The sequence below is a fragment of the Brachypodium distachyon genome, chromosome 1, assembly GCF_000005505.3.
Source record: "Brachypodium distachyon strain Bd21 chromosome 1, Brachypodium_distachyon_v3.0, whole genome shotgun sequence".
NCBI lineage: Eukaryota > Viridiplantae > Streptophyta > Magnoliopsida > Poales > Poaceae > Brachypodium > Brachypodium distachyon.
Window position 1 is genome coordinate 35,746,586 of NC_016131.3, and position 140,983 is coordinate 35,887,568.

At 46.5% G+C, this 140,983-nt stretch overlaps 12 protein-coding genes and 1 long non-coding RNA gene across 17 annotated transcripts; 9 read left to right on the forward strand and 4 right to left on the reverse strand.

Moving 5' to 3' along the window:
- Window positions 1-3,879: 3,879 nt before the first annotated feature.
- On the forward strand, window positions 3,880-10,947 carry LOC104582174. The gene is made up of 2 exons (XM_024461599.1): window positions 3,880-4,411; window positions 4,495-10,947. The coding sequence occupies exon 2, from the start codon at window positions 6,929-6,931 to the stop codon at window positions 8,450-8,452; it is 1,524 nt and encodes a 507-aa protein (XP_024317367.1). The 5' UTR covers window positions 3,880-4,411; window positions 4,495-6,928; the 3' UTR covers window positions 8,453-10,947.
- A 24,116-nt stretch (window positions 10,948-35,063) lies between these two features.
- Window positions 35,064-38,708, forward strand: LOC100828751 (cationic amino acid transporter 8, vacuolar). Of its 2 annotated transcripts, none has more exons than XM_024457442.1 (2): window positions 35,064-36,961; window positions 38,540-38,708. In XM_024457442.1, exon 1 carries the CDS (start codon window positions 35,180-35,182, stop codon window positions 36,953-36,955), a length of 1,776 nt encoding a protein of 591 aa, XP_024313210.1. In that variant the 5' UTR covers window positions 35,064-35,179; the 3' UTR covers window positions 36,956-36,961; window positions 38,540-38,708. The 2 variants fall into 2 exon arrangements, with proteins under 2 accessions (XP_024313210.1, XP_003560703.1); XM_003560655.3 differs by lacking the exon at window positions 38,540-38,708 and adding an exon at window positions 37,754-37,889.
- On the reverse strand, window positions 37,356-38,478 carry LOC100829054 (non-specific lipid-transfer protein 2B). Its single transcript, XM_003560656.4, has 2 exons — window positions 37,929-38,478; window positions 37,356-37,594 (listed from the first exon to the last, which is right to left on the reverse strand). Exons 1-2 carry the CDS (start codon window positions 38,288-38,290, stop codon window positions 37,585-37,587), a joined length of 372 nt encoding a protein of 123 aa, XP_003560704.1. The 5' UTR covers window positions 38,291-38,478; the 3' UTR covers window positions 37,356-37,584.
- Window positions 38,709-42,697: 3,989 nt separating the features above from the next.
- Window positions 42,698-43,433, forward strand: LOC112270046. Its single transcript, XM_024457704.1, has one exon. It carries the CDS (start codon window positions 42,758-42,760, stop codon window positions 43,124-43,126), a length of 369 nt encoding a protein of 122 aa, XP_024313472.1. The 5' UTR covers window positions 42,698-42,757; the 3' UTR covers window positions 43,127-43,433.
- Window positions 43,434-45,435: 2,002 nt separating this feature from the next.
- LOC100829660 (nuclear intron maturase 1, mitochondrial) lies at window positions 45,436-56,975 on the forward strand. The gene is made up of 2 exons (XM_014896941.2): window positions 45,436-47,845; window positions 55,674-56,975. Exon 1 carries the CDS (start codon window positions 45,519-45,521, stop codon window positions 47,610-47,612), a length of 2,094 nt encoding a protein of 697 aa, XP_014752427.1. The 5' UTR covers window positions 45,436-45,518; the 3' UTR covers window positions 47,613-47,845; window positions 55,674-56,975.
- A 2,724-nt stretch (window positions 56,976-59,699) lies between these two features.
- On the forward strand, window positions 59,700-67,600 carry LOC100835921 (polyadenylate-binding protein-interacting protein 8). 3 transcript variants are annotated; one of them, XR_729543.3, is made up of 12 exons: window positions 59,700-60,281; window positions 60,762-60,872; window positions 60,974-61,018; window positions 62,031-62,103; window positions 62,187-62,299; window positions 62,409-62,468; window positions 63,438-63,485; window positions 63,575-63,643; window positions 65,519-65,580; window positions 65,667-65,913; window positions 66,146-66,245; window positions 67,177-67,600. XR_729543.3 is itself a non-coding variant. In XM_003563761.4 (10 exons), the coding sequence occupies exons 1-10, from the start codon at window positions 59,865-59,867 to the stop codon at window positions 65,722-65,724; spliced, it is 1,056 nt and encodes a 351-aa protein (XP_003563809.1). In that variant the 5' UTR covers window positions 59,700-59,864; the 3' UTR covers window positions 65,725-66,055. The 3 variants fall into 3 exon arrangements, 1 of the variants encoding a protein (XP_003563809.1); XR_001405271.2 differs by lacking the exon at window positions 67,177-67,600 and having other exon boundaries at window positions 66,146-66,333; XM_003563761.4 differs by lacking the exons at window positions 66,146-66,245; window positions 67,177-67,600 and having other exon boundaries at window positions 65,667-66,055.
- Window positions 67,601-69,249: 1,649 nt separating this feature from the next.
- LOC100829970 (arogenate dehydrogenase 2, chloroplastic) lies at window positions 69,250-71,762 on the forward strand. The gene is made up of 7 exons (XM_003560658.4): window positions 69,250-69,951; window positions 70,038-70,206; window positions 70,355-70,522; window positions 70,659-70,741; window positions 70,836-70,905; window positions 70,998-71,072; window positions 71,289-71,762. The coding sequence occupies exons 1-7, from the start codon at window positions 69,533-69,535 to the stop codon at window positions 71,388-71,390; spliced, it is 1,086 nt and encodes a 361-aa protein (XP_003560706.1). The 5' UTR covers window positions 69,250-69,532; the 3' UTR covers window positions 71,391-71,762.
- Window positions 71,763-72,121: 359 nt separating this feature from the next.
- On the reverse strand, window positions 72,122-78,320 carry LOC100836533 (phosphoenolpyruvate carboxylase 1). Its single transcript, XM_003563763.4, has 10 exons — window positions 78,037-78,320; window positions 77,535-77,929; window positions 77,297-77,381; window positions 75,152-75,374; window positions 74,778-74,881; window positions 74,592-74,679; window positions 74,280-74,434; window positions 73,179-74,186; window positions 72,708-73,094; window positions 72,122-72,609 (listed from the first exon to the last, which is right to left on the reverse strand). The coding sequence occupies exons 1-10, from the start codon at window positions 78,211-78,213 to the stop codon at window positions 72,310-72,312; spliced, it is 2,922 nt and encodes a 973-aa protein (XP_003563811.1). The 5' UTR covers window positions 78,214-78,320; the 3' UTR covers window positions 72,122-72,309.
- A 16,714-nt stretch (window positions 78,321-95,034) lies between these two features.
- On the reverse strand, window positions 95,035-97,729 carry LOC100830272. The gene is made up of 6 exons (XM_024460927.1): window positions 97,127-97,729; window positions 96,912-96,988; window positions 96,723-96,783; window positions 96,380-96,611; window positions 95,811-96,246; window positions 95,035-95,697 (listed from the first exon to the last, which is right to left on the reverse strand). The coding sequence occupies exons 1-6, from the start codon at window positions 97,509-97,511 to the stop codon at window positions 95,305-95,307; spliced, it is 1,584 nt and encodes a 527-aa protein (XP_024316695.1). The 5' UTR covers window positions 97,512-97,729; the 3' UTR covers window positions 95,035-95,304.
- Window positions 97,730-117,080: 19,351 nt separating this feature from the next.
- LOC106865659 (mucin-19-like) lies at window positions 117,081-118,837 on the reverse strand. Its single transcript, XM_024457800.1, has 5 exons — window positions 118,743-118,837; window positions 118,386-118,597; window positions 118,211-118,300; window positions 117,751-118,137; window positions 117,081-117,400 (listed from the first exon to the last, which is right to left on the reverse strand). The coding sequence occupies exons 1-5, from the start codon at window positions 118,835-118,837 to the stop codon at window positions 117,081-117,083; spliced, it is 1,104 nt and encodes a 367-aa protein (XP_024313568.1).
- Window positions 118,838-119,265: 428 nt separating this feature from the next.
- Window positions 119,266-122,912, forward strand: LOC112271887. The gene is made up of 3 exons (XR_002965407.1): window positions 119,266-119,703; window positions 119,771-120,022; window positions 122,850-122,912. It is a non-coding gene; the product is annotated as an uncharacterized LOC112271887 (long non-coding RNA).
- A 10,983-nt stretch (window positions 122,913-133,895) lies between these two features.
- LOC100830887 (peroxidase P7) lies at window positions 133,896-135,375 on the forward strand. 2 transcript variants are annotated; one of them, XM_024461393.1, is made up of 3 exons: window positions 133,896-134,228; window positions 134,361-135,092; window positions 135,239-135,375. In XM_024461393.1, exons 1-3 carry the CDS (start codon window positions 134,013-134,015, stop codon window positions 135,257-135,259), a joined length of 969 nt encoding a protein of 322 aa, XP_024317161.1. In that variant the 5' UTR covers window positions 133,896-134,012; the 3' UTR covers window positions 135,260-135,375. The 2 variants fall into 2 exon arrangements, with proteins under 2 accessions (XP_024317161.1, XP_003560709.1); XM_003560661.4 differs by lacking the exon at window positions 135,239-135,375 and having other exon boundaries at window positions 134,361-135,237.
- Window positions 135,376-135,421: 46 nt separating this feature from the next.
- LOC112270106 lies at window positions 135,422-137,284 on the forward strand (the record flags this gene model as incomplete). The annotated part of the gene is made up of 2 exons (XM_024457801.1): window positions 135,422-135,554; window positions 136,956-137,284. Coding segments are annotated over exons 1-2 (369 nt in total), but the record flags the coding sequence as incomplete, so codon positions are not given.
- Window positions 137,285-140,983: the final 3,699 nt, after the last annotated feature.

The following is a 140,983-nucleotide window of genomic DNA, read 5'->3' on the forward strand; positions in this document are numbered from 1 at the left end:
ACAACAATGCTGGTTCTCAAAAACGGAGCTTGTGGGTTCCCAACAACACAACTGTCCGTCCAGCATATGGTCAGAGGAACGGTGGTCAAGGTTCCTGCCCACCCTCCCAGGTTGTCTCTCTCAAGAGCTACAATGGGCAGCAAAGACCCCAGAATCAAAACAGTGACACCAGAGTCTGTTACAAGTGCAAACAGCCAGGCCACATTGCGACTCACTGCCCTCTGATTCAGATTTAGGCCGCACCTCGCCCTCCTCCAAGCCAGAGGATGGTTCCAGCTCAAGGTAATCAGCAAAGATCTTATGACAACAAGTCTAATGCCAACCGTGCCCGTGTCAATCATGTCAATGCTGAGCAAGCAGAGGAAGCTACCGACGTTGTCATCGGTAATTTGCTTGTTAATTCTGTTTTTGCTAAAGTATTATTTAACACTGGAGCATCGCATTCTTTTGTTTCGCACTCCTTTGCACAAGCAATTGACGTGCAACAAGACACCTTGATTACCCTTGTTCTAATCCTAACCTCTAGGTCCCAGTCTAGGACAACTAGGATAAGTCGTGGCACCTGAATCCAAATCGGCAATCTCATCTTCTTTGCCGACCTCTTAGTCCTCAGACCCTCTGACATTGATGTCATTCTAGGGATGGATTGGCTTAAACCTCGTCAAGCTTTGATAGACTGTGCTGCTAAGTCTGTTATTCTAACACATTTCACTGGCCATATAGTCACTTTCCACTCTTCTAAGGCCACAAACACCCAGCTCTACTCTCTAGACGCAAAGCCACTTCCAACTTTGGAATCTGTTAAGGTGGTTTGCAAATTTCCGGATGTTTTTCCTGAAGACTTACCAGGTATGCCTCCCGACAGAGCGGTTGAGTTTGTGATCGAACTCGAACCAGGAACTGCTCCAGTTCATAGGCGTCCCTACAAGATGTCTCCACCAGAGTTGGCGGAACTTAAAAGACAACTTGAAGACTTGGAGAAGAAAGGAAACATCCGTCCAAGCTCCTCTCCTTGGGGTTGTCCCACTCTGTTTGTGCAGAAGAAGGACAAACCGAACGTCTGTGTGTTGATTACCGTCCTCTTAATCAACATACAATCAAGAACAAGTACCCACTTCCCGAGCCGTGGACGCCGTCGCGCTGCGCCGCCGCCTCCGACCGAACCGCGACGCACTGACCGCATCATCGGCTGCCCCTTGACGTCCCCTACGCGCACGTGCAGGGAATTGGAGTGGGATCGGCTACATCAACGTCTACTTCGTCTTCTTCGACTCCGGCCGCCGCCGCTTCGTCGGCCAAATTCCGGCGAGTCGTCCGCCTCTTCCTCGTCAGCTTCCACCTGCGGCTTCGGGGTGAGCTCCTCTCTCCTCTTTCCACACTTGTTTTGGTGCCCCGTAACCTTGTAGCCACGCGCACGCGCTCTGGCTTGCCGCCGACGAGCTGCTGCTCGTCGTCGCGCCGCCATTCTCGCTAAGGACCATGTGGTGGCCTTCGTGCCATCTAGTTTTACTCCACGCGCCGACGCTCTTTCCGCCGCGCCGTGTGGTCACCACCGGCGAGCAGTTGCCGTGGCCGCGGCGCGCGCCCACAAGGTGCCAGCTTTCGTCGGGTTAAAAGGGTTTACGCCCTTCATCTGTTGAGATCCCGCGTTCCACCGCAGTGGCTTGCTCCTCCGTGTTAGATCTGGCCGACGCGGGTTCGATTCCCCCTCGCGCGGAATAAAAACCGCATTTTTGGGATTTCACCGGCCACTGACACATGGGCCCCACGGACCCACCTGTCAGCGACCTGGTGCCCCGCTGCGCCCGGTGGAACGAGCCCACGCGCCTGTGCCACGTCAACGCCACGTCAGCGAGCCCGGGTCCACACATCAGTGACCGTGGCTAGGACCTGATCAGGTGTGTTTTGGTTTTTTTTCCTTTTAAGATTTTTGTTTTAAAATTCCATAAATGTGTTAATCTTGTTTAATTCATAGTAAATGCATGCTAAATCCAAATTAGGCAAACCATATATGTTTTGGAATCAGAAAAATGTAAGGAATTTAACTGTGCTGTTAGTTTTCCATTTTGACATTTCGAATTTCAAATCTGTCCCAGATTTGAAATTCAAATGTATGAACTTGTCTAGTCTCTATTTTAAAACTGGTAGCTCATCTGTAATTAATGTAAACATCAAAGTTGATCCCTGTAACTGGTAGAACACAGTAGCATACTTGGTTTGTCCATTTGAGTCCTTGAGAGCTTCTGTTTTTTAATTAAGTCACCTAATGGTTAACTTTGTCGCTAATGGAATCAATTCGCTTGCATATTGTTGCATCATGATGTCACATGCCATTTCACAAACAGGTCCAACAAGGGCTTAAATGTAATGTGTTGCTCTCGGGCTGTTACATGGGCTAAACATTATCTACGCCGACACTCTACAAAAGATGAACCGCGCAACAATAAAGCTGGCTCCCACAAAGACAACCTTCCATGGGATCATCCTCGGAAAAGCAGCCACTCCACTGCGCAAAGTTAGCCTTGACGTGGTGTTCGGCACACCCGACAACTTCAGACGCGAAAGACTCGACTTCGAAGTGGTCGATTGGCCATCCCAGTACCACGTGGTCTTGAGTTGCGTAGCGTTAGCACGCTTTATGGCAGTCCCGCATTAAGCTTACCTTAAGCTCAAAATGCATGGACCCAACGGCATGATAACTATCTCTGGAAGCTTCCTGCGGTCCGATCACTGCGACCGTGAATTTCATAAAATTTCCGAGTCACTTGCCACGCAGAACCAAGCTGGCCAGGCCTACTTCTTAACAGACGACGACCAAAATCTGTCCTTAAGAAAAGAGCCATTGAAGCCTCAGGCGGTGTAGACTTGAAGACGGAGGAAGCACCGGCCTCTTCATCAAAGGAGGCCAACGCTGGCTCAGCCAGCAGCCCTGTCAGCTAAGGGGTACTGGCTCATTGGGCTCCTGCAATCGCAACAATGGGAGCCCCCTCCAGCAGGCGCACTAAAACAATGAGCACACCAATCCGGCTTCGCAGCCCATGCAGTGTAGCTCAGAAGACGCCTTCCGAAGAATGAGTCAGTTCAAACACATACCTGCGAGCTAATCAACGCCTCGACATGGCTGTTCAGCCAACTCGACTTGGGGATATGAGAATCAAAAACCTCCCCCTCAGACTCCAATCCAGAGCCGGGGACTCAAGAAGCAAGGCGCGGAACGCCACGCAACTGCGCCGCCAACGTGCCAGGCTTTTTTACTTGATTTTATTTTTTAGTTTCTCTTCTATTTGTCCTCTTTTTTCTGCATTTTTAAGCTCCTTCTTGTACCATCATTACGTAATAATAATATTTATGCTCCTCTATTCAGAGTCTTTTCCTTTTACTTACCTTGTTGCGATCACATCAAACTCAGAACTGAGAGATCGATCCCAAGCTTGTCATTGGACGCACCCGACACTCGAGGGCTGCGTCCACTCGACCAAAAACTTGTCATTGGACGCACCCGACACTCGGGGGCTGCCTCCAATCGACCCAAAACTTGTCATTGGACGCACCCGACACTCGCGGGCTGCGTCCAATCGTCCAAAAACTTGTCATTGGACGCACGAGACACTCGGGGGCTGCGTCCAATCGACCAAAAACTTGTCATTGGACGCGCCCGACACTCGCGGGCTGCGTCCACTCGATCAAAAACTTGTCATTGGACCCACCCGACACTCGGGGGCTGCCTCCAATCAACCCAAAACTTGTCATTGGACGCACCCGACACTCGCGGGCTGCGTCCAATCGACCAAAAACTTGTCATTGGACGCACCAGACACTCGGGGGCTGCGTCCAATCGACCAAAAACTTGTCATTGGACGCACCCGGCACTCGGGGGCTGCGTCCAATCGACCCAAAAACTTGACATTGGACGCACCCGGCACTCGGGGGCTGCGTCCAATCAACCAAAAGCATGTCATTGGACGCACCCGACGCTCAGGGCTGCGTCCAATCGACCAAAAACTTATCATTGGACGCACCTGACCCTCGGGTGCTGCGTCCAATCGACCCAAAACTTGTCATTGGACGCACCCGACACTCGGGGGCTGCGTCCAATCGACCAAAAAACTTGTGATTGGACGCACCCGACACTTGAGGGCAGCGTCCTATCGACCCAAAAACTTGTCATTCGACGCACCCGACACTCGGGGGCTGCGTCCAATCGACCGCAAACATTGTCATTGGGCACACCCGACGCTAGGGGGCTGCGTTCAATCAACTCTACAACCTCTCGTTGTACGCACCCGACATTCACAGGTTATCGCGTAACAGACATCAGCAAAGTCATTCAATGGTCGGAAATTTCCAAGCAAGCAAAATTGGAATCACGATGTTTTCTCATACAGGATCAACGAAAGTACAGAACAAGAAGGTGTGACCTCTTCAACGATGTTAACAGTTTTCAGTTATAAAAGATTTCAAATTATTTGGGTCTCATGTTGCAGTCATGCACAGACCCGAGGGCTACTCCCACCGGGAGCGCTGGTCGCGCACCCAGTAAAAATACTACTCAGGCAACTACGCCTACATCCCTAACGAATATCAAAGTCTACTCTACTCCAAGGCCATAAGTGATGAGGACATCCCTAGTCCTTTATCATCAACTCCAATTGATGATGTTGCTGCACAAGACAAGCCCAATGAAGTTAGACTTGGGCCAATAACAAGAGCACGTGCAAAGCTACTTGAACAACAGGTGAACTCGCTCTTAATTGAATCTGATGTTTTAATTGATGAGAGCTTTATACTACCTAAGTCTATGCATTTATGTATGATCAGATTTGAAGATAATTCAACCCTTGTACGTGGAGGAGGAGAGTTGCAGCAAGATCCATTGGCGTTGATTTCCAATATCAAGAAGAGCGCTAGGGAGGAGAGGGAGGCCGGCGCACCAGATGAAGAGGAGGAAATCAACCAGCAATAGAAGTTGTCATGGCTAATGCTAGGACAAGTCCTACGACACATCAAACATGTCTAAGGCATCAGCGCACGTCGAGGAGCATGTGACACACATAGGGCTGCCTACCACATGGTTTATTTGCCTAAGTGTGAGTTGGGCCTGCGTGCTCATAGTTTGGGCTAAAGCCAATGTTTTGGGTCAGTTTGTATCAAGTTTGGGTTGAACCAAGTTCGAGTTCGACTCTAATTAGGTTGCTGGACGTCCACCCTCCTATATAAGTTGAGGGGCGCCCACGATTAGGGTTAGACCACGTTTAGATTATTCAGAACCTTTCGTTGGAACTGCTACAAGCATTCATCTGAAATTATATTCCTCTTTGATTCGATCAGGAATTTACCTTCAGCACTTTGTTGCGATCTGGTGTTTTTGCTACTGAAGATTCAAGTGCTATCTATTGTTCCATTGGGAATTGGTAGATTGCAGAACCGCTTCGTGGTCGGCGGCTACGTGCGCAAGCGTGTAGTGTTGCGAATATCAACTAGGGTTGAGAATTGTTGCATTGGCAGCAAGGGACCAGCCAGAGATACATTAGCGTCTCGCGAGTTATCATCTATCTACTACGAGCTCAACGAGAAGATCGGGCCACCTCTTATCATCTTGGTTTCAGATTTCCAGCGTTTACTCGATGAGAAAATTCCATCCCATGGATTAGTTTGTTTTCGACCTATACAGAAAAAGCCAAAAAAAATATTAGGATTAGATTTTTGCCATAACCTAGTTGCATCGGTTCATCTAGTTCTTGTACTGGTCGTAGTCCTTCCTTTGTGTAACTTTCACTTCCGGTTAGGTTTTGTTCCGAGGAGTTCTTGTTCTAGTCGGAGTCAACGAGATCTATTTTGTTTTCGCCCGTGTCAAGTTGCAGTTTGAGTCCTTTTCCAAATCCGAGTTGACTTTGTTTCCTATCCGAATCCAAGTTGAGTTAGTTTTCAAATTCGTGTTTCTTTTCACGCTGTTTTTCCTTTCCGCGTTTGTTGCAATCCGAATCAGATTAGAGTTCGTTTTCCTTTCCAATTGTTAACCCTAGCCACAGCCTTTCTATCATATAAGAGTAGGAACCTTCCCACAAGACTAGCATATTTGGCTCTACGGGCTGCTCTTTGTTTACCTTTATACAGTTTGCTTCCCATACCAATCCGATTTGTCAGTTGATCTGAGTGCGGAAAGTTTCGGCCACAAGGAAAGAGGAGGGGGATAGCAAAAAAAAAAAAGAGTCTGGAAACCTCTCCGGAATTTTTTCGAGCTTATACTGTTTTTACACTTCCGGGATTGTTTTTAGCCATCCGCCGTTGTAGCGGGAAAATTTTGAGCAAAAACGTGGCCGAAATCTGTGCTACGAATTTGCTGTTTTGAGTTGTTCTACCTACTAGTTGGAGCAATCTTGTGCCCGGATACCTTGAGCTTTGCTATCGTCTCTTCTAGTGCATTTGCAACACGAGCATTACTCCGACATATATCTCACATTTTCAGCTCATTCCTTTGGTTGCTTTTGCCCCACTTATCTTTGTGTGTGCGTTTTCTGTGAGTAGTGTGCCATACGATCAGCACTAGGATTTGTGAATTGGTGTTGTTAGGTATCCTCACCAAGCTCCACCATACCTTGGTTTGTCCTGTGATAATCTCTCCCTTGGTATTCGCTTCATCACATCCGTGCACGTTCTGCCCCTACAAGATGGTAAGATATACTAATTCACTTTGGAACGGTAAGATACATTGTTTCTTTCAGTTTTGAGTGAGTTGAGAGTTTTCCACATATATTTTTCCTTTTTGTGCTCTAATCATGTCAACGAGGATGGTGCAAGTGATGTTTTGCAGAAGAAGGCTGCTACTGAGGTGGTGCATTGGCATGAATATGAAGCCCTCCGTGATCACTTGAAGTTAAAAAAAAATCAGGCGGTTGAACCCATATCCTCAGATTTGCAGCAAGTGGAGATGAAGGTTGATGAGGCCATTAACACGGCTCAAGCGACCCAGGGTCACGTGACCACCATGCAGCGCTCTCTCGTTGATTTGACGCAAGCGGTGACTGATTTGCGCATGCTCGTTGAGCGCCAACAACAGCAAGATCAGCACCATGATGATGATGATGATGCTAGAGTTAATGATGGTGGTACAGCCCATAATGTGCGTGGCCAGCAGCAAAATCAGGATCGGCGTCACAATGCGCCGATGGGTTTTGGCCATGGAGGTGGCCGTGGTGATGGAGGTCGTGGGCATGGCCGTGTTGATGGAGGTCGTGGGAATGGCCGTGCTGGTGCCTTCCCTATGGGTCATGCACGTCGTGAGTTTGATCATGATGATGGACAGCACGCTCATCGTGATGATGACGGGCTGGGCAAACCGAAGTTTTCTATTCCCAAGTTTGAGGGCTCTACTGATGTTGAAGAATATCTTATTTGGGAGCTTAAGATAGAGAAATTTTGGCGTTTGCATGAGTACACCGAGGACAGAAAAATCAAATTAGCTTCTTCGGAGTTTGATGGATATGCTTTGCGTTGGTGGGATAACATTGTGCGTACTAGGCAGGAAGAAGGTGATCCCCCAATCATCATGGGGAGAACTATGAAGGAAGTGATGCGGGAACGTTTTATTCCTCGCAACTATATGCGTTCTCTCTATGATAAGCTGCAGAATTTGAGGCAAGGCACTATGTCCGTGGATGATTATTTTCACGAGATGGAGTTGATTATGCAGCGTGCTAGAGTTCGTGAGCAACCAGAACAGACCATGCAGCGGTTTCTTTCTGGTTTGACATACAATATCAAGCGTATCGTTCGGCATCACCAATATTATGACATGAACGAGTTGCTGCATCATGCACGGGAGGCTGAACTTCAGTTAGCCGAAGACGCGAAGTTTGCTGCTCGTTCCACTTCGGCTCGTGGTCGTTTCACGCCACACCCATCAGGTGGGCCGTCTACACCAAGTCCTTCTTCGGGTGTTCTTGGTACTATTTCAAGCAAGCCCGAATCTGCTGTTATCAATGCCAAGAAACCGGCACAACCTGCTGCTAGTGTTGCCGGTTCCTCTATGTCTACAGCAAGAAACAGGGATATGAATTGTCATACATGTGGTGGCAAGGGTCACTTCAAGCGCGACTGTCCCAATAAGAAGGTTATGTTGGTGAATGAGGATCTCGAGTATGAGACCGGTGATGATGCTGATCCTGAATCTGAACCTTTGGAGGATGAAGATGCTTATGATGAAGGTGTTGTTGATGCCTACGCGATACACTTTCCAACTATTGTGTGTTCGCAAAGGGTGCTGAATGTCACGCCTAGTCCTGAGAATCAGTGCTGCAACTTGTTCCAAACAAAGGCTATCGTTGGTCCTAGCAAGGCATGCAAGGTGATCATCGATGGTGGTAGTTGTCGGAACTTGGCTAGTAAGGAGCTATGTGCAAAACTGAAATTGAAATATTGTCGCACCCCAATCCATATTATATTCAATGGTTGAGTGATAGTGGGGAGATGAAGATCAGCCATATGGTGCGTGTGGAATTTCAGATTGGACCATACAAAGACACCGTTGAGTGTGATGTGGTTCCCATGACCGTGTGAAACTTGTTGTTGGGTCGTCCATGACAATTTGATAGGAACGTTCGTCACAATGGGAGAGCCAACACATATCATTTGCATTGGCGTGGCAAGGATGTTACTTTGAGACCCATGACACCGCAGCAAATCGTAAATGAATCAAGGCAGAAATTTGAAGTAAATTGTGAGAATGAGCGTGAGAGATTAGATAGGCGACCGACTCCACTTTTGGTGAGCGAGAGCCACAAACCAAATTTGAGTGGTAAACAGAACGGTGAGGGAGAGAATTCCTTAGTAATGCTAGCCACCAAATCTATTTTGAGAGAGTTCAGCGAGGATCCTACTTTGACGCCTTTTGTGCTTATGTGCAAAGGTGTTTTACTTTCTACTAACGACATGACCCCGCTGCCTATTGGTGTTTCTCATGTTTTACAGGATTTCGACGATGTGTTCCCGGATGAGGTACCCGCTGGTTTGCCATCGTTGCGTGGTATAGAACATCAAATCGATTTGATACCCAGTGCGTCGTTGCCCAATCGAGCCCCCTACCGCACCAACCCCGAGGAAACGAAAGAAATTCAGAAATAAGTACAAGGACTTCTCGACAAAGGTTATATTCGCGTAAGTCTTAGTCCATGTGTTGTTCCTGTTATTTTAGTTCCTAAGAAAGATGGTACATGGCGCATGTGCGTAGATTGTAGTTATAAATAACATCACTATTCGATATCGTCATCCCATTCCACGTTTGGAGGATATGCTAGATGAATTGATGGTGCTGTTGTTTTCTCTAAAATTGATTTGCGTAGCGAATATCATCAAATTAGGATGAAAGAAGGGGATGAATTGAAGACAGCTTTTAAAACAAAATTCGGTTTATATGAGTGGTTAGTCATGCCGTTTGGGTTAACTAATGCACCTAGTACTTTCATGCGCTTGATGAAGCATGTTTTACGGCATTTCATCGGTAAATTTGTGGTTGTGTACTTTGATGATATATTAATTTACAGCCGCAATGAATCTAAACGTTGTGATCATATTCGACAAGTTTTGCAAGTGTTGCGTGATGCTAAGCTTTATGGTAATCTTGATAAGTGCACATTTGCAAAGATACGGTCATATTTCTGAGATATGTTGTTTCTAAACATGGAGTTGAGGTAGATGATTCTAAAATTGACGCTATTAAAAATTGGCCTACTCCAATGAATGTTAGTCAAGTACGAAGTTTTCACGGTCTTGCTGGTTTCTATAGGCGTTTTGTGAAAGATTTCAGTACTATTGTTGCACCTTTGAATGAGTTAACTAAAAAAGGTGTTGAGTTTGTTTGGGGCCCATCCCAAGATAATGCTTTTGATGAACTAAAACGTCGTTTGACTGCTGCACCTTTGCTTGTACTTCCTGATTTCACTAAACAATTTGAGATTGAGTGTGATGCTAGTGGAATTGGTATTGGAGGTGTGTTGATGCAAGAGGGTAGACTGATTGCTTATTTTTCTGAAAAATTGAATGGTGCACAATTGAACTATCCTGTTTATGATAAAGAATTGTATGCTCTTGTTCGTGTTCTTGAGGTTTGGCAACATTATTTGTGGCCAAAAGAATTTATCATACATTCTGATCATGAGGCATTGAAATATTTGAAAGCTTAATCCAATTTACATAGACGTCATGCTAAGTGGGTTGAATTTATTGAGTCTTTCCCGTACATTATTAAGCATAAGAAGGGTAAAGATAATGTGGTGGTTGATGCTCTATCTAGGAAAAACATGTTATTGACACTTTTGGATGTTAAAGTTCCTGGTTTAGAGAGTTTGCATGATTTATATGATGTTGATCGTGACTTTGCTGCACCATATTCTCTTTGTACAGCAGGGAAAGCATGGGAAAAATATCACATACATGATGGTTTCTTGTTTAGAGCTAACAAACTATGTGTTCCAGAATCGTCCGTGCATTTGCTATTGTTGCAGGAATCACATGCGGGCGGTTTGATGGGTCACTTTGGACGTGAGAAGACGTTGCTTATGCTCGCTGATCATTTTTATTGGCCTAAGATGAGGCGTGATGTGGACAGGTTTGTGAAACGATGTATCACTTGCAATAAGTCGAAGTCCAAGCTGAAGCCTCATGGTTTCTACACTCCTCTTCCTGCTCCTACTACTCCTTGGGAAGATATAAGCATGGATTTTGTGTTAGGATTGCCTAGGACTAGAAGAGGGCATGATTCAATCTTTGTGGTAGTAGATCGTTTTTCCAAGATGGCACATTTTATTGCTTGCCACAAGAGCGACGATGCGTCGCATATTGCTAATCTGTTTTTCAGGGACATTGTACGCTTACATGGCATACCAAAGACGATTGTTTCTGATCGTGATGTGATATTTATGAGCTATTTCTGGAAGACACTATGGGGCAAGCTCGGGATAAAGTTATTGTTCAGTACAACTTGTCATCCCCAAACAGATGGTCAAACGGAGGTGGTGAATCGCACACTATCAATGTTGCTGCGATCCATGATCAAGAAGAATCTGCGTGAGTGGGAAGATTGTTTGCCGCATGTGGAGTTTGCATATAACAAGGCAGTACACTCAACAACGCAGCTTTGTCCATTCGACGTGGTCTATGGTTTTAAACCCATTACACCCCTTGATTTGTTGCCTCTACCCATGCAAGAGCACGTCAACATGGAGGCATCCAAAAGGGCAGATTTTGTGAGGAAGATCCATGAGAAGATAAAAGAAGCAATTGAGAAGAAAGGCAAGTACACCGATGAGTGTGAACGAGAAGCACAAGGAGGTGTTGTTTCAGCCCGGCGACATGGTTTGGGTACACTTTCGCAAGGACAGATTTTCGGAGCGTCGTAAGTACAAGTTGCAACCACGTGGTGCTGGACCATATAAAGTGCTTGCCAAGATTAATGACAATGCATACAAGATTGATCTTCCAACCGATGAGTTTGGCGTTAGTAATACATTCAATGTTGCTGATTTGACGCCGTATGCTGGAGAAGACCTTGCTGTGTTGGGGTCGACGCCTTTTCAAGGGGGGGAGGATGATGAGGACATCCCTAGTCCTTTATCATCAACTCCAATTGATGATGTTGCTGCACAAAACAAGCCCAATGAAGTTAGACTTGGGCCAAAAACAAGAGCACGTGTAAAGATACTTGAACAACAGGTGAACTCGCTCTTAATTGAATTTGATGTTTTAATTGATGAGAGCTTTATACTACCTAAGTCTATGCATTTATGTATGATCAGATTTGAAGATAATTCAAGCCTTGTACGTGGAGGAGGAGAGTTGCAGCAAGATCCATTGGCGTTGATTTCCAATATCAAGAAGAGCGCGAGGGAGGAGAGGGAGGCTGGAGCACCACATGAAGAGGAGGAAATCAACCAGCAATAGAAGTTGTCGTGGCTGATGCTAGGACAAGTCCTATGACACATCAAACATCTCTAAGGCATCAGCGCATGTCGAGGAGCATGTGACACACATAGGGCTGCCTACGACATGGATTATTTGCCTAAGTGTGAGTTGAGCCTGCATGCTCATAGTTTGGGCTAAAGCCAACGTTTTGGGTCAGTTTGTCAAATTTGGGTTGAACCAAGTTCGAGTCCTAGTCCAATTAGGTTGCTGGACGTCCACCCTTCTATATAAGTTGAGGGGCGTCCACGATTAGGGTTAGACCACGTTTACATTATTCAGAACCTTTCATTGAACTGCTACAAGCATTCATCTGAAATTATATTCCTTTTTGATTCGATCAGGAATTTACCTTCACCACTTTGTTGCGATCTGGTGTTTCTGCTACTGAAGATTCAAGTGCTATATATTGTTCCATTGGGAATTGGTAGATTGCAGAACCGCTTCGTGGTCGGCAGCTACGTGCGCAAGCGTGTGATGTTGCGAATATCAACTAGGGTTGAAAATTGTTGCATTGGCAGCAAGGGACCAGCCAGAGATTCGTTAGTGTCTCGCGAGTTATCATCTATCTACTACGAGCTCAATGAGAAGATCGGGCCACCCCTTATCAATAAGATTCACCAGCTCCCGTGCCGTGTTCTCCATCATGTTGTAAATCAGTCGAAGCTGAGCATCGTCTGGAACATAAGAGGGAGTCAAATGCAGAGAGTCTAGATTCAATGAGGGGTGGCGAAGACGAACAAACGAGAGGCTAGCACAGCCCCCTCCACCAATTGTTCATGAGTAGCCCCCCTCACTATTGCTCCTTCGCAAAATCTCTCGATCAATCCCTTCAGGATAACATGAACGGGAAGCTCCGGAAACAAGTTATGGTCCACCTCTGTCAAACAGTGACTGCAGGACTTCAGGCAGATCACCGCTCTTGCAACTCGATCCTGCAGCAACGCAAGGGCATAACCGTTGTCGCGGTTCGACCAGAAGGATGGGGTCTCTGAACTAGATCGTGCTAAAGCATCAAGACGACTCTTTACACATTCAGCTTCAACGTATGGTTCTGGCATCATATCTGCAAATTGTGGCGTGGCCAAGTCAGTCGAAATTCAGTTAACTCAACAACTTTAAGCAGAGGACTCAACCGTTCCTCGCAAATCTGAACTCAGCTTCACGATTTCCCCAAGGAGGAAATCCTCTCGGCCCAATGTGGCCCGATTCTCCGACTTGAGCAAGGAGATCTCCTCCCGTGCTTGCGCAAGTTGGTATTCAACATGTCCCAAACGGATATGCATAACCTCGAGTGCGTCGGAGGAATCCATCTCTTCTCGCAAGACCCAAGTGCTAATCAGCAGGACAAATCCCTTGCGCTGGCTAGTACGTTCAAGTCCGCACTCGGTTATTTATATTCGACTGTGAGGCACTCCCACCAGGAGTACTTCAAATCCAACTCAAAATTTGACTTCCACAAGTCAGAATTCGACTCGGCGCTGATTGGCAAGTCAGGGCGCTCCATTTCCAAAAAAAAAGAAGGGGAGCAATTTCGCCAAGAAATTCAAGGATATAAAATTACAATCTTGAGTCCAGTTGCCACTACACACAGTCGCAACCGAACTCGGGGGCTACTCCCACCGGGAGCGCTGACCACGCACCCGGTAGAATATTCGTTACAAAAAAAAGGGAACTACATGACTACCTATGACAAGGTATGGTCTCCTCCTCAGCTGCTTCCCACTGCCGGATCATCTGCAGCACCGCCGCCTGCCCAGCCTCCAGGAACGATTTTATACCCTGGGTGAGAGTAGCTGGCAGTGTAGCAATTCACCAAAAATCCAATTCTGGGCAGTTCACTCGCACAAATGGAGTCGAACCAGTTCCTTCATCTTCTCCTCGCCGTGAAACTTCACCATCAGGCTGCCCAGTTTACGAGGCACCTTCTCCTGTGGCCATAAGGCCCGATGAGTCGAAGCTAGCATGTCACGGCAAGAGGTGAAGTACCTTTTGACCTGCTTGATCCGCTCGATCAACAGCATCAAGTCGTAGCTCCTTGACTGATCCAGCCAAAAGGGTGATGGATCATGCACTCGCCGAGCTTGAATGGCAGCGGTCACTCTAGCCTTTTCATCGTCAGGGTCAAAGTGAACAGCTACACAGAAGACGGCAAGATTACTTTGCAGACTGACACGAAAGGCAAAGTCTTGTGATCCTTACCTTGGATTTGGCCGCTCAGGTCGCAGCTTTCAGGCTAGACTTGCTACTTTGAGCGTCACCCAGCGTGTCACGCTTCAGTTTAGTGAGTCGAGCCTCAACTTCTCATAACTGCTCTGGGGACAGAGTAGTCCCAGCCTGAGCCTTTCCACTAGGATTGGCTAGAGCATCGTTGCGCGAGGCTGCCACTACAGCTGGAACCGAGTGACTTGACGGGTTTTTTCCCCTCTGCGCGGAAAACACTCAAGTTACCTCAGCATTTATCCTAGAGAACCCCTTTAGGGGTGGAAATAAAGATCTTTTGATTTCTTTCCAAAAAAAGGCTCAGCTAGAGCAGTTCTTTACAAAGGTAAAAAACAGAAGAAGAAGATTCACAAAGGAGAAAGAGAATCAAATATATCTAGTGAAAGATCGCCCACCTCTGAGCCGCCGTATGAAGCTAGGTTCATCTCCTCGATTGATCTACATGGCTGCCGCAACGAGATCTCAGCCAGCTCTTTGCCCTTTCCCATAAGGGGCCCTAGGCTGAACGAGTCGCCTGCTCTCAATCGAGTCAATTGAGAGGCTACTCGACGGAGAGTGTCTTCCTCAACGTCATGCGCAAGAGCAAGCGTAAAGAATAACTCAGCGTCGGTCTTCCACCGATGCTGGAAGTACTCCTCTACTGGGTCTTGACTTGCCACAAAGAAGTCAATAAGGCCATTCAGCGACTCCGGCACTGACCCGTCAGGAGTCATCTTCCTTATTACGGTAGTCAGAATCTTCGTCACTTGCCGGAGCTTGCCCTTGGCTTTAGCATTGATGACTTCAACGTTTTCTAAAGCATCATTGAAGCTCCGGCTTCTCTCTTTGAATTGAACCTCAGCAGAAGCATCAAGGACTCATGCGAAAGGACAGAGAAACGGTCAAATTTTACACGAGAAGGAAAAGCCACTCGAGTAACAAATTCAAACGCTCACCAGCGGCAGAGCGAGTAGCACTTTCGAGTCGCTCGATCCAAACCTTTCTCCCGCTCTTTCTCTGCAGAAGTACGGGAGTTTATACGTTGCTGAAGACGACTCTTTTCGGCGGCCGCCTACTGCAGCTCTTGGCGACATTGACTCAGCTCTGCTTGAAGTCGCTCCCGATCTGCCTTCGTCTCCTCAAACTCTTCAATAATAGTTGTCATGGAGCGGATGATTGGCTAAAAACAAAAGGCAATCTCAAGTCATTTCTTGAGTGTCACCTCCACCGGGAGGCAAAATAATAGCAAACGACAAATTTGCTCACGTGCTGACTCGACGCAGGAGCCGTCGCTTGAGGAATGCTCGACTCATCTGGTCGACTTTCTCCGCTCGGATTGGCCGCCGAAGCTTTTTCAGTGTGAGCTGCCTTTTCTTTAGTCGGATGGTCCGACCCTTTCGAATCCTGACCAGTCGATTGAGTCCCGGGAGCCTTTTTGCTCTCTACTGAGCCACCAGTATGGCTCGGTAATAAGTTTTTAGAGGTTTAGTCAAAATCTCTAAGATACTGAAGTAAGATGGCTAAAAGATTCACCTGGCACCGTTGAATCGTGCAAAAAGGCCAAAGCGACGAGCCGCGACTGGCCCGTCGGACTTGGTCCTCCTGAATGCAGGTACAGACACCGACGGCTCGACATTCGGGCCCCTCAAGCCTGTCGTCTGGGTCTGTACCGGCGGGTCATTATCCTCTCTGCCGCGCTTCTTTGCCGGTGGAGAAGCGCTGCTTAGATCATTATCGGGTCCCTAAAATCAAAGCCACAGTCAGAAATAATCCATGCCAAAAATGGCAGGGTTTATCAGATGCTTCGGTGATCACCTTTTCCCGGGGCCTGTCGGGCCCATAGGGAGCCACTGGAGGGTCAATCTCGCAGGGCTCCGACTCGCCCAAGTCAGTAAGCCACCGAACTCGTCGACACACTTCAGTCAAACGAAATTCCTCTGTACTAATTCGGGTCGGGTCACGAACCCCCTGATATGCCCACATGGGATGAGCACGAGCCTGCAGAGGCTGAATTCCTCTCCGGATAAAAGCGGCGATGAGGTGAATTCCAGTCACCTTCAACTGAGGAGTCACCATGAGAGACAGGACTCGGGCCAACAGAGTCTTGGCTTCTTCGCCCTCTGTTCCTCCCAACTTATGGCTCCAGGCCGTCGTCTTCTTCACCAATGCGCTCGTGGAGAATTCGGGAAGACTGAAGCTGCGCCCTTCGACCGGCACATCCATGACATAAAACCACCTCGATTTCCATTGAGAAGATGATTCCCTCTCTCGGAGGTTGAAGAATTCGGCATCCGCCTGAGTTTGAATGTCCACACATCCAATCGCGTCCTTGCCCTGACACTTGGTAGTGAACATTCTATTCCGCGCTTCACTGGGAAAACGCACATGCCCCGGCCGCGGGGGACAACAGTCCTTCCTCTTGCATGCCGGCCACCCTCTCGTGATCCACGGAAGACAGCGGCCAAGCTTCCGCGCTTCTCTTGTTCTTCCCCATCTCGCTGGGTCGAAGGACGTGATTAACAGGGAATACAAAGGGTTTTTGGCTATGAAAGCTAAAGTCTTGGGCGCCTGATTACTGGGTGCGAGGAGGAAGAAGGGTTAAAACTAAATTTACCCCACCTTCATTTTTATCCTTGCCCGGGCAGAAAATCCGGGACGCACGATCTCGGTCGTGGCCACGTGTTCCGCATCAATCGGAATACGAAACGACAAAGATGAAATAACTGCTTCATGGGTGCAAGAACCAATGAGATCATCATTGTGTCTTGTTTACTGCACGAAGTGTGATCGTTCTCCACTGACGCACGCCTACAGTGTGTCTAGCTGTCAGGCTAGGCTATACATCCAGTCACATCGGCTGACCAAACGGCTCTTCACCTCCAGCAGGTACGTCATCAATGACAAAGTCTGACTCGAATATCATGACTCGAAATTATCTTCCATACACGGTGACAGAGTTTATCTTAAATGTTGAAACTCATCTTGAGTCTCGACCGTGAATACCAAGACTCTCATTCGAGTCGCGAACTAACTAGCTGTTGCTTTATACTAGCTAAAGACTTCATTCAGTCAGCTATTGTTTATTCTTTACTTACAACAGCAAAAACAGGGCAATGACCTGACACAAAACAGTCGATTTCATATAATCGACTCAAGTGAGTCGCACCAGCTGGGTCACCTCAGTTGTTTATGCTCATTCGCATAATAGTAAGCCCCTTGGGTTTCGTCCAAAGAGCCTCATTGCATGAAGATAAGCCTCATGGATCTCTCCATCGAGCCTGAAATCGTACCAGCTGCGTATTACAGTAAATCCATGTTCATTGCATGAAGATAAGACCCGAAAGTTCTCTTACGGGCCTAGGATCGTACCAGCTACGTTATCTCCAGTCAAATCCATACTCATTGTATGAAGGTAAGTCCTAAAAATTAGGCCTGGATATGCATCGACTTCATCCCTCCAGTAACAATTTTCACTTAAGTGTCGCTCCCTGCAACCATGTTCATTTACATGAAGATAAGACCCGTAGGCTTCCTATAGGGCCTGGAAACATACCAGCTGCATATTTCCAGTTCAAGCAATCTTGACGAACGAGTCGAGTACTTAAAAACTAGATTTTGACTCTATAAGACCCCAGCAGGCTAAGTCAAAATTCGCCAGTCGCCAGGTTCGAGTCCGAGGACTCGAATGCTGATGAAAGCTAGTGTTGTTTTCGCCCTAGAGCGATTAACTAGACTCGACTTCTCGAGGATCTGTGCGCATTAAGCATACATCCCTATGACTCCTATTCACCGCATTGTTTCACTATTAGATCATATTGTGAAACTGTCATTTAACAGCCAAGCACTAAAGCATCGGCTCAGACACTCTCTGAGTCGAAAATACTTCTCATTCGAAGTTCATGAAATTCCAAGTATGCAGCATTGTGCAATTAGCTCAACGGCAGAATAAGCTCATTCTTCTCTACGGGAAAAGTACCTAGTCGAGTCTTCGACTCAACCAGGCACTTGGGGGCTGCTAACGTGGTTATGACTAACCACGTACTCGACTCGAGTATACCCAGTACAACCCAGCTGGGAGCCCACAAGGAAGCCTACTTCGACTTCAGGAGTCTACATGCCAAATCTTGCGACTCAAGACAAGGTAGGTTAATTAGAGTATATCTCCTCATTGTAACCGACTTATACTCTACCTGAGATTTGAGTTCCTGCGTATATAAAGGACCAGGAGGGGGAGCCAAGAAGACAGCCCCAACTTAGATACAAGTCGCCTAGATACACTCGACGACTCGGTGCATCTAGACTCTACGGCACCCCACTGTAATTGACTCATCAATACAGATCCGACAAGCAGGACGTAGGGGTATTACCTCATCGAGGACCCTGAACCTGGGTAAATCGTGTCCCCTGTGTCCATGTTAGCCGACGAGTTAGCCAACACACACTCATCTTTCCTTAATACAAGTCCATCAATATGGACATTGTCGAAGTTACATCTTCATCAGTCACCATCGAAATCATAGAGGAGTTCCAAATTGCATTCGTGGTGTGGTATGTCGGACGCTTCCTGGCACCGTCAGGCAAGCACGGACATGGATCAACCGAGTTCTGGGGTGCATTGTACAAGGGAAGCGAGATAAAGGAGTTTAATTGGGGCATGTATGTGCTGAAACCTGTAAGACAGATGTAACCTGTAAGAACTGTCACAGGTGGTTTGCCTCCCATCAGAGAAACGAATTCAGCAAACGCCCAATTGAATCCTTCGATCGTCTCTTCACGCCTGAGTCTGCCAGCAAAGATAACTGTCTGGTAGTGATTGTCCAAGCCCACGAAGAGACCAAACGGCATCTTGTACAGGTTGGTGGTGTAGGTTGTATCAAAAATAACAACATCCCCAAAGCAGCTATAACGGCGCCGGCTGCGCCCACTTGTCCATATAAGGTTAACAACCCTCCCCTCCTGGTCCAGCTGAAGCCTGAAGGCAAAGTCCGGGTCGGCATCATGCATCTTCCGGAATAGATTGGTCGTCTTCTTCATGTCATCGTCCCTTTGCTCCCTGTTAACTTTCTGGCAGACTATGCACAGTGCCTTCTTCGTGAATGGAAGAGTATCCATCGACCCGTTCATGCTCCCCAAAATGCAATCCACTTTGCTAAGGCTGATGTTGTTCTCCCTGAAATGCTTCACAGTGACCTTGGTTGCCTGATCCATCCTCGTGTGGGAATTCCAGTGCATCTTCTCCCCACAGATCCCTGACAGGTGGTGGTTGTGGTCAGCTATGTGCAGAACGACGGACCACCCGTGATCGTCAGACCTGTACATGCGCATGATGGCCAGACAGGCACACCTAGAACTCTCACCCTTGGATTTCTGCGGCGAGCCCTGAGTACTCTCATTCACAATCAGCAGAAAAGTTGAAAATATCGGTTATTGTCAGGCATGCCGCCATAGATGAAAGTTGGCAAGAACAGGAGACCGTACTAACCGCTCGCTGCCACACCAGATCCTGCGACGTGTGATAGCCATGCCTATTCGTGTTGCTGTCGCCATACCGAATACCAAAACCGACCTCCCATGAATAGAGATTGTAGAAATCGTATGCCTCGGCCAACGAATCGAACATGTCCCGATCAGAGGCTCGAAAATGTGCTTGCCCAGCCCTACAGCAGGCGCGTTCCTCAGGGCGTTCTCGATCGCTCCAACTTCACGCGGCGATCCAACGCGAGACTCTAGGCCAACGCCCCCTCACCCTGCATAAAACAACATTGACAGGCAAATCAACTACAGACGGGGTCTGTGAGGGCGGTATACCCAAGCCATAAACGGAACGCAAAAATTCAGAACCTGCATCGTACACCCACCCAAAAATCACTGATTTCAGGGCGCCGCAAAAGGGGATGACAGCAGCAGGTCTATGAATCGGAACTAGCATTGTCTGAAACAACTTGCAAGTACACTAAGACGAAACACCCCAATGGAATCATCTGAGACGCGTCGCGAATCCGGGCCAAGGAAACATACCTCGCGGCATATGACGGGGGCAGCACCGTGCACCCGCCCTCGCTGTCTCCTCCCGCCTTAAACGACCCAGCTCTGTCCCCGGCAACTGTCTCGCACAACGGTCCTTGGTCGTTGCCTGCCCCAGTATTCACCAGAACGTTGGCGCCTAAATCGCGCACCGCTGGTCCAGACGCTGCACCTGCCCCGACATTAGCCACAACGTCGACGCCTAAATCTGGCGCCGCCGGTTCAGCCCCCGCACCCACCCCAACAGCCGCCACAACGTCGACACCTAAATCTGGCGCCGCCGGTCCAGCCCCCGCACCACCGACATCAACCTGCGTATTTCCCAAAAACAGGAATGAAAAGGCGCTCGGGTCATTGGGGGAACCTCGCAACCGCACGGACATGGTCCGGAACAAGAGCATCCGTACCTGCTGCATATCTCCCGGAGCTGCAGCGGAGGGCGGAGAAAAACTACGGCCAGATGCTGGGAAAGAGAAGCCGCTGTGAGAGAAGGGCGGAGAGCGTTGTCGAAAACAAGGAAATTCGGTGGCGCAGAACAGAGCCAGCGTCGTGGAGGGCCGGCGGATACTGTTGCATGCGACAGCTCCACGCAGGACAACGAGGCTCCTTGCCCGATTCCTGGATGGAGACAGGACAGACACCCGATAGGCTAGCCCACCTAGCCACGCTCTAGACGCATGACGCTGTTGGGACCCCGGTACTAGAGAACACGAATCTTGACGCAGTCCAACAGCCCGATAGTACAGGCCAGTGGCTGTACAGGCCAAAAATCCACTCTCCATAAAAATGTGTGTTATTTGTCTTTTGTAGACACCATGAAGTCTGCTGCCTTCTTAGGTTTGTTTTGCCATCACCAGGGCCGTCTCCAGGAATTCGGGGCCCAGGAGGGAGATTGAAAAATTTGTTCGAAAATTTGGACAATTTAATTTACTTGTACAATATGTCTTATTTCACACAACATCTAAAAATATTAGTATACTAGTATTGGAGCAATAAACTGAATGAATTATATGAATTCTAGGTTTATCAATAAAATAGAAGGGAGGGTCGGATCGAACCTGAAATTATGAAAAAAAAATAGAACAACAATGAAGAATAGTGTTATAGTATTAATCAGAGAACCTGATTAGGCGTTGAGGCGCGATGGCCGGACTATTGGACGCGAAGAACTCCGGAGTCGCGAACGGAGATAAGCAACGTCTAGATGCAGCAAGCCAACTAGCGAGGGTGATGGATTAGGAAAGATTGGCCACGGACCGAGGACACGCCGTACGCAGCAATCAAGTGAATCTACGACGGGCCTGATCAGCAAGATTATGGAGACGAGCTGCAGGAGCAGACTGGCAAGGCGATTGCCATCGCCTCAGGTGGAGCCGTGGAGGCGTGGCATGGAGGCAGGGGGTCAAAGTCCAGGCGACGGAGGCAGGAGTCGAGCAATCGCCGTGCGAGATTAGCGTTGTTTCCCATTTTTCCTAATTAATACCGTGATTAGCGTTGTTTCCCCTTTTTCTGAATTATACCATAATAACTACCGCTAGATTTGGGGGCCTCACGATTTTGGAGGCCCTAAGCGGTCGTGCACCCTCGTCGACGGGCCTGGCCATCACATAGGTTTGGTTGCGTAGACTACATATGTTACAGTATGTAGGCAGAGATTGATCCGCAGAGGCCACCGGGGGCGCAGATATGGAGGACGATAGTGGTTCACTAAAAGTTGCAACTGATTAGTACACTGAATAAATAAAATAAAAAATAAGGTAACAAAACATGCAATGTCATCATGCACCTATAAAGAAACTAATAGATACAACTTTTCGACACGATGAATTATCAGCCTAGTGATCTGCATTTACCATGGTATTAGCAAAAAAATAAGGAAAAATCATGACAATTTGCATATAATTAATATACAAACATGACAATCAGCAGAAATTAATAAAAAAATCACTTGCATATTGAATGATGAATATAGTACCTGTCGATGATTGGTTGAATGATGAAGTCTAAAACTGAAAAGGCAGAAATAACTTATACTGTGATTAGTTAGACAGAAAGACAGAAATAAATTATATTCTGGTTAGTTAGATACACATTTTTCAGATATAAATTCTGAAAAGATATTGTGTTTTTAATTGGTCATCTGCAAGATGTGTTTCATCAAAATGAAAATAACCAAAATGCAAGCCTTGGATCCGAGGCAGTATATAGTCAAAAGTTAGAAGTTGTAGACCTAGCTTAACTGAACAATTGGGTATTTCTGTACAGGGTTGACTGAATACACAATGTGTTGAGAAATTTGGATTTGTATATGGGGAGCTCATATTATCACTAATTTTTTTTTCAAACAGTGGGTCTCCCCACCGATTTCTATTAAAGAAATCGCCGAGCGTTATTACAGCATTCTAGTTTTTGCAAAACAAAACTAAAACAAGCTGTGATATTTATTTTTCATTTGATTTATATAGTGATCAAACCTGATTTTTTATGACACTGATGTAGTAGGACGACCCGTGGTTGATTGGACATGATTGCCCGCACCTGTCAAACACATTTATTAGTCGACCTGGTGCAGCCTGAGGTTCTTCGTATCTAACTCAAACACACCTATCTTTTTTCGTCGATCGACTCTTACTGCAACAGAAAATCAGCATAATAGTTGTCACTTTTGAGAGAAAACAATGTCTGCAGCTTGTACTAATCTATATCTATATAACCTATAAAGTTGATCCCCACTAAATGCAATTAATGTTTGCAAGCTTTACATGCAAGGTGTCCACATCATCATCTAAATCATGCACATCATGGACATTTAAAGTCTCCACATCACCATCCACGTCATGTTTTGTAATACACCGGGAATCCATTTTGGTGATCCATTCGAATTCAATATTCTGATACCTAGGATTTTCATTTTCATGTTGCATATAAATATTTTACCAAACACACATATTTTCATATGCAATTAATGTTTGCAAGCTTCACATGCAAAGTGTCCACATCCTCATCCACATCATGCATAGCACAAGCATTTAAAGTTTCCACATCATGTGTTGTAGTACACTAGGAATCCATTTTGACGCTCCATTCGAATTTAATATTTTGATGCCTAGGAATTTTTATCTTCATAAATATTTCACCAAACACACATATTTTTAAGATATGTATGACAATTTTTCTAAGAATTCAGGTTCATGAAGTTTCACTTTTCGGTTTCTTCGAAATTGTTAATGTTCATGCACATCGAAATTACACTTATTGTATTGTTGCATAGGTGTTATGAATGATAAAGTCGTTTTGTCCTACAATATTCATATTTCCTTTACAATAAATCATATTATTATCATTTGTTTCTAAAATCATATCCAAACATGCATATAGAATTTTCCGCGGCAACGCGCAGGGAATCACCTAGTAACCTATAAAGTTGATCCCTACTAACTGCAATTAATGTTTGCAAGCTTGACATGCAAGGTGTCCACCTCATCATCCGCATCATGCAGATTATGAGCATTCAAACGCTCCACATCACCATTCACATCATGTGTTGTTATACACTAGAAATCCATTTTGGTGGTTCTTTTGAATTTAATATTTTGATGCCTAAGATTTTTTATCTTCACGTTGCATATAAATATTTCACCAAGCAACCTATAAAGTTGATCCCCACTAACTGCAATTAATGTTTGCAAGTTTGACATGTAAGGTGTCCACATCATCATCCCCATCATGCACATTATGGGCATTCAAAGACTCCACATCACCATCCACATCATGTGTTGTTGTACACTAAGAATCCATTTTGGTGGTCTATTTGAATTTAATATTTTGATGCCTAAGATTTTTCATATTCACATTGCATATAAATATTTGACCAAACACGCAAATTTTCATGATATGTATGTCAATGTTTCTAAGATCTGCAAATATTCAGGTTGACGAAACTTCACTTTTCCGTTTCTTCGAAATTGTTAATGTTCGTGCACATCAAAATTACGCCTTTTCTTTTGTTTCATAGGTGTTATGAATGATAAAATCGTCTTGTCCTACAATATTCGTATTTATTTTATATTAAATCATATTATTATCATTTGTTTCTAAAATCATATTCAGACGTGCATATAGAATTTTGCGCAGCAACACGCGGGGAATCACCTAGTTACATTTATTTGTGTTCCCCCAAATTGCAAGTTCCGAGCACTTATTTAAGTTGATGCCCACTAACTGCAATTAATGTTTGCAAGCTTGACATGCAAGGTGTCCACATCATCATCCACATCATGCACATTACGAGCATTGAAAGGCTCCACATCACCATACACATCATGTGTTGTTGTACACTAGGAAATCCAATTTGGTGGTCCATTTGAATTTAATATTTTGATGCCTAAGATTTTTTATCTTCACGTTGCATATAAATATTTCACCAAACAACCAATAAAGTTGATCCTCCCTAACTGCAATTAATGTTTGCAAACTTGACATGTAAAGTGTCCACATCATCATCCGCATCATGCATATTATGGGCATTCAAAGCCTCCACATCACCATCCACATCATGTGTTGTTGTACACTAAGAATCCATTTTGGTGGTCTATTTGAATTTAATATTTTGATGCCTAAGATTTTTCATATTCACGTTGCATATAAATATTTGACCAAATACACATATTTTCATGATATGTATGTCAATGTTTCTAAGATCTACAAATATTCAGGTTGACGAAACTTCACTTTTTGGTTTCTTTGAAATTGTTAATGTTCGTGCACATCAAAATTACACCTTTTCTTTTGTTGCATAGGTGTTATGAATGATAAAATCGTTTTGTCCTACAATATTCGTATTTATTTTATATTAAATCATATTATTATCATTTGTTTCTAAAATCATATTCAGACGTGCATATAGAATCACCTAGTTACATTTATTTGTGTTCCCCCAAATTGCAGGTTCCGAGAACTTATTTGAAATCAAGATATTAAAATGGAAATGGAAGTTCTTGAAAGCACTTGTCTATTATTCGGTTGTTTACCATCATACCGTCCTCTTTTACAGTATGACTTGACTATTATTTGGTACGGAGTATTTTCCACTGGAATTTGTATACTCAGCACTTCATATCTTTCAGTCCAAATCATAGTTTTGAATCTGGCTCCCTCTTAACAGAGTGCAATGGTATTGGGAAATGTTCTGTTTTGCAGGTTATTGCAGGATGCTGGCATAACAGATATGATACAATTCCCCCGATAAGCACTAATACTTGAATAGAATGCAGTGTCCAATTGCGATGGAAGGGGGCAGCAGAATTTTAGAACTCATAATAAGATAGCTAGGATGTATTGCAATTTTGTGAACATAGCTAGGATTTATACGCGTGTACCTTGCCTGATGAATCTGCTCTTTTTTGCGTCACTGCTCTGGGCCAACGGAAGAGGCCCGGCGGTGGGGCCAGGCCAGAGGAAGAGATCCGCCAGTGGTGGCAGAATGGAGCAGAAGACCGCCGACGGCGGCAGGAAGGAAGCTGGCGTGGAAGCGATGCAAGATGGCTGCAGAGGCTAAGGGCAAGTCCAGCAGTTTCCCTAAAATATCTCTCCTATATCTTGAAATGGGGGACTCCCCTAAACATATTTTCCCCTAAAACTTGCCCAACTCCAGCAATTCCCCTAAAAGATCTCCCCTATTTTATATTTTAAGAATTTTGTGTAACCACCATTTGAAACCCAACATAATTTGACGGAAACTGAACAACAATTTGCAGCACATGATTCCAAATCCAAATTTCATTACTCTATTTACTCCAGTTTTTAGTTCAGATCATAGCACATAATTCCAAATAAAAATTTGACTGAAACTGAACAACAATTTGCAGCAATTTCATCTATTTCTTCCCCTCTCCCTCTATTTCTCATCTCTTTCTCCCTCTCCCATTTCTTCGTTATCTCTTTCTCCCTCTCCCTCTCCCTCTCTGCTTCCTCTCCTTTCTTCCCCACCGAGCAGCCCGCCCGCGCCTCATCTCCCTCTCCCTCTCTGAATCCTTTCTTCCCCACCGAGCAGCCCGCCCGCCTCTCCTTTCTTCCCCACCGAGCAGCCCACCCGCCCCTGCTCCTTGTCTCGAAGCCTGCGTCTCATCCCTTGTTGTCCGGCGCCGCCCCCATCTCATCCCGTGCTGTCCAGCGCCGCCCTACACTCCCCTGCTGGCCGCCGCCCCCCTCCTCCTCCTCCTCCTCCTCCTCATCCCCTGCTAGCCGCCGCTCTCCACTCCCCTGCTGGCCGCCGCCACCCGCCCCAAATCAAACAAAAACAGAGAGAAAGGAGAAGGAGGGAGGGCGGGGAGTACTTGTTGGAAATATGCCCTAGAGGCAATAATAAATTTGTTATTATCATATTTCATTGTTCTTGATAAATGTTTATTGCCCATGCTATAATTGTATTGATTGGAAACTCAAATACATGTGTGGATAAATAAACAAATACCGTGTCCCTAATACGCCTCTACTAGATTAGCTCGTTGATTAAAGATGGTTAAGGTTTCCTAACCATAGACATGTGTTGTCATTTAATAACGAGGTCATATCATTAGGAGAATGATGTGATGGACCGACCCAAACCTAAACATAGCTTTTGATCGTGTCACTTAAGTTTAAGTTGCTTATGTTTTATTATGTCAAGTATTATTTCTTTAGACCATGAGATCATGCCACTCCCTAGTACCGGAAGAATACTTTGTGGGCATCAACCGTCATCTCGTAACTGGGTGATCATAAAGGTGTTTTTCAGGTATCCCAGAAGGTGCTTGTTGGGTTGTATGGATCAAGACTGGGATTTGTCACTCCTTGTGACGGAGAGATATCTCTGGGCCCTCTCGGTAATATAACATCCTAATGAGCTTGCAAGCATGCGACTAATGTGTTTAGTTGCGGGGGTATTATATTACGGAACGAGTAAAGAGAACTTGCCGGTAACGAGATTAAACTAGGTATGGCGATACCGACGATCAAATCTCGGGCAAGTAATATATCGCGAGACAAAGAGAATTGGATACTGGATTAATTGAATCCTCGACATAGTGGTTCAACCGATGAGATCTTCGTGGAATATGTGGGAACTATTATGGACATCCAGGTCCCGCTATTGGTTATTGATATTTGATCATGTCCACATGTTCTCGAACCCGTAGGGTCACACACTTAACGTTTCATGTTGCTTGGGTTAGATGAGATAAATGATGATGATATCGAATTATGATTCGGAGTCTTGGATGGGATCCTAGACGCAACGAGGAGCTCCGAATGTTCCGGAGATAAAGATTTATATATGGAAAGTTGTTTTCAGGGTTCTGGAAAGTTTGGAATATTTCCCGGTTTTGACCGGGAAGCTTCTAGAAGGTTCCGGAGGGATCCGGAGGGTTCCACCTTGAGGCCCACCTATCCCTGGGCTAAATGGGCCTGTGAGGGAGCACCCTGGCCTTAATGGGCCGAGGGGCTAGCCCACAGGGCCCATGCGGCCAGGAGGAGAGTCCTGGCCGCGGGAGAGTCCTGACCGCATGAGAGTCCTGGTCGCCGGAGAGTCCTGGCCACGGGATAGTCCTGGCCGGCCACGCCTCCTCTACCCCTATATAAATAGAAGGGGGGGCAAGGGAGAGAGACACCCCAAGCTTTCAGTTGGATCTCTCTCCCCTGAGCCCTCCTCTCCTCCTCTTCTCACGCGCACGGCGTAGCCCTGCCCGTGAGAATATTCACCATAGTCACCACGCCGTCGTGCTGCCGGGATCTCGTCTACCTCTCCCTCTCGCTTGCTGGATCGAGGAAGGAGGAGACAACGTGAAGCTGAACGTGTGGATACCAAGGAGGTGCTGTCCGTTCGGCACTGAGATTGATCTCATTGAAAGTTCCACTACACCAACAATGATCTCGTGATCGTAACGCTTAGCGGTCTACGAGGGTATGGTGTTCATGATCCCTCTCGTTACATACATCTAGTATATATATTCTTGGGTTTTCTTCCGCACTTCTCGTAGGAAAATTTTTGTTTCCTATGCAACGAACCCAACAGTACTTGCAGGTGGCGCGCATGGTGGTGGGAGGGAGGGACAGTTGGTCCTCGCGGTCGATGGGGAGGGGATAGGGCTCCCCGATCTGTAGGCGAGAAAGAGCTCTGGATAGGGGATCCCGAAATATTGGGGATGTTTTAGGGAAACTGTTGGATGTCGTTTTTCGGCTTTTCTTCCCTAAATTTGGTATTGGGGAGGCTTTAGGGGAACTGCTGGACTTGCTCTAACATCGTGCGTTCTGGGCGCGATCGGTTCGTGTCGATGGAACGGGAAAGTGATTAGCACGCGTGAGTAGTGGGGGGAGGGAGGGGGAGAACAAACGGTTGTGGCCCTTAGATTAAAATGCATGAACGGTCTAGATTGAATTTTCCTGCCGAGTTCGTGCTTATAAGCAGTAGAGATAGAGATGTGTAGTCAGATCAGATGCACGCGTACTGCAAGACACGTACGGGACTGGAACTCTGGCGGCTAGGAACCACCGATCGATCCACGTGGGCGTGCTTCAGACGACGGCCTTGCTGTACCTGGTCAACACGTCAAAGTACCTGCTCCACAATATGATCCCCCCGTAGTTCCTAGGCCCTTGCACGATCAGCATCACCTCGGACATGAGCATTGCCGGTGGCACGTACCCGCTTCCCGCCGCCCAGCGCGACACCGCTGACAGACCAAGGTAGACCAAGCTCCGGGGCAGGCTCTCCGTTCACTTGTCGCACGCGGCGGTGAAAGCCTCCAACATTCCCTGCCCGGTAGCTGCACACAGGGTTGTTGATGTTGTACAACTGGACGTGCACGCGGTCGAAGAGACCCGTCCGGAGCGCCTCCCCGCCCAGCATCTTGTCCGGGAATGGTCACTGCGTCGCCGCCGTGATGAACACCTTCTTCTCCGTGCCATTCTTGTCGCTGTAATCCCTGAGATGCCTTCGATATTTCTCCCGCGCGCACAAGACGGCATTGATCACTATCGACACGAACCGATCAGAATCAACTCCACCGCAGGGCATAACATCAGATCTTGAAGATCAGCAAGCAAACACGATGATATGCGCCCCCAAACGTTGGGACTTTTCTGGTCTATTCTTAATCTCGAACATTCAACTCCCCTTACAACGATGGCTACCAAGAACCCTTTATAGGGTGACTCTAACCCTACTTGGGTGGGACAGGCCCCGGAGCTACAGCTTGACGTCGATTGAATTGTTGTTCCGCACGCTCAACTTGGTGCACAAGATCCTGAATATCCTAATAGCTAACCATCTCCACATGATCTTGTACCTCAATATTCAGGCTATTAAAGAATCGAGACATTGTAGCCTCCGGGTCCTCCCTTGTTCCTTTACGTATCATCAGCAACTCCATCTCTTTATACTACTCATCCACAAATTTTGTACCTTGAATGAGCTGCTGCAATTTATTATACATATCACGCTTGTAGTGTTCAGGAACAAAGAGATGTCGCATGAGGTCTTTCATACCTCTCCACGACGTGGGGCTAGTATGCATACGAAGAATCTGATTCCACCAAATCAACACATAACCTGTGAATTCAACTGCAGCAAGTTGAAGGCTCCTCTCCTCACTATAATGGTATGAAGCAAAAATTTGATCCATATGCATCTCCCACTCCAAATAATCTTCTGGTCCACGGTCACCAAAGAACGGAGGTATGGACAATTTGATACGCCCAAAACCACCATCATCATGTGGAACACGGGCAGCATGACCAACCTGATCATGACCATGCAGGTGGTAGTCCACGAAGAGTGCATGCAGGACGAGCAACAAACGAGCACTGATCCGGTTCATCATAGTCAAGCTCTCCATCAGCAGCGTAGCCCCCGTGTTGACGATTTTGATTATCAGCAGGGCGGCGGTGAACCACGTCGCAATGTGGTGTAGTCGGAGGGGGCTGCATGGGTGCACGGGCAGGAACATCGCCCAATGCATCGATCCGGGTCGCTAGCTGGGCAATCTGTTCCGTCAGCGCGACATGACTCCGACGAATAAAATCACAAGTGCTATCAAAACCAGCCCGAACATTAGGAGCCAAATCTGCAGCAAAGACAGGCGGTCCGAGTTCCTGTGGCTCATCTGTAGTGTTGACGGAATTTTCCCCGGTCTTGGAAGTCACCATCACGTGCAAACAAGGAGGAGAAAATCTGCAGTGGTACGGTGGCAATCTTCAGATCGGGAGGATCGGAACAGATCGAGATCCAATCTTATCTAGGGTGTTGGTCAAGGAATCCAGGAGCTAGGAGGAATACGACTCGGACAAGGTGTCCAGAACGAAAAACTCCGAGGCGTCGACTCGGATAAGGACTCCCAGGCGGACGCGAACAAAAACTCCAGGAGATGATTCTCAGCAGAGAATCGCCATGAGAAACCCGACGAATCTGATACCAAGATGATAAGGATCAACGTGATCCAAGAGGGTTTTAGGCCCAATCTTTCACGGCGATCAAACGAGCAAGCAGATCAGCAACCGAGCGAAATCAATCTGAAGTAATTCAGATCAAATTCCTTCAACTCCTCACGTTGGAACTGATCAGAATCAACTCCACCACAGGGCATAACATCAGATCTTGAAGATCAGCAAGCAAACACGATGATATGCGCCCCCAAACGTTGGGACTTTTCTGGTCTATTCTTAATCTCGAACATTCAACTCCCCTTACAATGATGGCTACCAAGAAACCTTTGTAGGGTGACTCTAATCCTACTTGGGTGGGACAGGCCCCGGAGCTGCATCTTGATGTCGCTTGAATTGTTGTTCCGCACGCTCAGCTTGGTGCACAAGATCCTGAATATCATAATAGCTAACCATCTCCACACGACATTGTAGCCTCCGGATCCTCCCTTGTTCCTTTACGTATCATCAGCAACTCCATCTCTTTATAGTACTCATCCACAGATTTTGTACCTTGAATGAGCTACTGCAATTTATTGTACATATCACGCTTGTAATGTTCAGGAACAAAGCGATGTCGCATGAGCTCTTTCATACCTCTCCACAAACCTCAGAATATATGAAGTTGGTGAAATAGCAGGAGTAATAGATATCCTCCCCTCATCATATAGTTTCTAAATTCTATTAACTGGCATACTGCAAAGGGACAACAGTAAAACGAAGTGTCAGAACCTACCAGCCTCTTTACGGAGGAAGTTGATCTGTCTATCTTTGAAAAAAAAAATCTTGTGCAGCACATCAGAGGAGCAAGAGTTTATTTTTCTTCCACGATAGGAAGCCAGCATCTGAGATTCATTAATGAAGCATGGGCGCATGCAACATTAGAGCATCTCCAGCCACGCCCCCCATTTGCCGTCCACCGCAGCCGTTTTTTAGGCCGTTTGGGGGGGGGGGCACCGGCAGAATTATTTTTTTAGGATTCCGCCGTGTTCCAGCCGCGCCCCCCAATACCAACTCCCCCAAAAATTGGTTTGGGCAAAATTTAGCTAAATTCGGCGAAATTTAAATGAAGTACGTGAAATGTAACTAAACTCGATGAAATTTAAATAAAAATAAAGTTTTTTATGACATAATTCTAAAATAATAAAAAAAGGCCACCTAGTCGAGGTCGCTGAAGTAGGCGAGGTAGGCGTCATCGGAGTCGAGGTTGATCGGCTCCACCTTCACCTCCGGCGCTGGCCTCTTCCCCGCCTTCTTCTCAGCCTCCTCCCTCGCTGCCTCATTGGCGCTTCACGCCTCGGCCTTGGCATCCATCATGGCGAGGCCGAGGCGTTTTGCCTCCTCAGCCTCGTGCTGGCTGGCCCGCTGCGCCGCCAGCTGCCCAGGGAAGTCCTCGGGGTCACAGTCCTGGCGCCATTCGAGCGCCAAGCGCTCGTAATCTGGCTCCGGCACCCACTCCGGCTCCGAGTTTGGCCGGACAAGGCGGAGATGGCCGCGAGGCGGCTCCGCCCCCGTCGGCGAGAGGACGACCCTGGCTCGTCCTTGATGCGCAGCATCGGCGAGGAGGCGCTGTGGGACAAGCCGGAGCGGGGGGAGTTGGTTGGCCCGGCCCCGTACCGGTGCCGGCGATGGTGTTTCTAGCCGCGGGTTATCGCCGGCGGCGATGTGGGCGAGCACCGCCGCCACGCAGCGCCCACGCCAGAACCGGCACCGGCCAACGATGTTGAAGCTGAAGGGGCGCGTAGAGATAAACAAAACTTTTCCTATGCGAACTCCCAAGATCTAGCCGAGGTAGAAGGCCACGAGGATTACCACTAGACGCGCAGTTGCGGATTATCGATGCAGCGCCTTGATGCAGTGCAGTCCCTCGATCCGATCCAGCTGATTCAATCCCGCGATCGTCGAAGTGCTGAACGTACAGCACCTCTGCCGGTATCCACACGTGCGAGGAGGAGCTCCGGCGGCGGACTGTTAGGTCCGGTGCGACGGTTGGACTGAATAGGGCTAGGGTTCTCAACGCATGAGAGTGGCGAACCGTGCCCCTTAGGCATCCCACGCCCCTGCTTATATACCGAGTGGAAGTGGGCTCCAGCACTTGTGGCCCATCCACTCTGCGAGTCCAACTCGCATTGTCAGCCCATTTCCGGTTCGGATCCAACCCGACCAAATACTTGCTCCCGCTCTTAAGTGTGTGACCCACAGGCTCATGGCGACTTGGACATGATTGGAGTCCGACTCTCAATCGATCAATCGGTAGCGGCTCCTAGCAGAACGTGCCGACTCTCAAGTACCATCGAGTTATGACGACGTACCTTCCAATGTGACATACATCTTAGTCCTTTTTGCCTCACGATATACCTTGTCGAACTATAGGCGATTAATCGTCATCCCTTTAATAGTTCAACTCTCTTCTCGATCTGTGATATACGATTCATCCGACTAACTCTTAGTCGATCGACCCGGTTAACAGTTAACCGAGTCGCGCATGGCCATGCTTCCCGAATCATATCACTCGAGAGGGTCCAGAGAATATCTCTCCAGTCGGAGGGGCAAAATCCCATCTTGGTTATCCACATCACACAGCTTGATTCTCAGTCAACCCGAACTCTGCCTTTATAACTGCCCTGTTACGGAACAACGTTTGACAGAACCTAAGTTGGTGATCCACAACTCGGATTGTGCGATAACCTCAGGTCTAAGGATTACATTGATTGAGACATGCAAATGACGACCTACTTGTTGCATCTCAATATGGGTCAGTCCGACTCGCTAAACTCTTTAGCCGAGTCCGTGTAAGCTGGAATGACATCACCATGCCCATGACAAATGGAACTGAGTCATCAGCCAACTTTCACATTAGTCTAGGTTATGTGTCCAGCACAACCTCAATGACTAAGGACAATTTAGTATGAACAACATGAATACATAGTTCCACAATCAAATCACATATTCAATGATACATATCAGATGTTCAAACAAGAACAACTTAATAATCTTTATGAATACATTGGGAATTACATCATACATGATTGCCTTTAGGGCATATTCCCAACAGAAGCGGCCTGGCGGCAGGCACTCGCCATGGCCCTCGTAGAGGACGATGTCGATGGCGTGCCGGTCGGCGAAAAACGGCGCCCCGTTCGCCCTAGTGGCGCGGTTCCACGTGGGGTCCTCATGCTCCTTCGCCGTCAGCCCGTGCCACATGTGGGTGTTGACGGCGGCTGTTCGGGCATGACCAGTTGGCACCGGCAGGCGGCGCCGGGTACTCGTGCGGGCCTCGGCCTCCTCGAGCGTGAGTGTCGCGCGGCGCCAGGTCTCGTCGCCGGAAGCCATTCGGTTCCTCTTCAAGTGCGTCGATGGCTAAGAAGGAATGGTGCGTGCCCCTAAAATTTTCCACACACAAAATATATCTAATCAAATTTAGCTAGACTTTCAAAATAGTTTAGTCCAAACTATTTTGATAGCCTAATCAAATTAAGGTGGCGGCTTTCCCAAGAATCTGGAGGAGGACAGCTTTTCAGAGAAACCGGTCTAATAAGCCGAATAGAACTAGCCCTAAAATTGGGCGTCCATATGGTTTAGTTTAATGTTAAAAGTTGAGTGTCAAAAAGTTCAGACGGTCACATGAACAGGACCGTACGTTCTTTGCCCACGACGTCCATATGTGATCTTCCATTGCACGGGACATGAACCTCCTTACGACCGTCACATTATAATTTGCACTTCAACAAAATCCTTAATTTCCATTGAAAACCGACCCTCTTGTTCTAAAGTTTCAACTTCAGTTTGCTCTTCCATTAAGAAAAGGATTCATATGGAAAACAAACTGGTTCATCTGCCAAAATGACCCTACAAAGGATCCTAGCTAACCCTTCACTGCTATGGCACGAGAAAATGACCAGGAAATCAATGGTTCACACCTGAACGATCTTGTGCATAGCAATCAGACGGAAGCCCCTCCGATCGTCGGCGCCAGATGTGTCCCTTGCCATCGCATCCATTTCCTCCTCTGCTGGCTCCTCAAACCGGGACATAGGTCTCGCGCTAGATGGTAGTCTCGAGAACCCAATGACAAGAGCAGCAGGCAGCGGCACGGGAGGTCAGCGACGTGGCGGGCTGCCATGGATTTGATGGTCCCGATGTTTCCGTCCGTGCGGGCGTGGGATGAGTGCAGGAAATTGGTCGGTTGTAATTAATTGAAACAATTGCTAGTAGACTAATGTTTTGATTTAGTGGGCCTAATTGTTGAGGTGTGTGTATGTTTTCTGGTTACGTTAATGGGCCTGAGTAGAGATATAGAGATGAAAATACAAAAAATAAAAGGCGTGAATCTCAGAGACGTAACAAAATGCCGGTAAATTCGCCGCTTTCAACAAATTTCCAGTTATCATCCGCTGACCGTAACTTACCAACCTGTAGTCAATTAAATCTAGCCTCAACAAGCACACAACAGCAATGTCTTAGTTTCAGGTGCTAACATAAACATCCAATCTCCCTCAAAAAAAAAAACATCCAATCTTCCATCCACATCCACCCACCGTGCGCCATGGCAGCAGCGGGGGAGCAGGGGCGGCGGTACTGGCGGTGGAGCAAGGCGGATTTCTTCCCGGAGCCCTCGTTCCAGAGCTGGCGTTCTTACGGCGGCGCGCTCGCGGCCACCGTGCCGCGGCTCCGGGACCGCTTGACCGCCCGGTCGTCCGAGGCCATCGAGGCGGGGACTCTGCTCGCCGAGAGCGAGAACCCGCTGCGGCGCTGCCTCTCGTGGGTGGACCTCGCCTTCCTCGGCTTCGGCTCCGTCGTCGGGTCCGGCGTCTTCGTGCTCACCGGCCAGGAGGCGCGCTTCGACGCCGGCCCGGCCATCCCGCTCGCCTACGCCGCCGCGGGCTTCTCCGCGCTGCTGTCCTCCTTCTGCTACGCCGAGCTCGCGACCGAGATCCCATCTGCAGGGGGTTCCTTCTCCTACCTGCGTGTCGAGCTCGGCGACATGGCGGCTTTCCTCGCCGCGGGGAACATACTACTGGAGGCCGTCGTGGGAGCCGCCGGCCTAGGCCGGTCGTGGACGTCCTACCTCGCCGCGCTCATCGGACGCGACAGCGACGCGCTCCGCATCCACGTCCCGGCACTCGCCGAGGGGTTCAATCTGCTGGACCCCATCGCCGTCGTCGTCCTCATCTCCACCTCCGCGCTCGCCATGTCCGGGGCGCGCCTCACGTCCACCATCAACTCGCTGGCGTCCGTCGTCGGCATCGTCATCATCGCCTTCGTCATGGGCGTGGGGTTCGCCCACTTCGACAAAGGCAACCTCGAGCCGTCCTTCTTCCCCTTCGGTGCCGCGGGCGTGTTCCGCGCCGCGGCGGTGGTGTACTGGTCCTACACGGGGTTCGACATGGTGGCCACCATGGCGGAGGAGACCAAGAACCCCGACCGGGACGTGCCGCTCGGCCTGCTCTCGTCCATGTCGGCCATCACCGTCGTGTACTGCGCCATGTCCCTGGCGCTGGTTGGCATGCAGCGGTACAGCGAGATCGACGCCAACGCCGCCTACTCGGTGGCCTTCGCCGCGACCGGCATGAAGTGGGCGCGCTACGTCGTGGCGCTCGGCGCGCTCAAGGGCATGACGAGCGGCCTCCTGGTCGGCGCGCTGGGCCAGGCGCGCTACACCACGCAGGTCGCGCGCACGCACATGATCCCGCCCTACTTCGCGCTGGTGCACCCAAGGACCGGCACCCCAGTCTACGCCACCATGGCCGTCACGCTCGGCGCCGCCTGCGTCGCGTTCTTCTCCAGCCTGGACGTGCTCGCCTCCGTGTCCTCCATCAGCACGCTCTTCATCTTCGCCCTCGTCGCCGTCGCGCTCCTCGTCCGTCGCTACTACGTCGCCGGAAGGACGTCGTCCTCGCATCTGCGCACCTTCCTGGCCTTCCTCGCGCTTGTCATCCTGTCATCCATCGGCCTCTCGGTGTACTACAACTCGGGCTACGCCGGCCGGTGGCCAGGGTACGTGGTGTTCGGCGTCGGCTGGGCTGCAGGCGCGGCGGGGATGGCGCTGTTCGCGAAGCAGCAGCGCACGCCCAAGGTGTATGGCGTGCCGCTCATGCCGTGGCTGCCGGCAATGTCCGTGGCCACCAACCTCTTCCTGATGGGCTCGCTCGGCTCCATGGCCTACTTGCGCTTCAGCATCTGCACGGTGGTAATGCTCGTCTACTACGTGCTCTTCGGCGTGCACGCGACCTACGACGTGGCGCACTCTGAGGATGCCGCAGCAGTGGCCGAGAATGTCGAACAGGGGAAGATTGTGCCGGTGTCCATGGCGCATGCATGACACGAGGTGGGTGGCTTAGTCTTTAGTGAGTGCTTTCCTTTTTTATGGATTATCTGCACGAGCACATCAATGTGCTGCCCGATTAGCAGCTCTCCAGCCTCTCCTAGAAAAACATAGTCTAAAACCCTGGAAGGAGGAGACTCAAGACTTCATGTCCCTGCTGTCCCAGGGTTCACAACTACCTGACAGTCCGTCTCCACTGCAATACTTTGCACGCCTGCTGCCGGGCAAAGGACATGGCATAATGGCAAGCAAGCAACTCAACCACCGCAGGCCCCGTTTTGGTCTTTTTTACCTTCAGTTTTTTATTTACACTTTAGTCATCTTTCGTCATTATTACAACTTAAAGAATAAAGTTAATGAAATGAAAGGCGTGTTCTTTCGAGAAGAGAAAAGGAAAGGAGACTAACGAAAAGGCACAAAATTGTTCATCAAGGACTAGTAGTAGTAGCACACACAAGTACAGATTGGCCAACAGTGGCGCACACACGCATGCATTTGACACAACGAGATATACTGGTTACTTCACGAGACAGTTTATTCCGTCGTAATGTAGCTCAAGAACAGAGTACCTATTCCTCATCTTCATCGGATCCGAAATGATCCATACTCTGATGAATCACTTATGCTCACTCGATCCTGCACAAATAAGTTAAAGTTAACCCTCCTGAAATGATCCGTCTCCTTCGCGACAAACATCCAGGAAACGTTGGTGTGTTCATCATGAACTTTTTTTTGTTGATTTCTCCGTTCTTGTTCTCAGCAGAACAAATCAAGATCTACGTTTAATTTATGCAGAGCATCAAATGAATGTGTTGATGGCCCCTGTCTATGATGTAGAACTTGAGCAAATTCTCTCAACGTGTTCCCCGTTGTCGTCGATGATTGTAGTTTGGAACAGACAGTCTGCATTGTTCAAGACATGCGGAGCAAATGATTTATATTGGCACTGGCAGAAAGATAAAGTACTCACTGAGAGCAGTCGACGTCAGGGGAGATAGTAAAAGGCAGCGAGAGGCCGCAGTCGGCCGGCAAGTCCCGCGCGGCGGAGGCCTCGGCGCTGCCGTCTCCCGCTGCCGACTTGAGGCACTCGCACGCCTGCTGCCGGTCGGCCGTGGTGGCCGCGGCCGCCACGAGGCTGGACACGCCTTCGCAGCAGTCGCTTGAGGGGTAGTCCTCTTCGCCCTGCAAGAAGCCGAGGCACGGCGACGCGCCCGAGACCACGTCGGAGCACGACATCTCGTCCGCGTCGACCTGCTGCTGCTGGAGCGCGAGCACCAGCACGAGGAGGACGCCGAGGCAGCTGGCCCGTGCAAAGCTCGACCTCTTCCTCATGGTTTGTCCTGGCTCTGTCTGTCTGTCGGACTGAGAGAAGAAGCTACTAATCGTTGATTAGCCGGTCCAGTTAATTTGGTGCCGTCTCCCGGTCCTGTTGTATCGTGGGTCTGTGCTGTGCAATGCACGGTATTTATAGGCAGTACACTACACGGTAATAAACGTATGAGTATTCAATTTAACTGAGTACATTTAGTGAGGTAATTTAAGCTAGCTATATCTGAATCTAAATAAGATCCCGTATTGTAGGACACAAGTCATGGGAAGATGCAACCTCATGGAGATTTTTGAGGTGCCCGCAGGTTGCTTTTTACCGTTCCGTTGAGACGAATTGTATCGTTCTTTTTCCATCTTCTCGATCCAGTCAGAACTTTCCGGGCGCAGGTTAACAACCCCTAGCACATGAATGCATTTGGCATATTTCCGTATCTGGTTCAACAACCTCTAGTTGTGGGCTTTTGCACTTCTAGATATTTTTTTTAATCAACAGGATATTCGTCCTTTTCTATTTTCAGAGAAAATGAAAAACATAGTCCGCATGTGTTGCGCTTGCTTACTTCAGAACTGAAAGCCTAATGCACTAATAGCCTGAGAAAACTTTTTTTTTCTATAATACTAGCCTGAGAAAACTGAAAAACAACAACAACAAAAATCTCTTGATAACAGTCCATATTCGAAGGCTCGAAGCACAACTAAACAGGGCATGTAAACAGGATATTCGTCCATTTCTATTTTCAGCTCTGCTGTCCGAGGAGTCCCTAGGCCAGTTATGGTAGATGTCCTTCGTTTCTTCAGCGACAAATCTGAGAAACCTCCATCACCTTAGACTTCCATCAGCAAGAGACAATGGTCGAAGATCTGGATAATTCTTTTTCGAACCCAGAGGCTGCCAGCGTTTTAGCAAGCTTAAAATCTCTCTCCAAATTAACTGCATATTTAACCATGTGTGTCTAGAGAATAAGATATCATTGCGAAACTTCCAAGCAGTCCATACGAGCGCCGAATAGATCACATTAGTGATACCATGTCTTTTGTTACAACACCATTAAGTAGCTACAGATTCAAAAGAGCAAAGTGTGGAGTTTTGCGTGATAGCAGCAATGTCACTCCAGATGATTTGCATAATTGCGCACTGAAAGACTAAATGTTTTACGGACTCCAATTCAGAGCAAAAGAGGCAACAATTGTCATTTATTTTCTATCTTTTAGTAAGGTTATCTCTAGAGATTAATTTTACTGTTCGACAGAAACCAAAGAAACATATGTACACTAGGTTGTGTAGAGATTTTCCATAAGGCAGGGACGTAGACAGGGATAATTCTCATTCCTTGGTTATTAATCACGACACAAAAGAGATTGTGTTTTATAAAGACCAGAACTTTCTATATATATATATATATAAGATGAAATTGCACCACAGGTCCTAAAACTTGGCAGCAATCGTACACTTTTGCGCAACAAGTAGCAAATAAAAAAGTCCTATACTTATACTTGGCAGCGCTAATCACTTTCGGTCCAAATCTGCTGAGGGACAAGGCAGGTGGAGGGTTCACAAGTGGCACATGCCTTTTCGCACTTAACCCCTGCCTCCTCTCTCCTTCTCAGTTCTCACCCACAGTCCTCACCTTTTCTCCCTAAAGCACCGGCTTAAAATCTCCAGTTTCTAGATCCAAACACTGGACTGTGGGCCGATTCAGTCTTCATAGATGTCAAGGGATAGAGTCTGCAAGGACCCTATTCTTGATCCTCGACCTCGGACCAAATAATATTTTCGACTGCCGAGGTTAGAACTCAGAACATGTGCAATGTTGGTCAACACCCATAGTTAAGAAGGGGCTAAGTCTATTTAGAATTGAGTCTAAACATTGCAACTAGCAGTGCTAAGAAAAAAAATCTTAGACCCGGTTCAAGTACTTGCGTCGACTCCAACTGAGCGTTGACAATTGTGGGGTCCACCTGCCACCCCACCCACGCCAGGATAAAACGGGTTGAAAAAGCAGAGAGATGGGAAAGTGGAGGAATGTGGGTCCCACAGGGATCAGGATGTAAACGGACAGCCGTTTAAGGCCCGTTTGAGCCCGTTTACCCTTAATAAAGGCCAAAGCAGCTGACGTAGAGAACAAAAATTATGCTAGGAAAGATTGTCTGACGGGCCTGCCGGCACCGCTGAGCGCCGTTTACATCTTGACACGGGGAGCTAGAGTCTAGCAAAACTAGTACATTGCACCAGATTTTGCTTTCTTAGACCCGTTGCTAGCTTTTGATCTTGGCTCACCCCACATGGGTCTTGCTCTCAAAGGAGTTCTAGGCTCTCCGTTGAGTTTATTTCAAGGTGAGATGAAGTGAGTTACAACATTACTAAGGGGGTATTTATAGCCTTATGGTTCATACAAAAATCCCATGGATTCTCCAAAATTACATGCAGGCTCTCTCACTAGCTGGTTATCTGTCTTCGCGGCTGAGTCATTTTCTCTTATTTGAGTCTTTCCTTTTGACCTGGCCTTGTTGTCACCTTGATCAGATGAGGACTTTCGGTGACATGATACCATTTATGGGCCAACCCATATAAGAATTTATTATATCCCAAACCATTTTTTGGTGCTTCAAAGCGTCCCAATTATGTTAACATTTAAATAAATGGAAAATTTGTGATGCATACATGGATATGCCGTGTCCGGAATCCTTCAATATGCACCTCAGAAGGCTCCAATTACACCCCACCAAATTTTTTGTAGAGAGAAATGCACCCGCGGTCCTAATTCTTTTCTAAAGGTGTCAAGTTAGTCCTAGTTCTTTGAAAATGCACATCTGAGTCCTAAAACTATTGTAAGTGATTCATCTCAGGTCCCAAGTGTGTCTTCGCCCGTCTGACCGGTTGACGTGGCACTTTGACTCAGCCACGTCAGCTTGAGCTCAAATATCGGGTAGTTGTAAACTTACAGAAAACCCCTGCATCTCTGTTCTTTCAATATCCCACGTGTGCATTTAAAAAAAATTAGGACTAACTTGCTACCTATTTAATGTGTTTGGATTGGATTGTTGTTATAGTTCAGCTCAGCAGTTCACAACATTGTCCACGTACCACAAGATTGCTGACAAACTTAAGAGTTGTATTTTTAGCTGGAGGACAAGTATTTAGTCCAACTTTGATGGGAGTTCGAATAAATATCAGCACCTCCCAAAAATATTCAATATTTCAGACAGATCATTAGAGCATCTCTAGCAGATCCCTTATATAGCCGGACCGTACAATAAGTTTAAAATAGACTGAAAACATGTTTTAAGATATATATTGCGCGGGCTTGGGTGAATTTGACCGGATTTGGCGGTGGCGGGTGCGTGGTGGAGGTGGGGGAATAAGGAGTTGAACGCTTAAACGGTTGCCGGAGCCCTAGATATAGCGTGCGAGCAAAAAGATTTACTATGACCTATAAAACCTTTTTACAAACCGGACTGTTTTCAAGAGCTTGTTCGGATCATTTTTCACGCAAGAACGAAAATATTTACTGGTCAAGGTTTTAAGGGATCCGCCGTATAGAGATGCTCTTAAACATGTACTAACATGTTTTAAGGCGACGCAGGTCCAGGCGGGTTTCTTCTGCCCGGGACAACGTGCATCGTGCATAACTACACGTGTCCATTCTTCCTATGTAGGACGATTTCGCTGCTTCGTTTCCCTGATCAGAAAAGTGTCTTGCTTTGAATCCAACAGCTGTGACATGAATAAGGAGCATTGCGTCCTTGCCTCCGAATTCCGGTTCCCTGAGGCTGCTGGTAGGCAATTCAAGCAATGCAGCGGTTCACATAATGTTGTTTGGCTCCAGGCTAGCAGACTTAGCTCATACCAACCGGGCATCTGCCTTCCTGGATAGCTGGACGGAGTCACGAACAAGTGTGTAAATGCGTGCCTCCTGGATGGTTTGCTAGGTTTCCACTCTTATGACTATTTTTTGTTGTTAGAAATGCCACAAAAGACACGCGAGGTAAACCTGAAGGTTGATCTCTGTGGTGAGCAGAGGATACAACCACCTCTGCCCATGCCATCACTTTTTTTTTTGGCAAAAGCCCATGCCATCACTTGATTTTCTAACGCACTGACATTTTTAATTTGTTGGTGCGCTGCAAACCCAGTATCGGCACTGCTCCATCCATCGGAAAGAATATCTGTTCAGAAGATAGAGTTAACAGTGTATCAACATATTCATCAGTAAATATGTGCAGGAAAAACCGGTCAATTAACCTCCGTGACACTGGCTCGTGCATACATGCATGGCCGACTCTTTTTCTATTCACTCGAGCCTGAATCTAAGCCGATGTCTGCCCTCTGGCTCAAAGAACCATGCCGGTCAAAAGTCAAAACCCGTCCCTATAAGAGAGGCAGGCAAAGGTCTCACAATCTCATCGACGCCATTGCTCTCACACACGCCTCCACCTGACGCTGTTTCTTCTCCCCGTCCGGCTCTAATAATGGCATCTCCCTCCTCCGCGCGGGCCCTTCCCCTCTTCGTGCTGCTGGTCATCGTCGTTCTCCTGCTCTCCTCCCTCTCCGCCCTCGCGGCCTCGGATCCCCCGCGCGCCACCCTCGCCGCAGGGCGCATGCGGCAGGACTTCCACGACGCCACAAGCGTTGCCATGAACGACGCGGGTAGGGGACCGATCAGCGGCAGGAGGAGGAGGAGGGCGCCCCGGGGCGCAGGCACCGGCGCGTGGGCGTTCTCGGGGATGCTGCCCCGGGGGTTCGCGCCGCCGTCGGGCTCGTCGGCGTGCCACAATGACATGCCGGCCACGGCCGCCGAAGCCCGGTTCTACGCCTGTGGCGGCTCCGGGAGCCCGTGACGTATGAAGCCACTACGGAGTAGTTTAATTTTGACGGGGTTCGTCCAAGTGTAAATGCAGTGAAGCTTAATTCTTTTCTTTTTCCCCAGCGCCCTTGTTCTCGAACGTGTAAATACTGTACTCTGATCTTTCAGTGTCGAAAACTTTCAGTAGCGAATGCACCTCACAAGTAATTTGACAGCTGTGAAGAGCGGAGGAGAATTTCGGTGTTCTTGTCCTTTCTAGACACCGGCCGGCGTGAAGCTGTTACGTTTCTGTTATCTGTTGCGTTTCTTGTTATTTGCCAATACATCAACTTCTGTTTGTCCTTGTCCTTCCTCGTCAGGCCGTTTGCTGTTACATTTCTCGTCTCAACTTGTTGATGTTCGTCAGAGATCGGAGCTGACAGATGCAGCGAGGAAAAAGAAAAAAAAATGAACCCTGTCACTCGTGAGGTTTCTTGGAGTAATTCATCGTTGAACAAAGCGTAAGCTAGCTGCATGTAAATCTCGACATCTTGGAGTTCCTTGGAGGCAGGGGCAGCAGCTCCCTTGGAGCAGGGAACTGCGGTACTACTAGCATGTGTGTGTGTGTGTATACGGCGGGATTCGATTCGAGGGTGATTGATGAGTTCCCATGGACCCCGATCGATCCAAGAGCTTAATGATATTCTAAGCGAGGTTGGTTCCGTAGCGTCTACTCCATGGCTCCATGCAGGCCAAAACGCCTTTTACAACAACGTCGCGCCGCTTGACCTCTCTCTTCGTGTTACCTTCCATGTGATTGTTCATGCAAGCTTGGTTTTGGTGCTAACGAGCAACGAAAGGTCAATTCGCTGTTCTTCAAGTTTCATCAGCTGTCGAGAAAACAAAAATGATTGCGCGCGCGAGAGAGAGAGAACAAAAATGAGACAAGTCGAAGTTTTTGTTGGAAAAATGTTCTTAATACAACTTCACTATCCACCTTTTTCAATGCTAATGAAACAAAACTTTCCCCCGATGGCGTGAGAGAAGATTATAACATTCTCAATCGCTAATTCACATACATCTCATACCAGAGGAAATAATGTGCGGTAACACCTGTGACAAAAACCCAAAGGGTCCAGTTTTGTTATGTTCGTCCTGACAAATCTAATGACGAAAATTGACCGTGAACGAGTATAAACGGTTTCAAAGCTAAACCATTTATTTATTTAAAGTTTAACGGATGATGCCGACAACCAATTTGGATGTCGTTGCAGCATGGTGCGCATCCGTTAGCCCTATCAAATGGGATCTTTCAGATCGCAACATCGATGTCTGGTATTGAAGAGGAATCTTATAATTTCGTTTGTCTATCCGGTTTTGCCTACTTTCAAGTTTGATAACAACCTTTTTTATTTTTGTGTGTATTTTTACACCAGATTATAAATAAGTTCAACACATACAATCCAGCAGCTACAAACTAAACGGTATAAGACATATGACCCCTTTGTTAATTCCCTGTCATGTCACATTTTCTTGTAGACATGAGGCATTCCATCTAACTTTATATTAATAAAGACCCAAACGGTCAGATCATACAAGGTGTCGAGAAAATAATGAACAAAAGTCTATAGACGAAAAAACCAAACAACAAATGGAAAAAGATGTGCAACTTGATCACAATGAAACCCTTCCTCACCAAACGATCAATGACCAACGAACAATTTATGAAGGAGTGAAGATCAGAAAGGCCCGTGCCCTTTAGTTAGGAGGTTACAATAAGAGAATTGTGCGAACAAGAGGTAGAAATGTAAATATATTAGTATAGCCTACTGAGTGAGTGGTCTTATCTCTCTATTCTTTTCACAGTAAACATCCTTACATCATCATCCAAAACAAATTGTGGGAGTGGAACCGGACAATGAGGTTGAGGGTGAAACTTAAGCTAACTCGGCAAATTCGTGGGCAATTTTGTTTGCCTTGGAAGGAAAATGATCAATGTCAATTTTGACGAAGTCTAAGATAAGATGAGCACGATCATTATACACTGTCGCCGCGTTGGTTCATATGACCGCATACATTGCTGCAAAGTTCGGACGACATGATCAATATCAATTGAATCCAACTCTAGCGTCCCGACAACGCTGCCAGCTCGAGACCAACACAAGCTGCAAAAGCTTTAGCTGCTTCAACGTCGAGTTTATAACAACTAGTACAATTCAACACAATACCAATAACTACTAATCTGTTAGGAGTATTTTTTTTAATTCCCAACTGTTTATAATGCCTTATGATTTTAGTCGTCGTGATAAAATGTGTTGTCGCCTGAAATCAAGCGACGCGTGTGAGACGCAGAACAAAACCTCACTCGCCCTGACTGATGCAGTCAAAAGACTCAAAACCTCAGAGCGAGTGCCGACCACCTATTCGAACAAAACCTCTCCCCTTCAATGCCGCCGCCGCGCGCAGCGCTTCGCCGCCTCCTTCCCACCACCGGTGTCCACCTCCTCAGGCGCCGCGCTCCGCCGCCTCCGCCGGTCGACGAGAGCCCCCTCCCTGACCCCTACGCTCTCCTCGTCCACGATCCCATCGACCTCATCTCCTCCCTGTGGCGCCGCGCCTTCTCGCACCCGCTCCCCACCCTCTTCCCCAACCTCTCTGGCTACGCATCCCGCCTCGACCTCTGGCTCCTCTCCTACCAGCGCGCCTGCGCCCACGCTACTGGCTCCTTCCCTCCGCGCCAAGCCGTCCCGCTCCCTACCCTCCACTCCCTCCTCCGCCTCCGCGCCGCCGCCCTCCGCCGCCACCCCGCCTTCCCCTGGGGTGCCTCCACCCACCTCCTCATCCGCTCCCCAGCCGACACCCCTTCCACCGTGCCCGTCTCCCGCCGCAAGCTCGATGCCCGCCTCGCCAACGCCCCGCCACCGTTCCAGGACCACGTCGTCCAGGAGCTCCTCCTCCTGCTCCTCGAACCCGTCTTCGAGCCCCGGTTCTCCCCCAAGTCCCACGCCTTCCGCCCTGGAAGAGGGCCCCACACCGCCATTCGCTCTGTCCGCTCCGGCTTTGCCGCCTACCTCTGGTTCATCACCGCCGACCTCACAGCCGTGGTTGACGCCCTATCGTCCAACACAATCCTGTCATGTGTGGAGAAGACTGTCTCTGACCGCAAGGTGCTGTCATTGCTAAAGTCAGCGCTAAACACTCCAATCCGGCCCGGGTCTGTGCCACCAAGGGAGAAGGATCTCGATGGGCTAACCAAAAAGAGGCTGAAAAGGAAGGTGCTTAGGAAGAGCAGGAAGAAGAAGGTGCTTAATGAGGATGAGCCGAAGCCTGACCCATATTGGCTGAGGCTGTTCTTTGGGTTTGCCCCGGACCAGGCCTGTCATGTGCCGGAATATGGGCATTGTGGGATACTTAGTCCTTTGCTCGCTAATGTGTGCCTTAACGAGTTGGATTGGTGGATGGAGGAGAGGATTGGCGAGTATTTCCGCCCGTCAAGGCATGATTCTATTTGGAAGGAGGCGGGTGATGTGGGATGTCATAATCCATCTTGGCCTGAGTTTGTACCGTCAAGTGGGAAGGAGAAGACAAGGAAGATGGATTTCCTTAGATTTGGCTCTCATGTCTTGATTGGGGTCAGGGGACCAAGGGAGGATTCAGTTGAGATAAGGAAGCAACTGATGGAATTTTGTGAGAGTACATTTGGTTTGAGGCCAGAGAATTCCTCGGTGGAGATTGAACACATCACAAGGGGGGTTGAGTTCTTGGATCATGTAATTACACGCCGTGTCATCTACCCAACCTTGCGATATACTGCCAGTGGAGGGAGCATTGTGAATGAGAAGGGTGTTGGAACATTGTTATCTGTCACAGCAAGCTTGCAGAAGTGCATAAGGCATTTCAGGAAGCTTGAGCTTGTAAAGGGGGATAGGGATCCTGAGCCATTGCCGTGTTCTCCAATGCTGTACTCTGGGCAGGCGCACACTAATTCTCAGATGAACAAATTTCTTGAGACCATGGCTGATTGGTATAGGTATGCAGACAACCGGAAAAAGATTGTAGGGTTCTGCGCATACGTTATACGAAGCTCTTTGGCAAAGCTTTATGCAGCAAGATATAGACTCAAGTCTCGTGCTAAGGTTTACAAGATTGCATCACGTGATCTCAGCCGCCCATTGAGAGAGAGCACAAGGAATGATGCACCAGAGTACTCTGATCTCTTGAGAATGGGAGTTGTTGATATTATTGAGGGTGTACAATTTGCACGCATGTCATCAATTCCATCATGCGACTATACACCTTTCCCTAGAAATTGGGTACCTCACCATGAGCTTGTATTGCATGAGTATATCAAACTGCAAGATCCGAAGTTCTTTTGTGGACTTCACAAGACAATCAAACGAAGAGAGATAAGTTCACCACAGGATGATGTATCGAGGATGGTGTGGCATTATAAGGTTCATGGTGTTTATGATGATACGAGGTCCTCAAAGAAACTAAATGAATGGAGGAGTAATGATGAGGCTGCCAGTGGGAACACATAAGTTCTATTGGATAAGTAATCCTAAATTCGAAATCGTTTGTACAAATACTGACGGGTGATATATTGCCGTTAACACATCAGCAGATGGCCTGGTTTCAAGCAAAAGAACTTGTTGGGCAAATAGTCCCAGGCTCCTATTGTTCATGGAGAATACTCATGGAGAATCTTATAAATTTTTGGAATGTGCGGGAGGACATGTTTGAACATGCATATAATACTTCACCTGATGTCAAGGTAAACTCATTTGTTACTTATGCTGACATCATTATAAGACATATTAAGCCATGTTATTTCTCTTTGATGCACTTGCAGGATGTTTATACGGTAGTGGAACAATATTTTGTTTGTATTCATTTCAAAATTAGCAGCACTGGGAATACAATCAAGTTTTAAGTTTCTTGTTATGCAGCCCAATAATTTTAGGGTTAATTAGATCTATGCCACTGTGTATTTCACCGGTTGGAGATATGGCATTACAAAACTTGACTTGGAGAAATGCCACTCTAACTTTCTTATACCTCTATCAATGCCATTCTGTCCACTTAAGACCAATAACGGCTCATAAAATACATGTATTTCAGCGTGTATATCAGTATTTACCATAATACCCCTATTTACAACGTTCAGGAGTACGTTCGAGTCTTCGAGGCACCATAAAGGTTCAAAAAATTCTATGCCTATGTCTATACGTATTTAGACAGTATATGTTCAGCAGTACAGTTGGGGACGGGATATGAGGAGCGCATGGGGATAAGAGAAATAGAACTGTTTGACTTGGGATTAGGAAAAAAAAACTATTCGTATAGAGCTATGTCTATACGTATTTAGACAATATACGTGCTGGTATTGGACAAAATGGCATTGATAGAGGTATAAGAAAGTTAGAGTGGCATTTCTCCAAGTCAAGTTTTTGTAATGGCATATCTCCAACTGGTAGAATAGAGAGTGGCATAGATCCAATTAATCCATAATTTTAAGAAGTTAATAGTATTAAATGATGCCACTTTTACTATTTCTTATGCACCCCTGGAAATAGTTTTTATTAGAATAAACACCATAGGGGGGGTCCTCTACTGTTTGCTAGTATTAAGTGACATTGTTTTGGGAATTTATGGAGCATTTGAAATTGACGGAAGTTCTTTTTAGATTTTAGTCCCATCTTAAGTTTCCTGTGTGTGATTGTGTAAGTAAATTCTTGAGCTTGTTACCTTGTTCATACTATTTTGCATAAAGAGGTATAACCTCATGGTTTTTTGTTAAAACAAGTGTGCAAATATTGCTTCCTTTTCTAGGGTTCATTCGGTTTGCACGAATTTCAGAGGATTTTTATAGGATTTCAAACCTTAGGATTTTTTCCTATGTGTAGCATTCGTTTCATAGGAATTGATGTGCTAGATTCCTAAGATTGATCCCAAATTGACCTAATTCCTAAGGATTCTACACATTAGGTGAGGCCTCATTTAAAATTCCTAAGGATTGAAGTGTGCATGACATCTCAAACATCTACTTTTCCTATTCCTATGATTCCAAAATCCTACAAACCGAGTAAGTCTATTATTGCAGGATTCCACTCTATGTGACTGTCAATATGTTCCATTCTTGTGCTTTTTTTTGTTTTGTCTATGGTATTCACTAAAAGCAAGGAGTTAAATTCCAGTTTCAACTTTCAACTATAAATAAATATATAATTATGAACTTATTATCATCCATTACATTCTGATAAATAGGCTGCATAATGACTAATTACGTGGTGATATCTTGCCTCCAATAAGCAGATACTGTTCTTTCACACACTGGTTTTTAGGGCCTCCATAAGAGTTTTGGAAGGTTCTGTCATTTAAGTCTCTTTTCCTACAAGAGCCTTTTGGAACAATAGAATGAGGTCGCAGAAATGCTATGGAAGTCCAAATGGATCCAGGCTCCTTGATACAAAAGGTTTTTTGTAGGAATTTCAGAGGATTGTAGTCCTTAGGACCCTATGTTGGTTGTTTCGTTTGTAGGATTGTTTCCCTAGGAAGTTTTCCTATGGGGTTTTGGCCTCCTTGATTCAAAAGGAATTTTGTAGGAATTTCAGAAGATTGTAGTCCTTAGGAATTTTCCTATGTTGGTAGTTTTCCTATGGGGTTTTGGCCTCCTCGATTCAAAAGGAATTTTGTAGGAACTTCAGAGGATTGTAGTCCTTAGGAATTTTCCTATGTTGGTTGTTTCGTTTGTAGGATTGTTTTCCTAGGAAGTTTTCCTATTGGTTTTTTTTTATGGGTTTTCCTAGGAGAGGCTCCTACTGTGCTATATATTAACCATAAATAAGTTTACAATTACATATTTACATACTGGGACATGCGCCAGAAAAATTATTATAAAGAGTATCAAAACAGCTAAATGAGAAGACAAGTTTTGAGGCACCCTAATGCCTAGCAAAATCAGATCAGCCTTAAGTTTGGATCTCCAGAGCTGAATAGAGTATGCTTCTCCCTTGAAGATTAGATTATTCCTGATTTTCCATATATTCCAGGCAGCTAAAGCAAAAACTTCAAAGAAAAGAATACTGCCAAAGTTTGATCTAATCTCAGGGAGAATTTCCACACAATGAGCATTCAATGGCCAGTGAATTCCTAACTCAAGCCAGCAGTCAGTACTGAAAGGGCAGTTGATAAAAAAGATGATCCAATGTTTCCTCCACATCAATGTCACAAAGCACACACTTCAGGTCAGTTCCAACATTGAAGTGCCTTCTATTCAGCATATTTCTAGTGTTAAGCTATCACTCAGCAGCAGCCAGGAAAAGACCTTTATCTTCATGGGAACCTTGGATTTCCAAATCCATTTGAAAGGTCTAGGGGCAACAATTCTTCTAAAACAGAATTTATAAAACTTACTGGCAGAAAAGGCACCCCCCCCCCTCTCCAGATTGGCCGCCAAAGATCAGCTCTGAGATGAGAGATATCAGCATTGAAAATCTCCTGATCCAATAAATCAACCTCGGCAAAAGCTTCAGGAGATAAAAGCAGATGGAAAGAATCATTTAAACTTCCCTGGTTACCGTATGCTTCCACAGAAATATCTTCATCTTTGGCAACTGAAAACAGGCAGGCAAAACGACCTACAGCACATCAGCAGTCCAAGAATCCTTCCATGAAAGAATAGTGTCCCCCATCCCAGCCTGACAAGAAGTAATGCCTCTAAATATAGGGATTGATTTCAAAATGGCTTTCCACCAGAAAGAGCCCATAGGAGCAGAAGCATGAGGCACACCATCAGGATAATAGGATTCCCATATGAGATTAACCCAAGGGATGTCACATTTATTAAAAAACTTATCCAGATGTTTCAGCAATAAACCTTGGTTCTGAACTCTCATATTAAGAACACCAAGGCCCCCTGGTTTCTTTGGACGACAAACCTTGTCCCATGCCACTAGAGCATTATTGGACTCTCCATTAGCAGTCCTTTTGCTCCATAAACAACTTATTCTAATCTTGTCAATCCGATCAATCAGTTTAACAGGAATCTGAAGAGAACACATAGTATATGTTGCCAAAGATGATAACACAGAGTTCACAATAGTTAATTTACCACCGTAAGACAACAAAGCTGTGGTACTAGACATTCTCCTCTCAATTCTGTCCACCAAAGGAAGGAAGGAAGGAAGGAAGTGACAGTTGGTTGAGAAGTTCCAAGTGGCAGACCCAAATAAGGGAAGGGCATAGCACCAACACCACAACCAAAGATATAAGCTAAGACAGTGGCTCTTTCGTCTTTCCTGATCCATATTGATAGGAATCAAACTGGATTTATGAAAATTGATTTTGAGGTCAGTGGAAGTAGCATAGTCTGTCAAAATGGTTTTCAAGTGTCTAAGCTGATCTTCAGAGGCAGGCAGGCAAGACAAGGATTGTATCATCAGCATACTGAATCACAGGAAAATCACCCTCTCTGGGAATAGGAGGATGAAGAGTCCCCCCAAATTACACTCTCTGTTGATGATACCTTGAAGCAAATCAGCAGCAATAACAAATAGCAAAAGGGACAAAGGATCCCCTTGCCTAACACCTCTGAGACAATGAAACTGTTTACCAGGCACCCCCATTAAGAAGAACAGCTGATTTGCGAGGCAAGAATAGTTCTAATCCAAAAGATCCATTTATCATCAAAGCCCATATGAGCCAACATGTTCAGAATCACATCATGTTCAATCATATCAAAGGCATTCTCAAAATCTAATTTTAGAATAATAGTAGGCCTTCCAGAGGATTGGCATTGATGGAGATACTCAAAAGCCCGGGCTAAACAGTCTTGAATAGATCTTCCTTTAATGAAACCATACTGGTTCTTGTGCACAACTTCAAGAATCCATTTCTGAAGTCTATCAGCAATTAGCTTAGTCAAAAGTTTTAGACAGCAATTCAGTAAAGAAATAGGTCTGTAATCATTAGTACCCAAGGGATTGGGTTTCTTAGGAATCAGGGTGATCAAGGAAGAATTCAAACTGATAAGATCAACAACCCCATTCTGAAAATCTCTACAGACCTTATAAAAATCCTCAGCAATGATATCCCAACAGGATTTCAAAAAGCAGCCATTAAAACCATCAGGACCAGGTGCTTTGTCAGTTGGCAGTTGCATCCAAACCTTCAGTTCTTTTAATCAGCTGGGCAAGATCAAAGCAAAGTTCATGGGAAGCAGTCTCCCCCAGTCTCTGCTTATAGGCTTGAAATAGAGCCGCAGCTCTATCATCATGATTTTCAGCAACAGTCCCATTAGGAAGCTGTAGCAAAGCAATAGCATTTCTACGGTGCCTCTCAGTAGCCATTTCGTGAAAAAACTTTGTGTTTTTGTCACCAAACTTGACCCAGTGAATGTTGCACCTGTTTTTCCAATACTGCTGTTGATAAGACTGAAGTCTGATGATGTGAGTTTTTAGAATCTTTCTGAAATTCCATTCAGGTAGTTGAAGAGGTCTAAGTTCCTCGATCTCATCAATCTGCCTCAAAACCTCATTGCAGTTGGAAATAAGGAGAGCCAGCTTGGATAAAGATTTACTCCAATTTTTTAAAGCTCTCCACACATTCTTCAGTCTAGCATTCAGAATCATGTCAGATTTAACAGCCCTCACTGGAATAGCCCATGCAGCAGCAACCACCTCCCTAAAGCCAGGATGATTGACCCAAAAAAATTTCAAATCTAAAAACTTTAGCTCTTGGGATTTTAGTCTCCACAGAAATCAAAGGAGGAATGTGATCAGAGACAGGTCTGGCAAGAGCTTTGACAGAGGTGTTAGGGAAAGAATCTAACCACCCATTAGAAGTAAACACCCAGTCAAGTTGCTTAAGCAAAGGAGGATCCTGCATATTGGCATATTGCTCCAAGTGTAGTTGGCCCCTGTAATGGGAACTTCCACTAAAGCCAAAGATCTTATAATGTCATTGAAAAGCCACATATCATCCACATCCCCACCTTCCGATTTCTATTATCTGGCGACCTAATGAAATTAAAGTCAGCCAGCAACATTTTCCTATGGGGTTGTTTGTACTCGATTTTGAAAAACAAACTATTGACTCATACCTCTTCCAAAATTTGCTGTGGTTTTCCTGTGGTGCAATAAAGTCCATAGAATTCAAGAAGGCATGACATTGCAATCCTGTGATCTATGACCAGTGTCTACTCCTTCAAAGGTCACCCTTCTCGACAGCACCATGCCAGGTCGCAGCTCTGGTGAGAGCAAGTGTCATCCTCTTGATCACAGAAATTGGAATCTTCAACCCTAACTGGAAGTCCAAATCCTCAAATTGGACACACACCTTGGGCTCGTCACAGGTCCTGCTCCTTTCAGCCGTAGCGGAGGACTTAGTCATCGACGCCTCGCGTGGGAGAGGTCAGCTACCCAGTGGACACTAATTCCCATTGAATCAGCTCCACCCACCTTAGATGCATGGCACGGCACAGCACATATCCTATGTGGCAAGGCAGCGCCACATTGGACCTGACTCATGGCCCTGCATGTCAGACTTGGTGTCAAACTACAAGCAGAGCTTGTTTCTGGTATGTTGTGAGAGCCCCGATAGTTGTGGTTATGTGAAAAAAATAGTTGTGATTACGTATTTCTGCCACCCTCAAAGTTGTAATTTTGTATATTTAATCTTGTCAAAACTTATTACTACCTCCGACCCATATTACTTGTCTCAAATTTGCCCAAATATGGATGTATCTATGTTTGAAACGCGTCTGGATACATGTAATATTTCGACAAGTAATATGGGTCGGAGGGAGTATTATTATCTAGCATGACTGGATTGGTCAAAATATTGGACAAAGTTACAATATTTTTTTCATAGCTACAAAATCGCAGTCATAGGAGAATATTTTAAAATACAAATCCATCAGTACCGATTTTGTTACTGACAAATTGATTGATTCATTGTTGGTCAAAGTTCAATTTAAGACAGTCAAACTAAAACGCTCTAGCTCTAGAGATAAGCTTTGGTACAAGCTGTCTAGAAGGGGGCCTTTATGTACTTAGCTGTGTATCCTGGTAACTAGTGCATATTGCCTGCAGTTTATGGTCCATCAAGTGAATGTTATGTCCAAGTATAAGTGTATAACATGGCAAAGCCCGTTCCTGTTAGGAAGTCCGAATTTTTGGCTAAGAGAACTTTAGTATTACTATAGGATATCACTGACTCACTGTTAATCTTTAAAAAAAAAAAAACTTGCAACCTCGAGTTTTAGCTTCTGAATTGATCCTGCACACTTTGGTTTTATATCTTGGTAATATTGATTGCTAACTAGATTTATCTTAAAAAGTAAAAATTGATTAACCACATAACAGGGTTCTGAAAACCAGTTTTACGACAAATTATGTTTTCTATGATATTTTCTTAGGAGGCTGATCTGTTTGTTTCATGTATTTCGGGCTGTATTGCTCTAAGACCAGCATGTTCCATGATCAAATTAAGTTCTGTTTGTAGTTTTTATAATAATAATAAAAGTAAACTGCAAATATGAGTATGACAAATATGAGTTGTACTAAATCGGCGACACTTATTATAGATCGGAGGGAGTACATTTGTTGGGGAGGTCCTAGCAACTAGAAGTATTCATATTTTCTCTTCTGTGAGTCATTTAGAAGTCCAGTCAAGCAAACCTACATGGTTAACTAGAATAACTTTTGAAATGTTCTTTTTTCTATTCAAAATCTGGTATTTTGGTACCACATGGTTTGAAAGATTGCATGATATACAATATCCAAAGTTCAAGAAGTAAGCTATATTCATCCGGTTTCCCATTTAAGAACCACTGTTGAAGGTGCAATTGTGCATTGCTGCTGCTATTACTACATTTATCATGTAGCTGGTTTTGTGTGACTTCTGGAAGCCATAGTGGCCCACACTTGAAAAAGCCCTTCCTCTTTATGAGGAAATTATAACCTATGTTTTATTTTTAAACATGCGAGATGCATCAAACGGGCCACCGTCTGCCTTGTTTGGTACCAATTTCTATCCAGTTCTTGCTCCTGCCTTCAGATGCAATCTTATGTAGCATCCTTTTTCCAGTTTAACCATGGAAGGTTTAGTCTATTTATGTGCATGTTCCAAAAATGTGTGTGCCCCTTGTTGCATTCACTGTTGGGTATCTATGGACTAGTGAATGTTAAATGTTGGGCAAAACTGTCCATATGATATCATTGTGATTTTGCTCCCATGTTTTTTAAGAAAGATACCTGACATTAATTCTATGGATATAAGAAAATCGTTATATGTGTTTACATACCGCAAACCTTAAAAATCCGATATGGCTTCATGTAGGACTAAGCTTTTTGTTTCTATTGTCTAGCTTATGGGACCACGCTGCAAATGTATGTTGGACCTCTGTTGGTGCTTTACCAGTTTTTCTTATTTTCCCAACCACATAATCCCCCTATGGCCTACAACAACTTGACGGTGGGGTGGGGTTTGTTATCAGTATCAAGTATCACCAAATGAATGATTTTCTGGGTCTATGCCTTTCCTTTAGTGGGTCATTTTGCAACGAGCAGTGTGGTGAGGACCATTTTCTTGTTTTGCAGGGTCACTGCCATGGGCAAGAGGAGACTGACACATTATATTAGAGTTCTTGCTTGCTGGACTGATACAATCTTTTTCTGTTACTATGATGGATTATTGTGGAAAGTACTCTCATCAGGTATGAGCATACTCTCATTCTTATTTTGCACATCATAGGATCATCAACGCTGGAGACCTGGAGGCTGGAGTACATTATTGTAAAATTTCATAATCTTCCATTTGTGCTTTCTGGTTGTTACACTGGTGCAAAAAGTTGACTTTCAGGTATTGCATCGGCATCCTAAGTGTCTTATCTTCAAATAAGATGGTCACTTAGAAACTAAACTCCATGTCTGCTGTCCATGTTTCCGCACTTACATTCTCATTTCAGGATGTGCGGTATCATGTTTTCCAGCAGACTTATTATGTAAACAAGATCTTGGTTAGAAGTTGAGAAGCATATGACCGGACCCTTATGTCGGGTAACATCTGTATTTGATGGCCCCTTGCATTTATTCAGATCAAAGGATTTTGTCTCTGCTCAATCTCTCACCTGTCCAGATAACGACCTTACTCATAAGCTCTACACTAGTATGCTGCTACTATTCATTTTCCCAAATCCCAGTGTTGTGTTGCTGGTGCCGTTCTGTCCCTTTCAAGAGCCGTAGTGTGAATAATACATAAAGTTGCATTTGTTCTGACGAATATAAATATTATTCGCTATGTTAGAAAAAGTTGCTCCTCACCTCATCTCTCGTCCTTTTGATGACAGCACTTGATTCCCCAGTTTGGTCTACTGGGATATGATACGATCATGATATCCTCTGCAGCCAGATCACCGATATGAATCAGTGAAAGATTTGAAAGGTAATCTTCAACAGCTTTTTTTTGGGTAGCACTTACTGTGGACCAGAAAACTGGATTACCGAATTACTATTGTCTTTGAGGAGTCGGTCAAGTGAGACCCGAATCTGGGTGGGTGGATGGGATCAGAGATGCGTTGTGTCCACTTCCGCACGCTCGGAGTACTTGTCGTACCGTGTTGGCCACAAAGAATTCCTGGTTCTACCCGTGTACAGAGCTGTATAGAGCTGAAACATTCAAGCCATCGATCAGACAATTTGATTGTGTTTTCGCCAGGTCCGTCAAGATGTGTGTAAACGGTCGAATCAAGTCTTCAGCGGTTCTTGAAATAGAGAAATTGACCAGGCAGTTGAGCTGGTGAAGTAGTACTAGTATTTATACACTTCCATGTCCTGTTTGACGTTAAAGTGTCGCTTCCGATTTAGTCAAGTAAATAAAAATAAATGTGCCACGTTTCCGTCCGCATCACGTTCTGGCGCCGCGTTTTATTTTAGCTTATTATATTCTGAAAGTGCAGAAAGTTCTGAAAAACCGAAAGGGCTATTGGCTTTTTGCTCAAGAAATAAAAAGAAAGAGAAGATGCTCGTAGATAAATATCACGGATGTTAACTCACGCACGCTTTTTTTTTTCTTTCTTTCTGATCTCACGTGCGTCGTCAGCTCTGAGCGGCCCGAGAGCTCGAGATCCCTTGCAGCTGCACGTTTTATAGCCTATCTGTGGCAGCGTCGCACGTGAAGCCATCGCTCCAAAGCGGCACGGAACAAAACGAACTAGCTAAAATAATCGTCGGTGCAGTGAAGAACTTCTCCATTGAGTTTGGCATAAATCCATGGATACCGGACTATGCCGGGATGGTGAAGCCAGCCTGAAAAGGCAGATTTTTTTCAACCGGATGCAGGTCAGGATCGTGGCGACAATAGCGATGGCCTGTTGGATGGAAGAGGATGCTTGTCATGTAGGTCAGGAAACACCGGAACTACCCGAGGCTTCTTCGGTTCGGTTCAAAGATTTTCGTACGGAATTTGGAGGATTGGAATCCTCGGTCTCACCGTGTGATGAGGTTCAGGCTCTCGGGATCGAGTAATACACTCCAGTCTGTGTTTGGTACTCTCTCCGATTTTAAATTATTGTCGAAATATTACATGTATATAAACGCGTCTTAAAAATAGATACATTCATATTTGGACAAATTTGAGTCAAGAATTTAGAATAAGAGGGAGTAGTTGTATTGATCATGCCTCGAAGTGCCCGAGTGAGACAAGAGAGCTGAGCTCTTGAGATCGCTTTTGACCCAATGTGTGAAGTTTAGCATGTATAATGGGGGTGTCCTCACCCGCTAAGGCTTTTTTGTTTGGACTCTTATTTCAGCTTTTGGTGCTTCTAACTTTTAAAAAACATTTTTTCCGTTTACATATGAAGCTGATAAGCACGTTTGGAGGTGCTTCCTGCAGCTTTTGGAGGGAAGCTCCCGACGTGCTTCTTAGCTTCATGTGTAAACGGAAAAAGTGTTTTTTAGAATGCTAGAAGCAGCAAAAGTTGAAGCAGAAGCCCAAACAAACAGGGTCTTATATAGCACGGCCAGGTTGGGGCTACAAGCCCCCCCCTCCCCCGCGGTTACAAAAGATTCCTTATACAAAATACTAGAGTGCCCTAAAATATTAGGGAGCTTCTTTGACTCTTGGTCCAAGTCGGTGTGGGTCTCACTGTGCAGGCCAAACTCCTTCCAGAGGGTTCGCCTACCCTTTGATTGTTGGCTCGAGTTATGTCCGTTCGGCAATCGCAAAGCCCCGTGATATCATTAGAAATCATCAAAAAGAGGAACATACTAGTCAAGGGGGTCACCAACACCGCCTTCGTTGGGCCATGCACCTTGCCCATGGTGCCCCGAGCCCACAAGGCATAGATGAGGTTCCCCTTTTATAAAACGTCCTCGATGCATGCATATATCAGCTCCAACTCCTGACACTAGCTTAATTTTGGGACAGAAGCGGAAGAAGGCAAAACTCTCTTTTCTCTCAGGAGACGCTACATATCGCCATCACTGACATTTTCATCGTCATTTCTCCATTATCACCACTATCTGTTCCAAGCCATTGACAAACAAACATAACCACGGTTATCTTCGTCAACGACAATACTACACCATCTGCATCTCTACACGAATTTCAAGATTAAAGACAGTGATAGCACTCGATGCTGGTTGATCGGTTTTATACGATCTTGCAATAAAGTCACGTTTTTTCTTTACTCTCGTGGTGTAGTTATCCAATGGTGATGTGTGAACATCGACGACATATTATTTCAACTATATGGACTTAGAGAAGAGCCCTACATTCTAATTAATTGATAAGAGAAGACCAGAGTGACTAGATACGGTTCCATATTTCTTGGAGCTACGACATAGAGAATATATGCAACCTCAGAACGACAAAACATAATCTATAATGGATCTTCTCTACACTTGTCAAATATTCGCATATATTTTTTATTTTGACTTTTAATTAAATATCCTCTCATCAAAAGCTTGCTCCATATGGATTCCGTACCTTTTACCTTAAAAAAGTAAAATGGATTTTCTACACTTGTCAAATATTTAACACAGGTAAATATTTAGAAAAAGAATATTATGTGCATGCTTCGGTGCCTCTTCAACTCTTTTTACCCATACCAATACCAAAAGGATAACGGATTGTTTTCAAAAAGAAGACTAACGGGTGATCACCAACCCTCCCTGAAAACCAGATCTCACACCCTCTTCTCAAGTCTCAACAACCTTTGCACCCATGCTTCTCCCTGATGCAGACACCTATCGTTCAAAGTTAACCAGCACCGTTTGAGGTTGGAGCTCCTTCTCACACACTCATGAACCACAGCCGCAAGAGATCTCGCCGTACGATGAGTCCATCCTCTCTAAAAAGAAAAAGAAAACCTCCCACGCAAAAAGACAAATTCCTGTATTTCTCTCCAAGAAATTATTTTCCGTGCAAAGCAAATGGATAAACAAAGGTGATGAATAATAGGAAAAGATTTATTTCCTTCCAAGAAATACTAGTGACGATCCACTAGTATTGATTTCTAGTGTGAGAGATATATCTATTGAATAATAAAAAGAAAGAATGAAAAGAGTGGAAGGAAAAGAAAAGAGAGTCGGGCTTGGGCACCTATTTATAGGCAACCTCCTCGAAAGCGATCTCGCTCGTCTCCTCCACGCTTTTTTCTTCCCATTCCTCCCCCACTGTCCAATAAATAATAAAAACAACACCAAATTACCTCGATTCGATTTCCTCGCGAATTCACCAGGCGCTAGTGTCGGAGCGCGATCGGCGGACAGATTCGTCGGCGGGCGGAGATGGTTGCCGTGGCGGCCGATGGCCTGATCCGCGCGGACGCCGTGCCGGCGGCGGCCGGGGCTGGCACGGGGGCGGAGAGGGTGGATGCGGCGGCTGCGGGAGGGGCGGGGGCGGCCAAGGCCAGGGAGGACGAGGTGAGGGAGTACAAGAGCGATGTGAGGAAGCTGGAGGAGCTGTTCAAGAAGCTGAACCCCTCCGCGGAGGAGTTTGTGCCGCTCTCCCGCCGCCAAGCGGACGGCGGCCGGCGGCTGTCGGCCGACGCGCCCGTCTTCGTGTCGCCCGCCATCGACTACTACGCGCCCCATCACCCGTTCCAGCAGCAGCAGCCGCAGCAGATGCACGTTCTGCAGGTGGTCGGTGGTGGGGGTAGAGACTCCAGCAGCGATGGATCCGTCAACGGCCAGCCGAATCGACGGGTAATCGCTCGCCGGATTGCCGATTCGGGTTCAGTGCGATTTTTTTCTGTGGGGGTTTGGAGTTACGCTTTGGGGCTAGATCAATCGATCCGATTTGGGGTTTAGGGTGATGTTGATGGGTTTGGAGTTTTGATCTCTCTTACACGATCGCCTCGCAAGTTGATATTTTTTTAGGGTTTAAGGTATGGGTTATGATGATAGCACGGTCAATTTACGATGACGCTAACGTTATTTCGGTGGATGGTTTTTCTCATAGATGGAGATATCTAATCGATGCATTTTGGATGGTCAATTTAGGGGCTTCGATCTTTTACTGGATTCATACAGTAGACTTCCATTTCATCCTCTCTTTTGCAGTTAGATCTTTTCACATGATTTTTTTTTGTGATTGTAATTGTAGACATTTGACTGTGTGGGTTTTAGAAGGGTAGTACTTCTTTCTTGCTATAATGATCAGCTGCATTTGGTCCGTGGCTGCAGAGAAGGAATGGCTTCAACCAGGGCAGGAGGAGGATGGGACCCCGGCCACGGCGAACTGATAGGGAGGATAGTGTGCGGAGAACTGTCTATGTTTCCGACATTGATCAACATGTGAGAATGTTCAAGAGAACGAGCTGTTGTATTTATGTTTTCTTTCTTCTCATTTTCTTCTTCTTGATTGTCTGATACCTGAATCCCCAATTGATTTGTAGGTCACGGAACAGAAGCTTGCTGAGGTTTTCTCAAACTGTGGACAAGTATGGGTCTAAGATTCCTGAGTGCTTAATATTGTCATGTGCTTGTTATGAAGTATGATTTTTCATTGTCCATATCATCGTAAGAAATCTTTTGTCTATATCGAAATAAGTAATGTGTTTATCTAACGACTTCAAATATTGTATGACTTGATGATTATCTAATGGAAATTCAGCCTGTTGACATTTAGTTTTATACGGCCTATGAGCTTATATTTGTCAGATATTTTGAATCTAGTAAGAGTTCAACTCATTTTTGTACTTTGTGGCACATCAGCAGCTAAGTGTGAGTTTGTACCGTAATTTATGGATGTACGATCATGTTTTAAATTTTATCCTAGGGGGAATTCAGTTAGGTGCCACTTTAAAGTTTGATTCAAAATGCCACCATAAAACAAATATGCTTGAATTGCTTGTATTGTTAAACTATGTCACCTGATCTGCTGATAAAACGTAGGCTGCCTTTTGTTGAGTCATCTCAAAAACCAAACTAAATGAATCAAAACTGAACTTTCCTCTCGTAAGTAACCCAATAACTGCCAATGGCCCTTGGTATGTTGAGTTGTTGACAGAGAGACCATCTTATGTGTTCTGAACTCAGTAACACATTCTCAAGGCACATGCCCTTCGTAGCCAGTTTGCTTGCACCTGCTCTAAGGTACTTTTAGTCCACCCCCTCAGCATGAGGCTCTCTTAAAGACAATCCTCTATGTATAATGTATTGAATGTTGATTCTCAATCAATCTGTAATGTTACACCTATCCTAATGGTTACAATCATCAATATCTGATAATTTTTTTTGAGGAAAACAATATCTGATAATTGACATCTTATGCTTAACATGATTAATACCATATACACTGACTTTAAAGCGATATGGCGTAAATTGGTTGATCCACCCACATCTGGTGCATCAGTCCATCGTCATCTGAAAATTCCTGGATGGTGACCTTTTTGTATCTCATTGTTGATACTTGATTCTTAATATTCTTATAACCATCTTCTTCACTTACAGGTGGTTGATTGCCGTATCTGTGGTGATCCAAATTCAGTGATGCGTTTTGCTTTCATCGAGTTTGCTGATGATGGTAGTATCTTCAACATAGAAATTGTTATCTGGCTCTTTATGTTGTAAGAAGCAATCCTGCATGAAGTTCTGCTTTTTCTGCAGTTGGTGCAAGAGCAGCTTTATCACTTGCTGGAACCATTCTTGGTTATTATCCTGTCAGAGTTCTGCCTTCTAAGACTGCGATTTTGCCTGTGAATCCAAAATTTCTTCCTCGGGTAAGTAAACATATTTTACCACATAATTGTCTACATTTAATATTATTATACTACTAGTTGATCTCCAATGTCTGTATTGATATTAGCCTTCATGTTCTTTTATGTGCAGACAGAAGATGAGAAAGAAATGGTATCCAGGACTGTGTACTGTACTAACATTGATAAAAATGTATGCTGGTCTCAACATGATTCTTTTATGCTCATAACTGCACGTGTAAATTTCAATCATATCTCAATAAAAATGAGAGGTGAACGCTCTTGTACTTTATTTTGAATGAACAACCTGAAGACTCACAAGATATGATATTGTTGTGTAGTCATCACCTATGTAACCTGATCTGCTACTGGATATTTGGAACAAAAGGACCATGTGAATGTGATAGCTGTGAATGATGGAAATATTTTAGTTTGGTACTGAGAAATGAGAATTAAATTTTTTGCACAGCAGATTGCAGTCACTCATGATCTCATCTTTACCTTTAAATCTTAAAATCCTGCTGATTTGAACAATTTACAATCAGTTGGTCAATTACGATGGATTATGGTGGACCTTTCTTGTTATTTCTGATTTTGAAGGAATTTCTTGGGCGCACATGATTGACACTATATAAGTTGGAGAACTAGTCTAGGTAAAAGTTAGTACTAAAGCGGACTGTATTTTAGACGTGCACAAATTTCATCCGTCCGTCCTTGCGATGGAGGATTGGTATTAGGTTATAATGGGAATGGATGGCTTTGTTCACGTGTCTACAAGATTTCTGTTTTGGATTTCCGTGCTACTTATAATAGTAGAGGTGCTTTTATGTTATAATGTACTGTGCCAAGACCTGTAAGTAAAGATTTGTAGATGTATTACTCTGTTTGCTACTTATTTCCTAGCACAATACATTTCAGTTTTGATCCAGAATAAAAAAATATGTACTTTCTCCAATCCATAATAAGTGTTGGGGTTTAGTATAAAGTTAGTACAATTTTGTACTAAATCCCAGACATTTATTATGGATCGGAGGGAGTAGGCAATTTGAAACTTTGTGTCCGGATATCCTTGTGTGGTTCTGTGATTGGTTTCTCATGGTGGTTTAATATGATTTGTACTGCATCTTTGTGGTTTCTGAATTATCCTTCTCTAACTGTGCAGGTTCCAGAAGATGTAGTGAAGAAGTTCTTTGAGGGAATCTGTGGTGAGGTGTGTCCACATGCTTTTTATCTTCTTGACATGCTTTTGTATGATGTTAAATCTTAAATCATCTCATGAATATGTTGTTTTCCGTTTAGGTTGCTCGACTGAGGCTGCTTGGTGATTATGTGCACTCCACTTGCATTGCCTTTGTTGAGTTTGTTCAAGTAAGCAAGCCATGATATTATGCTTAAATGTATTACAAGTTATCAAGAACATTTCAAATTATAATCTTTGAAATGATGCATAAACAAGTGGAGTGGAAAGAAAAAACTAATCCAATATCTGTAGTTTTTGTACATAACCAATTTTGGTGGAAAAAACCTAGAACTACTTCTTTCTACAATTGTTTAATTGCTTTGTAGTTGTAACTTATACTATGGAGGTGCTATTTTCACAGTTCAGCTTAAGTTCGCCATCCTATGATATTTGCATTGCTCCAATTATTATTTTCTCTTCTATATATTACATTTGACAATTCCTCTGCACCAAGCTTCTGATTATGTTTTCATTTATCAGAAACCAATGTCAGTTCTTACAGGAGATTTCCCGCAAAAAACAAGTTCTTGCAGGAGATAAACTGCAGGGTCGCTATACATTTTAGCGTCTGTACATACTTCAGTTACTTGTTTTTGCATCATAACAAACTGGAAAGCTGCACCCAAATAACACTTAAATAGGAAACAATACACAAAATCTCATTCATTCTGAAACTATCCTGCAAAGTACTCCCTCCATTTCACAAAGAATGGCACGCACGCATTTTAAGATTTTACTTTGACCAACAATTAGACTAATGATTTGAGGCTTATGTGTTACAAAAATTATATCATTGGATTCGTATTTCAATAACCTTTCCAACGATATAAAATTTGTAACATATAATCTACATACAATTGGTCTAATCGTTAGTCAAAGTTCGACCTTGAAAAGCGTGGGCGCCATTCTTTATGAAATGGAGAGTATGCAGCAAACTAGTGTCGAATCCTTTTGGGAAGCAGCACCCATGCGCTCCTTCCTGTGAACACATCCGACGCGACCTGCTCTACTAGTTTTGTGTGGCTCCTCTCTCATCCACCCAGTTGCCTTGCCATAATCTTCTACTACCTAGTCCCAACAGCTAACTGGTAGAAAAATATATGCTTAGTTTCACAATATAATTTCATATAATCATTTGCTTACATTTTTATACATAAAGTAACGGCCAAAGTTGCATATTGTAGATAGTAAATAGTAAATATGATTATTATCTTTTGGTTGGCGGAGTTATAATTAAGGATTGCTTCCGATATGGACTGTTACTGCTGTGTTTAAATTGGTTATCTTGTGTTGTGTGGAAAGTTTAAGAAGTTAGGACCAAGAGTAGAAGCATTTATGAGATCCATATGGTAGAAGTTGATTCATGCCATTAGTAGATCTTTACTGGTCAATTTTTACAATTTGTGGCAACTCTTTAGTTCCATCCTAGCCTTCCGTTTCATCTCGATTTCATCTGCCCTTGTTCCATTACATGTAACAATCCTCAGGAAGACTATTAAACATTTTTTGCCCACTTGCACTCTATATGTCTCATGTTTCATTATAAACATGACCCATTCAAGAAGCCATCATTTATTGGTCGTAGTGTTTTCTCTGGTACGTTCTTGTTTCATTCAGTGACATTTGTTATTCAGGAACCTACTGGTTTAAGTTGGGTGTTATCATATTGGTGCAACTGCTTGATTTACAGCTTTTTACCTAATTCACTTGCTAGGATAACTAGCTGCATGGATTTCCTCATTTCTTAAGTGTCATCACAGCTGCTTGATTTAAAGCTTCCTACCTAATTGACTTGCTAGGATAGGATAAGTAGCTGCATGGATTTGTCATTTATGAAGTTTGTGAGAAAAATACAGAGCTGTCAAATGAATGTTATTTTACATCTGTCAATTCTTTCTGCCACCAGTTGTTCTATCCATTGCACCTTACAGATGACATGTGGAATGGATTTTTGACCTTATGTTATTGTCCGTGTTTGTTGAACTTTTTCTTTGTTCATGCAGGCAGAAGGTGCCATTATGGCCCTCAACTGCAGTGGCATGCTTCTTGGCTCGCTCCCCGTCAGGCAAACACTTACTCCCGCAAATTTTCAGGCTTGTTGTAAAGCTGATTCTGGTGTACTCACCATTTCCTGGCTCTGTGTTTCTGCAGGGTGAGCCCGTCAAAGACACCAGTCCGCCCTCGTTCACCTCGTGCCATGTCGCACTGAATTTGGCTCTTGCCTGAAAGCCGGCGTCCAGGGCAGCAATTCCGGGCAAGAAACCCTTAGTCGTGGCCTTAGAGACTGTCGCGCTGCGGATCAGTAACTGTCGTTTGAGAGTGTTACCCTTGGTTATCTAGGCTAGTAGAAGGCCCTTCCCTGCTGATGTTTCTTGGATCAGATGAGAGACCCATCTGTGTATGTTCTTCACTGGGAGCTCTATTTTTTGCTTCTTCTTTTTGCTATATCCTCATTAATCCGTTTGTTAATTATGGATGGATGCTGTAGCAGCCTTTGACAGGCATTGGAACAATAATGTCTATGGCTTGTTCTATTTCGATTTCTGTGAATTAATCCTTACTGTGCTGATGTGCAGCACAAGGTTGTTGCACTCGCAAGCTATGCCTGACATGGATCGTCAATATTGCAGGGGAGGCCACGCGCAACAGGGTTTAGCGCGCTTGCCGATTCACATGAAAAGAATCCATACGACCAATCTAATCATTTAGGACGAGCATACGATATTCCTGGTAAAGTTGACTCTTTTTCCATTTTCGAAGATCTCGTTCTTGTACTGCAGAATTGTTACTTATCCATTGGACAACTCTGCTTCAAGGCCATTTGATCATGCCTCGTGGACACTTTGTTGCTTGAGAAAAGTAATGGTTGCTCTTTAGCAAAACTATCTAGCTTATATAAATTAACCGGAGATAGAACATCAAATTGAAGAAACTTAGCAAATGGGGTATGCTTGTTTTGTGCCAAAGAGTTGCCCTATCAAAATTTGCCAACCATAAGCTAGTCAAAATATTGATCAACGATTTCTTGGGCCTTGGATGACCAAAAATTTGGCAACACCTGTGAAGAGATTATGATGTGAATTGGCGAATTCCATAGGCAACCAAAATTTTGCTATCCAACCAAGCAAACACGAAATCTTCATAGGTTGGCAGAGCAAACATAGTTACAAACCAAATGTACCCATATCATTGGAAGTTGCCAAATGGACAAGGCACGCAACTTTAAAATCCTGTTGTCAACTTAAACATAAGGTGTTCCTATGGGTCTTTGCTTATTAGCATACTAGGTGATTTCCCGCGTGTTGTCGCGGAAAATTCTAGAAAATTCTATTTGCACATCTAAACATGATGTTAGGAACAAATGGTAAAATATGATCAAATGCAAAAGAAATATATATGAGTATATTCATGTATGTTATATATATGAAGACAGTGGCGGATGTGGGTGCAATACTTAAACATATCTAAAATTATGTATAATTGTCTTTCCAAGAAATCACAGTCATCCTAGCAGAGCAGCACATGCTTGTTAGCCATTTCGTCTTCATGACACTTGGCTGTTCATGTGTATATCACATACATGCCCTCTAAAATTTAGGATTCATTCCAGTGGAGTAATCAGCCCATTTTCCAGCCAATATTTTCTTTTTCTTTTTTGCAGCCTACTAAACATGTGTCACGACTGAAAAAAGTGCACACTGAAGACATACCTCAGAAGTAGCCTTGCTGGATGGAATCCAGAAATTTTCTTCACCTGGAAAATGACCGCATTGAGGAAAGCCGCAATAGATATGTAAGAAATACATAGAGGTAAAATGAAAGAGATAGGGGTAAAGATAGATGAGCTAAAAAAACCTGTGAAGTGATCACAAGAAGTGCGGGAAATTTCACCACATCCGGCAAACACCAGGGAGCATAGGCAACGGCAACAATTGTTGAATGAGAAGAGAACATGTAGGAGTGTAATATAGGTTGTAGCAATGGAAAGCCCTGTGAGCCAATCGATATGTGCCTCTTCGCATGCCCAGGTAATGGAGACTGTTACTTGCATTGATTGGAGTAATTGGGGGAGAAATTATATATAATGGCAGCTACATGGAAGATAAGAGGCTATTCGACGGTTCACGGAGGGGACGAAGGAGTCACTGAGGCACGTCGCGGCCAGCGGTCGTTGCGGCGCCGGCGCCACTATCCCTTCCTTTCCCGTGCGGCTGGCTAAGTTACAGAGATGGTTACTTTTTTTCTCGGGCAACAGAACGTTTCTTTGGTGGATTTTGAACACTGGCCCATTGGAGACTCCTTCAGCTTTGACCTGAGCTGGGCCTTCTATGGACAAACACTAAAAAATGGCTGGATTAATTGACACTAATAACTTGGCTGGATTAATTAGCATAAAACAAAAAAGCAATACGTCTGGAGAGTGCTTTGAGCTTGCTAACATTAACTACACTTAATGGGGGTGAACTTGCATTTAGAGAGAAGGAATCATCTATTTTTCACATGTCCATTTGCAGTTGCTTGTGGAGCCCACAACCAACAATCCACAACAGCATTGGTGCTATCAGACAATATCTTAATGTGCCATTTTACATGGAGGTAATTTCATGGAATATTTGGAGAATTAGAAATGACTTCGTCTTCAGTAAGGCTACGCCTTATCTTTAGTGACGCCGAAGAATTTTTAAATAAGAACTACATCTTGTATTTCATAGCCGTAGAAAGAATTATGTTCTTTCAAGGATTGGATAGCTTTTGGATAGCATTTTTCTTTCATTTTCATTTGTTCATACGCATTTTTCCATATATAATATTTGTATCAAATCTTTGATCTACTGTTTTCATTTAGAAGAAAAACAATAAATATTTGTATCATATCTTTGATCCACCCGTTCCTAAATATAAAAAGCCCTAGCTTGTCCTAAGTCAAAATTGTTCAAGTTTGACCAAACTTATAGAAAAATCTATTAATGTGTACGATATGAAATGAATACACTATAAAAATATATATAATAATGGATTTAGTAAACTAAATTGGAGTTCTAGAGTTAATAGGTTTTTCTATGAACTTGGTCAAATTTAATGAAGTTTGACTTAGGATAAAACTGAAAGTTTTAATACTCCGTATTTCATTCCAACATTCCGAGACCACCTCTGTCACCGCCCACCGGTGCGCTGTCTCCGGGAGTTGGCTTCCGGGCAGCTGCTCCGCCACCGCCACCGGCGGATTCATAGGGTGGCCAGGGTGGTTTATGGACCACTCTGGAAATACAGACCCTATACATATACACTAGTGTTTCTTAAACCCATCAAAAAAGAAAAATCAGCCCGAGCAAATAAACCATCTTTCCGGCCAGTTCTCGTTTTCTTTCTGTTGTGTAGTGTTCGCATCACCACATCAGATCTGGCCTTGAAGCAGCCTAGCGATCGATCACGAGCAGTTGGCATCGTATCGTATTTTTGCCGAGCAGACGAGCATGAGAAGATAACATCGCATCGTATTTCTCGTCATCATCGTCGCTGACTGCCAGCGGACAGCAAACATACGCTTCATCACAACGAGCATGCGACGGGGCATCTTACACGGAGCCGGTGACATTTTTCTCGGTCTTTCGTTGAATCGAATTAATATTTGCTCATTGATCGAATTGAAATTATTGCAAAAAAAATTCAATGTCTTTTTTTCTCTTCCCAAATTCAATACTACCAGTATGTTTGAGGTAAAAAAATTGCTGCTTATAATTTATATCGGGACAAAAATTGAACCACCATGTCTCACAAACCTTGATCCGCCGTGGCCACCGCTTCCGGTGCGACAACCTCGCGGTTATGGCCGCATTGCGACGAAACAAATCGCATTTGAAAAGCACCAACTACCCTCCCTCACCCACCACACTCAATTCCGCATCGACTCACCCGTCTCGAAACATTACTCGTCACGTCGACTCAGCTCAAGAAAGAACGGGAAGAAATAAAGTACACGCCACATAAACTTGCTGAAACAGCCGATCGGTCGATCGATGGCTTCCTCCCTTGTCCACCTAAGCTCCCCCGCCGGTGGCCGCACCGCCGCCGCGCCGCCCAGCTTGCTAAGCCGCTTCAGCCCCAACTTCTGCGCCTTCGCTACACTCCGCCCAGGCCCGACCAGACCGACCGCCGCCACCCCCAAGCACGCGAGAGCCAGGACCTGCGCCGAGCAGGAGCAAAAGCAGGAGGTCGCTGCCCCGTGCCGTGACGCCTACGAGAAGCCGGCCGTATGGAATACGACCGCGGCAGACTCCGCGGAGGCGGCGCCGCCGCTACGCGTGGGGATCATCGGCTTCGGCAACTTCGGGCAGTTCATCGCCAGGGGCATCCAGCGCCAGGGCCATGCCGTGCTGGCCACTTCCAGATCTGACTACTCCGCCTACTGCTCCGCCCAAGGGATTCGCTACTTCAGGTGACCAGCCAGCCGAACCGAGAAATCACCTTCCATCGATTGATTCTGTTGCAAAGGGGGATCATGTTGTGAAATGCTAAGATTAGGAGCTTGGAGGCGCTGTGCGAGGAGCAGCCCAACGTGCTGCTGGTGTGCAGCTCAATCCTCTCGACGGAGGCCGTCGTCCGGGCAATCCCCTTCCACAAGCTCCGCTCTGACACCATCGTAGCTGACGTGCTCTCCGTCAAGCAGTTTCCCCGTAACCTCCTCCTCGAGGTACCGTACATCAACAATTCGTCAACCAAAGCCTTACTTCGCTATGCTGATAAATGATGATCAAACTAGTGTCAACACGCCCTGCTTGCTAAACGTGCTAGTGTAGAAACTCTGACTTGCGAAGCTCATCTGGCACATTGTTGATCAGATCCTGCCGCCGGAGTTTGGGATCGTCTGCACACACCCCATGTTTGGGCCGGAGAGTGGTAAGCATGGCTGGAGCACACTGCCCTTCGTCTATGACAAGGTTCGCCTTGCGGACAAAGGAGATCAGAAAGCCAATTGCGGCCAGTTCTTGAGCATCTTTGAGGGAGAGGTAATTGGATTTGTCGATTGGGGTTTTGATCTCTTTGCTCTCCACGATGGTTAACTGAAAGGAGCACTTGTTTATCAGGGTTCAGAAGAAGAAACTAGTCAGAGTTTGTGAAACATGTGCTTGCTGTTGCTTGTAGGGATGTCGGATGGTGGAGATGTCATGCGCAGAACATGATCGCCACGCTGCGGCAAGTCAATTCATCACACACACTATTGGGAGGTGGGAAACATATTATCTGAAGAAGTTTTGCCAACGCATATGATTTTAATTATGATGCCCATTATGAAATGCAATTGTCATGCCATTAACGCAGGGTTCTGGCGCAACTAAATCTCAAGTCCACGCCAATCAACACCAAAGGTTTTGAGGCCCTCCTGAAACTTGTAAGTGACACTGAGTGAAAGATCAGACAACGATGTTTTTTCACTCTTGAGAGCCTGTTACTGATCAACCTTTTACCCTGCGACGCCTGCAGACAGAAAACACCGTGAGCGATAGTTTCGATCTATACTACGGGCTCTTCATGTACAATGTGAATGCCACAGAGCAGGTAAGTACATTCTCATATGGTGCACCGTCCGTCCTATTCGAAATTATGTACACATTTTGGCAAGTCATTAGTTACAGTTACACCATCAATCTTGCAATCCACATTCTCTGATGACATAAACTATTGGCATGCATATTGGAGTAATAACTAGTGTGTAACTTTGACCTTGACATTTCTATCAAGAACATATGCCTAAAACTGTAGAACATTATGCAGATTGAGAAACTGGAAAGGGCATTTGAGAAGGTGAAGCAGATGCTGTATGGTAGACTCCATGACATACTAAGAAAGCAGATCGTAGAGAGGGTCCCCATTTAAGGGCCCCCTACATTGAGATCAACAGAAGAACAATTCTGCTGTGTCCCCTCTCCTCTTTCCTGCAGTCCTGCGAGCAGCGGGGGAATAGCACCTATGCTGGGTTGATGCTGTGCTCTCTCCTTATCTTACAACACTTTGCCCAGTGTCTTTCAGCCCTGCAACATGTTAAATCTGTATATCTTTCTCGCTGCTATAATGCTGTATGAGCTGTCTGTATCAATGTATGCAATACATCCAGTTTTTAGTGTTTATGTCGAGCTAACAAAGCATGTAAGGAGCAAGATCATATACCTGCCATTTCACTGGTCTCTGATAGTTATTTTCATTTATACCTTTCTCAGGTGACCTGCCAATGTCATCCTGTATTCTGCATTTGTTCTTTCTTTAGAGAAACCTTCTGCATTTGTCATGTGGTTGAGGCCTGCCTGCCTGAGGCCTTGTTTGGAAGCTATGGAATTAACCCCTCGGGACACGAGACAATCCAGGCAATTCTTGCTGCTCGTTTGGTATCCCTCATTTCATTTTTAAAATTAAAATTTTAATAAGACTTCATTTGAATTTTGAATTAAAAAACCGTGTTTGTCTTTCACATGGATCTGTAGAGTGAGACACAATTCCAGATAAGATAAATGATGGTTTTCAATGCTGGCAGCCCATCTTGGCAATTCCTCGTCCTATACTCCGAGGCCCGACCCGATTCAAAAAGCAACCAACGGTCTAAGTCACATTCGAAGATCATAAAAAGAGAACCGTCTATTTTGGAGTACAGTTTATACACTGTCTGAACAATCGAAATGTTCCATTTCACATTATCATCGAGCACGCTTCTAAAAGGCGTTTACATTATTAATTGACACATTTTATTCCTTGAGAAACAGAGGCACAGGTTTACAGCCAACAGAGGCGATACGGTCTGAATCTAGCCCGTGTTCTGCATGCCGGCAGCGATGCCCTTCATGGTGAGGATGAGCGTGTCCTCCAGTCCCGGTGCGTACTCGCTCGCCGCGTTGAGCTTGACCAGTGAGGCTGAGGCTGGCCGGTTCTCGTCGGCAAACTCCTTGGACAGCGGCGGCTGCGTCGTCACTTGGAACCCTGGGTCCCTGATCCGCTTCAGTGTGTAGGCCTGACAGACGTTGAGGGTTGTGATGTACGGGTCACGCAGCCGCAGCCGCTGCTTCAGGTAAGGGTCTCCTTCCAGAACATCCTTATGACCAGCAACCTGCACGAGCAAGACAGAGAGATGAGTAAACAAGGAAAAAGCTTCATGATGAACCGTGGAGCTAAAGAGATGCTAGAATGTAAATTAATCGTCTTCACCTGGATGAGGAGCTTCTTCGTGTCCTCATAGTTGCTCCTCAGCTGCTCCCCGAGGGGTTTGAGATCATCGGCGACGAGCAATTCGTCGTACAAGGCCGCGATGCCGGGGTCTCCCTTGGCGAAAACCATCTCGAGCAAGTCGAGAGTGACCCTGAAGAAGGGCCACTCGTTGTACATCTCCCTGAGAGCCTGGATGTTCCTGATGTCCTTGCGCATCGCGTGCTTGAAAGCGGCGCCGAACCCCAGCCACACGGGGAGGTGGAACCGCGTCTGGGTCCAGGCGAAGATCCACGGGATCGCGCGCAGCGTCTCGATGCCCCCGCCAGGCTTCCTCTTTGACGGCCGGCTCCCGATGTTCATCCTACCGTACTCAGTCTCAGGTGTCGCCTGCAAGCAAAAAACTTCATTGGTTCAATTCATTTACGGGGCCGAAGTGTGTGTCCTCCTTTTTTCACTGGATCACGTGTATACCGATCTGAAGTACTCGAGGAATCGAGGCTCTTTGAAGACCATGGAGCGGTACTCCTCGGTGGCCACGACGGCCATCTCGTCCATGAGAGCGCGCCACTCGGGCTTGGGGGAGACCGGCGGGTGCATGCCGTGCTCGAGCGTGGCGGCCGTGAACCGCTGCAGAGTCCTGAAGCAGAGGTGCTCCTCCCCGAAGGAGTGCTCGATGACCTCTCCCTGCACCGTGACCCTCAGCGACCCGTGAACGGTCTCCGGCGGCTGCGACAGGATGGCCAGGTGGGTGGGCCCGCCGCCCCTTCCGACAGTCCCCCCTCTCCCGTGGAACATGGTGAGCTTCACGCCGTGCCGCTTCGCCACTTCCACGAGCTCCTCCTGCGCCTTGTAGAGCTGCCACGCCGCCGACAGCCGGCCGGCGTCCTTGCCGGAGTCCGAGTACCCGATCATGACCTCCTGCTTGCCGCCGATCCGCTCCATGTACCAGTCGATGGAGAAGAGCCGCGCCACGGCGGCCGGGGCGGACTCCAGGTCGGCCAGCTTCTCGAACAGCGGGACCACCCTCAGCGGGTGCGCCACGTGGCACTCCCGCTGCAGGAGCTCCACGGCCAGCACGTCGGACGGGGCCGTGGCCATGGAGATGACGTAGGCGCCGAAGCAGTCCGCGGGGAGCTCCGCGAGGACGCGGAAGGTGCCCAGGACGTCCGCGACCTCGTCCGTGGTGTCGGGGAGGTCGCCGCGCAAGCCCAGGAGCGGGCGCTTGCCCCTCAGCTCCGACAGCAGCCACTCCTGCCGCTTCTCCTCGGGCCACGACCGGTACGACCCGATGCCAAGGTGCGTGGTGATCGCGTCCAGGGCGTCCGTGTGCCGCTCCGACTCCTGCCGAATGTCCAGCTTCACCAGGGACAGCCCGAAGGTCGACACCTGCCGCAGGAAGTCCAGAAGGCTCCCGTCGGCGATCGTCTTGTCGCCGGACGCGCACAGTGATCGGTAGCAGAGCTCCAGTGGCTCCAGGAACTGCAAAATCGAAAACAGAATTGTGAAAGACAACATGTAGAATTCGATCAGAGATAACGTTACATCGGATGGAAAGTTGCCGGAGTAGTTTACCTCTTCGACGTTGGTGAAGGTAGAGTCTGCAGGGATGTCGGAAAATCCGCTAGTCAACAGATGGCGTGAACGTTCGCGCGTGTAGTATAATTTGTCACGTACATAGCCAAGGATCACACGGTAAGGTTCAGTCGGGGGAACTTGCTTCCAGAACTCTGCATCAATTCAAGAAGCTCATGTTTTCAAATAAAAAAAATATATTTAACTAGCATGTTACTTTGAAAATAGTACCAGTACGGGAATTCAAGATTATCCTTAAATAACACAGTGAAAATTTACTTTTGTAAAAGGGTACAAATATTACTGTCTTACCTATGTAATGTTTTTCAGCTTTCCTCGAAACACGGTGTAGTTCCTCAGCGCGGACACGAAGTTCATCGTTGCATCGCCACATTGAGAGCTACCAAATGTACGAGATGCAATTAACACCTGGAACCTATGAACACAGGAAATTAACAGGAAAAGTAGAGTTTCAATGAACAAGCTTTCAAGCAATACCTCAAACATGAGCTCTTCTATCTGAGAGAAGTGCAAGTTAGCAGCCGTCATTCTGGCCAACAGGCATACATCCCTTGTCACCTCTGGTGTAACTCTGGGATTTCCTATATAGCCAGGGACAGAATATCAGAAAGAGGTGACTAGGAAACATAATACTAGTAGCTGCCACCCAATTTTTAATACATTTTGGGGGATTGAAACAGAGTTGGATTCTCAAGAAAAAAAATAAACAGAGATAACCAACTTCTCAGCACAAGCGTTAAAATGTTAGCAAGGTAATCAACGGCACCAATTTCCGTCATGTGAAGTTATTTCCTTCTGAAGCACCATTGAAGCACAGCACAAGGAATAACACATGTAAAAGAGAAATTTACCATCACGGTCACCACCCATCCAAGACGAAAACTGAATGAGTGGAGCATTGTAGGGAAGACGCTCATCGACTCCGATATTCTTCAGAGCTGTATCCACACGGCGCAAGAACTTTGGTACACCTTTCCATATAGTTTCATGGAAGTAGCTCATCCCGGCACGCATTTCATCCTGCGGAGTGGGCTGCGTTCTTCGTATTTCATCAGTTCGAAATGCAGCTTGAATCTGCGAGCAAGATGGTACATTAGGATAGACTAGACCTAAGGCAGGAGAAGATAAATGGAGGGCTGATCAAGCCATCATTAAGATTTTAAAAACTGGTTTAAGGAAATAAAAGAATAATATAAAGATAATTTAGCCGATTTCTCGTCAGGAAAATAGACTTCAGATACTTGGTATCTGCAAAGTCCCATGGTTCACTGAGAAAATAGCACAATAAAGTCGTCCTTTTCAAAGTAGATGACATTTTTGACTTTACACTTTCTCGGATATACAAGTTTGATCATTACTTGTGTTGTATAGAGATCATGGCTGAGATTACCAAATAAGTTAGCTGAGAGCCTGAGATCACACACAAAACAGAGGCTGCTTCTCTGTTCTTTTTCTGACGGAAGAAACATCGCGTATTTGTCAAACACAAGGATCAAATCTAGTGAGGTAGGGAGCTCAACCATGCAAGGATGCAACTCATGCCCAGGGCAACTTCTATAGAAATGTACTATAGTTGGTACTTAACCTCCTCTCTTTCTTACTCATTTTTCTCTCTCTTCAATGGCAAGCTATTTTTTTTTATTTTGGACCCACATGGCATACTCTTTTTTTATTAAACTATCTACTCATATTTTTGGTTCTTGTGCCAACGTGGTTACTTCTGCAACATACCACCTCTTCAACATTTGGTTCCACCTCATTTCAAAAAGTAGAAAAGAGATTATTATTAAGTATCTGCTAGGTACCCTTGTTAGAGATGTCCTTATAGACTCGTGCTAAGACGTGCTCTTTGTATTTAGTGCAAAACCAAATTCAAGATGGACTAGAACTCTGCCAGTCCCATACATGATCAAGATTTTTTTTGTCCTGCTCAGGTGTCACATATCACAGGAATAATATATATAACCACAGTCCACGTACATAACACAAATTGACAACGGAGTATGCCATATGGACATGGTTGCGAGAGAGAATATCCAGTGCTCCCGGCCCATACGATGCTATCGGTGCTCCAGAATGGTATATCATTGTATATATGATATATGATTTATTTTTTTCATTTAGTATACAGTACGTGGATGGTACATGTCATTGATATACTCCCTCCGTTCCTTAAATTAGACGTATATTGTTTTCTTTGACCGAGCCATTGACCAAGATTTAGTCTTTTAATATATATTTTTTGTAAAATAAAATTGATATCACTCGATTCGTATTCAAAAAGTACTTGTTTATGATTATGATTTATATCGCATAAGACACATGTTGATAGAGTAATCTTTGGTCAAACGCTCGGTCAAAGGAAACAATATAGTCTTTAATTTGAGGAATAGAGGGGGTATGATATATGAATGGTACATGTCATTTGTTATATGATATATGAATGTTACATATTATTGGTATATCGATAAAATTACTGTGTCATTTTTGCGGACTGCGCGTGGGTTTAAGAAAAACTTGAGGTTTTTTTTTTCTGAAAAATATCCTATAGAGGAGTGGAGCGAGGGTTGATTCGTGATAAACATAATGGTCTAAATTAAAAACGAGAAAGGGGTATCTTTGATCTAATCTTGTCTCTTGGTTGTCCATCCAACGGTTCACAATCTCCCGGTGCTGTGCACCGGGAGTACTAGATATTTTCTCATGGTTGCCATTGCATTTGCATAGTGAATTAACATTCTTAGAACTCGCTAGGTATTGGTGAGTGGAAATCTGTCAAATGACAGCAATGAACAGTAATTGCAAAATTGATAGGAGTAACTAGCTAGGAAATACCAACAAAAATACTGAAATAACCTATACTCACTCGGTCCAAAATAAGTGACGTGGATTTGTATAGATCCGCATCATTTATTTTGGCACAGTGGGAGTAGTATTCGCCGAGAGAAATTGTCATGTATGAATATATGTGGAGTTGGACTTGTGAAATTACGTACCTCCCTCTGAAGAGCCTCATCGAGTTCCTGCTTGTCGTCAGCCGTGATGTCCTTGGCATACAGCTGCGTCAGGCAATTCCGAATCCTGAATCGATCACGGAGAGAAAGCTCTGATAATTAGTTAAGCTTGGAAAAGGCAACAGCAATTGGGAGAAGAAAGAAGAACAGAGGCCGATTTGAACGCAGCCGCGCGCGCGGAATGGATATGGATAAAGTATATTAAAGTAAAAGTGAAAACCTTCCGTGCTTCTGGAGGAGCGACCTCCGGATGGACTGCGTGGGGTGTGCGGTGAAGACGAGGTCCACGGTCTGGTTCTTGAGCGCGTCGAAGACCTCCTGGCGGGACTTGCCGAGGCCGGAGACGAGCCTCTTGAGCGTCTCCTCGATGTCGGACTCGGTGGTGGCGGACGCCTCGTCCGCGAAGTCCCCCCGCTTGCTGACCTTGTTCCTGCGGCGGCTGGCGATCTGCACCTCCTCGGCGAGGTTGGCCAGGTTGAGCATGTGGGAGAAGGAGCTGGCCACCACGATGGCGTCCGCGGGCGCCAGCCCCGTCAGCCTGCGCCCCAGCTCCTCCAGCCGCCCCGCGTCCCGGTCGCCCTCGTACTCCGCCGACACCTCGTAGCAATCCTGCACCTGCAGTCATTCATGAACCCCTAGTACTGCTTCATGCATCCAATTAATATATATGGAGTTATGGACACGGTTAATTCATTATGATTGATATGGATTGCGCGACGTACGAATTCGCGGAGGTGTGGGCCGTGGAGGTCCTGGAGGATGTCGAGGAAACGGTCGACGAGGAGGGCGTCGTACTCGACGAGCTTGTCGTCCTCAGAGACCTTGCCGGGTGCCAGGAGTCGGAGCTGGGCGTCGATGGAGTGGTGCCGCTCCATGGACTTGGAGTTGGACGAAGCCATATTCTACGCCGACCAAGAGCAGAGAAGCCGGGTCTCTGCTACTCTCGGACGGACCAGTGGATGGCTGCGAGCAAATATGGATGGGATGATTGGGCTCACATCACCCGTGGCCGCGGGTGTCTAATAGGCGCTGGGCGGTGTACGTGACGGTTGAGTGTGTGCACGGGAAAGTACGGCTCTTGGCGGTTGGAAAGGCAGCCTAAAGCGTTCGATCGGGAGCTGGATGGGCAACCAAAAACTATACCTCCAGGACTTCAAATTCCATGCACCAGTAGAGAAAAAAAATATGAGGACGGCTCTCATGGCGGCCTGACCTCACCGGAGGCCACCGGCGCTGCCGCCCCTCCCCATGGCGGCACTTGACCTCTCCACCATGGAGAGGTACCCCGAGGTATGTCCCGACGCTCGCATCGCTCCCAGGCAAGGTGGTTCCCCCATTCTCAGCGGCTGTCCGGAAACCATGGACCTCTCTGCCATGGAACTCAGGCCGGCTTCCCGCATCATCTCCGGTGATCTCACCTCGGACAGGCCTCATCTCGATCTGTCTTCATTTGAACTGAGGGGCATGCAGAGGAAGACGGCATCTTCAACAGCCCCCATCACGGATAACAGTCAGAACAAAGAATCAGATTTTCATATTGATCGCAATCCTGGTGTTCAGCTACGTAAGGAACTTTGGAATAGATGGCACCACCCGATCACTGTCCCCGTCTCCAATCGGCCAGATTTCTTCATGGTCGCATCATTTGGAAGGAGTAAGTTCAAACTGACTGAAACCTCTGTTAGCAATCTGCTGAATGTATGTCTCGGGGTACTTGAGAGGAATTCCGGGTTTTGTTGCTCAGGGACCGGACTTATCAATTCTCTGTTACCAACAAATTCATTGGTTTTCATATTGCCAAACTGCAATCATTTACATGCTCCAACTTTGTGGTTTACTTCCACTTGTGGGGATTTGGTGACCTGATTATCAAAGGGAATTTGCAGCCTGGGAAGAGGAGGAAGCACAAAAGGGCAGGATCCTAAGAAGCCACGCTCCCCACTTTATGGAGCCAAGTCATGTGCAGAGGCTGTCACATGGAACCCCAGCTCCTCACTGGTGCCAATGCGATTCCCATTGTCCGGCAATCTGCCTTTCAGAGACTGACTAAACCTCGATCATCCCCACCGCTGTCACCTTGGTCGCTGACGGATGAAGTTGATCTTACTGATACCGGATATTCTCCTGAAGCTATCAAACGATCCAGAGATGAACATACACAAAATATCAATCGACAACAGAAGGCACTGATTCCTATTGGTACGGTCTTTGAAAGATTGGATTTCAACTCGAAGAACTTGACTTTGTCGGCGCCGGCGCCGGCGCCGGAGAAGACACATTCCCTGCCGGCCGGCGCCCAGTTAACTATGCGGCGGCATTGATGGGCGCCAATCAAGATGATTCCGGTCAAACCCGTGATGGGCATCTTGGTCTGAATGTTGGCCCCAATAAAGGCCCGACACAATTGGCTGATATGGGCCGGGGGGACAAAAATGGGCTGCAGCCCAATTGCCCGCGGTGCTTTAAGCATGGCCATAATTACGCTAATTGCACTAATCCAATTCACCGCGAGTCTCTTTGATGCCTAGGCACACTTACCGGTTTTGTCAAAAATGGCAAGCACAGGACATACTTAATCGGGATTCTTCGATTAGGAAACCCAACGGATTTGTTTTCAGGCCAAAATTTCTGGAAATTCCTCTTTCGCACTGGCCTCCAGGAGAGACTGCCACGTGGTTCAGATCCACGGCTCACAATGGTAGCCAGCTTGACCAGGCCTCAATATTTTCATCATTTTCCCAATATGAACATTATTTGGCTTTGAGAAAACAGGGGGTCCCTTCGTCTTCCTCGGCTCCGCCGACGCAGCCTAAACCCCAGTCCACAGTTGCTCCTGCTCTCAGCTTTGGCAACGGCGAGGCCCCTCTGATGGCGAACTTCCCTGTCGACCCGGCGCCCCTCCTTCCTGGCAAGTTCGACATCATCGACTTCCCGGGGAGGCCCTAGCAATGCAGGTATCATGTCATCGGCCATATTCCCGCCAAAAATGAGGATGTCGCTATCATCAACTTGGCTCCTGCTCCCAACCCCGATGCTCCATTCCATGAAACTACAGATATGATTATCGACTTCCTTGATGGGCACCTTGGTATTGGATTTGACCACATGCAGCGCTCCTCATTAGGTCATGCGATTATTCGGTTGAACTCTACTAGTAATAGGGACTGGCTTGCTCTTAACAGCCCCCATCTGCATAATGGCATTCAGTTCACCTTTATGGAGCATAATAGAGGGATTAACTGGAGGGCATTCACATACAACCAGGAAGTCTGGCTTATGCTCCTTAATTTGCCTCTGGATTTATGGGATTCTGCTCATGTGAATGCTGCTAAACTTATCAGCTGGGACAAAACTGTCAGTAATCTTACTAGGGCCATCATCAAGGTGAGAGTTGAAACACTGGCTGATATCCCATATAGCATCATTGTCTCCCATGGAAATAATTCGAATGCTGAGTCATGGTCATGCCTTGTTTACATACTCAGCCAGAGGTTAATGGGGATGGAGCCACCTGATGAAGATGTGCCACCTGATAATGGGGGCACACCACACCCTCTGCCAGCACTCCCTTTCCACCAGGATCATGGACAGCATGCGCCCATCATACCTGATCTCAATGAGCTTGTTCAATGGCAGCCATGGCTTGCTCCACCAGAAGATGTTCAGCAGAATCACCTCTCTGAGACCCCTTGATTGCTCAGAACCTTATGCAGCTATTTGATGAAGTCCAGAACATGCCTATGGCACAGGACCCTGTGATAGATCATGATGATGACAGTGCTATCACACTTACCCTGAGCAGCAATGCACCTGATCATGCCTCTGCTAGGTCAGTTAATCAGATGCAGCAACACCCTGAGCAGAATATGCAGGTTCTTCTGATGCCAAACAATTTTGCTGGTCAGATTACTGATGATGTTCAGCTGCAGGTGGCACCTGGTAATGGTGCCCTGGTTAACCCCAATGATATGCTGATTGGGAGAGTTATCATCCCTCCTTTCACTCATGACCTGCATGATTTCCTTTCTCTCATGGATGATGATATCCATCAACCCCTGATGGAAAAGTTCCACATCACAAATGAAGGTACTGACATTTGGCAACAACTCTTCATGCCTTCTCATAAGAAGGACCCCACTGTCACCATACCTGGCTCATGAATTGACTATTTCATTGCCATGCTTATGTCACCTGAGAATTTTTCATGGGTTAGAAAGGTTATTCTATATAATATGTGGAGTATATTTGCTGCCACTAATGACATATCCAGGCAATATATGATGCCTGATACATGTCCTTCTAAAGTTGAACCTACATGCAAACTGACACTTAGAGCTATGGAGGTCACACAAGGATTCCTCACCCCACAAGCTCCTAGACTTACCCTCCTGCCTGATGAACCAGTCAAGACCACCTCTGCTATCAGAGTTAAGAAGAACAGAAAACCACCTGTTGTTGACACTAAGGTGAGAAGAAGCCCAAGGCTGAAGGAGAAGAATTGTGGTTTCAAACACATTACATGTATCAATAAACACCGCCTGGCCTATGCTGCCACTGCTCCCAAGATCAACAACAAGGTGGCGAGAAGCCTCAGTGAAAGATTTGGCTTGGCTGCTGATTGCAAACCTTCTGATGCTGTTGATCCAAAGAAGAAGAACAAGAAGAAGATCCAGGATGATACTCCCACAAAGAAGCAAAAGAAGAAGTAATGGATGGCATGTCTTATTATGCCTGACCTAAAGACCTATACATTTTCTTTGCAACACCCTATGTAATAAGTTTTATGTCATGTTTCCTGAACTCTCTATGTGCACTTTCCTTCTGAAACCCACCCTGGGTGATAAGACTTGCTTTATGTGCTGGAATGTGTTTGAACCCTTATGGGGATGCACTTACGTCAGTTTACATTGTGATGACTACTTGGTTCACAATGCACAAAAGTTAAATTTCCCTGTTTCCTATGAATTGCAAAGAATGAAATTTTTTGTCATGGAACATTAGGGGACTGAATGGCAAAGATAAATGGGTTCATGTTAGGAATAAGATTGAAGAGAGTGGCTGCTCGACTAAGAGGGTGCATGTGGACTTTGCTTTCATTCAAAAATTCTACCCCAGAAGATTCAACAAATTTCTTTTTCACCCCTCTAATGGTAGATCAGGAGGGCTCCTGACCATATGGAATGGAAACACATTTGATGGGCAATTGGCTTTCTCCAATAACTATTCCCTATCGGTTGAATTCACATGTCTTAGCTCACACAAGAAATGGACTCACACCAACATCTGTGGTCCATGTCAAGATGAACCACGCTCAGATTTTCTTGATTGGCTGCATCAGATTGTCATGCCAGATGATGAGAACTAGCTGATACATGAGAATTCAACTTCCTCAGGTCACCAGATGACAGGAACCTGCCTGGGGGCAACACATCTGAGATGTTCAAATTCAATGAGGTCATTAGCCATCTGGGATGGATTGAACTTCCTTTGAACGGACGCAAATATACATGGAGCAACATGCAGGATTCACCACTACTTGAGAAATTGGACTGGTGCTTTACTTCACTCAATTGGACCCTTAACTTCCCTAACTCTGATGCTACCCCACTTGCCAAATCCACTTCAGACCATGTCCCATACATTATCAGCATTAGCACTAACATCCCAAAAGCTCAAATCTTCATATTTGAAAACCACTAGATGAACAGACATGGTTTTCTCAAGCTGGTTGCAGATTCATGGCATGAGAATACAACTATTATAGATGCAGATAAACGAATTGCATTTAAACTCAAGAGGCTCAGTAGGTCTATGAAGAAATGGCTGAAAATAAAAAATGACATGGATACAGAAATTGATGACCTCAACAGCTTAATCCTCCTCCTGGATGCTATTGAAGATAATTGAGGGCTTACTGACAGAGAAAGCCAGCTCAGAGCACTAGTTAAGCAGAAATTTCAAGAATGTCTTAATGAACAAAGCATTTACTGGAGACAAAGAGGGAAAATTAAATGGGTCAAATTGGGGGATGAAAACTCCAAATTCTTCCACTCACTTGCTACTATCCAACACAAAAGAAATAAGATTGCCCGTATTAAGTGTGAGGATGGAACACTGGTTTATGAGCATGACATTAAATCACACATGTTTTGGCAGGCATACAAAGATAGGCTTGGTCGATCTGAAGGACAAGACCTCACATTACACTCCCAAGGTCTGCCCAATCATGATCAGGATCTGTTCGAACTGGAGGTCCCATTCTCTAAAGAAGAGATTGATATGGTGGTCAAGAGTCTCCCATGCAATAAGTCACCTGGCCCAGATGGATTTAATACTGACTTCATCAAAAAATGTTGGCCAATCATTAATGAGGATTTCTATGATTTATGTCAGCAATTCTACGATGGCAAGCTCTCACTATCATGTATTAATACACGCTACATCACCCTCATTCCCAAGACTGAACATGCTAATGGAGTTAATGATTTCAGACCCATCTCCTTGCTCAATTGCACTCTCAAATTGCTGACCAATCTACTGGCCAACAGACTGCAGAAGATCATTCTCCTCCTGATACATCAAAACCAATATGGCTTCATCAAGACTAGAACCATTTAAGATTGCCTTGCCTGGGCATTTGAATACATTCATGCTTGTCAGAAAACCAATGACGAGATCATTTTGCTAAAACTGGACTTTGAAAAAGCATTTGACAAGGTGGAGCACAAAGCTATCATCCAAATCATGCAGGACATGGGATTTGGTTACAAGTGGTGCCAATGGATCTCCCTTATTCTCAGTTATGCTACTTCCCATTTACTACTTAATGGTGTCCCTGGCAAATTGATTCACTGCAAAAGAGGAGTGAGGTAGGGAGATCCCCTATCACCACTACTATTTGTCATTGTGGCTGATCATCTCCAATACATCATTAATTCTGACATACATCATGGTTACATTGAAAGACCTATCCTGCCCAATGCCTGTCTAGATTTCCCTATCATTCAGTATGCAGATGCCACACTTATCATCATGAAGGCTGACGAGGAACAATTGCAGAATCTTCAAGGCACCCTCAACCAGTTTCATTCATCTACAGGACTGAGAGTTAACTATCAGAAGTCAAACTTAATACCACTCAATATGACTGTGGAGAGGGGACAACAATTTGCTGATCTTCTCAATTGTAAGATGGGCACTCTTCCATTCACATACCTTGAACTTCCGTTGGGCACCACCAAGCCAAAGATTGATGAATTCATGCCTATGATCAAAAGAATTGAGAGCCGACTAACCTGCTTCTCCAGTTTGCTCTCATATGGTGGAAAGCTGCAGCTTGTCAACTCTGTCCTCTCTTCACTCCTACTTTCCAGATGAGCACCTTCATGCTTCCTAAAGGGGTGATTTCACAAATCGATAAATACAGAAGACACTGCTTATGGAGGGGACATGATCTCACCAAGAAGAACCCTCCTCTTGCTGCATGGGAAGTGGTGTGCTGTCCTAAAAAGGAAGGTGGTCTTGGGGTCATTAATTTGGAGCTCCAAAATAAAGCACTCATCATGAAAAATCTGCACAAATTTTACAACAAAATTGACCTTCCTTGGGTCAGACTGGTCTGGGAACTGTACCACACCAATGGTCTCCCCCCCAGAGACTATTGCTGATCCTTCATTTTGGTGGCGAGACACATTGAAGCTTCATGACCAATACAAACAGATTGCTCAATGCTCTATTCAATCAGGACGAACTGTCCACTTTTGGTTGGATCAATGGCAGGATGACAAGCTATGTTTCACATGGCCCCAACCGCACTCATTTGCTGTGGACCAAAAATATTTCAGCATGGTATATGAAGAATAGTATTGAGATTACAGACAACTTCCACCTTCCTCTCTCTGCTGATGCATGTAGGCAGCTTCAAGAACTTGAACACTTGATCAATGGTATGTCACACACTGAGCAGAATGATATATGGACTTATCCCTGGAAGTCCCCTGGTTACTCCACAGCCCACACTTACAAGCTCCTCATTACACATATTGACATACATCAGATTTTCAATTGGATTTGGGCCTCTTGCAATCAACTCAAGCATAAAGTCTTCATGTGGCTTATGATGGTGGATAAATTAAACACACGTGCTATGCTGCTCAAGAAGAACTTCCACATTCAATCACACAACCGTGTCCTCTGTAACCAGCAGGCAATGGAGACCAGGGATCACCTCTTCTTTAACTGCCAATTTGCTGCCGCATGCTGGAGATACATCTGTCCCAGTTATGCTCCCGAGAATAGCATCTTCACTACAATGGAAACTCTCAAGCAAGAACTTCACGTCCCTTTCGCCATGGAGATCATTACACTGGCTACATGGAGCATCTGGAAGACGAGAAACGACTACATCTTTAATGGGATTACTCCATCCTTGTATCGCTGTAGAAGAACTTTCAAAGACGAACTCAATCTTGTTTTTCATGGAGCTAGAAGAAAGACATACAACGGCCTAAAGGTCTGGATTTATAATTTCATGTAGCTACCATGTACATATTCCCTTTTTGATTATATATGCAATAGGCCTTATGGCCTAAAGCTTTCCGTCAAAAAAACATTCCATGCACCGCGACATGAGTATGTTTTGTTGTAGTAGCAAATTGAGTCATGATTTGGTGGTTGGGCCTGCAGTTGGCCAATTTCATCGTCCGGATTGATCGTTTGGGTTCACCTGGGAATACTGACATTTTAATTTTAGAAGGCCTCATCATGCATGCTTATATTTAAAAGACCTTGTTCTTGGATGGTGTAGAGGCCGGGAGGGAAATTCCCTTCCCAACTTTTGTTTCGACCGGGCTTGATGCTGTCGAGATTTATATCTTGATACTCAACTTTACCAGAGAGGGATTATTTGGCGAAGCTCCACCATTGAGGTGATTAGCGGACGAAAGACAACCCAATTTGGGTTTGCCGGGAAGAGGTTTTATATATTATTATTTTTCTTTTTTGTCCTATTTTTAATTTCCATCATCAACACTTTTACTTTTCTCGCTTTCGGTTGTCTCCAACTTTTACTTTTCAAATTTTAGTTTTCCTAAGTTTTGGTCTTTTGAACTTTTGATTTTCTTAACTTTTATTTTATTTTCGAAGAAAATTTGGAAGAATTTTACATTTTCCTTGAACTTTTAATACTTTTTTTTCTTCTAGATTTTACACATTTTTGGACTTTCAAAGAAAAAAAATACACAGATGGAACACACACACAACATACAGATGGGATCACCCACGCGTTGGAGGAGCTGAGGTGGTGGTGCGCAGAGGAGATTGAGGTAATTGCACCATTGACCCAATAACTTGAGAGGTGGGAGTAGTTTAGTCTAACAAGTTGCAAAACTGCTCCCACCTAATGCTCGTTTTGCAACTTGTTGGACTAAACTACTCCCACGTCTCAAGTTGTTGGGCCCGTGGTGAAATTACATCATGAGAATTTTATACTGCCTAAATTTTTGCATCTTTGTGTGATCAGGTTTGAGGCTGAGGTGAGCATGGCACGTGGAGGAGAGGAGGCTGAGTGCGAGGATCATCAACTGCTGATATCCGACATCAAGATATGCGCGAGGGAGGAGAGAGAGGCAGGTGCACCACAAATAAAAAGATGGAGGATACAAGTTAGAACAACAAATTGTGTGCAAGGGCAGCCAACGACAAGAATGACATGCCAAGTTGCACCACAAGTTTAGTCCGAGTATGAGGCGCACTAGGACAGCCCACGATGAGTTCTACAAGTCTAAGGGGCACCTGGAACCGCGAGTCCATATTTAAGCCAAGTCCTATCCAGATTGCTTGTATCAGTTTGAGTCGAACCATGTCTGGGTTCAAGTCTGAGTCCACGTAGGGTTGCTGACCACCCCTCACCTATATATACAAGGGGTGCACCTAGGGTTAGACCACATTTAGCTTATTTTGAGACTCTGTTGAATTGCGAGAAGCACTCATTTGGAATCCTATACATCATATTCGTTTCAATAGGGTGTCTATTATCTACTGAAATTTCGAGCATTATTTTTCACTCCGAATTGTGAGATTACGAAACCGCTTGTGGTCGGCAGACTACTGCGCAAGTGTGTGGTGCTGCGAATTTTCATTGGGTTGCAAATTCGTAGTTCGGCGACGGGTGAACAGCTGGAAGATTTGTAGAATCATACAAGTTATTCACGTTCCTCTTTGAGAATATCGGGCCGTCCTTTATCATCTCGGCTCTTCGATCAGCAACAAGCGAGGAAGCATCACAACGTGATGCGTGTGTCGGAAGGGAGAGGAAAGGGGAGGTTGGCCGTCCGACAGGAAGCAATAGTGGCGACATGATAAGAGAAGCTGCAGCGTCAACGCGGAGAAACTATACCTGCTGGGCGAAGGAGCGGCGACGACACACGAGGAGGAGCTCCGCCGGCCGACGGAGGAGCGGCGGAGCGCGGCGATAGAAAAAAAATATGAATAGGGCTCGCAAATCACCATATCACCATCACCATCTACTAGTAAAAGAATGTGCGGACAGACCTAACACGCGACCGTATGCGCGTGGGAGCTGGGACGCGTACAGTACCTTGCTAGAGGGACTGCTAGGTGAGCAGGTGCATGCTATATGAGTAAAAGAGCAAGATTCCATGCATGCATGCACATGCACATAAGAGACAAAACAATGGCATCGTCTTTATTCCTTCTAAACTTCAAACTTGAAAATAGTTTAACTTTCACGTTGTATGTCCGATTTATGATCTGTCTTCACGGTTTGTTTTGCCTCGACAAGATCTTTCAAACTAGATTACATATTGATATATTTTGACGATGTTTTTTTTCGTTTTAAAAGTTACCATCCCATTATATATAAAGTTTCCACCATGTTGGTAACAAATTATGTAGAAGTTACCATCCTATAATATGCAAAGTTGCCACCATGTTAGTAACAAGTTACCACGTGGTACCTTCATACCGGATAGAATGGTACCTTCTGCGTTAAAGTTGCCATCGTATGATATGTAATGTTGCCATCATGTTACTAACAAGTTACCACGTGGTAGCTTCAAACAAGATAGAATAACTTGTGCATTGAAGTTACCACCTTGTAATATATAAAGTTGTCATCGTCTTAGTGATAAAATTACCGCATGGTAAATTTTTCAGAGTAGTATGGTAACTTATGCATTATAGCATGGTAACAAAAGATTTTTAGAAAGTTAGTCAAAATATAATCAAAGGTGATCTAGTTTTAAGCCCTCGTCGCGACAAACTCAACGATGAAGACCGATCGTAAATCGGGTAGATAATTTGATCTACAAAACTTTTTGAATGTGTGAAATCAGCCTTAAATGTGCACTTAGCAATTGATTATCTTCATATGTGCATCCCGCGTATGATGCATGCAGCTTTTTAGCCTGTGCCTAACATATGCACGCATGCAGCACCTGCATGTGTGCCCTGTCCAACCAGTAAAAAAAAAGTATCTTTGCGTGTGAGAAGCCAACGCCACGCTGGCGCATCGACAACTCTGGACCAACGGCAACCGTGCGCGCGAATCGACACAATAAAAAACATTAGCTCTTTATAATTTAGGAAAAGAAAATCGCCCCCCTAGCGGACAGATTCACCGATCCATCCTTCCCGTCTGCTACGCCGCCGCCCACACCGGCCCGCCGCCCACGTCCACGGCCCGCCTAAATCCACGACTAGGAAGACGCCGTCCACGTCGCCGCCGCCGCCGATTCTGCCACCGTCCCCAACTCGCCCACATCGTCCAAGGTGACTCACCGCCGCCGCTGTCCCCCAACGCCGCCGCCACCCACCCCCGCCAGCAAGAAGATCGGGTGCTACATCCTCAACCTCATTGCCCACCCCCGCCGGCAACCAAACCAAATTGTGGAAAGCATTACGATGGGGGCAAACAGTTCATTAGCTCGGCACATGAAGAAATTGGATGTACTAATGGACAGCTAGATCCATCTTGCAATCCAATGCAAAGCAGATCCATATGCATTTCCAGTACTGATCAGCTGTTGCAATCAGAACAATGGATATAGGTTTGATCATAACTTTTAACCTAAAATATTAATTTATGTGTATTGAAACATTATCTAGATACCGGTGTTAGCCCATTGATGTCTTCCCTTTCTTGCATTTTGAATCGGAGGAGCTTGCTCAAAATATGATTACTCAAGAAATGAAAATGCCTCACTTAGCAACAAAGGCCAATCGATTTGTTTACATTCATGATATGTTTTGAGCACCTAGGAAAAGCTAGGGGAAACAAATGAAAATCGACTAACCAAGATGCTATGGAAGCAGGTAACATATATTGTCTGAGATTAAGCAAGTGTGCACTGCATGTCATATGAAAAGAAACAATATATTTGAAATTAGGATGGTCAGCAACTTGGTTATCCATCTTCAGGCCATGCATGTTGCTTTTCTTGTATATCTCTGATATTGTTTTATGCATCATCTGAAATCTGAGTTCAAGCTTGTAAAGTTAATGCGGTAATGCCTAGGTTATTCCTTGTGAACCCTCTCACTTGACGGGACAGCGACGGCGGCGGTTTTGCAGGAAGTCAACTGTGCGCGCCCGACAAAAGCTGCTTAGCGAGACGGTTCGTTGTTTTTGTTACAGATGCTTTTTTCATCAGGGCATATCGGGGGTTCTATGCAATCATATCAGTTTAGAGTATTTAATCAATACTCTTCTTTATATCTGTATGGATGCTAGAAATTTATCAGCTTGTAACCTGCACTCTATGATACACATCTCTATAGGAAAAAAAACTGAACATGAAAGCAACCTTCATTTAGATACTCTGCAGTTCTGGATCATAGTTCTCTGAGTTGGCCACAGTTTCAGCTGAAGGTCTCCAACCATTTTGTGTTTTGTATTTAAGGCCACCTATGCTGCACAATATTACTAACCATGCTAGAAGGTACATTAAGGAGGAATTATTTGACATCTAACTTTAAAATAACAGTTGAGTTGCTTACTTCAAATACACAAGGTTGTGCTGCTACGAACTTTTGCACGTTTTGGACCTGGTGTTGTACATCTTTCGTGAGTGCCCATTACTGCGACTGTTGTTAACGACGGTTGTAAGAATAAGATTCTGCCCTGTAATACACGCATGATAGAAGATGATATAAAATAAGAAGCATGGGATTTCATGTTGAATCTCTTAGCATGATTTCCTGTAATGTGTCATCTTTCGTTGGAAAGATTAGGTAAAGTATTGATACTTCATGATTTTTTTTTGAGTCCTTTTGCTTTGACTGCTGAACCCTGGAAATTTGTTCCATTTCTTCCTAATGAAATGACCTATTAAACCCACAGTGGCATATCAAGGCATAGCCTTCCCCTATCGTCTTCCATTCTTCCATAAAGGTAAACTACTACCCCACACTCTTGCTTTATCCTACCGATGACAAGAGCATGGCGGTGTCTGCAGAGTCTTGGGGCAAAGAGGTGCACACTGCCGTCTACATCCTCAACCGCACTCCAAAAGGTGCAATAGCTCTGCACTTTTGGCTTTGTCATTCATGTGAAGCGGCTCGGGCCAGGAATTCAAGCTCACCAACCGCTCTACTCCCATGGTTTTCGTCAGATACGAGGAAAGGGCACGGCCTAACGGTTTTGTTGGTGAGAAAGGAGTCGAGGACAATCCGTGATGTTATCTTCGGGTAGAACCATAGGTGGAACTAGAGCAGTGGACAAGCTAGAACACCAGCGGTCACATTTGGCATGCTGTACGACATGTTATTGGGAGACATCCCGGGCGCGCCCACGCCGGGGCCGGCAAAGTCGGCATCCAAACCATCTGCGTGAGGGTCATCTACAAACCCTGGCCACGACATCGGCAAGTGCGACGTCTATGCCGCTACGCTCAACATCTCCTCAACCTGTGCAGGTGGAATGGGTCATGCCTCTCACCAGTCACCACACGACCGTTTGCGGCACACCATGGACAATGCCAGCTGTTTCGTTGCCAAAAGATGTCAGATATCTACGGTGAGCTTGACGGCGGCAGAGAAGAGCTGCAAGAGGAACATAGTGCGTTATGTCTCGTGGCAGCCGATGAACTAGCTAGCATTGATGAGGCGCTGCACGATACAAGTTGGAAGGGTGCCATGAATGCTGAACTCAACTCGATCCGGAACAATGGGACATGGGAGCTGGCCGACCTTCCTTGGGGCCACCAGGTGGCGATCGAGATTAAGTGGGTCTTCAAGTTGAAGGACACAATCAAGCACAAGGCTCATTTGGTGGCCAAGGGTTACATGTAGGGGCAGGTCAAGGACTATGATGAGGTGTTTGCTCCGATGGCGCGCATGGAGACCGTGAGGATACTGCTTGCTCTCACTGCGCACCCGAAGTGGGAGTGCACCACATAGACGTAAATTCCGTGTTCCTTAACCGTGACCTCGCGGAGTAGGCTTATGTGCACCGATGTCTACAACGAGTATCGGGTGTTCATGCTGCACAAGACACTGTATGGCTGCGCGGCGCCGGCCGCATGCATGGTATGCAAAGTTGGACATTGCAGTACTAGTTTCGCTCGGTTTCAGGCAGAGCCCACTTTGTCGAGGAGGGTGCACGGCACAACGCTGCTTCTAGCGGGCATCTACATTGATGGTAAAATCATCACAACCAATGACAACATCGTTGACATTATCGAGTTCAAAGGTCAGATGTGCAAGCTGTTCGACATGAGTGATCTTGGCCGCCTGAGTTATTACTTGGTGATCAAGTTCAAGCAGCAGGATGGAGTACGATCATGCTGACCAGAGGGCATATGCCATGTTGGACATGTCCGGCATGTCAGGGTGCAACTCGTGCGACACTCCGATGGAATAGTGTCAACACGACTGGCTACCGAAGTGTTGTCAGAAGCCTGCGCTATCTCTGCAACGCAAGGCATGATATCACCCATGCTGTTGGCACGGTGAGTAGGTACATGGAAGTGCCGGCGGCGCTGTGCTGCGTGGCGGTGAAGCATATTCTGCGATATGTCAGGGGCACCGTTGGCCATGGGTGCTGCTACAACCGAGTCAGTGCTGATGGGCTACAGCAACAGCGACCTCGCCCGTGAAGCCAACGATCGGAAGAGCACAACGGGGATGGTCTTCTTCCCGACTCAAGCGTGATCACATGGACATCGCAAAAGCAGATGTTGTCGCACTCTCATCTTGTGAGGCGGAGTATATCGTGGTAGCCACGGCAGAATGCCAGGGTGTTTGGCTGTCCTGTCTTTATGGCGAGTTGGTCGGGAAAGGAGCCGATGAGGTTTCAGCTTCTAGTTGACACAAGTTTTTTTTTCGGAAAGGGGAAACGATCCCTGGCCTATGCATCAATCGATGCACACATCCATCTTTTATCGCAATCCGTTTTTTTGGCGGGCATGCATATTGCATTTTAATCAAAGTCATAGCTTTGAGCAATAACCCCAGATACTCGATTCCACTTCCTCCACAAGTGTATTGAAGAGTGCAAGGTGGAGGTCAATCACATTAGGACCGATGGACAAGTTGCCGGTATTTTAAGGAAGGCGCGTGCTTGGTCGAGTCAGGTTCATCCAAATGAGACAGAAGCTGGGGCTCGTCGAGATCGGGCAACAGGCTGCCTGCATTGAACAAATCACCGGTATTCTCACAGGCTCAAGTGTTCCACAAATCGACCGTATTAATTCTCACAGGCTTATTTCTTGAACACTTCAGCCTGTAGCCGTAGCTAGTTGCATGTACTCCACTCCAGGAGACAGGAGTAGTTGTTGTTAAGTGTATCAAATCCCCTTTTCCTATCAAATCGGTCTTTTATGTGAGATGTCCAGATGGGGTATCTTAACATGGTATCAGAACCAAATGTCTCAAGTTCAAGTCTCAATCCCCTCGTATTTTTCCATCATTTTCCACATCCACGTCGGATGTGTTAAGTATATCAAATCTCCTCTTCTTATCATATCGGTCTTTTAGGTGAGGTGTGTAGATGGGGTATCTTAACAGGGTATTAGAGCCAAAGGTCTGAAGTTCGAGTCTAAATTCCCCGCATTTTTCCATCATTATGCACGCCCGAGCTTTTTTCTTTTTTCCACATCCCCGTCGGATGTGAAGGAGGTGTTAAGTGTATCAATTTTTTTCTTCTTACGAGACTTTTAGATAAGATCGCTAGACGGAGTATCTTAAAGAGTTGTTACCGTATTGTTTTGCATGCAGCTAGATTCTGTTTTCAGCTAGAGTTCTGTTAGCTAGCTAGTAGCTGTGCCTGAGCGGACTTGGGAAGTTGGGATGCACGACACGGTCAAGTGCGCACAATGACTGCAGTAGTAAGGGCACTGGCCGGAGCTGGACTGCTGGAAAACTGGTGCAATTGCAGAAATTAAGGGCACTGGCCGGGTTTCTAGGCATAGGCCCGGGTCACCCGCCAGGTCTTGCCGCTACCAGTCGATCGGTAGTTCAGAGCCGCGACTCTGCCTCTGGAAACACTGCACACCGACGAGCACCGCGTCATTTCCCAGCGACATCATCGATATGCGTGATCTCCACCGTGAAAAAACCACTAGGCGGAGATACCAGTCACCACTGTCTTCACCGTTGGCCGCTTATTTAAGGATATTTGCCCAGTATCCTTCTCAGGCGCCAGCAGGTAAGGGAATGAGAGGAGCATGGGGACGGCAGCTAGGGTGGTGACGGCAGCTAGAGTACATCCTAGATCCTATCATGTAATGGCTTTATGTTCATTTGGGCACATTAATGTGACAATGATAAGTAGCATTCACAATATAAATAACCGAGATTATTCTTATGCAAAACACACTATATATCAACAATCATGTGCAAAACATATAAATATACCTAGTTTCTTAAGTGTATGGACATTCATTTTGTCACTAGACTTTAATTGGACATATACTAACTCGATAAATCATGTACTCGCCAATCGAACTCAACGTCCGGCACACCCATCGCCCAAGTTGCCACAGGCGCTGCACTTCCAGATGAGTTGGAGGCACCCATTATTTCTCATACAATCACTTCATGTTTGTCCCTTTCTCGACCCAGAACTCATTCAGTTAGATCAATCTGGTGCTAAATAAGAAATTATCTGATCGATGATACTATACTACTTATCAGACAGGCCTGAACATCGCAACAAGTCTCACCAACCATTTTTTTTTACATTTTCAGTTTCATTCACTTTATGGAGTGCATAAAATGTTATTCACATTTCTACTCACAGTTTAGAATAATGTAACGTTTCTTATACTTATTATAGCAACAAATAAATGACTATCGTTATAGCTTAACATCATTTCCATGAAATCAACTGCCACTGAGACATAGATCGATGAACACATTGATGATTAACATATATGCCGAGCCAGTTAATTATTTGATGAATTATGTGGTTAACTACATGTACTTATAACTTTTGTTGCGCATATGTACTTACAACTTTTGGTTTTCTATAATCATAAAAATGTGGATGTGACGTTCCTTTGTATCAACTAAAATTGTTCTGCTTAAATAACAATATACTAAATTATATGGTCAGGTTATAATCTGCTACACAATTTCCTATTCTTTTGAAGCAGGAATAAAACTATTATGTAGTATATGAGCAGGCAGACAAGAAATAGTAGAACACGGCAGTAATACAATAGCAAAACAACGCATATACTATCATGCAGATTGCAATATGAAAATTTTCATTTCTTATATGATTAAATTATCTTCCCAATGAGAACATGACAAAAACTGGACTGATCATGCATGTAATATATAGAGCAAGAGCAACAGCTAGTCACTCAACATAAGATATATATATATGTGTGTGTGTGTGTGTGTGTGTGTGTGTGTGTGTATTTGTCAGGAAGCATGTGGTTAAATTAGATTAACAATCTTATTAATTAATCTCATGGTGCAGAGTGCAAGTTTTGTAAGGCCTTGGGACAAGTACTTGAAAGATCTCACTCCAATGCCTTGATCGACATGGTGAGATCCAAAGTACTCAGCCCCAGAGCGGCCTTCTTGCTGCGGCTATCTGTTGCAACCTCTAACCTTCTGGCATCGCCGCAGCCGCCATCGTCAACGGCAACGCAATCCCGGAGTGACAGAGACAGAGAAAGTGGCAGATTGTTGTTGTGGTTGCCCACCTCCAACTCAGCGCTGCTCCTCTTCTTGCCCCTGCCATTATTGTCTGCCTCCACGTTGGGGCTCAGGCTTAGCTGCAACTCCGGCGTCCATCCACTCGCCTCCGACGCCAATGTTTTCTTCCTCCACGCATCTGTTTCGAATCGCGTTTCCTTAACCTCAATATTTTTGGAAGGAGCCGTCGGCTCTCGCTGCTCCTGCTTTTGCAACTGCACAGAGGCATACACAAATATCGTTCATAACTTCATATATATTTTGTGAAAGAACCTTGCAACTTGCAATCTAACTCAAGCTATATATGTGGACAATTAATGGTACGTACCAGTGGTAGGGATCCTGATTCACGCGTTGCCCCGACGAGATCTGATGACGACGTTGTGCTAATGTTACGGCTGGGGTGGTCGCAGCCATTGCTGCCGGCGGCACGTGGCCACAAAGATGGGCTGAGCTCAAAACCAGTAGTGGTGAGCCGCGCTGCCGACATTGTCCTCGAGGTGGGCCGTGGGCTGCTGCCGATCCCGTTAATGCTTCCGACTTTTGCGCCATCTTCTGGCCTACGGTCAGCGGCGCCGCTCATTGATGCCAACGGCGACGTCCGGTTAGCGGCGTTGGCGTCCCTCGCGTTGAACTTATCCGGCGTCGGCTTGCGGTCCTTCCTGAAGGTCATCTCGTGCACGAGTCCTTTTGCTGGAACATGGTCATTAACGGCGGCTGTCCTTGCCGCAGCCACGCGCTGGGTGAACGCCCATTCTTGATTCCTAGATACAAGGATAACAGACAAGTATTAGGGTTTCGACATGGTCATTCACATCACACAGCATTATAGTGTTTGTACTAGTTTTGATGAGTATACTGTGTTGTTGACTTGTTTTGTTGTCCTGCTTTGGGTACCTAAGACTACTGTAGTTGTTGGAGTCGAAGGTATGTATTGCAGATGGAGGCTTCCGGCGTTGGAGGAGACCGTAAATCTGCCTAGTATCCGGCAAGTCGGCGTTTCTCGACGCCAAGATCCCGCTGTTCTCGTTCAACCTGGAGGACAAAGAGGACCCAGCAGCTCGCTGGAAGAACATGTCGTGGAATCGATGGTCCGCTCTCCTCATGTGGAAATTCATGGGGGGAAATACTGCAGAAATTAATTGGAAAAAATCAAGGAAACGAACTCCACGAATGATATATATTTATATATGTTTCTAGCAAGCTAGCTAGGTAGCATCCTGCTGGATTAATAATTAACCTGATGATATGGCTGCCCTCTCGTGGCTTGACTGGTGTTCTATCTTTTTGCTTCGGTACATCTGAAAAGTAGACATGCATGGATGAATAGCAAAAGGGTTAACTAGGTCCAACCCTTGTCATGTGAAGGAAAGGAAAAACTAGCCACCAAGAAGACATGAGAAGTAGGTGTTTCCTTTTCTGCTTTTACCTGCAAGTGGCTTTTTACATGAGCAATGCTGAGCCCCCTCACATTCATCATCTGAAGCACAAGCTTTGGGGTTGCTCCTATATATCAACAAAAGTAACACAAAAATCGTTTAGATGAATCACGGACAAAGGAGAAATTAATTGTGAGAATTTATATAAAGAGATCGATGCACCACAACAAAAACAATCCATATACTAGGAGTGGGGATTTCTTACTCTCTTGGCCGCCCAGCCGCTCGACAGCGCGGAGGAACGCCATGTGGAGGTCAGGCGTCCACCGGAGCCGGGGGTGCTTAGACCGGTTGTACTGCCGCACCGTCGGCACCTTCTCGCAGCCGTCCATGTCGCCCTTTCTGCTGTCCGAATCGTTGTTTGTGCTGCTGTTGTTGCTGGAATTCCTTCCTCCTGCAACCTCACTTGTGCTACCACCACCACCGTTGTCATCGTCGTCAGCATCGTTGTAGTACATGTTCCCAGCCTCACTGAAATCCTCGTTGAGGTCCAGGGTCGCCAGTGGTACGGCGTTGTCCCAGGTTCCCGTTCCCTTACCATCATCTTCAAGAATCTCCACCACCTCCTGCTTCTCCTTCACCTCCCCCATGCCCCTCCTGGACTCCACCACCACCTTCTTCTTGACCCCTAATTAAGTCTAACCCACCATGTTAAGACTGGAATGACGATGTGGGAGCTAGTAGGAACCGGGAAGGAAGAAGAGGGGAATGTCTTGGGAATAATTGGTAGGGAGAGGGGGAAAGAAGATAGCATAAGCAAGCTACTTAAGGATGCAGAAATAATTTAAGGGACGGGGGAAATGGACAAGTAGTCTGCATTGACTAATTTTCTGGACTGGTATTCCGTCTGTTCCCTTTTTCTATAGATTGAAGGAATTGGGGCGTATACTACTGTTGTTATTTTGTGATGGGTGCTGGGGAATTTATTATTTGATGTGGGGCCCTACACACTGACTATCAGTTGGCTAATGACTGGCTGAAAGTTAAGCAAAAGGAGAACGTTGACACTTTCTACTGGACTCTTAGTGATAACAATTGTTTCTCTTGTGTTTTGCAGCATTAGTTGTGTGCCTAATTAACCATGCATGCATGGTATAAGTGTGTGGTAATAGTCCCTCGGCTCCCAAAGTATGGCGTATATATAAGTTCGTCATAAAGAGATTTTTAAAGTTCCATCAAGTCTATAGGAAAAGATTAATTAACATATCATCTAAAATACCAGATCAATATAGCATCCTACGTGCTAGATATTCATTGAATATATAAATTCTTATGGTCAGTTTATTTTACCATAGATATACATACTTTTTAGCTATACAGTCTTGGTCTGAATTTACATATTTAGGTGAGGAAGTCCGGCCGGGATTTCTTAATTAATAAGTGAATATCCCCCCGGCCCCACCTTCAGAACCATTATTGTGCGACATAGGAAGTTAATATTTTATCAGAATGGTTTTGAACGATCAACGAGTATGAAACGAGAGTTTGACTCAGGTCTGCAGAAATAAATACAATTTAATTTCTTGGGTACGTATAGCACCTCGGCCCCATGCATGATGTGATCAAGCTGATGACTCTGCTAATGACGATGTCGACGTTTGGCAAAAGAATTCTACGCATATTTAGTTTAGACCAGCTTGTAAACTCTCCTTTCACTAGCTACAACTAGAATGTTCATACATTCCAGCCGAGAACATTTTCGAAAGTGGCGTCCGATTCCATGCTACATTTCTCCTAGTTCCGCTCGCTACTGTATGAGAGAAATCCTTGTAATAGCTTTTTCCAATCTAGCCAGGGTTTCATGTTCAAATTTTCAGCAAGCTAGCCTTCCGATATTCATATAGTAGCAAAAATAATTTAAGGTTTAAATTTCAACAAATTTCGGTAATTTTGGCGTGCCTCAAAATTTTAGCCTCTTGGTAAAAAAATGTCGTTTTGATTCAAATTTGAGCTCAACCAAAATAGTTCATATATACTCGATCCATCCTAAAATCTAGTAGGTCAATTTTCTATTTTGATCGAAAACCAAGAAATTAACTTGTGCTAGACAAATCTATGTTCTGCTCTAGTTTTGATAAATTTTGGGGGATTCAAATACAGAATTCCGAAATAGGTTCTCAAAGATTCCCTTAATTTCAGTCATTTTGGTGTATACCAAAGTTTTTGTCCAAAACAACATTTTAAAACCTTGCAAACTAAAACATTCCTTCACAATTTTGACAATTTAAATATAAGCAAATTTAAATTGGGGGTAGATGTTCATGACGTTTTTTGGGTTATTGAGGCAAAATTATGTTTGGGGTACTGCGTCTTCCTTCCTGAGATAAGCTATTTCAAGGATCGATCGAGATACTATTATTGTTGAAAACTTCACGGTTTTACTAGCTTTCCACACGTTCCACAGCACATGTACGATGGCCTCGCTGAACAATAAGTAATTTACTCATTTGCCTTTAGGAATGGATGGATCGAGATAGACGGTTCTTTTACAAAGGCAACGCCGGCAAAGAACTGATCACATATTATCTTATCGATCGACTTTGATAGTTTGATGCGATGTATCTGCAGCCTAATTAACGAAAAGAACCTTTTATACAATGTTTTTATGTGTTAATTCCAACCTACCTAGCTCTATCAAGTGAAACCTTGCAAACCAAGAAATTCACCCTGGCCTTCATCTGGTGGCGAGATGACATGCTTAATTGCTACAGGCCGCAGCAGCCTTAAGATATTTTCTCCTAGGCTATATGCACCGAGAGGTGGTAGCTAGTTACTAGCTCATAGCTCATGTGACCGAACAAACGGCCAATCTGTCACGGAACCAAAAGCATTTAGATTTTCTAAGCTGTTTCGATTGGGTCGCTGACCCCCTTGTCTCGTGGATCTGAGTGTCCTGTCCGTGATAAAACAAAGCCTTGTTAGTTGACCTCTGTATGCACGAATAGCCTGCAAATACTGTCACTTTCTCACATGAGAGGATCCTTTCTTTTTATTAAATTAGCTACTTGTTCAGAAAAAAAGATAAGTTAATTGAGTTGGTCAGTTGATGACATGCATGCTAATTTGTTTTTTTCTTTCAGAAACTGATGTCTACTTCTCGGAGGTAGATTCCTTTTGCTTGTAGAGAATGAGTCCCAGTTGGACATTCTTATCGAGGATTTCAACAAAAGAGACCTAGCTATCCTGAAGTGTCATTTTTGGCCTTGGTGGGGTCAGACTAAAATTTAAGAGACGATCGAGTCAAGAGAAAATTTGACGTCCAGATCCATCAGCTTATGATATAAGTCATATTTCCTCGCAAAAAAAAGGATAAGTCATATTTAATTTAATTTCTGTATAATTCGGGGAGACATCTAAAGTGACCAGGGTAGCCAGATTGTTTTCTACGTGCAAGTTCAGCGCGTGACAAATCAATAATTGTTTTGTCAGGTCCCAAATGGACCAACAAATGAAAAGGGTAGGTGCTAGTTGAGAGCACACATAATCTTTCAGTTTCATCATTAATTGTTAGAATTTTGACCAACATGGCCCAGCCCATTTAGGTTATGTCAATAATTCCTATAAATTACAAAGTCCCATTTGGCCCATTCATGCACGGCAATAGGTGGAAATAAAGTTTAGTCCCACGTTGTTAGTTTACAGCGAGTTGGATTCTACTTGTTCTATGAGCATGAGAAGAGAACACCTACAAGCGCACTACTCCTCCTCCCTGCCTCGTCCAGGCGCGGGTTTCGGTAATGAGCCGAGGGACCTATGCCACCACCGAGTGGATTGAACCTAGGTAAAAACTTGTGTTCTTGTGGGATTCGTGTAGGTCAACGTCGGGACTCCTAGCGCCCACCGCCGAACAACTAGGGGGTGTGCTTCATCCCGGTGTCTTAGTTTGAAAGGGCATTTTTCTCCTAAGTGGTTTTGGTGGTGATGACAACATGTTGTGTGAACTAATCGTGCGCTAAGTATTTCAGATCTGATATCAAATGGCGCAAAACGATTCGACGTCCTCAAGATGGAAAAGAAGCGTAGTGGAGTTTAGCACTATTTTTGTTTATTGAGTCGTAAGAACTCCATACTATTAAGAGGAAGTCCACATGTGAAGGTAATGGGTGAATCGCTTTTCACGTACACAAACAAACATCTTGCACCCACATAAAGCCTACCCAATAGTGAGAGAGAACAACTTTTAATCTAGCTGGTGTGCTTGTGTTTGCCCAGGTCCTGAAGTTCCGATGGGGTTCCGGTCACCCGGAACTTCCACCCTACCTCCGAACCAGTTCCGCGACGCTACTGGAATCCAGTGTGGATTTTCGGAGGTTGAGCTGGAACTTCCGGTGACCAGCGGAAGTTCCGCCCCTGGAACTCGCAGTGCATAACGGTTAGATTTTGGGAAGTCCATATAAATAACCCTTTGTCCCAACAGGTATCTGGCCCGAGCTCGAAGCCAAGAACAGCCCCCTCTCTCCAAAGAACTCCATAAGCTTAAATCTACTAGATCTCCCTCCACAGAGCTTCCCCCTTGTTGATTCTTTGAGGATTGGAGGAGAAGAGTTAGATCTAGGGTTTCACCAAGTCACAAAGTTAATTGCCCTTGTTTTTCTTATGGATTTCGTTTCTCTTGGATCGTTGGGAACCCTAAACGGAAGCGGTTGCCTCGTGCTCTCCCTTTGTGTTGTGGAGCTCGAGAATTGGATTGGGAGCCTCCAATTAAGTTGTGGAGAGAGATTTGGTCAAGTTTGTAAGGGTCCGGACTTTGCCCTCAAGGAAACCATTAGTGGAACTCACCTCACCTTTGTGGTGTTGTGAGAGAAGAATAGAGTGAGCGAGACAGCTTAGCATTGAGATCTTTTACGGTACCTTTATGAGGCATTCATTTTATTAGATCCGAGGGCCCATATTAATTTGTAGCGGTGGTAAAAACATGAGTATCAAAACCGAGTAGTAGAGTTCGATAATTCTGAAAATACTCCTGCATGACAAGGCAAAAGAAAGAGAAAATCCCGCAGTTTCCTGTTGGCCCAGGCCCATTTGACCGAGTGAGTCGTCTCCCTCATCCTCTCGATCACTTGAAACACGGCGAGTAGTTCCTCGTCCACTCACGCTGCGCAAACGAGGAATGGAGTCATCTAAAAAAGTGAGGAACAGAGTCGGCCGGCCTAATACCGGGGAAGGAGCGGCACAAGGCATCGGGAGAGAAACGTGTCGGTGTCTTGGGGGCGGAGGTGGTACAGTAGCATGGAGCGAATGGCAAGGGGTCCAGGAAAGCGTGCACAGGGGCGAGCATGACAAGGGAGAGGACGTGGCGGCGCTGAGTTCTTTCACGATGGGGTGGAGTCTGGATGCGATCGATCTATCCACGCCGATCTACCGTTTTGGGCCTCATGGGCCTCATCCAGTTAGGCTTATGAAAATTCTCATGCACGTAAAAAGTCTAAATTAGCCCTGGTAATCAACTTTCTACTACTCTTTTCTTCTCGTGGTATCAAAAGGTACGGTAAATTTTTTCTATCATTTCTATACCAATATATTAAATTGGAGTTCGTGGTGATGGTACGGGCGTCGCGGTACATCATTTCACCGAAATTACGAATCTACCACTGCTGTCCCCACGCGTCTTTTAATCCCGGTTCCTGCGGTCCTCAAGCGCAGAAATAACACGTACCGCCCAAAAAAGAAAAAAAACCAATAGAGCCCTCCTCGCTCCTCCTCCTCTCCTTCGAATCTCACCTCCACCCCCTGCCCGATCTGGATCTCGACAGCGCTCGCCACCGCTCTTGGTCGTCTCCACCAGCTCGTGCGCATCGGCGGCGTCCATGCACGGAAGGCGGCTGTGGACCCGCGGCTCCGTCGCGTGCCCCGACCGCTGCCTCCGCCGGCTCGTGCACGCCGGTGGCTCCCCGCGGGACTTGGACGGCAATGGGATGAGCCTGAGGCCGGGATGGCGGTGGCCTCTCGCAAGGCAACAGGGACCGTGTCGGCGCGAGTCATCGGTGGCCCTCCCGACGGGCAGTGGCGCGTGGCGACCAGTGGCTGGGACGCGATGGGTGGGCGGCGCGCGGGCGCGGCGAACGGACGGACAAGGCTGCGAGAGGACGCAGGCGGTGGCGCACAGGCGTACCAGGCGGCAAGTGGGATCAGGTGGCGGGAATCTATGGGCGGAGACGGTGCGCACAAGCAGGCGGCCACGCGTGACGGCGCGATGTTCAGTGACTGGATGAATCGGGACGGGGAGAGGAGGAGTTTGCACTCAGGATGGATGGAGAGGGTAGTCAGAGGGAGAGCGAGAGAAATTGGGAGAAGGGATAGGAGAGCAGGGCAAGTATCCATTAAGCAAAATTTTATACTGCCGCTTGCTTTATGTGATGGCTGCTGTTGCTGCTTGCTGTCTTGATCAATATACCGATGCTTGTTGTTTAAATCATCACCACACGGGGAGGTCGAGCGGCTTGAACGGATGAAAGTGATAAACATTATCATTGCTACTTGTTCTTCATTGTTCATGATTATATTGAGAATCACTTCATGAATTCAGCAAAAAAAGTTAAAAAACGCACACACATGACTTTTCAAGTGTGGTGTATGTGAGAATAGTGATAACCTGGAGGTAGAGAGCAAAAGACTTGAGCATTTGTCACTTTCTTTTTACACGGGATATAGAAGTGAGACAAGTGCAAAAGGAAAAGAGACCAGAATATAGCCTACAAAAATAAACATATCATAATCGTTATATACATATGGGCTCATCAAACACATCAACATTTAATTTGACGTTTTAATAAAATTTTCCGTTGTTCCGTAGCAACGCACGGGTCTTTTGCTAGTACGTATAGTATAAGTGTAAAAGAAATAACCATGTGAACCATACATGCAGTGTGCTCATGGTTGCTGGCATCAGTAATCTCTCATTTTTCTTTTCATTTTTTTTCTTTTCGAAAAAGGGATCTACCTGGCCTCTGCATCGAAATGATCCACACATCCAATTTATTGCAAACTTAAATCATCTCACTACATCAATCATGGATCACACAAAGTGGATACAAAAATAAGCCGAACAAAGCAGAGATCTTGAGAAAAATGTTTATGCATCCTGCAGTCTACCAACAAGCCGCCAGCCAGCCTGGTTGGAGATATCCCGAGCGACCATCTACAGCCTGGTGCACTCAGAAGCCGAATGCTCCTGCTTGTCCACAAGGAGGAGGAAAGACCATAGGCGGATCAGTGATGTGGCCCTGAAGATAACCCGCAGAAAGTGAACAATTCTGGATCTGTTGAAAATAACATCATTCCTGCTCTTACAAATAGCGTACAAACTGTAGACACTTTCACCCGTACGTGAGCTTTATTCTTTTTGTCTACCCCATTTAACCAATTTCCAAACATATTAAAAATATTTGTTGTTGGGGGGAGAGGGGGGGGGGGGCAAATTAAAAGCAAAGTAAATAATTCTCCAAACCAGTTAGGCATAAGGACACGAGATAAAAAAATGTTGAATGGACTCGTCCTGATCACAAAACAACATTTCCATACATCAATGGATCAGACAATAATCTTCAAAAAGAATGTGGTAACACTTGTCTCAAGCCACATGCATGTAAATGCTCAGCTGTCCTATCTCCCCGTCCCTTTTCCCACGGTACAAACGGTGGCATTCCAGCGTGAACCTCTGTAGCTCTGAGCTACATTCTAAAAGAAACTCTCTCTGTTCTAAAATATAACTCGTATAGATTTGTGCACTTGGATCAAGCCAGCTTTCGTTTCTACTGCATGACCACTCATATTGGGTTAATAATAAATGGATATGAGTAGTTATTAGCCGGGTACAGGTACCAATAAAAAAATGAGATATATTGTGAAACAAATAAAAAACATTTATACACGTTGTATCGTGGAATGGAACGGTGTGTAAAAGTGAATTTTGGTCAGTGCGTCGCGGTCGCGGCATGGGACAAATTGACAACGTACAATTTGCTCTTTCGATGGAGGCATTTGTTTAGACATGCAGCTAGGCACCAAGTTGTATGCGTGTTTCCTGTCATGACGTGATCTGCTTGTCAAGATAGCCTAGGCGGTGGAGAAGGTCAACCGTGTGACCTTGGAATCGTTCACCCAACCACACAGAATGCTGTCAGGATTCGGTGACAGGCTATGTGAGCCTCGATCGTTGGACATGCTTAGGGACTTGAGACGGATGAATGTTTTATTTGCATCCCGAGAAATTCCAACCTTGCATGTCGGCATGGTAATGATGCCAAAACATACGGAGCTAGTATATGCTGCCATACCCATGCGTGTTTAAACTTATTTCCACAGGATTGATGATTAAAAAGTAACCCAGTCATGCTGTTTTATTTCGTTTGGAAAGGGCCGATATTTAGTTCAACTCCCACAATCACTAAAAACATCGATCTAAACAGGGGCTAAACTTGAAACTACGCCCGTTTCTAAATACTTGTCATGATTAGTGCAATATTTAGAAACAGAGTGAGAAAGTGCCAGTAACAAGGCCTAGCTATATACAGGTACACAGGCTCTAAACCGAGCAAATAGAGGGCTACGCTGACCGAGTCCTAGACACCCCCGGTGCGGATAATTTTTACATTTTTTTCATGGAACAGTGGGCGTAATTTATGTTACATAAATATTTGTAAAAAAGTTTTGGCAAAAATATGACCTTTAAGGGTCTCCACAGTGTGTGTCAAATAGAGGTGCCAAATTGCAAATTTGACTTTTGGCACCACATCCCTCCACTGTGAAGCCGGTGCCAAATTCAGAAAGTTTGGAACCGGAGCAAATAGCTCCTCCGGTGCTAAATTTCGTTGGAGAATAAACAAATCGACCGAGACTACACCATCTCTCGCCATGGCCACGGAATCGCTGCCCGACGACGCGAGGCGCTGGGCAGAGGCGCGCGGAGGCGCCGCTCGACGGGGCGCGGGGCGCAGGAGGAGGTGGTGTGGAGGAGGCACCGGGCAGACGAGCTGGACGGGAGGCGCCGGGCGGGAGGAGGCGCTCATCTTGCCCATGTCCACTTCTCTTTCTCCAATCCCTTGAGCCCCCGATCTACCTCGAGACTAGACGCATGCTGACGAAACTTGGATGGTCGCGGATCTCGTCAAATGGTGGTTCCATTTTTATGACATGCATGAGGAGATTTTGAATGCTTGGAGTCAATTTGAAAAGAGATTTGGAAGAGAAGTTCTACAGAGCTGTTGTATTGAGGGGAGAGGATGGACGTTCTGTCACTGCGGCAGTTGACTGGAGAGAGGAAGAAGAGAGGACAATGTAATTTTTTACTAGCATGATGGGTCCCATCAGAGCAGATATTTGGCACCGGTCACATTGAAGTAAAAATAGCAATTTGGCATTGATGCCAAATACTGCTTTGTTGACATATTTATTTTTGACACACTGTGGAGACCCTAACGCACCGTAGAAAACGCAAGAGAAAGCGAGGGCCTGCATCCGTGTTAGCTAGTGGTGCGTGGTTGTCCTAGATTTAGTCAACCGTGTTCTTTTATGGTTTTTAGGACTAGTTTTCTTATGAGTCGATCATTCTAATCTTCTTGATGAATTGCGATTGCACAAAGAGATTTATAAATAAAACATAAGAGAAGGCGCAGTAGTATGGCAACTTTGTGCATATGGGCAGCCGTCTACATGTTTTTTTATATTATAACTTTTTGTGCTTGCACATACTATATACATATAGAAATAAATACATTTAAAAAACTTAAAAATGTAGGACAATGTGTACGCTGCAACTAGCTAGCTGGTATATCTAGTGCCCGGCTGTAATCGAATATATGTTTTGATTAAAATAAAGAGAGGGAATAAGGGTTTAGGTAGGAGGCACAGACATGCTCTCCTAAACTGTAGAGGACGATCAATAATTAACTCGTAAACCCACAATTTTAAACCACATTGGACTAAATAAAGTACTAGCTAGATGGACTCAGAGATCTCTGAGACCCTTGTCCCAACTCTAATTAATTAATTAAGCTCTGCACCTCAGTGCTTAATCTCAGCTCTAGTAGTTCCTTGTGGACTTCGTATGTAGGGCATTTCCTTTAAAATTGAATTTTGTTTTGTAGCCTGTACATAAGCACTGCTTAGCTGAAGACCCGCCGCAAAAACAGGCAACATATTCCGTCAGATGCAGATCATCTGTGCACATGAATTTGATGCCGCGTTCACATTGGTTCCATGAACCACCCAAATGAATGTGGACTGTGGTGAGATGCTGCTCCCATCGCCATGTACCACGATACTGTCAGCGGCAGATGAAACAAATGGGATTCTTGGAGTAATCTGCAACTTTTGCTGCTTCCCTAACTTGTTTCCTTGCGTGTTTCAAAACTGATATCACCCGCCTCAAAAAATTCCGTATTGAAATTTCTCCGTTTCAACATAGGGAGTACATTTCATCAAACCACTATTTTGAGTATCGCCAAGGTACCATTTCAAGGGTTCATAACAGTTTACTATTAGTATAGGGTAACAATTTTCAAATAACACAAATCTTTCAAATTAGAGCATCTGACAGCGAATTTGACAAGGCCCATTTTTTCATCCAGCACTTCTAAATTTTTATTTTCCTCCTTTCTCCTCTGCTCTTCTCCCCCTTCTTCTTCTCCTGCTTCAGCGATTGATTCCAGCTCGCGCCTCCCCAAGGCCGCAGCGGCAAATGCACCGGCACCGCTGCTGCTGCTGCAACATGGACGCCATGGGGCTCCTCCACGTCCCTCCCATCCGCAGTGCCAACAAGGCAGCTAGCTAGGGCGTGGGAGCCAGTATTAGAATTTTGGGTACGAATGCGGCTGATCAGCTCAAGGGCCATGCTCTAATTAAATTCTGAAAAAAAATTTAAAGACCTATTCATGAAGTGGGATGAGTGGAGTGAAAAGCTAATTTAATATGCAAGGGATGTTGGTTTTCATCTAGTACCAAGGTGAGCAAGGGAAGTCCCCTCGCGCGCTTCTCCTCCTACTCTCGCCTCGTCACGACGACCCGCACGTGGATCGATTTCGAGTTCGAGGCCTAGCTGTGTCGGGTCGGCGCGGGGCCGGGCTCTATCTCCTCATGTGGTTTGGAAACTTTTGCCACGCAAGTTAATTGGAATCTGTTACCGGATTTCAAGGAGAGAAACCTGAACCGACTGACCTGTACCTGCGTGACTATATATTGAGCCAGCCCCGTCCCTCAATCTGCACCACATCAAACCGAGCTAGTGTTTCGCCTGTGTCTCGCTTTTGCGCTGTCGTCGTAGTCTATTCCATCCCAAGCGCCGGCATGCACCAGCGAACGGGAGAGAAGGTCGCCGGAACCTTACGTCTTTGTGATCCTATACAGGAGAGGGTGAATAAGGTTTTTGGAAAGCGCTCTGCGCGACTGCTCGTTTTCCTGCAACCACGGGTGAACCGGCGGGTGCGTGACTCACCTCTGCCTTCTTTGTCGGCAACTTCGTCAAGCGAACGCAGCAGCAACGGCTTTGACGTGGGTGTCCTGGCCGGGTAGCCGAGAGCCGACTAAACCAGGAGGCCGATTCAACTCGTGACCCAGGCATCTCCTCCACTCGGCCATGGATGCTAGCGTACCGAAGAAGGAATTCTAGTTCGAGATATAGGAAATATGAGTTGTAGACATCTTGTACAAGAAGGATGCCACGCACATATCTTATAAAGGAAGAATCCTGAGTAGTTTAGAAAGGCAGAGTCCATGTACGAGTTGTACCCGGCTCTGTCCCAAAACCCTAGTTGTTCGACTATATAAAGTCGGGCTAGGTGCCCTCGATGGGCAGAACATGACTTGTAATATTGTACACAAATATTAGATTGCCAACGGGACGTAGGCTTACATCCCCGAGAAAGAGTGAGTCGAACCTGTATAAACCTTCGTTTATTCGTCGAGTTCTTTACTTCATACGAGTCGGTATCGCCGTGGGATCCCCAAATCTCTCTGCTCGTCTCATGCCTTCATGTCTCACCAGTGGCCCACGGGGCCCCACTGGTACGGGACGCGTGGGTCGCAACTAACGAGACCCCGCTAGGCCGGCTCCCCGGGAAGCTACCAGCTCGCCCCCCCGCAACTTGCGGGGCGACGGTACCGGGGCACCTCCCGGGTACTAGAGCTTTGGGGGTTGCAGGTGGGGCCGACGGAACAATGGAGACAAGACGAGACAGCGGACACAGTGCATTTAATGCACCAATAGGAGTCACATCGGCAGTGCTAGTCTTGCCCAACAAGTTTAGAGCGGCTAGCCTAAGAGAGATTTTATTTACAACGCATCGTGGCTTGGGTGCTGCATGAAGCCCAGCGTGGATCTACAGTAGAGTAAGTTTTGTAGCAATGACACACGTGTAGTTAACGTGTTACGCTGCATGCATCGGCACCTGTGGTATCCCCTTGTCACAATGCCACCAGTCAAAGGGTTCGAACCCTAGTCAGTAACAAGTAGCGTTGCATCCATTCGTAGCAAAAGCCCTTAGGAGAACAAGTAGCTCACCCGGGAACCCTCTGGGCAATCTGTAAGAACACACAAATTACTCGTGAATACAACAAAAAGTAGGACGTAGGGTGTTACACCTCCGGGTGGCCCGAACCTGGGTAAATCCAACTGTCTACACTTCGTGCCTTACGTCACGCCGGCGATCGCCGAGCATCCCCGGTGCCGAAGACCCGTGCTCCAACATTTGGCGCGCCAGGTAGGGGGGGGTGCAGAGAACTTCGGGTGACCGCTGGCGTCATTGCCTTCTTCACCAACGACATCCTCTACGTCAGCTCGCCATGCCGCCCAAGAAGGCAGACGAGCCCCGGGTCGACTTGCGTGACACGCTGGCCATGCGCATTCGATCCCACGACGCCGCGCGCGCGTCACAAGGTCAAGGGGACTAGGGGTCCCCTCAACGTCAACAACCGCAGCTACCACCTCCACCTCCTCGGGTGTCGATGGACAACCGTCCAAGGGGGCCTGCGGTGCCTAGCGCCGAAGCCAGCCGCACGGGCGACCTCAACGTCGCACGTGCCAGGCAGCGAGTTCACTCCCACCCGTTGGCACCGGGCGACTGGGCGGACGGCAGCAGGTCAGAGAACCGGCAGCCTCCCGCCCAGACCTCGGCGGAAGCCATCATTGCCACGCATGTCATGGTGCGCTACGAGCCGCCGCAGGGCATGCCGGCGCACGATGGGTGCAACGCGGAGTTGGACGCGCTTCTCGTGCTCGCTGCCCAACTGCCGCAAGGTGAGGGCGGCCCGGCCGGTTCGGGCCGGGGACAGAACCCGGGGCGCGGAGACGCACACCGCTCCTCGGGACATGGAGAGCATCCTCCACCCTCGGGAGGACAAGGTGACGAGGATCCCGAGGGCTATTCGGACTCGTCACCGACCGTCACGCCAGGTGACACGCGAGGCGTCCTGAACGCCCGCCCGCAGGAAGATCTCCGCCAGCGCAAGCGCTGGCGTAGCACGAGATGGAGAGCCAGCATCCAGGGAGTAGGAAGACGCTCCCATTGGCGCCGATGACGGCTGCGCCGCGTTCTCCCACGAGCTGCGCCGGGTGACATGGCCCCGCAAGTGATGAGCGCCAACGCTCGGGACGTACGACGGGACGGTGAACCCCAAGGACTTCCTCGTGACCTACACATTGGGCATGCATGCTATCATTGCCGATGACAAGGTCAGGGCTAACTGGTTCCCGATGGTCCTGAAAGGATCAGTGTGGACCTGGTTGCTCAACCTGCCTGTCGGGTCCATTGCCTCCTAGGCTGACCTGCGCGAGCAGTTTGTGAACGTGTTTCACAAGCGCCCGGGAACCACGGTGGAGCTGCACACGGTGGTGCAGAAGCCGGGGGAGACATTGCAGGACTTCACCAACAGGTTCTCCAACATCTCCTACTCCATCCCAGAGGGGGAAGAGGCCGCCATCATCAACACGTACGCCATCAACGTCCACGACCCGAAGATGCGTGAGAAACTGAACACGCACCGGATCCGGACTACTAGGGATCTCCATGCTCTCGCGCTCAAGTGCGTGATGACCGAGGAAGGGCGCCTAGTGCCCGAGCTTGCCGCCAAAGCGGCGCGAACCCACCCGAGGGCTCTGGAAAGAAGGGCTCTCGGAAACGCGGCGGGAAGCAAGTGCTTGCCGCGGAACCGGGGGCTCCCCAGAGGCCCACCAAGAAGGCGGCGCCAGCGGGAGCATCGGGTAGCAAGCCGGCAGCGGCCGCGCGCTGCCCCATCCACACCAACACAGCCCACGAGGCACAGGACTACCGCACTCTCTAGACCATCAAGGAGAATCGCAAGCAGCGCCATGAGGAGCGTCGTGCTGCCGGGGCCTGCTTCAACTGCGGGGATATCGGGCACCTCTCCCAAGACTGCCCGAACAAGCCCCGCAACGGAGCGGGCCAGGGCGCGGCCAGCGGCGGCGACAAGGGAGAACCCACGGGGGGTCGCAGTCAAGCCCGCGACGGCAAGGACCAGCCCATCCGGGGACGCGACAAGCCTTGTGCCGAGGAGCGCGAGGACGATTGCAGTGACGACGCCGATGAGCCCGGCTTCCAGGAGCCCGCGACGTCGCCTGCATCCATGGGGGAGCATACGCTCTCACATCTCACGCCGCCATGAAGCGGCTCACTCTTGAGGTCTGCGCCCCAGCATGGAGGCGCAATATCCATGAGGTGGTCGCGCGTGCCGATCACCTTCAACTCGGGCGATCATCCGATTCGTCCCTTGGGATCAGGGGTACTGCCCCTTGTGGTGTCACTGATCATAAACAATATGACGGTGACCAAGGTTCTGGTGGACAATGGAGCGAGCCTCAACCTCCTGTCCGCAAAGTTGGTGGAAAAGCTTCACCTGCCTCTGGAGCAGATGAAGCCCACCGACCCTATCCGGGAGATCAACCCCGGAGTGGTGCAGCCCATGGGGCGTATCACGCTCCCAGTGACTTTCGGGTCCCGGGAAGCGTTTTGGATTGAGCACGTTGTCTTCGACGTGGCTCACACCCCGTTGCCGTACAACGGGATTATTGGTCGGCCGACGCTGCCGTCAACATACGGTGTACTCTCCATCAAGTGCGACCTGAAGGACGCTGCTTGGTGCGTGGGCGAGGTCGTAAAGACCTCCGCAGTGGCGGATTCCGGCAACTACAACGTTGCCGGGAGCGAGGATTCACTTGCGGGCGAGCAGCCCGCATAGAAGAAGGCGTGAACCACTCCCGGGCAGGATGCCGGGGGCAGCACCCACTCCAGCCCGTGCGTCAGCAAGGGCATGAAGCTGAAGGAGGAGGGTGCCTAGGTCAAGAAGGTGCCCCTGCATGCCGGCAACGAGGCGCACACAGTTTCCATTGGTGCGAGCCTCGGCGACAAATAGGAAAGCGCTCTGATTGCCTTCCTCCGGGGAATTCTGACGTGTTCGTTTGGGAGCCGTCAGACCTTCCCGAAGTCCCCAGGGAGGTGATCGAGCATCGGTTGGCGGTGCGGCAAGCACAAAAACGCAAGGACTTCATCCAGCAAGAAGTGGAGAAGCTCAAGAATGCCGGGGCGATCAGGAAAGTGTTGTACCCTACATGGTTAGCGAATTCTGTTGTAGTCCCTAAGGTTGGGAATAAATTACATGGTTAGCGAATAGATTTTACTGATCTTAATCGTGCATGCCCTAAGGACCCCTTCCATGTACCCCGAATCGATCAAATAGTAGATTCCACAGCAGGTTGTGAGTCTTTATGCTTTCTGGATGCCTTCTCCGGCTACCATCTATACCAATATATTAAATTGGAGTTGGTGCTGATGGTACGGACGTCGCGGTACGTTACTTCACCGAAATTATGAATCTGCCACCGTTGTCTCCACGTGTCTTTAATCCCGGCACCCGCAGTTCTCAAGCGCAGAAAAAAATAGAAAAAACACGTACCGCCCAAAATAGAAAAAAACAAACCAAGAGAGCATTCCTCCTCCTCTCCTACGAATGTCACCCCCATCCCCTGCCCGATCCGGATCTCGCCGCCGCCCTTCGGATCTTGCCAGCGCCTGCCGCTGCTCTTGCTCACCTTCACCAGCTCGTGCGCGTCGCCTCCGTGTGCGGAAGGCGGCTGCGGACCCACGGCTCCGTCGTGTGGTCCAACCGCCGCTTCCACCGGCTCTTGCATGCCGGTGGCTCCCCGCGGGCTTTGGACAGCGATGGGATGAGCCGTAGGCCGGGATGGCGGTAGCCTCGCACAAGGCAGCAGGGACCGCGTCGGCGCGAGCCATCGGTGGCCCTCCGGACGGTAGTGGCGTGCGGCGATCAGTGGCCTGACGCGATGTGGGGCGGCGCGGGCGTGGCGAACGGGCGAACAACGCTGCGAGAGGGCGCAGGCGGGCAGCGCACAGGCGCACCGGGCGGCAAGTGGGAGTAGACGGCACGCAGGAGTGGACGGGTGGCGGGAATCTACGGGCGGAGGCGGTGCGCACAAGCGGGCGGCTGTGCATGGCGGCGTGATGTTTGGTGGCCGGATGAATCAGCATGGGGAGAGGAGGAGTTTGCACTCATGGTGGATGGAGAGGATAGTCAGAGGGAGAGCGAGAAATTGGGAGAAGAGATTTGAGAAATAAAATACAGAGTAGGAGTAGTAGGAGAGCAAGGCAAGGAGAAATATAAAAATAAGACATTTGAAAAAGAGAAAGAGACTAGAGTATAGCCCACGAAAATAAACATATGATAATCGCTATATACATATGTGCTCATGAAACACAACAACATTTAATTTGACGTTTCGATATAATTTTCCGTTGTCCGTAGCAACGCACGGGTTCTTTTGCTAGTCATATTAAGATGGCAGTCGAAGATGAGGAGAAAACAACGTTTATCACCCCGGTTGGCTGCTACTGTTATACATGCATGCCTTTCGGGCCGAAAAACACGGGCTCGACATTTCAACGTGCTTTGCGCGAGTGTTTGGGACCCCAGCTAGGCCGTAATATCGAGGCCTACATGGACGATATCGTCGTCACATCGCGGCACGGGGACTCGCTCATCATCGACCTGCAGGAGACATTTGATAATCTCTGAAGGATCAAGCTCAAGCTTTACCCCGAGAAGTGCACGTTCGGCGTGGACTTGGGGCACTTCCTGGGCTTTCTTGGTATCTCACCGGGGAATCGAGGTCAATCCACAGAAGATTGAGGCGATCGAGAAGATGGAGGCACCCCACAAGGTCAGAGACATCCAACGCATCAACGGTTGCGTTGCGGCGCTCAGGCGTTTCATCTCAAGGTGAGCGAGCGAGCCTGGCCTGATTTCAACGTAATGAAGAAGAAGGGCCCAATCAACTGGACCCCAGAGGCGGAAGCGGCGTTCCAGGACTTGAAGCAGTACCTGAAATCGTCGCCGATCCTCGTCGCCCCCAAGCCGGGCGAGCCGTTGCTGCTTTACCTGGAAGCAACAGACCAGGTAGTGCGCTCCGTGCTCGTTGCCGAGAGGGAAGAACAAGTCTCGGGGGTTGAGACATGGGGGCAGGGAGCTACCGCCTGTACCTCGGGAGCCGAGGGGCAGTCCAGTCAGGCTGCCCCCCGCAAGTGGCTAGTGCAGCACCCCGTGTACTTCGTTAGCACGGTGTTGTGCGATGCCCGGGTACGGTACCCGCAGGTTCAGAAGTTTTTGCTTCGGATCCTGCTTGCTTCACGGAAGGGCGCACGCCACTGGAGGATATCCATCGAGGCACATGCTCGCACCATGTGGCCTCCAGGGCGCTAGCTGGAAAGGCATTCTGGCACGGCTTGTACTGGCCAACAGTCTTAGCCGATGCCGAGCAACTAGTCAAGACCTGCAAAGCATACCAGTTTCACGCCAAGAAGAGCAACGAGCCAGCGCAAACCCTGCAAGTCATCCCGTCCTCGTGGCCGTTCGCGGTCTGGGGGCTAGACATCATCGGAAAGATGTCGAGAGCTGTTGGCGGCTACGAGTACCTCCTTGTAGCCATCGACAAGTTCTCGAAGTGGATCCAGGTGGAGCCTGTGCGAGCTGTCACAGCGCAGGCGGCCATCAAGTTCTTCAAGAGCATTGTCTGCCGGTTTGGTGTGCCTAACGGCATCATCATCGATAACGGCACCCAATTCACTAGTGCGGTGTTCCAAGCTTACTGCGAGGACATGGGCACTAAAATTCATTTCGCCTCAGTCGCTCTTCCGAGGAGCAACGGGCAAGTGGAGCGCGCCAACGCAGAGATACTGCGGGGGCTCAAGACGAGAACCTTTGACAAGCTCAAGGGCCATGGGAAACACTGGGTTGAAGAACTCCAGCCCGTGCTGTGGTCAATTCGGACCACACCAAGTCGGGCGACGGGCCAAACTCCGTTTGCCCTCGTCTACGGGGCAAAAGCTGTGCTGCCCCTCGAGCTTAAGCATGGGTCACCTCGGGTACGCGCGTACGGAGAGCCAACACGCGCAGAGGATTGATGACCTTAGCTTCATCGAGGAAATTCGATGCCGGGCTGCCGTGCGAGCTATGGGCTACCAGCAGGGGCTCCGTCGTTATCACGACAGGAGAGTCCGTCCCCGGGGGCTCGAGGTTGGAGACCTCGTCCTGCGCCAGATACAAGGAACGAAGGCCGGGAACAAGTTGACTCCAAACTGGGAAGGCCCTTTCCGGGTAGTGCAGGTGACCAAGCAGTTGATGAACCGGTAAACAACGTGCTACGTGCCTGCACGGCACCGTGGAATAGAGGAGATGCTCACACCCAAGTCTGAGGTCGACTCTTCTGTGCCCGGGTGCTGGGAGGCAGGAGGTTATCCAATTAGTGTTGTCTTTTTTCGTGCATTTTGAAAAATTCTCTATGCACCATGGGCACTGCAAGAATCTCACATGCAGGATAAAGGTGGGGATGAACGCGCACGGTGATGCTCGTGGAGCAGTCACGGGTGTCGTCAGTTCTGCATGCGTGGCGGCAAGGGCAGCGTTCTGGCTATTTAAAAACCGGAGAAAGCGCAACAACAACAACGGGCAAGAAAGCAAGTAATGTCGCAGAAAGGCAATGGTGGTGCATCCCTTGTCATTGAGGGTGTTCCCACCATCGCGGCCTTGCCACATCGCTTAGAGGAGGACACCAGAGATGGCAACGCAAGAGACGAGAGGCGTCGCGAAGACGCGTTGGTGGTGCATGCCTCCGCGCATGCCGCTGGAGGGTGCACTGCAACTACGTCCTTGCCACGGCTCTCAATAGGGTGCTCTAAATGCAGAGGGAACAGAAATGTAAGTACTTCGTTTCAAGTCCTTAGTTCTTCCTTTAAATCACACTGGCTTGCCGAGGGAAGCTCAGTCCCTGTGTCGTCGGACTGTAAGAAGGATGCTTGCGGGGGGAGGACGCCTCCCACACGTGGCTCGCGGGTCCGTCCCGGAGGCGTGCGTGCTGGGGTAGTAAATCCGCAGGTGGAGTGGCTGGTCGTTGCTGTTTAGCCCTAGTTTGGCACCGCGGGTCCGACCCGGGTCCCTGGGCTAGCTAAACACGCAATTGGCAAGTACTTGGGTACACAAGGTTAAAACACGAGAAGAATAGAGCCCATCCCCGGCAAGCTAGTTATAGACGGAAAAACAAGTAAATTGCCATTGGATAAATAAAATGAAATTGAAACAAACAAGTTCGCGGTAAGCATTCGAAGTGACAAGGGCTAACACAAAGTAAGGCGCCTCGCGCCAGTCACAGGAGAACAAGCAAAAAGTGGAAAAACTGAAAGATACAAGGAACGACTACGCGGGGGGTGCTTCCGGGGCGGCGGTTTGGGCGGCGTGCGTCTCCTCGCTGGCGACCTCCTCCTCATCTTCACCAGCACCAGCCTGCCTTGCCTTCCACGCGACCATCTCGTCGACGAAGCAGCTGACAGCGTTGGCGTGCTCCTCCTTGTTCTCTCCTCCGGTAACCAGTCGTTGAAGATGGTCTCGAAGGGGAACTCCGGGTAGGCCCAGTGGACCCGCGGCAGGATGGCGCCGGCAACCTGAGACGCGGCGACGCTCACTTGCCGGTCCCCGAAGCTGCGGATGCGGTCCACCACGGCCGTCCACCTTCCCACGAACTCCACGAAGAAGGGGATGAGGGTGCTGACGTCGCTGCTGTCGATGGCTGCCGGGGGTACCGCCAGCTTCGACCGCGACTCGTTCCCCACCTCTACCAACCTGCGGAGCAGGGCCGTGCTCTCCTAGCGCTGGCTCCCGAGCTTCGCGTGGTTGCGGCTGGCGAGCTCGATCTTGGCCTTCTGGCCCCTGAGCTCGTCCTTCAGCTTGGAAATCTTCGCCGCTTTCTCCGAGTTCTCCTCGTCAAGGTATCGAAAATCGTTCCGGGCGACGTCCAGCTCGCCCTTGAGGGCCTTGTTGGCGTCGGTCGCAGCCTTGAGCTGCTCCTGGAACTCGCGTTCCCGGGTTTGGAGCTGCTCGTGCAACTCCTTCTCCCGGGACGCGGCTCGTATCGCCGCAGCTTGGGCTGCCGTGGCCTGCTCCCCTAGTTGAGCAACTGCTGGATCTTGGTGGAGTAGCTGGAGATGAGCCCGGTCTTCTCATCGAGGCACTCCTAGAAGCCCCTTAACGCTTCCTGGTGCTCTCCCTCGGCTGGAAGGCATGCCGATTCCAACGACTCGAGCACTTGTTGGTGCTCCTCGCGCAGCTCCTGTAGCTAGCGCTGGATGTGTGCTTCTGGGACCAAGGGCTAAAACGCCTCGGCCTGGGCTTGCTGCGCCACCTGGATCTCCTCCTGGAGGCGTGCCCGCTCCTGCCGACGCTCCTTGACGAACCCTAGCTGCTACCGCTTGATGCCCTCGATGATCTCGTGCCCCTGGTCGAAGATGCTGGGGTCCCAATTCAGCAGACCCCAACCTGCCCCTGCGATCGCCCCGATACTTGAGGAGGCTCCCGCGGCCACAGTCTGTGACCGCACCACCTCCTTGAGTGTCGGCAAAGGCGAGCGCATTCCCCCGCTTCCGCCTGCTGCGAGCTCGTCCCTTGTCTCTGCTTGGGGGCTGGGTGGTTGCTCACGGCTGGCCTCCGTTGCGACACGGTCGAGAGGCTCGGACCCGGTGGCCGCTGCCTCCCCGGTCACCATCGGGTCGGTGGCTTGGCTGCCGGGAGAGGCCCCTCCACCCCCGCTCTGCCCGGTGGAGAGTTGCTCCACCGTCACCTCAGGGGCGGCTTCCGCATCGGCCGCGGTGCCCCCTGGGATGAGTTCTGCGGTCCCTGCTCCCGCAGTGGCGGCAGCAGAAGGGGCTGCAAGAAGGATTGTTAGAAAAGATGAAGCGCAAAAAGAATGGGGAGGAGTGCTGGGGCGAGTGTGGCGTACCTTGCTCCGTGTCCCCTCCCTCTGTGTGGGTCGCCTCTTGGCGTCCGCCGTCGTCCGTTGCTAGGTAGGCCCCGACAACATTTCCCAGTCCTGGATAAGGAAGCACGGGAGGAATATTAGACGCTGAAGAAAGGAAAAAAAAAGAATGGTGCATGACAAAGTTCGTCGAGCGCACCTGCTCCCGGGGCCGCCGCCTTGCTTATGGTGTGGGCGACGTCGCCCCCACCCACTGTTGCCGTCGTCACCGCGCCCCCCGTCCCGACTTGGGGGCTTCCCCCGCTCGTGCCAGGGGTTGTGCGCGGCTTCTTGCTCAAAGTCGCCGGTGGGGAGCTCACCGGTCCCCTCTTCCCCGCCGGCTTGAGGCAAGAAGGGTTATTCACCGAAATGCTACCAGGAAAAACAAGAAATATAGTTTAAGGAAGAGAGCTTACTTTGCTGGATTCAAAACCAGTCGGCAGTTGGCGAAGATCCCTCCCGAAGGAGGCGCCTTCCGCGCTGGCGGAGCGTTCCCGCTACCGCCAGAGCTCCCCACCGTGTCGGGGGCTGAGCCTCGGGCCGGTGGGCCGCCCCCGCGATGGCTCCGTTGCACGGCGGGCAGGCGGGATAGCGGCACGACGTCGTCGTCATCGCGGTCTGTAACAGACCGGTTTTTGGAAGAAAAAAATTAGAAACTTTTTCATAAAAAGAGGACTGAAAAATTTCGATGAATTTATGAAAGCTTAATTTGAAATTTCCTAAAAGTTTTGGTTTCAAATCGGAGTAACAACAACTACAAATTAAATTTAAGTCTTACTTGCTATTTTGGTTTGCTGGTACTTTATTTCGATTCGGCGTATTAAAATATGCAATTTGGAATTTCTGAGCTCGTTTGCATTCTATTTGGAGGTTTATGAAGTTTCAGTCTTTTTTTTGGAAAAGACATTTTTCCTGTTCTCTGGGTCGCAGCCCATCTTCCTCTCCTTTTTCTCTCTTTTCTTTGCCTAAGCTGCACCTTCCCTTAGCCCAGCTAGTCTTCCTATTATTTTCTTTCTCTCCTCACGCTTGGGCCTGTCTTGTCTTGCACGCACAACTGCTCGACTCCCTGATTCTTTCTTCTTTCACGAGCACCAGCACCAGCTCCAGAAACGCACGCACCTGTGCACGCCGCCACCTTGATTTTCCCCTTCGATTCTCTCGCTCCCTATCGTTTCTCTGAAAACCAAAATGGCCAAATTAATCTACATCACCTGGTGAACCGATTCAGCTTTCAACCATCAGTTTCCTGTCTTCAATTCCCCACTGAAACGGACGCCCCGAGTGCAGGTTTTTGGCATACGTTTCCTGATCTCCCACCACAGCCCACAAAACATAATTCCTACCGCGCCATATTGAGCCTCTTCGTCTCCTCCTTCGTTTCCTTGCCCAGAGTTTCGCCCGAGAACCATTGTAGAGCCCGTGCTATTATCATCTACCCCGCCGGCCGCCGTCACCATTCTTGATGGTGATACCACGAGGTAGCTTTGTTTTGAATTTTCCTTTGATCTGTAAACTCAAGTAATCCCCTCCTATCGGTGTGGCAAGGTTATGCATCAAACATGAACCGTTGGCCGCGTCGTCCCCGAGCTGGCAGCCCACAACACTATCACGGACGCCGCCGGCTGTTCCCGCTGAACCGGAGCCCCGCAGGTTGCAATCTCGCGCCAGGAGCAGAGCCTCAACGCAGCAGAGTCACCGCCCTAACCCGCAGCCCAGCAGAACGACCACGTGGGACGGATTTCATTCATCTTTGTCAACTTCGGTCGTCGCGTTCATGGCACGATTTCTTCCCCTTCGGTGAGTCCTGTCCTAATTCCTTTTACACGTCGACTCATCTATATCGGTTCTAATCCTAAACATGACATCCTGTTCAATTATTTGTTTTGGCCACGTGTTCTCAAATCCATGCGGATCCCGACCGACACGGTCATACACATCCTATACCTAGTTGCTGTAAAATCCATTCATGTCACTCAATTATATTCACCTCCGGTAGACTAGAACAGGAGAGGATCCTGCATCCGATGACCGGAGCTCCGACAACTTCAATGCCATCTTGTTTATGACCAATATTTCCATGCTCTTCCATGTTCAGTCCATAATCTGACCTCAACCCCAACTTAAAAAAGTTTACCTTTGACCTTAGTGACATGCTGGTGGAATCGGATTCGCAATCCGATGGGTAGAATTTAAACTATATACAAACCGATGCTATTCAGGTCAAATTCGTATATAATTTGAATTGGATTCAATATTTATTTTTTTGCATGTCCTGTTCTTGTAGTTCATATACATGCACAGGAGTTGTATGTCAAGTTTGAAGAATTTTCTGATCACTTGGCTAGCTATTTATTAGATTTGTTTAGTAGCATGTATTGCTTGTTTATTCTGTATCCATGGCTATGCATGCTTGCCTTGAGTTATTGTTATGATACTTGTTTGTGACATACATCGTGTGTGCTGCATGTATGGTTATAACGCACACGGTGTATGTAGGATTTGAAGTATATTTCATGCTTTATTAAGTTGTGACATGATGGTGTGTAAGCAATTTCCCTCGTCAAGGAGTTGGGAGCTATATCACCCCGCACGGTCCATGACTGTGATCGCTTTGGGTTGACGCTCCAAGCTCTCCAAGACCATATCACCCCGCACAGTTCTCGCACTGTGATCGCTTTGGGTTGAAGTCTTGGCTTATCATCAATCACTTCTTAATACTTGTATGAGTCAAATTCCAGGTCTGACATGTATGTTAGCATGTGTTTTGCTTGATGTTATTGATGGATCACATGTTTGGATTCTCTTTGGTTTAGGTCATGCTTATATGATTAGTATATAACTTGTAGCATTACTTTATGCATGTGGTGGTAGTAAGATTGTTAGCTACATTAATCATGCCTAATTGTTATTACTTTGCCATGTCTATTATCTTGTATCCTAGCAATACTATAGTATTTTGCTATTGAGTGATCATTGCTCTATAACTAGAATCTTAATTTTTCATGAATGTTCTCGTAGAACTTTGGTATTGTTCTAATGACATTCTTAGTTGATGTGCATTTGCCTTGTTTGGATGCATCATTTAGGTTGTATTTTTATTTTGTTCATGTATGTTGTTAGCTAGATTTACATATATGCTTTAGTTGTCTTTAGTTCTTTAATCTAGTAGCTTTGCCATGTCGTATCAGCCAAGTCTTTCTTTTGTTTGTGTTATATGATGATTAGAGTATGATGCCTTGTTTGCTAGAGTGAGATGAATTGTTTATAATGCACTTGTAGTACAATATGCTTGTATTGACATGCCTTTGTTCCTAGTTTGTGCGCTAGGCATAGCGTATGCTAGCTAGTTTCCTTGTTTATGTTTAATGTTCAGTTTATGCGAAGCGTGTCTTGTCTGCTCTCTGCCCATTGGTTTACCACTAGCATGTATGTAAGAGTTGCTAGATGCTTAGTTTGCTATTCCTGTATGATATATGCTTCTTAGGACGTTGATATTACTAGCTTACTATGGTATGCCATCCATTGTCAACCTCTTGCTTGCTAGTGATACATGTTAGTAGTTGATTATTCTTGTATATGTTACCTGGTGATGATCTTTACTTGTTCAGTAACATGTCACGTGACTTCGTGCATATTTGGTGTATATGTGCATGTCATGGCATGATAGCTATTGCTAGCATGTTTACGCATCTTTCTTAGATAACATGATGTTCGTGTCACGTTCGTTTCATGCTTATATATCGGGTTGTCTTTACATGCTCATGCTTATACATGTTGTTTCATATGCTTGTCTACATATTATGCTATGCTTGTATGCTTCTTATTCATATGCCTTTGTCATTCTAAGCTTTTCGTAGTTATATTGTTATTAGATTCTAATTGTCCTTGTACCTCTAGGGTAAGTTCTAATTATCTCAATGCATATGTGTTCCATCATCTTGTGGCGCATTGCATATAGTTAAGATGCATCTATTATGTGTTACCATGCTCAAGCCACTCATATAGATCATAAGATTGTGTATTAGTGTAGAATCGTGCTTGTCATACTTGAATAGTCTTATTTCAGTTGGTGTTTACTTGGTAGCTGCTTGCCAGTTGTCCATGATTGTCTTTAGAGAATATGCTTGTGTTTAATCATTTGTTTTCATCTAGAACCATAATTCCTTATCTAGCTTTATCTTGCATAGAGATTTATCTTAGCTTTTGACATATTCTTATGGTTGCATGCTAGATACATTATGTTTCTTGCTTGTATGATCACTAGTATGATAGGAGTTGTTTGATGCTTGCAAACTAGCATGATAAGGTGTATTGTTTTGTGACTGTTTACATTTATGCTTGAGCTATATGGTTACTAGCAGTGTGACTATATGGTGTAGTATAATATTTATTACTTCATAAAGGGCATGACCAATCAAGCTATGTCCCTCATTCTGGGTATATAGTTTACTTTGTTAGAATCAATCTCATTGTTCCATCTTATCAAAGTTGTTCCTATCCTTTCCAAGTTTCCAAACCTATTCTTAGCCGTCTTGTCTATTCACTCTCATATTTGCATTTCATTTGGTTTTATTGTATTCATATTTAATATTTTGTTTGTTCTGGTTACCGCTACGACGAGTAGAGAGTGACAAGGTGGAACCAGGACAAGAATCTGAAGCTGAAGAAGAAGAAATCATCAACGGAGGCATGCCCCAGCCCCCCTCTCTTTGATCATATTTATCCTATGTTTTCAAATGGGCATTAGTTAGTTATTTATTGTTTTATAAACATGCATGCTATTTTATTCCTGTAGCTAGTGTGTCGATTGACACTTTGCCATGATTTGCTTGTCGCCATTCCTTTGATACCTGGAGTAGTTTTATATGTAATCTTGTAGAGTAGAAATGCTTAGCCATGCTCATATTATTCACTAGAAAGTCTCTCCAAGGATTCTAAGTGATCTTCGGATCAATGATACCATTGCTGAAAGTTGTTGAGCTTGCCGAGCTGGGCGTAGTCCCTCTTCTTGGAATCCCCTTCTACTCTCTCTACCTACTCTGGGTGAAACTTACCATACAACTGGTGCGGGTGGTAGTTGGATCATTGGTTGAAGGAGCAATTGCTAGTCTGTGTGGGAGCAATTCGCCACCCGTAGTGGATGAGGCCTAAAAAGTCTTGAACCTGAAGATTGTGACAACCGTGCGACCACTCTGGCTTGGTTTAGTAGGGAGTTCATGCTTAGTGTTGTCATAGCCGTACCGCTCATGGGGTGTCCCCTGAGATAGGGAGCCCTCGGCACAAAAGGGGGCCCGGACTGTGAATCGCCAGACGATGTCCTTCCGTGTTGAAACCTAGTGGGCGTGTCACATTGAGTATGTTCTTTTGAAAGACCTTGTCACGACTCGCTGTCGGTACACATTTGTGTGTGTATTCACCAGAGGCCGCTGGTTAGGCACCGGGCGAGATCGTGTCATGTGGGTACAACGTACGACTTCTGCAGAGTGTAAAACTATTCAAATAGCCGTGTCCACAGTCATGGACGACACATGAATCTTTCTTGACATACGGGACCTGTCTTCTTTCCCTTCCGTCCTCCCTCTCGGACTTCTTGCTAGAAATGAGGATTTGGGTGAGTGATCGAGGACCCTCACGTTGTTGGATAATGCTTTTGAGATAAAATTGTTTTTATCAAAACACACGCCTTCATCAAAAGTATGGTAGTATTTCAAATAAAACCGCTTTTATGCAAAAGAACCATATCGCCTTCCTTTGAAGCCACATGTAGTTATCAGGGTTCCTAGAGGAGGCACGCTGAGTACGTAATGTACTCATCGCATTGCTTTGTTGTTGATGTGCAGAGTCCTTGAAGATAAAGATGCCGACTATGACTACTAGGAGGATCTAAGGAGTGAGGTCACGTACATCAACTGCTAGTGGCTGAGATGGAGTCGCTACGTACGCATTTTACTTTCCGCTCCTTTCTGATTGTATTAATGTCAGGTGACATTGCACTTTGTAAGCCGTTTGGCATATTATTAATAAAGATTTGTTCTATCTTCAATTTGTTGTGCAATGGTATTCATTTCGCCTGTGTTCATCAGCTTGATCCTGGACTGATGGAGGTAAACACAGGGGAGTCTGGAAGTTAATTCCGGGTTCCCACACTATCCCCTTCCGTGGGGCTGTCAGCACCCAGGAACCCTTCGTCCCCGGATGTGTCGACAACCTCGCGGGAGACGTAGCTCCTCGGAGTCCCCGTCCGAGTTGTCCTCCTCCTCACTCTCGGCCATCGGTTGCTTTCCGGTCCGAGTCCTTGGTTGCGGGGGAGGGCTGCTTGATAGCGTCCCCGCCATGATTCCCCACTCGTTGCAGGGTGGGTAATTGTTGGCCCCCGGGTTGGCGACACCTGCGTGGAGTGCCATCACGCCTTGTGGAAGCCCGGCAAAGGGGGAGTTGTCGCCGGTGATCCCCCTGAGCCATGTTCGGATCTGCTCCATCGTCAGCCCGCCTCGCTGCAACCTCATCCGGTCACCCTCCCCCGAGTAGGTCCAGACCAGATGAGTCCGATGCTACAGCGGGGCGATGCACCTAGCGATGAAGCTCCGGGCCACGTCTAGATCCGTGAGCCCTGCACGCTGCAGCGCCATGATCTTGTCACAGATCGACGCGAGCTCGGCGTCCTTGGCGTCACGGTCCCGCCAGTCACGGGACTTCTTCGGTAGCGCGGTGGGCTTGGTGTAGGCCTCGTCGTGCTCCTCGATATACAACCAGCACCAGTCCGCGCGCCACTCCGACTCGATCTTCCGGTCCTCCGTGACGATGAACTCCGATTTGAGCCTGTCCCGGAACAGGAACGAGACCCCGGAAGACATCGCCTCGCCCTTCTTGCCGCGAGGGTAGTAGTAGTGGCGGAATAGCGCCACGGATGGCATCACCCCCACGAACGCCTCGCAGAGATACTGGAAGACGACCAGCTTGAAGAAGGAGGTAGGGTGAATCTGCGCCAGTTGAAGACGGTAGGCGGAGAGGATGGCATGGAGGAAAAGAGAGTGCGGCGGCACGAACCCGGAGAGGATGAACTGCACGAACACTCGGTAGTAGTGCTCGCCGAGTTCCGACCCGACGGGCAGGATGCGTGTCGGGCCGTGTTCGTTGTGCTTGGTGGCCACCGCCAAGCGCAGCTTCTCCCCGGCCTCGCCATTGTAGCCGGGCTTGAAGAACGCATACTGGTCCCTCTTCTCCTTGTCCTTGCGCTCTCGCTCTGACATCTCTTTCTTGCCGCTCTTCTCTCCTTTGCCGCTGGGACGTGCTGGACCTTTGGGTGCCATTGGTGGAGGGGGGAAGGGGGAGGGGAGGCTTCTTCGGAGCTGGAGCGCAAGGGGCTTGGGGGAGGCAATGGCAAGGGCAGTGGCGGAGGGGAGTCCTTGGGACGCCGCCCCTGGGTATTTATACCCGGCAGGCGGAATTGCAATGGGCGCCCCCCACGATCGGCAATCAAGCGCCCTAAAGTTTTGGAAAAATCAAGACGGTTTTGCGCGACCGGGCCATAACACCCCGTTTCGCAGAGGGGTAGTGGAGCCAGAGATCGTGCACCCGCTCCTCCCGTTCCGACGGGAGGAGGCGTAACGACGGCCTACGTGGCCGGGTTCCCAGCTTAGCCTGGGGACCCACACGTCGGAGGGTGTAGCCCGGCAACCGACCTAGGATGACACTACCCGGGAGCTCAAGGTTGCCGGCCCACACCCGGGGGCTACTGTCGCACCAGTGGCCCACGGGGCCCCACTGGTACGGGACACGTGGGTCGCAACTAACGAGACCCCGCTAGGCTAGCTCCCCGGGAGGGGCGAACCCGGGGAGCTACCAGCTCGCTCCCCTGCAACTTGCCGAGCGACGGTACCGGGGCACCTCCCGGGTACTAGAGCTTTGGGGGTTGCAGGTGGGGCCTACGGAACAGTGGAGACAAGACGAGACAGCGGACGCAGTGCATTTAATGCACCGACAGGAGTCACATCAACAGGGCTAGTTTTGCCCAACAAGTCTACAGTGGCTACCATAAGAGAGATTTTATTTACAACGCACAGTGGCTTGGGCGCTGCATGAAGCCCAGCGTGGATCTACAGTAGAGTAAGTTTTGTAGCAATGACACGCGTGTAGTTAACGTGTCACGCTGCATGCATCGACACCTGTGGTATCCCCTTGTCTATAAAAAGAAGACCAATGCCACCGGTCAAAGGGTTCGAACCCTAGTTAGTAACAAGTAGTGTTGCATCCATTCGTAGCAGAACCCCTTAGGAGAACAAGTAGCCTACCCGGGAATCCCCCCGGGCAATCTGTAAGAACACACAAATTACTCGTGAATACAACAAAAAGTAGGACGTAGGGTGTTACACCTCCAGGTGGCCCGAACCTGGGTAAATCCGACTGTCTACACTTCGTGCCTCACGTCACGCCGGCGATCGCCGGAGCGCTCGCCTCGCCCCTCACCGAACAACAAGGGGGTGCCCCGCATCCCCGATGCCGGAGACCCATGCTCCGACGCTTCATGAGGATACATGTCTCTAAGAAGAATCGACACACTTCCTCTCCACCGCAACAGTACGTAATTTGTGATTCGATCTATTGCTTAATGATGATCTGCGAGTTCATGCTGCTGTTGATTGTGATGTTGAATACTTCTAGTATTTTCAAGTTGCATATGCTAGTTGTTACTGTCATTGTGATTTATATTCTGGAATTACTCATTAAATTGTTATTCTCAAAATTGTTTAATTTTCCAACAATCCAAAAACCTTATTGTAGGCAATTTTCTTCTTTAATTATGGGTGGTTTAGCCGATGTGCTGAAGCCGGATAAATTCTTCGGGATGTACTTTAAAAGATGGCAATTAAAGTCCATGCTAGCTCTGAAAGTATTCTGGGTGACAAACGGCAAACTTGAGGGAGTTATGTCTGAGTAAGCTCAGAAAAACTTCGATGAAGCCAATGTTGCCGTGAGAGGATGCATTCTGAGTGTTTTTTCTGGCCGTCTTTGTGATGTGTACACGCACATAGAAGACGGGAAGGAGCTGTGGGATGCACTGAGTGCTAAATTCGGTGCAACCGATGCAGGCAGTGAACTGTATACCATGGAGTCGCTTAACGATTACTGGATGGTGGATAAACGTTCTGTAGTTGAACAGGAGCATGAGATACAAGTCATTGTGAGAGAGCTCTCCAACTTCTCAAGTGTGACTTGCCTGGCTGGATGCATTATTGCAAAGTTGCCTCCTGCGTGGAGGAACTTCGCCACGTCTCTGGAACACAAGAGACAGGAGATATCAGTTGAACAACTGATAGCGTCCTTTGATGTTGAAGAGAAGGCTGGGGCTAAGGACACCACTGAGAGGGCCGCTGAAGTTCCGTCTAATGCCAATATGGCGCAGAGGAACTTTCACAGCAACGGAAAGAACAAAGGGAAGAAGCCCTCTGTTGTTAACAACAACAAGCCTGCGCAGACACCTTCAAGAAGAAGAAGAAAGTAAACAAAGCTGAGTTGAATTGTTTCACATGTGGAGGGCTTGGCCACTTTGCCAGAGACTGTCCTGATCGTGTAGATCACAGAGGGAAAAAAGGGCAGAAGACTGTCAACGTCGTGACTGCTAGCAACACTGACCCGTACGGTATTTTACATACTGTTCTTTCAGTGTTTCAATCTCCATGTTGGTGGATTGATACGGGTGCTAATGTTCATGTGTGTGGTGACATCTCTTTGTTTACTTCTTACCGGCATGGAAAGGATTCAACTGTCTTGATGGGGAACGGGTTGCATGTAGCTGTTCGTGGTGTTGGTACGGTCGATCGAAGTTTACTTCGGGAAAGATTGTGCAGCATGTCCCCTCCATGAACAAGAATCTCGTTAGCGGTTCCCTTTTATGCAGATATGGTTTTAAGGTAGCTGACTCTAATAAAGTAGTTGTGTCCAAACTTGGACAATTTATTAGTAAATGCTATGAGTGCGGAGGCTTGTTCCGCTTTTCCCTTTCAGATTTTATAATATGTCAGTGAACCATATTTGTAACAGTGTTAATGATCATGCAAGTGTTTGACACTTTCGTCTATGTCATATTAATTTTTGGTTTAATGTCTTGGCTATCCGGTATGAGTTTAATTCCTACTTTCATCATTGTCAAAGGTTCTAAGTGCCATAGTTTTGTGCAATCAAAGCAACCTCGAAAGCCTCACACGGCAGCCGAGGAGAGAAATCTGGCACCTTTAGAACTCATACATTCTGATCTTTGTGAGATGAATGGTGTGTTGACAAAAGGTGGAAAGAGATAATTCATGACGTTAATTGATGATGCTACTAGGTTCTTCTATGTTTATTTGTTGCGAACTAAAGATGAGATTTTAGACTACTTTAAAATCTATAAGGCTGAAGTTGAAAATCGATTGGAGAGAAAGAGATCAAACATCTTAGGTCGGATCATGGTGGCGAGTATTTTCCCAAAATATTCGATGAATTTTGTGAGCAACACGGTATTATTCATGCATGAGAGAACGTCTCCCTATTCGCCCCAATCAAACGGGTCGCCGAGAGGAAAAGCTGCACGTTGACTGACTTGGTGAACTCCATGTTAGACACCACCAGTTTATTGACTTCATGTCTGTTAGTCTAATCTTGGGTCTGTTAATGCTAGTGTTCTAGTTTGAGTCTGATTAGGTTTGCATGCTACACGTGTAGTAGTCCGAATTAGACAAGGAAGTCTCTGTTTAGTCCAAGTAGGAATCGATTGAGATGTGTCCTAGTCGTAGTCTGTTAGGTACTACGTACGTGTATATATACACACCTATGGCTGTAGTTTGAGATCAAGTTTTGTACCGAGGGATTAATTTGAGAGATAAGAAATAAGAAAATAGAGGCACGACAGGTGCCCCTGGCCAAATAAATTTCTAATCGTGTGCGTTTTCATGTGATTGATCTTTGGGCAAACCCAACATTTGGTATCAGAACGAGGTTAAAGATTTGACGACGCGCTTGCCCCGGGGGGGCGATGTGCTAGCGCCTCGGGGCGGGCAATCAGCGGCGGAGTGGTATCCACGGATAAGAACGGTGGCAATGCGTGAAGAGATGTTCAGCGGATTGGATCGGGCAATCGGTGGCGGTGCAGTGGAGCGACGTTCAGCAGATCAGATAGGACTATCGTCGCAGTGGACCGATCTCCTAGTAACGGGAGATCATCCTGATCGTCGGAAAGTGCTCGACATCGGGTCAAGCTGCGTATGTACGTCCAGGTCAGCGTCTGTGAGTCGTGGTTGTGTCCAAGTGCTTGTCTGTGTGGGACTCTGTTGCAGCGGAAGTGCGTCACGGTCGAAAGGCTGTCCGGTGAGGTGTATCACTGAGGGCGAAGATGTGCGTGCAGACAAGGTGGCGGGTGTCATCTGTGTGTCTTGACGAGAAGACGGAAACTCAAGCGTATAGTGGGGCGGTAACCAGTGAAGGTGAGTCTCTTCAATGAGTACATGTCTCTATGTGGAGCTATGGGTTTAGCTAGCACGTATTACGCTAGGTGTGGGCGGTGTAGTCCATGCGGGAGCTAGCGTGACTGGAAATCTGGATCATACGTTGAGTGTAGTCGATAAGTCGTGAAACTGCGGAGAGTCAAGATCAGGGGAGCAGGAAGACAATAAGTCAAGATTAGGGGGAGATTGTTAGTCTAATCTTGGGTCTGTTAATGCTAGTGTTCTAGTTTGAGTCTGATTAGGTTTGCATGCTACACGTGTAGTAGTCCGAACTAGACAAGGAAGTCTATGTTTAGTCCAAGTAGGAATCCATTGAGATGTGTCATAGTCGTAGTCTGTTAGGTACTAAGTGCGTGTATATATACACACCTATGGCTGGTTTGAGATAAAAGTTTTGTATCGAGGGATTAATTTGAGAGATAAGAAATAAGAAAATAAAGGCACGACAGGTGCCTCTGACCAAATAAAGTTCTGATCGTGTTCGTATTCATGTGATTGATCTTTAGGAAAACCCGACAATGTCATGTCCTGAATAGAGTTCCAAACAAGAATAAAGAGAAGACTCCCTACAACGAGTGGATTGGAAAAAAGTCATCGCTTTTCTCCGACCGATGGCGCCGGCCCTTTCCCTGCATCATGACCTGTGCTCTCCAATGGTGCCGGCCATCTCCCTGCATCATGACGTGTGCTCGCGTAGTCTTCTCCATCGTTCTTGGTGCGTTGATGCATCACCACCGTTGCTCGACCAGTATTAGGGTGTGTTAACTCTGTTGGGTGAGTTACACGATGACACGCTTTGACAAAGACGTCACCGTTTGCAGAAATCTACCTTTTAACCCTTCGGTGTCTCCGTCTTCAAGATCATCGATCGACTGCACTAGGATATAAAGGTTCGTTCAAGGCCTGCAGGCTACAATCCAACTACATCCACACACATTAATTTTTGAATGATCGATCAGGCTTCATTAGTACCTCACGCCAAAGAGGAATATCACTAAAGGTAAAAAAAATTAGCATAACAATTTTAGTGACTCTCTCTCCAGGCCGATCACAATTTCCACCAAGAGTTCAAAATTTTGGGTTTAAAGAAAGTGGTGAGATATCATTAGAATTTGTTGGTGATGCACTGCAGGAAGTCACATGCCGGATTCTTTAATCCTAAAGCTAGATTATTGTAATTAGAATGATCCATAACTGTATTTTTCATGGCGGTTAAATCTACGTTAGACGTAAGATAATATGAAGTATACTTTCTTACTACGAGATGCCGCACATATGAAATTAGAATCCGTAACATATACTATTTTAATTCTGGGCATCATGGTTAACTGCAAACTAAGGACCACCTATTACTTTCCCTACATCATAGCAAATTGGTTCACTGAATTTTGGGTGTTTTTCCACAGATCACATGTCCATGCCTGGAAGCATGTATAAATAAGCGCTTATGTTATTCTAGAGAGTTTGCAAATCGGGAGTTGCATGATCATTGAAGACCAGACACATCGCACACCCTGTTAGAAGCATAATGTTTACACAAAGGAGGTTTGCTTTCTTCTTTTTTGTGTCCTGTGGCTCATGTTGCATTTGTACATGAAAGAAAAATTGATTTATTTCAAAGATTAAATGTTACTGCTTTCGAATGAATGTTTGTTTTCATGTTGTTGCATCCTATACACTTATGATTGTATTATATATGATACTGTGAGTGGCTAATAGGTAGACCATTTGGTTAGTGACTAATTAGCAATCATACATGGCCTGATTTTACGTATTTAGTCGAGGCAAATATATTAGGTGAAAACACCATCTTCGGGTGCAAGATGCGCAAATAACTCTGACAAAACCATGTGTATAAGTTTCAAACAAATTGTCAGAAGGATAGATATGTTGGATAAGTGATGTTCTATAAAAATGCAAAAATAATAATTCCAAATTCAACTGCATTTGGGAGGAGTTAACGAAACAAACGATCACTCTGAATTTGTTTTTCCTCCTTATGTGAAATACAATTTATTTGACTTTAAGTTTTACTTTAATCTATACAGAACATCACTTCCCCAACAAATGCTATTATTCTGTTTTTTTTAAACTTTTGCTATGGCTTTCACATAGTTCTCACCGTAATGGTGGTTTTAACAGGATACACCACCTTTAATCAACTGGAAATTTATTATTCAGTTTAATTTTTGTTAGTTATTCTAAAGCCAGTAGATGTTTCTAACGGTTTTGTCCTAGCTAGACATGACTTCAAAGTTCACACCATTGCACTCTATTCTGTTTTATCAGTAAACATGCACAGCCAAAACAAATGTGTGTGTGTATCATATCTATCTGACTAGCTACTACATGCAAGCTGGAAGCTGAATTCATGTTTCAAGACGTTGCTATTTATTTCTGCTTTATGCTTATCATTGAACAAGTAAACCATCTCCATTTGCTGCCTTTGGACTTCCATATCTATTTTGATAACATTGTAATAGAAATAATAGTTTCTACATGGCACAAATGAAGTTTTTCCCAGCACCACACATCCTGCTGCTTACATGTTACATAAGTTATATTTTGGAAACGTTGATATTTAAAATTTTATGTATTTTGAAACGAAATAAGTAAAATTTTATGTATTTAGAACAAAGATCTACAAATTATGTTTCTTCCACTTTTTTACCCATCAATGTGGAAGAATTCTTATTATGACTCAATCCAAAAGCTCATCTATAATTTTGAATAGTTAAACACCAAAGTTTCTTATATTTTTTATCGGCCTGCCAATGGTTTGTAAGACCCTTGAATTTTTTATATAGTACTCCCTCCGATCCTAAATTGTTGTTGTTGTTTTAATAACTAAAACAACTAAAACAACGACAACAATTTAGGATCGGAGGGAGTATCACATTTTATAGATCTTTGGAGTTGTACTAAACATTGTTCAGCAATTTCTATAGTGAAACCCAACTATTAATGAACCACAACATATAAATATTTGTATATGTACCGCATTCCAACGCAGTCAACCTGGTATGAATTTTAAGTTTTGTACAAACTTAATATTACACAAAATATGTGTTAGCTTGAGATCTCAACTTTTGTTTGGCCGTCTCATATTACACGCTCGAGAAACCCATACACAGTGGAGTAATTAGTATGATGTTTTCGTAAAAGCATAAAACTATACAGAAGTCCACAAATTAAAAAAAAAATCTGTTGTTTGTGATATCTCATATGGCATAACCTTTGCAATGGCTATAAAACAATATTATTTCCAATCACAGATACAAGTGTCCATGATACCAAATATTTATTATTTTCAAAGATTTTTAGCACATTAAATGATACCCTCGCATTTGCAAGGGCCACCGTACTAGTTTCAATAATAAAATCATACTGTTTTGTCCTAAAAAAAGCGTCACAGAGCGCAGGAGGCAGCTGGCAGGATGGTGGGGAGCAGCGTGGGAGGGTTGGACTGGGCTGCGCGACGGCCTCGGCATCAGGCTGGGCGGAGCGCCGCCTCCCGCCTCCGACGAAGACAGCCTCCTCTGGGCGACAGAGCGAGCGGGACTTAAAAGTTTACGCATGTATACAACATCACTTCTCTAACCTATGTGTTTTTTTAGAATTGTTTGAAAAAAATTCGATTGAGTTTGCACAATTTGGATAGCAAAGATGGTTTTCACCAAATATGCCACCCGACACCAGGAGTATGGTATATTTCTTTTGTCAGATTTTTTTAACAGTGAATCGTTTCACAATCTTAATTTGTCACGTGGAAATGCACGAAAGTCCTGCTCTATCGGTAGCACACAGCCCCCGCACAGCGAATAACAATTGCATGCATCCTGTAAAAACACAATTAAATCTCCCTAGTAAAAAAATATAAACCATCTTTCGAGTGTTCTTTCCAAGCAAGCAACCATGTCGACGATCCTTTCAGGCTAGCTACGTGTATTAGGTGGCCTGTCAATTCCCTCCACCTTTGTTTTGCCCTTCTTCCCCTCCCGACCTCGTCAGAGTTCCGACCAAGAAGCACGAGGCGGCAGACGACAGACCCGAGACCTTGTCACTCGAGCTACAAAATCATCGAGGGTCCGCACATGCATGCATGCACTACACGCGCGTAAAAGCAACTTGTACGCGTGCAGGGAGAACGAAGCACAAACCGAACTCTATAAAAGCAGCTCCCGTCTCATCCTTCCCAATCATCCACTACAACCTTATAACATCCTCGCCTAGCTAATTAAGAAAAATCTTACACTCTCCTAGCCTGCTTCTTCTATACACACTACAGCGATCGTCGTTCAGTAGTCATGGCGTCCTCTTCTTCTTCTTGGTTTGCACTGCTCCTCTTCGTTGGTCTCGCCTGCACGGCGGCCAATTCCAACGTGCTCTCCGCGGGGTACTACGAAAAGACATGCCCAAACGTACAGGGCGTCGTGAGGTCCGTGATGGCGCACAGGGTGGCCGGCGAGCCGAGGATGGCACCCGCAGTCCTCCGCCTCTTCTTCCATGACTGCTTCGTCAACGTAAGCATTTCAACATACTCATGCATGTCATGTTCTTCACTACCAAGTTACTCTCTCTGCGATCCTAAATTCTTGTCGTGTTTTTAGTTTTTATATATTGCTAAACGACCGTTCACAAATGATATATGACAGGGATGTGACGGCTCTGTTCTCCTGGATGCCACGCCATTCTCCGCCAGCGAGAAGGACGCGGAGCCGAACGACTCGCTCACGGGCTTCACGGTAATCGACGAAATCAAGTCCATTCTCGAGCACGACTGTCCGGCCACGGTCTCCTGCGCCGACGTGCTGGCCCTGGCGTCCCGCGACGCCGTGGCCCTTCTCGGAGGCCCCACCTGGGCCGTGCCGCTGGGCCGCAAGGACTCACGGGCCGCCGCTGACCCAGAGTCCACCAAGAACGCGCTCCCGAGCCCAAAAGATAACCTGGAAGAACTCATCACCATGTTCGCAAAGCACGGCCTCGACGCCAGCGACATGACGGCGCTCTCGGGTGCGCACACCGTCGGCATGGCCAAATGCGAGAGCTACAGGGACCGTGTCTACGGGATTGACAACGAGCACTACATCGATCCTTCCTTCGCGGACGCCAGGCGGCAAACGTGCCCGTTGCAAGAAGGCCCCTCCGACGGGAAAGCGCCGTTTGACTCGCAGACGCCCATGAGGTTCGACAACGCCTACTACCGGGACCTTACCGCGCACCGCGGCCTTCTGTCCTCCGACCAGGCTCTCTACGGGGGGCACGGTGGGATGCAGGACCATCTGGTGGAGATGTACAGCACCGATGGTGAGGCCTTCGCCAGGGACTTCGCCAACGCCATGGTCAAGATGGGGAACATACCACCACCCATGGGGATGCCCGTCGAGGTCAGGCTCCACTGCTCCAAGGTCAACTATTGATATTCATAGCTTCGTGGAAAATTAATTAAGTCCCCATCGTATGGGATTAATTCAACTGTCAAATAAACATTTTGTGCCAAGTAAATTGTAAGTGCTCAATTGTTTATTGTTAGAGTGATCTCCCAGCCATGTGAGCCCAACGGCCCATCGGGCCTAAATCTGACGTGCCCTGATCGGGGGCACCCAACCCAATATGGTTGGTGGGCCCCTGTCGCGCTGCGATATATAAAGAGGGTGGGGGGCCAGGGCACGCACTACGAGGTTAACTGCGTAGCCAAACTCCCCATCGACAATCCCTTCCGATCTAGGATTGCGCAGAGGCGACGGGAAGCTCCGTCCCCGCTGTCGCCCCGTCGTCTCTCTCTCACCGTCGCTCCCTCACCATCGACATGGCCGGTCAGTCAAGTTCGTTGTCGTCCCAAGGCGAAGGTACACATCATTTCTCTCTCTCTCTCTCTCTCTCTAGCCCCATACCCGCATGCCATGTTGATTCACAGAACAGCAATCACCGATGGATTTACACCTAGATGATCTTACGGTCTTAACATTGGTATCAGAGCCTTCTAGAGTTGTAGATCCGTCGGGAAAGACAAAGAAAAAGAGCAAAGAAAATCAAAACGAAAAAGAAAAACCCTAGCTCCAACAGAAACTCACCAAGGATGGGTCGGCCGGGGATGGCGCCGCCGTGCGTCGTCGTTTGGGCCCCATCGCCGAGAAAGAGGTGCCGCCGGTGAACCACTTGGCGGCGGCGCGCGCACCGTCGGGTGCACGCGCTCGCCGGCAAGGGGGCCACGGGCAGCGCCACCATGAACAGTTAACCGTCGGGTGCAATTTGTGCTCGCCGGAAAGAAAGAAGGAGGAGGTGGGGGGAGAAAAGATGCCGCCGGCGTGGCTCGCCGCTCGCCGGCGGGCGGCTCCGGCCGCAGCTCTTCCGCCTCCGCCGCTGCCATGACAGAAACAGTGGAGAGAAACAGGGGCGGCACAAAAGGAAGGGAGGCGAGAGGAGAGGCCGGCGGCGTGGCTCGCCGTTGTTCGCCGGCGGGCTGCCTCCGGCCGAAGGCTCCGCCGCCGCCGCCAGAAAGAAAGAGTCAAGGGGAGAAAGATTAGGGTTTTAGCTAGGGTTTTCGGGCGGGGGTTTTTGACTCGGGCGAAACACGCGCTCGGCCGTCCGATCTGATCGGACGGCGGAGATTGCTCTTGGAAGGGAGGCTGGGCGCGGGCCGGCTAGCGCGAGCTGGGCCTAGGGCCGAGTACTCGTGAGCTGCTGGGCCGTGGGCCGCGTGCGCGTGTGAAAGAGGCAGCAGGCTGTGGGATGGGCTGCGCTGGCCGAAAATGGCCTCAGGCCAGAGGAGAGTTGGCGGTCGGCCGCGTGGGCCGACGAGAACGGGCCGTTTTGGGCAATTTTTTACAGATGCATTTATTTTGCCGTATATGCTCAGTTTTTGTACATTTTGGTATAATTTTTGTCCTATTCAAACTGAACCGACGAGATGTTTGTTTTAGGAAATAGAAAAGTGCAAATTAATACTTCTGAAAAGTACAAAGTTATAATTTTTGTTCATAGTCCGCTGCAAATAGTTTAAAAGTATTGTCTAAATCAAAAGAACATAATTAAAAGTGTTTTATGTTAATTGTGATCCTATTATTTTTTCTTGACCAACGTCATTAATAGCATGATCATGATTAATGGTTAAAGTGTGCATTTAATTCTATTTTCTGCCCAACGATGATATAGATTAAATTGCACAAACAGTTGTATGTATCAATTTTGACCAACGTTGGATTAATGCATGCAATTGTTGTTATCTTCTCACGTCATTGTCGTTTCAGGAGGGTACTACTTGATGGGATGCCTCAAGGACGTACCAACCCTCAGGGGTGACAACTACACTGAGTGGAGAAAGAAAGTGGACATGGCCTTTGTTTGTGCCGAGATGGACTGGGTGGTTGACACTCCACAGCCACCAAACCCTACAGAGCCAGTCAGGGATGCAAAAGATGATGACGATGCTTGGGAGAAAAAGAAGAGGAAGTATGCTCCATTGGAGATGTCATACACCCTCGAGAACAAAAAGTGGCTCACCGCCAATAAAAAGTGCATGGCTTTCATAAAGAACACAATTGAGCACGTTATTGTGGGCTCATTTGCAGCGTGTGCTTCCGTACGGGAGTATCTTGAAAAGATAAAGAGCCAGTTTACTGGTTCTTCAAAGACATATGCTACCCAGCTGCTGAAGCAGCTGGTGACAAAAAAGTACATAGGAGGGGGACATGGCATAAGAGAGCATAATCTTAGGATGAGCAACATGGCTTCTAAGTTGAGCCCATGGATGCTGATCTAGAGATTAAGCCTGCAATGTTTGTTCATCTCATTATGGCTTCATTGCCAAAAGAGTTTGTCACTTTTGTTGTCAACTACAATATCTAACCAGAGAAGTGGAATATTGAAAAGACTATAGCCATGTGTGTACAAGAGGAGGATAGAATTAAATCCTCATATGGTGGTTCCCTGAACTATGTGAGGATAATAAGAAAAAGAACTTCGCTCAAGGCAATCAAAGTTCTCCTTCAAAGCCACATGGTAAAGCTCCCATGCAACATCAGCAATAGCAAAAGACTCTTCCAGTGGACAAAGACACATGCTTCCACTGCAAGAAGACCGGGCATTACAAAAAAAATTGCCCGGAATGGCTAAAGTCAATCATGGCAAAGAATGGTATAAACTTCATTTCCTTTGTAAATGAATCCCTGTATACACAGTTTTCAAAATCTACTTGGTGGATTGACTCTGGTGCTACTGTTAATGTTGCAAATTCTTTACAGGGATTCCGTTCGACGCGGACTACGCGAAGAAACGAAATATGCATTGAAGTTACAAATGGAGTCCAAGCGGACGTAGAGGCTGTCGGCGACATCTCCTTGGAGCTTCCCGATGGATTTACGATCCAGCTTAGAGATGTGTTTTATATTCCTACATTACACAGAAACTTGATTAGTGTATCACGTTTGGACAAAGTTGATTATGAATGTCATTTTGGACATGGCAAGTGTGCCATATGGTTTAATAATAATTGTGTGGGTGTTGCCTTCCTTCACAATGAACTTTATTTATTATCCATACATGAAAAAGTACATTCTGTGTGTAAAGTGAATGAAATGTTGCCGCGTTGGAGAAAGTACAAAAGAAAAAAAAGAGGACTAATGAATCATCGAAATTATGGCACTGTCGTTTAGGCCATATTTCGAGGGGGAGAATAGAAAGACTTGTTAGAACAGAAAAACTTCCTCCATTAGAGTTCTCAGAAATAGAGCAATGCGTAGATTGCATTAAAGGAAAGTATGTAAAGCAAATAAAAAAGGGTGCAATACGTAGCATCAGCACACTCGAAATTATTCACACTGACATTTGTGGACCATTTCCTGTGAAAAGTGTGGTTATGATTCATTCATAACATTCACAGAAGACTACTCCTGTTATGGTTACATTTATCCAATAAAAGAAAGGTCAGAAGCATTGGACAAATTTAAAATATTCAAGGCTGAAGTTGAAAATCAGCAAGATAAAAAGATAAAGGTAGTAAGATCCGACCGTGGGGGGAGTACTACGGTCGGCAGACCCCATATGGCCAAGTCCCTGGTCCTTTTGCAAGGTTCCTACAGGAGACTGGAATAGTTGCCCAGTATTCAATGCCGGGTGAGTCTCAGCAAAATGGAGTAACTAAAAGTCGTAACCGTACCCTTATGGATATGGTGCGCAGTATGATGAGTTATTCCACATTACCATTGGGATTGTGGATGGAGGCATTAAAAACCGCCATTCACATTCTCAATAGAGTGCCATGCAAGTCGGTGCCCAAAACACCGTACGAGCTGTGGACAGGAAGAGTGCACTCTTTACAACACCTGCGGGTGTGGGGGAGCCCAGTTGAGGCCAAAATGTTTAACCCAAATATTGCAAAGTTGGATACCAAGACAGTTTAGTTACCATTTCATTGGCTACCCTAAAAGATCAAAAGGTTTTCGTTTCTACTGTCCAGACAGATACACAAAGTTTGTGGAAACGAGACACACCATCTTCTTAGAGGACGAAATGATGAGGGGGAGCACGGTAGCTCGGAAAGTTGATCTTGAGGATAAGAGGGTGCATGCACCTAATCCGATGACTCAAGAGCCATTCTTTTCAGTACTTGTTGTTGCCGCACCGACAATCCCTGAGATTGTGGTGCCGACACATGTTGCGACTCCACACATGGCAACAATGAGTGAAGGTCCGGAACCTGTCCTTCAGGAGCCAACTCAACCCATTGTTGCACATGAAAGGGAGCTGCAGCAGCCCGAACAGGCGCCACATGTAGAGACACAGAACGTGCCAGAAAATGAGGCCCCTAGAAGGTCTCAAAGAGTTAAAAAGTCAGCAATTCCAAAAGATTATAAAGTTTATAATATAGAAAGAGTTCATATGGAGAATGATCCCACTTCATATGAAGAAGCCATGAGTGGTTCTCACTCATCGAAGTGGCTGGAGGCCATGGAAGATGAGATGAGATCGATGAGTTCTAACGAAGTTTGGGACTTACAGGAAATTCCTAAAGGAGCCAAAACGGTAGGCTGTAAATGGGTCTACAAAACCAAATATGACTCTAGAGAGAATATAGAAAAATACAAAGCACAACTCGTGGCAAAAGGATTTACACAAAGAGAAGGAGTAGATTACAATGAGACATTTTCACCGGTCTCATGCAAAGATTCCTTCAGAATAATAATAGCACTAGTGGCGCATTTTGATTTAGAGTTACATCAGATGGATGTAAAGACGGCATTTCTAAATGGGGATTTAGAAGAAAAGATCTACATGAAACAACCCAAGGGTTTTATCATGGAAGGTAAGGAAAACATGGGATGGCGCCTAAAGAAATCCATTTATAGATTAAAGCTAGCATCTAGACAGTGGTATCTAAAGTTTAATGAGACCATTAAGAAATTTGGGTTTAAAAAGAATGTTGAGGACAATTGTGTTTATGCAAAGTTTAAAAGTGGAAAAATACATTTTCCTAATCTTGTATGTGGATGATATCTGGCTTGCTAGCAGTGATGTCAGTCTACTACTAGAAACAAAGAAGTTTTTGTCCCCAAATTTTGATATGAAAGATCTTGGTGAAGCGTCATATATCTTGGGCATAGAAATTCACCGAGATAGGAAAAATGGGGTTTTAGGACTATCGCAAAAGTCATATTTAGAAAAGATTTTAAAGAAATACAATATGTATGCGAGCAATGCCACACCTGCTCCTATAGTCAAGGGAGACAGTTTCGGGAAACTTCAATGTCCCAAAAGTCAATACGAGATCGATCAAATGAAAGCGGTTCCATATGCTTCAGCCGTTGGAAGCCTACAATATGCACAAGTGTGCACTCGCCCTGACTTAGGTTTTATCACCGGAGTACTTGGTAGATATCAAGAAAATCCAGGCATAGAGCATAGGAAAATGGTAAAGAAAGCATTGCGTTAAGCACAAGGCACAAAAGACCTCATGCTAACATATAGAAGATCTGATTCCCTAGAGATAAAAGGGTATTCAGATGCAGATTTTGCGGGAGATAAAGATGATAGAAAATCCACGTCTGGATATGTATTCACTCTCGCAGGCGGGGCTATTTCGTGGAGAAGCTCCAAACAGTCAATAGTTGCATCTTCCACGATGTATGCAGAATTTGTAGCATGTTATGAGGCCACGGGGCAGGCGATATGGTTAAAGAAACTTATACCCAACTTGAAAGTAGTGGATTGTATTGACAAACCACTAAAGATGTACTGCGACAATCAGCCCGCAGTGTTTTATACTCACAACAACAAGTCG

What these genes read in the sequence shown, in the direction of transcription:
- LOC100830272 (XM_024460927.1), bottom strand. Translation starts at nt 97,511, where the DNA reads ATGGGGGAGGTGAAGGAGAAGCAGGAGGTGGTGGAGATTCTTGAAGAT. An exon ending in ATGTAAAAAGCCACTTGCAG is followed by an intron (nt 96,784 to 96,911) that starts GTAAAAGCAGAA and finishes TCTACTTTTCAG; the next exon opens with ATGTACCGAAGCAAAAAGAT. An exon ending in AACAACTACAGTAGTCTTAG is followed by an intron (nt 96,247 to 96,379) that starts GTACCCAAAGCA and finishes CCTTGTATCTAG; the next exon opens with GAATCAAGAATGGGCGTTCA.
- LOC100829660 (XM_014896941.2), top strand. Translation starts at nt 45,519, where the DNA reads ATGCCGCCGCCGCGCGCAGCGCTTCGCCGCCTCCTTCCCACCACCGGT.
- LOC100829970 (XM_003560658.4), top strand. Translation starts at nt 69,533, where the DNA reads ATGGCTTCCTCCCTTGTCCACCTAAGCTCCCCCGCCGGTGGCCGCACC. An exon ending in CAAGGGATTCGCTACTTCAG is followed by an intron (nt 69,952 to 70,037) that starts GTGACCAGCCAG and finishes TGCTAAGATTAG; the next exon opens with GAGCTTGGAGGCGCTGTGCG. An exon ending in ATGTGAATGCCACAGAGCAG is followed by an intron (nt 71,073 to 71,288) that starts GTAAGTACATTC and finishes AACATTATGCAG; the next exon opens with ATTGAGAAACTGGAAAGGGC.
- LOC106865659 (XM_024457800.1), bottom strand. Translation starts at nt 118,837, where the DNA reads ATGACGACGACGTCGTGCCGCTATCCCGCCTGCCCGCCGTGCAACGGA. An exon ending in GGCGGCGGCCCCGGGAGCAG is followed by an intron (nt 118,301 to 118,385) that starts GTGCGCTCGACG and finishes TTCCTTATCCAG; the next exon opens with GACTGGGAAATGTTGTCGGG. An exon ending in GGGAGGGGACACGGAGCAAG is followed by an intron (nt 118,138 to 118,210) that starts GTACGCCACACT and finishes TCCTTCTTGCAG; the next exon opens with CCCCTTCTGCTGCCGCCACT.
- LOC112270046 (XM_024457704.1), top strand. Translation starts at nt 42,758, where the DNA reads ATGGCATCTCCCTCCTCCGCGCGGGCCCTTCCCCTCTTCGTGCTGCTG.
- LOC100828751 (XM_024457442.1), top strand. Translation starts at nt 35,180, where the DNA reads ATGGCAGCAGCGGGGGAGCAGGGGCGGCGGTACTGGCGGTGGAGCAAG.
- LOC104582174 (XM_024461599.1), top strand. Translation starts at nt 6,929, where the DNA reads ATGAAGGTTGATGAGGCCATTAACACGGCTCAAGCGACCCAGGGTCAC.
- LOC100836533 (XM_003563763.4), bottom strand. Translation starts at nt 78,213, where the DNA reads ATGGCTTCGTCCAACTCCAAGTCCATGGAGCGGCACCACTCCATCGAC. An exon ending in GATGGGTGGTGACCGTGATG is followed by an intron (nt 74,882 to 75,151) that starts GTAAATTTCTCT and finishes CTGGCTATATAG; the next exon opens with GAAATCCCAGAGTTACACCA. An exon ending in TAGAAGAGCTCATGTTTGAG is followed by an intron (nt 74,680 to 74,777) that starts GTATTGCTTGAA and finishes TACATTTGGTAG; the next exon opens with CTCTCAATGTGGCGATGCAA.
- LOC100829054 (XM_003560656.4), bottom strand. Translation starts at nt 38,290, where the DNA reads ATGAGGAAGAGGTCGAGCTTTGCACGGGCCAGCTGCCTCGGCGTCCTC.
- LOC100830887 (XM_003560661.4), top strand. Translation starts at nt 134,013, where the DNA reads ATGGCGTCCTCTTCTTCTTCTTGGTTTGCACTGCTCCTCTTCGTTGGT. An exon ending in TCCATGACTGCTTCGTCAAC is followed by an intron (nt 134,229 to 134,360) that starts GTAAGCATTTCA and finishes GATATATGACAG; the next exon opens with GGATGTGACGGCTCTGTTCT.
- LOC100835921 (XM_003563761.4), top strand. Translation starts at nt 59,865, where the DNA reads ATGGTTGCCGTGGCGGCCGATGGCCTGATCCGCGCGGACGCCGTGCCG. An exon ending in CCTTTGTTGAGTTTGTTCAA is followed by an intron (nt 63,644 to 65,518) that starts GTAAGCAAGCCA and finishes TTGTTCATGCAG; the next exon opens with GCAGAAGGTGCCATTATGGC. An exon ending in CTTGGCTCGCTCCCCGTCAG is followed by an intron (nt 65,581 to 65,666) that starts GCAAACACTTAC and finishes GTGTTTCTGCAG; the next exon opens with GGTGAGCCCGTCAAAGACAC.